We start from the raw sequence: 108866 nt of genomic DNA on the forward strand, positions 1-108866 counted from the left end.
CCCCTCCCTTCCTTTCCTGCCCTTCCTTTGTCTTTCCTTTGCTTCTTCATTCCTTCCTTTGTTCCTTTGTTTTGTCCCTTTCTTTTTGGAGGGAATGGGAACAAGATCTTGCTATGTAGTCTAGGCTAGCCTCAGATGTGTGATCCTCCTTCCTATGTAGCTAGCTGGCCTTAGACTTTGGCACCAGCTACACATTGGCACATAGACATACATGCAGTCAAAACACCCATACACATAAAATAAATAAACTTTAAAAAAATAAAAAAGACGCTCTCTTGGCCTTAGCACCATCTTCCTTGAAACTCCTGTGTCACGAGAAGCAAATGCACAGGATGAAGCATAAGAGAAGGATAAGGCAGAGGCCCAAGTAAAATAGCCTGTGCATCCACAATGGCTGGGGCCAAACCCAGGGCCTCACACAAGTGCCAGTGCAGACTGGCTTGCTCAGTGGCTAAGAACACACACTATACTTTCAGAAGACCCAAGCTGAGCTGGGAACTACCATGAACCACACCCCCAGTCCCACAGCAGAGTCTACACGGCTCTTGTCATCATTGTAACCATAGCACAAGACCAACGAGGTAGGCCTAACTGTCTTCCTGCACAGGGCCGACAGCTGGGCTCTCCAAGGTACAGCTCTCTTTTGAATTTCCGTGCAACCCCTCGCCAGAGACTGTATGAATGCAAACACAAATCCAGAGCCCCACATACTCGGCAAGCAGCCAAGCACTGGGCTATATTTCTGGTCCTTATATTTACTTACTTTTTGTTGGTTTGCTTATTGAGACAGCCTTGAACTTTCTACTCTGCTGCCTCTGCCTCCCTAATAGCTGGTGGTTACAGGTGTAGCTGTCTGCCTCAGCCCTGGGTTGCTTTTTTGTTTTTCAAGTTCAGAGCTTCAGACTTAGGGTCTCATACACAGGAGGCAAGCTTGCTGCTTTCCATACCCTAGGCCTGTAACAATCAAGCTTCTTCACCCCTCCCGCAGAGAACATATTCTTGGAGCACCTTGTGTAGCCCAGAGTTTCCTGGGTGCTTTACCAAGGAGAAACTCTCTCCTGCAAGTGGAACGGGGCACAGTCACACTGGTATTAGAGAGCAGTGGCCCTGTGGTGGCTGCTCCATGTACCTCACGTCTTTAGGTTTGTTACCTAATATAAATAACTATTACAGTGTACCATTTACAAAATGATGCAAGGAAAACAGATACAGTGTTTTGACACAAATAAGGAAAATAATTTTCATCTGCAGTTGGTTCAGTCCAAAGTCACAGACTCTGAGGATGGGGAGGGCAGTTATAGCTGTTTCTTTCTTACCACACTTTCACCATGTTAATCTTCTCCTTTTGACTTTCCACCTCCACCACCCCATGTTTATTGACATTTTCTTGTAATAAAGGTCTCCCTCACCCTTGCTTATCATTTATGTATTGCATTATATCGAATTATTTGTTGCCGAATAGTACTGAATCAGTAAAGTTCCTTACTCAATGAGGCACAGGCAACATTGCTTATGTTGATGTTTGTCCCACATTTCACCAGTGGCAACCAGCCCACACTGCTTTCCAGGGTCTTCTAGATCAGCCTCAAAGAATAACAATTCTCTGAGCACTACTTACTTTCTGGTTCAGCCTTCTTTCCCTAACTCAAATCAACAGCAAGTGATTCTCAAAGATCCCGTTTGCTGTTTAGAAACAGATACATAGAACCACACCAGATCAGCCTTGCTCAGCCGTCACCAGAGAAGCTTCCTCCTACAATAGACAGGAACTGATGCAGAGATCCCCCACACCTGACCAATATTCAGAGACAGGGAGACCTTGGAAAACTCAGTCTAGGGGATGTTTCTATCAAATTCCTCCTCTCAGGACTCAGGGAAGTATGCAGACTAGGAGGCAGAGAGACGGTAAGAGGCAGCTGGGATGGGAGACACCAAGGAAACAGTGTCTTCCAGATACAACAGACTGATGTACATATGAACGCACAGAGACTGTGGCAGCACACACAGCCGCCTACACAGGTACAAGCCAGCTGTGGTCCCAGTGTTGGGAGAGGGAGGTGGACATTAGTCCCCATTCCTAAGCAAGAAGCTATCTCTAACTGACAGCTGCTTGAAGAAACATTAGTTTTGTATGGAGTCTCTCGATGTGTATACACTTAATGGCAGGCCCAATGCCCAGCAGTAGATGGCCAACACAAAAAGAATTCAATGGTATTTGGGGAGCTATTTTGCTATATACTGCCTTTTGGGGGCATGGTTTTAAAACTTACTGGTCTTTTGCATGTATGTATGGTTTCCAATTCTATGTTATTATGTTTTTTTTTAAATGAGCATGTGTGTGTGTTTGTATGTTTCTAATGTTTTTTTGTTTGTTTGTTTTTCAAGACAGGGTTTCTCTGTGTAGCCCTGGCTGTCCTGGAACTGACTCTGTAGACCAGGCTGGCCTCAAACTCAGAAATTTGCCTGCCTCTGCCTCCTAAGTGCTGGGATTAAAGGCGTGCACCACCATTGCCCGGCCAATGCTTTTTTTTTTAAATCTGTTTTGTTTGGTTTATTTTCATTTGCCTATTTGTTTTGTAAAAAGAGAGAGGAGAAAGCCAGGCAGTGGTGGCTCACTTTAATCCCAGCACTTGGGAGGCAGAGACAGGTGGATTTCTGAGTTCGAGGCCAGCCTGGTCTACAGAGTGAGTTCCAGGACAGCCAGGGCTACACAGAGAAACCCTGTCTCGAAAAACCAAATAAAATAAAATAAAATAAAATAAAATAAAATAAAATAAAATAAAATAAAATAAAATAAAATAAAATAAAATAAGAGAGAGAAGGCATGGAGTTGGATGGGGGCTAGAGATATGAGGAGGAGGATCCAGGAGGCAATGAGGGAGGGGAAGCCATGGCTAGAATATATTGCTAGAAAAATATGATTTTCTTTCTTCCTTTCTTTATTTCTCCTTCCCTTCTCTCTCTTGCTCTGGACCGGCTTGCTCTGGCCCAAAGTACACTGTAGCTTCAGACACCCATATGAGGGCATCAGATCTCATTATGGATGGTTGTGAGCCACCATGTGGTTGCTGGGATTTGAACTCATGACCTCATGAAGAGCAGTTGGTGCTCTTAACTGCTGAGACATCTCACCAGAGCAAAAAAAAAAATATTTTTAATTAAAAGAAAATGAAGAAAAAATGGTACCTGGTTGCTAACTACACTCACTTCTAGTGTCTCTGCCTGAAGGCTCTGACATTGAGTTATCAGCCTCAGGCATATGTGTCCACATTCGCACATGCACATACACACAGAAACAGAGGCAGGTGGTATAGTGCGGATCTTTAATCCAGCACTCAGGAGACAGAGGCTGGTCGATCTCTGTGAGTTTGAGACCAGTCTAGTCTACATAGCAAGTTCTAGGACGGCCAGAGCTATGTACTAAAGAGAACTTATGTCAAGAAACAAAGAACAAAACAACAAAAAAGACACTGAGGCACGGGTATATATTAGGAAACATGAATTTATACTGCTAATTCTAGTTCCAGTGCAGCAAAGACCCTCCCTACTTCTGTGTCATCTTTCCTTAACACTGTGAGAACCCAGCTCCATTTAGCCAAATCCCAGGAATACCCAGGACAGCATTTCAGAATTGCTAATCTATAGTTCTGATGAAAGGAAAACTAACTAGGTTCAGTCTGATGGCAGCTTGTTTCACAAGTCTTGTAAGATTTATTTTATTATTTTTTATGTGTATGAGAATTTTTGCCTTCATATACGTATGTTCACCATGTATGTGCCTGGTTCCCTCAAAGATCAGGAGAGGGCTCTGGATCCTTTGGGACTGGAGTTACAGACAGTTAAAAGCTGCCGTGTGAGAGCTAACAATGGAACCCCGGGTCCTCTGGAAGAGCAACAAGTGCTCTTAACCAATGAGCCAAGTCTTCAGGTCTTGACTAGAATTCTTTTTTTTTTTTTTAAAGATTTATTTACTTATATGATTGCTATATTTGCTTGTATGCCTGCATGACAGAAGAGGGCATCAGATCCCATTATAGATGGTGGTGAGCCACTATGTGGTTGCTGGGAATTGAACTCAGAGCCTCTGGAAGAACAGCCAGTGCCCATAACTTCTGAGCCATCTCTCCAGCTCAATAACTAGAATTCTTTTAGGTTAAAAGTATGTACAGTGAAAGACACAATTCCAAATATGCAATCCTGCAGATACATCACCGTAGCACATGTGCCTTCTAAGGTCCTGGCTATTCTCAGTTTTTTTTTTCTTTCTTTCTTTTAGAAAGCCTCTTTATTGCTTCTGCCTAGTCAGCCAGCCCAACTCAGAGACAGCCAGTGTTCCAGTGTCTGTGACAGATCTGTAACAGGGACTAGCTGTCCACCTTTCAGTGTGCCTAACTCCAGCACCGCCTCCTATCACTGCTCCTCGAATTCCCTACTGTGGCTTCTCCAGATTTGTCTTGCAGTTCAGCTCTGAATGCTTTTCCCAACCAGGTGTCATCATGATGCTTGATACAGAATTGGTACCTACACATCTACATCGTGCAGATTTTTAATCCAGCTCTAGCCTTTAATCCAGCATTCCGGAGGCAGAGGCAAGCTGGTCTCTGAGTTCAAGGCCAGTCTGGTCTACAGAGTGAGTGCCAGGGTTACACAGAAAAACTCAGTCTGGAAAAAAAACAATAAATAAATAAATAAATAAATAAATAAATAAATAAATAAATAAATGTATGTGAGCTGGAGAGATCTGTCAGTGGTTCAGAACACTGGCTGTTCTTCCAGAGGACTCAAATTCATTTCCCAGCACTTACATGGCAGCTCACAACTGTCTATAACTCTAATCCCAAAGCATCCAATGCCTTCTTCTTGCCTTCTTGGACACAAACATATATTCAGACAAACAGGCATACAAATGAAATAGAAATAAAGTCTCAAAAGTATTAAACTTTTTAAAATTAGCATATGTGATGGTTTACACATGCTTGGTCCAGGGAGTGGCAGTATGAGGAGGTGTGGCCTTGTTGGAATAGGTATGTCACTGTGGGTGTGGGCTTTCAGACCTTCATCCTAGCTGCTTTGAAGCCAGTCTTCTCCTAGCAGTCTTCAGATGAAGATGTAGGACTCTCAGCTCCTCCTGCACCATGCCTGTCTGGATGCTGCATGTAATAATGGACTGAACCTCTGAATCTATAAGCCAGCCCCAATTAAATGGTGTCTCTATAAGAGTTGCCTTGGTCATGGTGTCTCTTCCCTGCAATGAAATCCTAAGTAAGACAGCATGCAAGGTATTAGAGATCATTATAGCATTTTCCAATTTAAGTGTCTTAATGCTCCTTCCCCTTGCCTCCCTCTCTGCTGCTCTAACCCCCCTTGTAGCCCCTTTGCATCTTTCCTGTCCCATGCACCCTCTCCTCCACTCCCATTCTTCCTCATCCCCTATTTCCACCCTTCTTGGTCTCCTCTCTAATCTCCCAAGCCTAACTCTTTTAACTTTTTTCCCCTGTCTTTCTTGTTTTGAAACATTGCCTCATGTAGCCCACAGTGGCCTCGAACTTGAAGTCACTAATCTGGTTTTGATCTGATCCTCCTGCTGGGAACACAGAGGAGCACCACCTCAACTGTCTCCATTTGATGGTCACAGTCTTCCCTTCCCGCTGACTGTCTAGCTGGTGCCATTCCCATAAGGGTGCCTTGTGAGCAGTGCTGTGACAGACAGTTTAGCAAATGTGAAAACACCCATCCCACTACCAGGACTTGGCAAGTGGACAGAGTGGAGAAAATAAGAAGAAAAAAAAAAGGTGGGTGGGCCCCAAGCACCCTGAAAACACTTATGAATGGCTCCCTTTATTATAACCTAGGAAGAACTCTGGAGGGTAGAAACCAAGGCGAGGCCCTAGAACCAGGAAGTTACACTCACGTTAATATTTAGAAAACCGTGGGGTTGTAATAGCCTACTTTCTGGGCCTCTGAATGAAAGAGTCAGTGTGGTTCAGCCACAAGCGTGTGTGAAAGGGCTCTTTGACACAGCCACACTCAGCTCCGGTCTTCATGGGGGCCCTTAGTAACACTTCCTCGCTCTGCCACGGAGTCTATACAGAACACACCCAGACAACAAATTCTCAGCACAAAGGAGAGTACCCCAGAGGGCTAAGGGGGGAGAGTTGCCTCTAGATCAGACAAAGACAGACACAAGTGTTTCTGCAGGAGTGGGTTTTAAGGAGAAGGGGTGGGGGAGTCTGTGCTGGGTTTAGTTGGTAAGTCTTGATTGGACAGGTTAGCCAGAGTAATGAAATAAAAAATTTTGATTGCTGGACCTTGGAGTTTTAGTCAGGCACAAGGAAGTAGTCAAATAATGGGATAGACCTTGGAGGTAAGCTTTAGAAATGGAATCTAACAGTCGAGCAAGGGGAGAGGAAGGAGGGATGGGCAAGACCTGCCAGAACCCCGATTGCAGTGCTTGGGTCTGTTCCATAGGCCTTCATTGTGTATTTCCTACCAAGGAGGCTAAAAGCGCCTCAAGGGCGGTGGAAGTACTGTAGATCTTTCTGTTATCCTCCTGCCTCAGCTCTAGCTCCCTTTCTGGTGACAAGAGGTGTCTAGTTCAAAGTTGGAGTTTTAATGGAATCTTCTTAGTCACCCTGATGAATCTTGTTTCCCAATGCATCCGACTCAAATTGGTTGAATAATTGATGAACTCACTCCACAGACTTGTTGAACTGAAGTGCCTTTCCTTTCAGGATTCTGCATTTTAGCAGAGGGTAACCAAGATGGTTTTGCTTAACAAGCCAAGTGGGATTTGGTTAGCTGGGGAGCAGTGGGAAGGCACTGAGCCTGGCAACTTCTACCTCAATTGTTTCAACACCTGCTGCCTAAGGAGTGTACCCGCCGCTGGCTATGGTAAGATGTATTGGCCATTATGTCAGACTCATGATTGGCCTCTCACTCAGGCCATGACCTGATCTAATAGCCTTCGAGAGACAAAGACAAGAAGGCGGCCAGCGAAACTGACCTTGTTCAACTCCAGTAGAACGCCTTCAAAACGCGCTGGCTGAGTTGCTGCCGAATTTGGGGGTGTCCCATTTAGATCTAGAGGAAATGGTTCTTAACCTTGATTTTAGTCACATTCACATGTTCAAACACATGTGCGTGCATGTGTGCTCGCGCACACACACAAATAAGTAGGTAAGTAACTGGTTGACTAAGCTTAGCCAATCAAGTTTCATTCATTCATTCATCCATCCATCCATTCACTTATTCGTTACGGTGGAGCTGGAGATCAGGGCTTCTGAAAGCTCTAGTACTGAGCCTCACCCAACCCAGTTGTTTTCTATGCCTCTCTTCTGCATCCCCAGAAATGCTGTCTGAGCCAGTCAGTTGGGATTCTTAGATGCTGGTCTGGAAGCTGTCTCATTCTTGAATCCCTTTGTTTGCCCTGTTCCGCTAACTCTGCTGGATTAGATACCGGTCTGAGCAATTTTCCTTTTAAGGGTTGTATGGACAGGATCCAAGGCAAAGCTGCAGCCCAGGATTACAAGGCACGAAGGTGCCAGTAGGTGCGCTCACCTGTGTGCTTCACCACTGTAGGGCTCCAACCAGCAAGGTGAGGCTCTTCGGACTCAGCATGGGTGGTGGTGGTGGTAGGAATGTTTTCTGGTTTTGTTTTTCAAGACAGGGTTTCTCTGTATAGCCCTGGCTGTCCTGGAGCTCACTCGGTAGACCAGGCTGGCCTCGAACTCAGAAATCCACCTGCCTCTGCCTCCCAAGTGCTGGGATTAAAGACGTGTGCCATCACTGCCTGGCGAGTGTTTTCTTTCTTTAAAAAAAGTTATGGTTATTTGTGAGTGTGTATGTGTGTGTGCGCCTGTACCTGCATGTGAAGACTAGGTTTTCACTCCAGCTATATACTTTTATTGCTCTTCCCTTTATGACAAAATACATTTATGTATTTTGTATACATGTATATGTGTATACATGTATGCCTGAGTGTAGGTATGTGTGCATGTGGGTGCATCTTAGAAACCAAAAAAGGGCATCATATCCCCTGGGACTAGAGTTACAGGCAGCTGTAAACTGCCTTGTGGATGCTAGGAACCAAACCTGGGTCCTTAGCAAGAACAGCCGATGTTCCTAACCACTGAGCCATCCCTCTAGCATCCTCTTTCTTATCTTTTGATAGTCTCTCTCAGAGACTACCTGTGTGTTCTGCCTTTCTCCATCCCTGCAGTGCTGGGATTGTAGGCATATGCTACCAGACCCGGCTTTTAAGTGAGTGCTGGGGACCCAAACTCAGATCCTCATCTTTGCATGGCAAGCACTTTGCCCAAGTCCCCACTCAAGTGTTTCCTTTTTTGATATGAGATCTTGCTATATGATCTCTAATCAGGTTCAGTGAGAGATACTGTCTCGGAAAAGGTCTGCCTGTATCACTGAGGCAAGCAAGCACAGGGAATAATTTACCAACCTAGTACTGTACTTGTTTGGGTTATTCACCCACCTGAAGCCTACTTCCTTTACCTGTATGTATTATGCATGTGCACACACAGAGACACACATACATACACTCTTCTGCAAACAAAACATCTAGCAACCTGCGAATTCCCTTGGGCCTTTATCTGCATCAGGCTACAAGTATACCCCTCTCTGAACAATCTACGTTTCTCTGTCCAGTGGTTAAGAAGACTTACTGCTTTTCCAGAGGACTTGTTTGGTTCCCAGCACCCACACCACGTGGCTTGAAACTGTCCCTAATAGCAGCCAGCTGGAGGGGGACACCTCTGGCCTCCAACCTCCAAAGGTCCCAGTTCTCATGACCACACACATGCAATTTAAATAATAAAGGTAAGTGCTTTCTGAATTGTATTGGTTGGAGATGTAGCTCAGTCGGTAAGACGTTCCCCTCCCACGAACGAAACACTGGGCTCAACCTCCAGCATCACATAACAGCCTGAGTTATGGAGCACCACTAGGGAGCTACAAGCCGGAAATTAGGAGTTCGAGGTCATCCTCAGATACACGGGAAAAGCCAGTCTGGGCAATGTGAGATTCTGCCTCCAAAATAGAACATTTTCATTTGTTTGTTTCCAGACATGTTTTTTTTTTTTTTTCTGTGTTGTCTTAGCTGTATTGGAACTCACTCTGTGGACCATGCTGGCCTCAAACTCACAGAGCTCCACCTGCCTCTGCCTCCTGAGTGCTGGGATTAAAGGCATGCTCTCCCCTAAAGTCCCCCCAACATGGTAATTTCTTTTTTAATTACAGGACCAGGTACCTGTAGTGATTCAAATAGACCAACCAACCTAAGCTTTAATCACAATACCTGTTGGTTATAAGAAGCCAGTGGCCAATTCACTAAAGGACTCATTAACGACTAAGTTGTACCCCGCTAAGGTGTTCCTGTACCTCGCTTCTGGCTGTCTGTAGACACTGTCTGATCTGCTGTTGGTTGGAATCCTCAGAACTTGTTCTGTTTGTGGGGCCTGATTCCCAAGCTCTTCTCTGCTCAGAGAAACTTCACCAAAGTGCACTGGACGGAGGAATGTTCCTTTCAGCTCTACGTGTGGAGGTCTTTATAGTCTCTGGTTAGAGAGGCCAACCCTCAATCCCACACATGCTTTTGCCCTGTACTACTTTTCCAGCCATGGTGCATGAAGTCCCTGTTGCTAATGCACAGCAGGTCCTGGGAAAAGGACTGCTAGTGACTCACAGGGGTCCCTGCTTTCCCTTGTCGGTGGTGGGAACTGAACCCAGATCCTCATGAATGCTACATACGTGGCCTAAGACTAAGCTATACCTCTGCATTTGTTTGTATTTTGTTGCAATGTGTTTTGTTTTAAGGCAATGTCTTATTATGTTACCCAGGTAGGCTTCGATGTTGAAATCTTTCTGCCCTAATCTCCCAAGTAGCTGAGATTGCATGCTTACACCAGGCCTGGTTAGGCATGAGCTTTTAAAATAATAATAATTACTATTACAGTTGTGTGTGTGTGATTGTGCATGGGAAGGTCAGAAGACAACTTTGCGAGTTGGTTCTTCCCTCCCCCTTCTATGTGAGTTCTAGGGATAAACTCAGGTCACCGGGTAAAAGCACCTTTATCTGCTGAGCCATCTCACTTGCCAAGCCGGCTGCTCCCCGTCCCTCCTGACAGGAGGTGCCATTTGTGCCCTTTTCAAGAAGAGTTAGATCTTTTATTATGAGCATTCACATAAAGAACTGGCTCAGGTAGTTTGTGCCTGCATTCAAGAGTGGGGAGGAGAGGCAGGTGGATCTCTGACGTTCTCTGGCCAGCCTGCCTGTCTGTTGATGCACTCCAATCTCAGTGAGAGACCCATCTTTAAACAGAAAGTGGAAGCCAAAAATTAAAAAGAAAAAGGGAGACGAGGAGCTAGAGGGATGGTTCAGTGGTTAAGAGCACTGATTGCTCTGCCAGAAGACCTGGGTTCAATTCCCAGCACCCACATGGCAGCTCACAACTGTCTGTAATTCCAGTCCTGGGAATCCAATGCCTTCTTCTGGCCTCTGGGGGCACCAGGCAAACAAATGGTATACATATATATACACAGACGAAACACTCAAACACACTAAAAAAATAAACTGAAAATAAATCTCTAAGAGGAAAAAGACGCAAACAAAAACAGGGGAGAAACAAAATAAGTAAAAATAGCTGGTTGTGGTGAAGCACGCCTTTAAACCCCAGCACTCCGGAGGCAGAAGCAGGTAGATCTCTGAGTTTGAGGCCAGACTCGTCTACAGAGTAAGGACAGCCAGGGCTACACAGAGAAACTGTCTCAAAAAAACCAAACCATGAACAAATCAAACAAAACACTGAACAACACCAACAGCAAAAACCAATCAGAACTGACAACAAGACAAATATACTGTTGTAAATATGCTTGTGCACTTGTCTTTGGCTGTTACTGTTGTGAATATGCTTGTGCACTTGTCTTTGGCTGTTACACGCATGCTGGGCACAGTCTAAAAAAGACTAGCTATTCCCGCATATGCCATATGCAGACACTCATCATTAGTGGACACCGGAGGAAATGAGAGTGTATTTCTGATAAGGGAAGGAATGCAGAAGTAGCATTGGACCCCAGATTTCTGGTCACCTCCCAGGCTTTGCTAACAGGAAGCCAAAGCAAACCATTTACCTTCCGTGTTTCCTCAGCTGTAAACTGGAAATAATTAGTGCCTTTGCTTCTTGATGTGTGTGACGGAAGAGCCCTCTGCAAACATGCACATAGCAGAAATGTAAGCTGTCATTAAAGTGGAAGCTTTTAATTATCAATGAGAGCTAAGGGGTTATTAGACTTATGTGGGTTTCCATGTCTAATTAAGAAACCAGGTTGGATATGGCTGTTTTGCTAATCATGAGGGAATTCCCAAACATACCCTTAGTCTTGGCTAGAGGATTCCTCTCAGGTTTTTTTTTTCCTTCAGTTGGCAAATATGGCAAGCTTCTTCTTCCCTCTAGCACCAGCCTGAGTTAGCCTGGTCTGGAAAAACCAATTGGCTGGGTTTCGCCTGGTTGGACCAACTGTATCTCTCTGGGAAAGTCACATGGCAAAGTTGGTCCATGCCTTCATGCGCTATTCAGTGGTTCAGTATTGCCAATGAGATGCTTTGGTGCCATAATGAAATACCAAAGGTTCTATGATATACTAAATCAAGAGCTTTAAAAAATAATTATTTCAAAGTACCATCAACATTTCCCGGCATGTTGGTTCCCAAGAGGATTGTTACACAAGCAGGAGACAGCACCCTCTTCTGGCCAGTGTCACACTTGCATGGCTGTGACGGATTTCCAACCCACTGGACTGGCTTTTCACTTGGGGAGGCCCATGCTGGGGTTATTATCAATCTTGAATAAATGACTTTTGTTTCTTTTTGCCCTTTCTTCTTTAAACAAGAAAACTTAAACCTGTGATAAATAATTTAATGAGTCAACTTGGATAGGCAGCAGTGTCCAGTTTGATCAAACACATCCATCTATTGCTGGGAAGATATTTTAATTAACTAGTTAATCAATTGGTTTCCATTTACTTTCATACAATATTAGACTATTATAAAATAAAAGGATCCATTTTCTTATGATAAAGAAGAATTTCAACTGTAACTACATACTTTAAGTTGAATTGAAACAAAAAAAGCATTCATTAAGATGGTTTTATTGATGCTTGTTGCTGTTTGACACAGGGTTCCAAGTAGGCCAGATGACTGTGAACTCTTGATTCTCATTCCTCCTTCTCCCCAGTACTGGAAATGCAAGCATGTCCCACCATGGCCCAGCCACTGGGTTTTTTGTTTCTTTGTTTGTGTGTGTGTGTGTGTGTGTGTGTGTGTGTGTGTGTTTTAATGTCTATTGTAGGGGGAAAAGGCAGCAAGAAACACCATGGAGGGACCAAAGTCTCAGACCCTGCACACACTGCCCAGTGCCTACCTCCTTATGCTGTGGCTGTTGTGCACAACAGAAAAGCTAGAGAGGGAGGGTGTTAAAGGCTATGAAGACAAGGAAACATGGACCACAGCTAGAATCCTCAAGGTTGTCTGCTAAACCCATCCTCCAAAGCCAGAGTCCAAGCCTCCAAAGGCCCCTGAGAAGAAAAGAATGAAGCTTTCCCAAGGTAAAGCTGGCAAAGCTGATGCTAACAAGGGAGGGAGAGACCCTGTCCAGCCATGCAGATGACAAACAGAGCAGGCACAGAGGTCTGAAGGCGCTGCAGATGCCAAGTGAAATGTGTGCATTCTGAGTAAGTACATAATCCTGGCACCTATACAGTTTGAATTTTTCTTCAAATTCAAGCATTATATAAATGTTGGGTTTCATTTTATTTTTCCCATAAGCTATGAGCTATGCTATGTTGTCAGCATGCAGGTCACTTTCTTCTTTCTTTCTATCTATCTATCTATCTATCTATCTATCTATCTAATCTATCTATCATCTATCCATCCATCATCTATCTATCTATCTATCTATCTATCTATCTATCTATCTATCTATCTATCATATATCCATCCATCTATCATCCATCTATTTGTCTATCTATCTATCTATCTATCTATCATATATCCATCCATCTATCATCCATCTATTTGTCTGTCTATCTATCTATCTATCTATCTATCTATCTATCTATCTATCTATCTAATGTAGCTGTAGCTCTGGTTGTCCTTGAATTTTCTATGTGGACCTGGCTATCCTCACTCACAGAAGTCCACCTGCCTCTGCCTCCAGAGTGTTGAGACTAAGGGCTTGCACCATCAAGCCAGGCCAAGTTCTCTGTTTTTTAGTGGAAGGGGAACAGGTACCACTAACACCACAAACACAATGTTCCCCAAGCTGGGTTGGGGGGTTGTGGGGGAAATGTCTTTTCTTGCTAGTTTTGAGATCTTCTTGGCTCCCAGAAAGAATTCTCTGATGACACATGGAGGCACTACCTCCCAAACACTTTGAGGTCTGGAAACACTCCAATCTGTGTCTTGTCCTTAACTCCTTTAAAACCTGTTGGACTTTGTGGTAGTTTGAATAAGAATGGCTTCCATAGGCTCATATATGTGAATGCTTAGTCATCAAAAAGTAGTCCAATTTGAGAAGGATTAGGAGGTGTGGCTTATTAGAGAAAATGTGTCACTGGGTGGCGGCCTTTGAGGTTTCAAAAGCCCATGGTAGGCCCAGTCTCTGTCTCTCTACTTCCTGGTCAAGATCAGTTTTCAACTACTTCTTCAGCACCACCCCTGCCTGCTACCATGTTCCCCATCTCCATGCTCCCTGCCATGATGATAACAGACTAAGTCTCTGAGACTGGTAGCAAGTCCCCAATTAAATGCCTTCTTTTATAAAACTGTCCTTGGCCACAGTGTCTCTTCACGACAATAGAACAGTAACTGAGATGGACCTGACTTTCTAAATTTGGTTTTGCCAATGTGTCAGTGGAAAGGGCCCTGACCCTCACAATGACATCACTGAGATGGCATGAGAAGAGCAGTGGTTCCCTTTCTAAAAGACAATGGACCTTCAGAAGGACAACTCTGCTATCTGCTATTTCCTGAATGTCAGGGTAGGCGTGTAAAATGTTGTTAAACAGCATGCTTAAAGTGAACTGTCAACCCTCACTCTAAGACTGCCTTGTTCTGATCACCAAATAAGGATCTCATGGCTTCTGTAGTAAACTCCTAATCTTGGTGGTCTACTGCCGGGAAATGGTTCTAGTGTATTCTCTTAATTCAGCTTCCAAAAGCTGCGCTTCCAGACTCTGAGGGTCCCTGCCCTCAGCTGAGTTTGATTGGTAATAAAGAATTGTCATACAGCCAATGACTGGACAGGGAAATGGAGGTGGGACTTTTGGATTGTGTGGGAAGGGGACCAAGGGGAAGAGAGAGAGGAGAATCACTGTGACTCTGAGGCAGAGGGGTCAGATTTAAGAGCTGCAGGAGAGAAATCATCCACCAATGTAGGTGGAAAGGGAAAGTGGCCCTATGGAGTGGAGTGCCCAGAAGGTGACAGGGTTGCAAAGATAAAATATAGATTAAGAAGGTGTTAAGCCAGGAATATGGGGTGGGAGGGCAGGGAGCAGGAGGCATGGGGCAGAGTGTATGCTAGCCATAGGGAGGTTTGGAAGTACCCAGCCATTGAGCTAGGAAGGTATATCAAAATTAAGGTGGTGTGTGTGTGTGTCTTTCATTCACAAATCCAGAGCTCTTGAGTGGGTGCAGGGGAGATTCACCGGAGCCAAAGTAGATTAACTCTTCACCACAACAGTTACACAAGAAGGCCAGCTGAAAGCTGTATGTTGTTGATGACCACTGCCTAAGTCTTATTTGAAATGCCACCCAAGCATGATTATTCAGGAACGCCATCTTTAGTAAAGCTGAGTAGAATTTGAAACAACATTTAAAGCAGTAAACCTTGAGTCCAGCAGATTGGCCTCCATAATGAAGGTGGGCCTCATTTAATCAGTTGAAGACCTTAGATCCTAAGACTGAGGCTTCCTGAAGCAGAATTCTTAAAGTTGCTGTTGGTGTGATGAGACACTGTGATCACAGCAAGCTGGGGAGGGAAGGGTTTATTCAGTTTATGCATCCACATCACAGTTCTTCATCAAAGAAAGTCGGGACAGGAGCTCTAGCAAGGCAGGAACCTAGAGCAGGAGTTACAGGTGGCTGTGAGTCACGGGACATGTGGGCTGGGAATGGATCTCAGATTCTCTGTAAAAACAGAAGTACTCTTACTCACGAGCCAACGCTAGAACACCCCCCCCACACACACACACACTGTCTTAGTTAGGGTCTTCATTGCTGCGAAGACACACCATGACCAAAGCAACTCTTATAAAGGACATTTTTAGGTCTGGCTTACAGTTTTAGTGGTTCAGTCCATTATAGCCACAGTAGAAAGCATGGCAGCCATCTGGGTTGATATGGGGCTGGAGGAACCTAAAGTTCTACATCTTGATCCAAAGGTAGCCAGAATACTATTTTCCAGGCGGCTAGTAGGAGGGTCTCAAAGCTAACCCCCAAACAACACTTCCTTCAACAAGGCCACACCTCCTAATATTGCCATTCCTTGGGCCAAGCATATTCAAACCATCACAGTTATTGAGAAAAAAAAAATCAGGAGAAAAAGATAGGCATCCATTGGCTTCAGACAGATTCAATATTGGCTTCCAAAGTTCTTCCTTGTGGCAAGTCACCCAGAAATACTTCTTTCAGCGTTCTACAGACAGAGGTGTGGACTGTCTTTTGCCTAAGGAAGTCTATCACAGTTTAAGGCTGTTATGCAGATTGTTCACATAGGCATAGTCTGCTGTGTGCCCAGCATGGTAACCAGCATGGGCCTATCACGATAAGGCCAGGCGCACATCATGAGCCCTGAGGTTTTTAGAAGCAAACCTGACAGATTGCTTTAACAGTCATCAGTCACTAAGGAAGGTCATCCGATGGCTGCACTGTCAGCGATGGGCCAAGGCCTTACTTATGGATCCCTAAGAACATGCAAGATCTAAGCAGGCTAACCTGCTCTTAACTCTTTTCTCACAGTCTGTGTTTTCTAAGATGCCTGTAATTAACTTTATAGTCATAAATGGGGCTGTTAATATGAAAGCATCCAGAGTTAATGATTTTCTTCTTTGCGACCCATTGGTGTTTTATAATGTTGGCACATTTCCTTGTCGTCAGCCTAGCTGCTGCGAAATATCTCACAGATGCTCCGCAGTCTTTTTCTTCTTTGAGGTAAACTATAAACTCAAGCATAAAGGAGCATGTGAGAGCCAGGGGAAGCCCCCTAACATCTAGTTCAGCTTCTCCATTTTACAGACTAGTAAATGAGATCATGAAATTGCTCAGATGTTCAGTTGCTTTTTGCTGTTGTTGCTGTGTGTGTGTGTGTGTGTGTGTGTGTGTGTGTGTGTGTGTGTAAGATGGGGTTTCAAGCCTTGGTTGGCCTTGAACTCAAAGAAATCCACCCATCTCTGCCTCCTGAATGCTGGGGTTAAAATCCTGTGTGACTCTGCTTGGCTTGTTCAGCTGCCTTTGAACGTCTTTAGCATGGGCAGTGTGATGGTGACACTCACTGGATCTAGACTTGTAAGAGCCAAGCATTTGGAATATCCTCAAAGAACTGTTTGGATTAGGTTAATCAAAGTGGGAAGATCCCCTTAAATGTGGGCCCCACCTTCCACACCCTGGCATACCCTAGTATGACTCGCTGCATGAAAAGGAGACAGGGGCCGGGCGGTGGTGGCGCATGCCTTTAATCCCAACAATTGGGAGGCAGAGGCAGGCGGATTTCTGAGTTCGAGGCCAGCCTGGTTTACAGAGTGAGTTCCAGGTCAGCCAGGACTATACAGAGAAACCCTGTCTCGAAAAACAAAACAAAAAAAAAAAAAAGAAAGAGAGAACGAGAGAGAGAGAGCGAGAGAGAGCGAGGGAAAGAAAGAAAAGAAAGAGAGAAAGAAAGAAAGAAAGAAAGAAAGAAAGAAAGAAAGAAAGAAAGAAAGAAAGAAAGAAAGAAAAAGAAAGAGAGAAAAAGAAAGAAAAGGAGACGGGGACGAGCTTTATCATTTCTGCCTCTTGGTGTTAGATGTAAGAACCTCACCCTTCTATCTCTGTGACTTCTCCACCATGATGGATGGTCTCTTCCACTTGTGAGTCAACAAGTCCTTCCCTCTTTAAGCTACTTCTTGTCAGTTTTAACATTTTATGTTTATGAGCGCCCTCTTCATGCTCACCAGAGAGGGAGTCAGGTTCCATTACAGATGGTTGAGTCACCATGCGAGTGTTGCGAATTGAACTCAGGACCTCTGGGAGGCATTCAACTGCTCTTAACTACTGAGCCATCTTTTCAATCCAATTTTTAAAAAAAGAAAAAAAAATTTCGAGACAGGGTTTCTCTGTGTAGCTCTGGCTGTACTGGAATGCACTGTGAAGACCAGGCTAGTTTTGAAACTCAGAGATCTACCTGCCTCTGCCTTCTGAGTGCTGGGATAAAAGGTGTGCATCATCACCACCTGGCCCCAGATTTTAATTTTTTTTTTTTTGAGACAGGGTTTCTCTGTGTATCCTTGGCTGTCCCTAGAACTGCTCTGTGGTCCAGGTCAAACTCGAACTCATAGATATCCGCCTGCCTCTGCCTTCCAAGTCCTGGGATTAACAGTGTGCACCATCACTGTCCAGCCCTAGGTTTTAAAATTAAAAAAAAAACTATTTTGTGTGTATGAGTGTTTTGCCTGGATGTATGTATGTGCACCACATGTGTGCTGGGGGCCTGCAGAAGTCAGAAGAGGGTACTGGATGCCCTGAAACTGGAGTTACGGCTTATTGTGAGCTACCATGTGGGTGCTGGGAAATGAATCCTGGTCTTCTACAAGAACAACAAGTGTTCTTATCAATTGAGCCGTCTCTCCACTCTCCCCTCCCATTTTTTCCCCTCCCATTTTTAACTCTTGGCTTCACGTGATCTATGCTAGCCTGGAACTCCCAATTTTTCTGCCTTCATCTCTTAAGTGCTGGGATTGCGAGTATGTGCTACTATACTCAGCTCAAAAATGTCTTAGTTGGAGAAATGCAATGGAACACTTTTTAAAAATGAAATGTGTGTGTTTGTGTATTTTTCTCCCCACTTTCTTAAAAACAGGGTTTCTCGGTGTAGCCCTTGGTGTCCTAGAACTCACTCTGTAGGCCAGGCTGACCAGACTCAGGGATCTGCCTGCCTCTGCCTCCCAAGTGCTGGGATTAGATTACAAGCATGCACCACCACTGACAGATGGATTGTTATTTTTATTGTAGTTTTAATATTATAATTTATGGTCACAAAGATTTTTTTTCCCTAATTTCTCCTTGAAGTCTTATTTTTAGTCTTAGTATGGTATTAGGTATGGATCAAAACTATTTTGCTCATTGGTTAGGCTTCTAACATTATTAAGGCTTGCCATTCCGGGTGTGCTGGAGTATGCCTGGAATCCCAGGGCTTGAGTCAGGATCTCAGGTTCTAGTTTAAGGTCAGCTTAGCTGCATAATTGTGTACGTGCATGAATTTGTGCATCCAAGTGCATCATAGAGGCCAGAAGAGGGTGTCAGACCTCTTGGGGTGGAGTTACACTGGTAGTGAGCCGGGCGGGGGTGGGGGGCCGTGTGTTGGAACCAAATTTAGGTCCTATGCAGGAGCAGTCCTGGTTCCCTCCAGCCCTTCTCTTTCTTAAGTCTTATACACACCCCCAGCTTGCCAAGCAGTCTGGTCTCTAAATGAGGTGACCACCCATGCCTCCACTCTGCCTCTTGCGTGCTGAGATGACAGGCACGGGCCACCATGCTGCCCTCTTCCTTTGGTCCCTTTTCTGTTGCCTTTCCCTCTTCATCTTTCTTGTTGGATTATCACTATCACACTGGGTCCTGACCTGGAGCTCACAACCCGGCTTCAGCCTTTGGAGTGCTTCCCTAGGGGCCAGAACTGGACCACTGCTCGCATCCTGACTTGAGGTGTTTAGAACTCCTAGTGGGCCTGAGTCTTTGGGATGAATAGATTCTGTATTTCCAGACACAGCAGGAAGGGATGGTGTGGTTGCATGCAGCCAAGGAACAAGCTGTGTTTGCAGGCTGGCTGCTGACTTTATGGGGATGACGATGCATGGAAATCTGTACCCAATGAACCAGTCTCTGGTCTGTGGAGAATGTCCCCACTCAAGGCTGAATGGCTCCTATAGACATGGTTCCTCCTGGGACAGAGCATCTGTCTGCCCTTCACGTTTCCCTAAAGCCCACAACACCTGACTGAACCTGTTCCCTTCTATCCAACAGGGCATAGACTTGACTCAGAGAATATGGCTGAGGATTAAGTAGCTTAAGGTGACTCCATCCTGAGACAGGTTTTTCTGAAGGGTCCACCCTGAATGTCATCCTTCTGTGCACATTGTGAGGGCCTGATGAGGGGATTTTGAGAGACTCAGTGCCACAAACAGTAGCTGAGCAACTGTGAGGCTCACACTGTTGAGTTAGTTTCCCATACCAGTGACATCACACACATGGACAACAGGCTCTGTTTTCACTTGTTTCCTTATAAGCTCGAGAGAGACTCATGGACAACAGGCTCTGTTTTCACTTGTTTCCTTATAAGCTCGAGAGAGACAATAACCTCCAGGCCTCTGGATAAGCTTGCATGACACCTGGTGTTCAGTGGCTGAGGCTCACATAACTCCATGTGGTTAGGTATTTACTGCAATCTTAGTTTTATAGCTGAGCAAACAATGGTAGTATTGAGCTAAGTGACTTGCTCAATGTGATGTTATCTAGCAAGCAGTGGGATCACGACTTAAAACACAGCCAGGATGAAGAATATTGGCTCTTTGTTTTCTTCCACTTAACCTTAGTAACACAATGAGAAACATCACCCCACTGTCTCCTGTGTTTGCAGGGCTACATTCAGTCTCTTATTCTCTCCAACAGGCTAGAGTGTTTCACAATGGTCTCTTCATGTGTCTAGGGCTGGGTGTGGCATGCTGGTCCATGACTCACTGATGTTCTTTCTCAAGAACATGTCTTGGTGTCGGATAAACATCGGACTGAGCCAATCGATGGGCAGAAGACCCTGTATGCTCATATTCTATAAAACTGTGTTAAGGCGATTAACTAAAAGGAAGAAAAAAATGTTAGGTATGGCCTCATGCTACTGCTTCCTGCTCAAGAATCAATTTCCACGAATGTTATGTTTATTTGCCTTTCTCTATGCAAGAGAAACTAGGGCTTTGTGGAATGACTCATTGGAGACAGGCTCTTGCTGTGTAAGCACCGCTGGCGTTGAGCTTAGAATCCTCCGAAGTGCTGGAACTACAGAGATGCGCTATTGCATAGATTCTCTTCAGCAATGAAATGTTTAGGTTCCATATACCTTTTAGATTTATTATTTATGTGTGTGTGTGCCTGTGTGAATGTATTCCCTCTGACCCCAGTTCCTACAAACACCAGAAGACATCAGATCCACCCAAGCTAGCTGCAGGTGGTCCTGAGCTGCTGGGAATTTGGATCCTTTGGAAAAGCATCCAAGTGCTGTTAACCGCTGAGTCATCTTTCCATGTGCTTTCTAAAAATGCGCCAGTGTGCACACAAATGAGCATCACGTTGAATGATTTTATAACGCACTAACCCACTCAATACACTCAATAGCGTATCACACCAAAGCCTATCAAGTCTCCACGTACTTCTCCCCAGCTGCAACACTCCCCCCCCTCCCGTGATGCTAAGCCTTTCTTTATACAAATTGTGTAAGAGTGAGACTTTTCCTGCTGAATAAGATGTGATTTCTGAGTTCTATCCATGAAAGGCACTGGCAGCTAACAGATAGCCAAGCTTGGAGGATTTTGAGATGCCACTTGCACACAAACTGACATCGGAGCTGCTTATGATGTCAGTCACATGCAGTCTGCACGCTGAGGCAGATGTCATTTGTAACATGGAGTTCTATGTGAATTACCCATTCTAGATTGTTCTTCAAGCAGATGCTGCAGATGGCAAGAGCAGAGTGTGAACGGTAGGTGTGAGAGACAACTGTGACAGTCAGCCCCATCCTACAAAACCAATTTCCCAGTGTGCAGAGCATTGCCATCTGTGAGATGGTCACGGCAGTGATGGGAATTGAGTTCCAACAGCCTGAGGACTACACCAATGTGACAATTCGGAAGCATTTGATTCTTCCCGAGGAACACAGGCCCTAGAGGTCAAAAAGATGCCTCAAACAGCCAAGAGGACATTCCAACAGGCATTGGAATGACCACAGAGCGTATGAACGGCAGACAGAGCCACCACTAGCTCACAGGAAATGCAGCATAAAAAGTCAGGTGATACAAGGCCTACAAGGCCTCTTGAATGAGTCTTTTCCTTGAAAAGCATCCCCAGAGCTATGACACCTAGTCAGGGTACACTAAGGGCAAAATCAAGGCTGAATGGCTCATGACAAAGGTCTAGCCAGACTGGCCATGAAGGAAGCATATGAAAGTGTAGTAGGTGGTTGAGTGTGGCACAACCCAGTGACAGGCAGTCTAACAGGAGAGATGGCCTTGGGATTTACATAACTTTTTTTTTTTGAGACAAGAGTTTCTGTGTGGCCCTGGAACTCTATCTGTAGACCAGGCTGGCCTCGAATTCAAGAGATCTGTCTGCCTCTGCCTGCAAGTACTGGGATTAAAGGTGTGGATCACCACTATCTGGCTTATATAACTTCTTTTAAACTTGGATTCTTAGCTCTAATCAGCTGCTAATCCTTATTCTAATGAGTATACAGATGTTTTACCTGTATGTTTGTGCCTGGTGCCCAGATGTCAGAAGACCAGTATCAGACCCCCTAAAATTGGAATTATGGATGCTGAACACAGGTGCTGGGAAACAAACCAGGTCCTTTAGAAGCCAGGACTCATGACAGCTGAGTCCCCTCCAGTCCCCCAGAAGCTACCCTTTAAAACCACCTTAAACCATCCTTAAGGAAGATTGGCTGTTCCTTATTATTCCTAATTATTTAACAAGTAACTGTTACATAAAAGGAGGCTTAATAGGCAATAAAACACAGTAGAGTTTCAACGCCCTGTTTTTGTGCACATGCATTCATGTGTGAAATGTTCATGTGTGTGTGCCACAATGTACATGTAGATGCTTGAGGACAACCTCAGTGTCTATATCTTTCTAACCTGAAGTAGTCTCTTGTGCTTCTTTGCTGCTGTGCACCCCAGATTAGCTTGTCCACAAGTTTCCAGGAATTCTTTTGCATCCCAGTAGGTCTGATGAGATTACAGACCATGCATTACCACACTGGCCTGTACTGAGGTCCAGATCCTCGTGCTTGTCTGGTAAGTGCTTTACCCACTGAGCCATCTTCCCAACCCATTAACTTCCTCTTGGCTTATAAAAAGCCAAGACTTCAGTAGGGCTCACAGCCTGGACACCCTAAGACCCGATTACACTATTCCTAGAACCTGCAATCAGGAACCAGGTAAACTTCAACCAGGAGTCACTGTAGTAACGCACAATACCAGTTTCCATAACTTAAATGGGAAATCTTTCCCCCACTCTAAACGACTTCTGGGTAAGTATTTGAAGTAGGTGAAGCGGGCCTGCTCTAGTGGCAGTGCCAAGAAACCACTCTTTCACTCCATCTCTGAACTCCAGAGCACCACATAATGATATCAGGAGGAATTGCTTAATTTGTTTAATTAAGAAAACAGGAGATGGCTTAAATGACTAAGAGCATTGGCTGCTCTTCCAGAGAACCTAATTTGGTCCCCAGTATCTACTTCAAGCAGCTCAATATCTGTAACTTCAGGTCCAAGGATCTGATGCACTCTTCTGGCTTCCAAAGGCCTATATTCAGACACATGCAAAACTAGACATAAAAGTAAATCTACAAAGAAAACATGTATATACTACAGAAATAAACCTTGCAGCATGGCTTGCACAACTCTCCTGGGATTAGTGTGTGTGTGTGTGTGTGTGTGTGTGTGTGTGTGTGTGACCTGAATAATTGCGGTCATGTTAGGTTTCAGTTTTATGGTGGTAAAAAGACCTACTGGGTCAAGAAACTTAGCATGTGTTAGATGATGCCGTTTTACAATGAGAAAGCCAATCAACCAACTGGGCCCATCCCCAGGATGGGGACTTCCCTTCTCTTAGCTCTATTTTAGGTGGGCACTTTCAGGCACATAGAATATCATACACATCCCAAGTTTATTTTAAAAGGTCAAGGCTGTGATCTCTTCCAATATTTTCCCTCTTGGCCCACACACGAGTTGTGAGGCTGGCTGACTCCCAAGGACAGGATCAAGTACATTGGGCTCAGTGTGACCGATTCTACTGTATGTGTAACAGTCAAAGCAAAAGGAGTTACTGTTGGTAAGAAAGTGGGGATGATGGCCATAGGTGGCAGGCACGGCTTCCTAACTTTAGGTAGAGAGAAGCCGGGTGGCCTCACCCTGGGGACAGTCCTAACCCCAGGTCCTGGCATCCTGGTGCTGAAGGGTTTTTGCCTGGTAGAGCTCTTTAGAGAATGCAGGCCACATACAAACAGGTATTGCAGACCCTTGTTTTCTTTATTACTACAAACAGGAAGCTAAGAGGGCTCTGAACTTGTTTAGGGAAGCCCAGAACTGGGCCCAGGTAATAAAATACACGAAGAAACCGTCAAATCACGAAAATACATTTTTTTTTAAAAAAAAAAAGCTTTCAAGAATTACACACAAAAGCAAACAAGTTTACCTTAAAAATATCAATTATCACATCAATAGCCTACTTCTAATTATAATTACTTCTTCAAGCAACATTTGTCTTTGTTTCCAAATACAGCAGCAGGTGACAAAACCTAGTATCTTCCATTGCTTACAGTATAAACATGTCTCAAACCACGCTTCAGGCAGCTTAACTTAAAATGCATAGACTGTAAAATACATAAAATTTGACATTATTCAATAAATGAAAAAAAAATCATATTCTCAAAAAAAGTATTACGAAACCTTTTACAGAGCACATATAAAAAGTAGTGTCTACTTCATGACAGAGTCTGTCAACCAGTGGCAGCTGGGCCTCTATCCAGAAGATTGGGGAAGTCTTGTTAAACTGTACACTTGAATAGTTGCACTCATGAACACTTACAATCTTGGAAGGACGTTTGTTTTTACTGGTTTTGAGACTTCATTTCCCTGTATAATGTTGGTTGTCCTGTAATTCTCTGCAGACCATGCTGTCCTTGAACTCAAGAGATCTCACTGCCTCTGCCTCCCAAGTGCTGGGATCAAAGGCATGTGACACCACACTTGGCTCTTGAAAGATATTCATTTACACACATAATACACACACAACCAGTTTATTAAGCCAGCCACATGCCTTTAATCTCAGTATTTGGGAGACAAGAGACAGGAAGTTTTTTGTGAGTTCTTCAACTATATGAAGAGTTTCAGGCTAGCCATAGTTATGTGGTGAGACCCCACCTCAAACAAAACAAAACGCCCCATTTTTAAAAATGCCCAAGACAGGTCTGCTCTCCTCACTGAGAGCTATCACTAATCACTTTTTATTTAGGTGGCTGGTAATGCCGTGCCTTACCCGGGGGCTCCTTGAGCACGGGGACCAGAGCTCCATCCTGGATGTGCACATGGGATAGGCTCAGTCCTCAGATGGGCTCTGCAGCTAGAAGCAAGAACATCTCAGTCCCAATTAGCCATTGTCCATTGTCGTTTCAGTTGGCAGAATTCTGAAAGTAAGATCGGTTTTCCCTGAAAGCATCCACTGCTCTCTAGCAGCTGGTTTAGTTAGGCATATGCTTCTCTAAAGCTGGAAGGACGTAAAGGCCCGTGAAACTTCCAGAGTCTGTAATCTTGGCATCTGAGAAAGCTAGCTCTAAGTCACTCAGGGCGAGGAATACATGGCACCAGTTGATAAGTGTAGGAAACCACTGAAAATGAGGCAGTATCTTACCAGAAACAGAGTGGAGATATCTCCAACCCACAGCTTCAAAAGCCTCCTAGGTGGGGCCACACTCGAGGTGTGTCAAGAGAAACGGACTGTTAACCACTACTGACAGCAAGACCGACAAAGGTGGGACGGAGGCTTTGTAAAGAATGGAACATTGCAAATCCAAAGACTTCAACTTCACAAAAACTATCCTTGTATACATCTCAACTATCTTTATTGTACTTATTTAAGAATTATTGTGAGGCCATGTCAACAAATTCTATAATTTGGACTCCTTTATGACCAAACACTTATTGACAATCTGTCTTTTCAGCAGGCCAGTTATGGCCTACATTGTTTGCTCTGAAAGCAGGATTATTCTTAGGTTAGGTTTGTTAAAACAAAACCAGAAACTCCTTCTAGATTATTTTCCTCATTTGGCTACTGTTTATTCATTTTATTTTAGCTTTTCTTGATTCTTCCCTGGACCCATAAACACCCTACCCTTAAGGCAACAAGAGACATGTTCTGAAAACAAAAGAAGAAAACCTGCTATCCCTTTGATTTCCACTCTTACATTAAATAAAAATAAACCCAGTAACTTCCAATTACTCAGTTGAAATCCTAAAATGAAGTCCTAAAAACCATGGTTTAATGGACGTAGTGCCCAGAGCACACCACAGGGTAGGTTAGGCTCTAATACTAGCGAGGACACCAACGAACCTACAAAGAACAACAAAGCCCAATAGTGGCTGATGAACTTGGCAACTGATAACTATTGGCTTAAAGTTATGTCGGCAGGTAGGGCAGTGACAAGATGTCACAGGGCTCAGATGCTCAGGCTGGCAGGTCGGCTTCCATATCCAAGAAGCTCTCAGGGGAGACTCAGCCATCTTTGTGGGAGTTCCAAAGAAGTTGTTACTTCAGGAAAGCCTGATAGGATGGCATCCAGTATAGAAACTAAGGGAAGAACCTCAAACATACTGCAGAGGACAAATCCTCCAGGGGTAAAGGGAGTTCCTCTACCCACACAGCCGGGCCTCTTTATGTTTTAGTGACATACTTATATTAGTAAGTTTAATTTAACCATTATACCCTGTTCTGCCAAAATAACAAAATGTTTTTCAAAACTGCACTTAGCTCCTAGGTTTCTTGCTGACAGAGCTCTAGAAAAAAAATGTTGGCATCAAATGCAGTCAAACTAAGTTCCAAAGATACCAAGAAGGTATCTTTGATAAGTCTGTTTTAACCCACGTGGTAGGGAGGTCAGCGATATTTTTGGGTCACCAGTCACTGCCACCATAGCCCTGCACACCCAAACAAGCTCACGAATTACATTTTGCTGTGATTCTAGATCTGACCGAAAGCTGGACAGAGGAGTAGGGTGAGGAGGAGCTGCAAAGAAGTCGATCATACCAAACTGTCAGAGGCCACGCCCACAGTGCATAGCCAAGAGCCCGCGCTGGGGTTATGACCATCTTCTCATAAAAAGGTCCTGAACACAGAAGGAAGTAAATCCAGGATCTCTTTTAACCCAGTGAGTCTGGGAGGAGAGGGTTTGTCATGCACATGGGATTAGCTGCTCCCTGGCCTGGCTGCTTCTGAGAGAGCTGCAGAGAAGACAGGAAGTACCAAAAATGTCCTCATTAACAACTCTGTAATCACTCAGATTCATCTAGATGCTTCCGTGTGAGCAGGTGTCACCCGCCAAGCCCTGCTTCCTATTCCTGTTCTGACGTAGGAAGGGGTCTGCCCCATGGCTTTGTCAATCAAAGAGCTAGCTCCTTCGGTTCTGTAAGTGGAAGTCAAGAAACATTACAAGTGTGTATAATTCGGCAACAACTCCAATGGGTTGTGGTTCAGTCATTGTGAGAATGTCCTTTGAAATTCAGACCATTTTTCCCACTTAAAAAAAAAAGTCATAAATAATGTTTGCTTCATTTAGCCCGGTCAGTGACCTGTTTAACTTACAAAGAACTACTGTGATGACAGCAATGAGCCACCTTCCGTAACTGCTTTCTTAAGGAAACAATGATCTGTGAATTCCAAATCAGGTTAAGAAGGCATGTGACATCATCGTGCTGGCCCTGCTACTGGATGGCTGGGTGAGCAGAGGACCTGAGGCAGTGACAGGTGAGCAGCGGCTGCCTTACCTATCTCACCCATTTTCCTAATTTCTTCCTGAGGCTGGACTCAGCATGGGCAGTCTGACTACCACAACAAGCCCTCAAACTCTTATGTGTATTTGGTGCCAACACTGTTCTAGAGCTCTGTCAGAGCAAGAATCTGTCCTTAGATCACGATGCAATTTTGGTAGGAACTTTATGTTATCTGGGGAGAACTGGATATAATGGTTAAATTAAACTTAGTAAACACATACACACATACATACAAATATAGTTATGTAGATAAATATGGTAAGAGGGCCAGGTTTGTGTAGGTAGGAGGAGCTCAAAATGTTGAGAAGTCAGGTTTCAATGAAGTGATTGTTCTTAGTTCTATGGGGTGTGGTGGTGGTGGTGTGATTATAAAAAGTACTCGACTTTGTCAATTAAGTTGTAGATGCTAACAATGATCCATGTTATTTTAGATTTTGAGGTCATAACTATGCTTTAAACAAATTATTATCAAACGTTATTCAATACACATAATCACATTAACCACACTTGAATGATTCACTTCTACATTTTATCTGATTGTACCCACGTGATGTTCTACATATCCAAACACATGAAGCAGGAACTGAGGTGCAAAAGTTCTTTCACAAATGCCCTCAACCAACAGCGAAACCAGCAATATATATGCTTTCTCGTGCATATACATGTACTTCAAAAAGCAATGCGCCATCTCTTCATCCACTGTCAACTTAATGGTAAGACTGCAACAGAAAAAAAAGGGAAAAAAAATCAACTTCCATAATCACGGGGGTCTCTGTGAACACCAGAGCAACTGTTAGAACACAGCCCAAAACTGGAATCATGTGAGATTTCTAAGTGCTCGTAAGAAAATGCCAAGAAACCAAGATTGTAGTCTTGTGACACAAGGAATTATAAATTGTTCTTAGATTCTGTTTTTGTGCCCCTCCCAGATGTAGCAAATAGAAGTGAGTTTACTTCAGATCATTCATTAAAACTGGCTATTGTTCTTTCTTTATATGCTTCTGTGGAAAACATTTTTGCTGCGTTCAGCTTGCTCCACCAGGTGAGCCTTGCCCTTGTGATTGAACATTTACTCACATAAATCCTCTTAAACCCAAGAGTATGATTTATCTGATGCTCTGACTAAAGCTGGCTATTGTCTTTAGGCCACCTCATTTGTCAGTTCCATTCTCCCAGGAGCCACTTCCTCTAGAGCAGTGACACATGGCACTCAGAACAGGAATCCAAAGTCAGGGATGCTCACATGTGATTGAGAATAATGGGGCAGAACCCAGAGGAGGCCTTATCTGATGCAGAGCGTGTACATCTTTTTTAAAGAAAGGAGGAGTGCAAGCACTGAAATCCTATGAGATTGCTTGCAAGTATTCCTGGTTTCCAGAGAAAGGAACCTTTAGGGGAAGGATATAACTCAAAGTTTTAAAAGGCTTGCATTTCCCATGGACCTGCTGATCCATACTGTTAACAGTATCCTTTTGTTTGGAGTAATGCGCAAAGTTGTCACATGATTTCCACTTAATTGGCATAATGGTTCTAAGCCCTGCCCAATTTCTTTCAATGGCAGACGTGGCTCACAGATGAAGCCCATGAAAGTTTAGCACCAGGACTTAGGGGTGATCCTGGAAATGTCTCCTAGGAAATGCTAAGAGGGACTGGAAGATGAGGACCAACAGAGCATCGGCTCCATGACACACCTCCAGCAGCCCTTCCACATTTGGGATGTAGCTATCGTTCCTTGGATAAAAACTGAATCGGGATCTGACCCTTGTCTAGTCTTGTAACATTCAGACAAGGTCCATCTGAGCCCTATGCTGATTTCACAGGAAGACTGAATCAGAGGGGACGCAAATTCAAGTTCTTAGTGAACAGCACGATAATGCTAATGAAGATCACCAACAAGTACATCTCAGATAGAACATGCTATCAACTTTCTGAAATTTTGTAGAAATGTGGCAACCTACAAACATGGAGCAAAATTAGTTGCTTTAGAAACCTATGCCCTTCAAAGCAAAGCTACAGAATCTTCACCAGTCACTCAGAGAACAGTTGGAAAATGGGCACACAGAATTCTTTTTCTCCCTGGATTGTATTATCTCAAGGCATGACAAAAGCCCCCGCTATGTGTCAATACTGCACAGGAAAGGTTTTAGTTCCTGGGAGGCAAGCTTTCCCTTAGGCTTATATTATATGAATGAATGCTGTTAGCCATCTCCAAAGAGGAAGAGCTACATACAACCCATGACATAACTCACAATATGCTACACACCAATGGGCCTATTATTGCACCTGAAAAAGGTATATACTGTGGAATATTTGGGACAACTAGTTAATAGAAGTGTTAAACCTCAAGAAACACTCGTTAGATAAGACAATTTAAAAACAACTTTCTTTTTTTTTTTTTTCTGGTTTTTCGAGACAGGGTTTCTCTGTGTAGCCCTGGCTGTCCTGGAACTCACTCTGTAGACCAGGCTAGCCTCGAACTCTTGAACTCAGAAATCCGCCTGCCTCTGCCTCCCAAGTGCTGGGATTAAAGGTGTGCGCCACCACCGCCCAGCTCAGCCAGTGCTCTTTTTTTTTGTTTTTGTTTTTGTTTTTTTTTTTGAGACAGGGTTTTTCTGTGTAGTTCTGGCTGTCCTGGAACTCACTCTGTAGACCAGGCTGACCTCGAACTCAGAAATCCGCCTGCCTCTGCCTCCCTAGTGCTGGGATTAAAGGCATGCGCCACCACCGCCTAAAAGCAACATTTAAAGATCATTGGGAGATAGTCATCAGCTATGCCCTACTTTAGGAATACCTAATTATGCACTAAACAATTTATCTAAAATTCTACAAGGAGAAATGGCATTGGACAGTGCTCACATATTGAGAGTCAAAGGAAGAGCTACAGAAATCCGATTCCAGACATTTGTGTAGAAAGAAACATTTGTGTATAATGTGGATTCTTCACTGCCTTCAGACTTACTCATTCTCCTTATTAAAGGGTTTCCTACAGGTGTTATACAGCACAAGAGGATAAACCTTTGGAATGAATTCATTTATACCACAAAGGCCATAAAATGCTAACTGCTTACCTTACCCTTCTTGCTCAATTAGTCAATCAGGGGAGGACTAATGTCAACAATTATATGAGTTTAATCCTCGATGTATTATATTACCCTCAACTAAAGGCCACTTTTTCAGAAAACCCGAGAATACCTACTACACATTATGCTAATAAGACTTCAAATTATGATATCTATATTAGCTGATTATCAAATTAAGACAGATCAGATAGCTCAATTATTGTTATTACCTTCTATACCATTGGATAGTCTGATATAATTCATCAGGGGGTTTTGGAAGAACTAATCAGGCAAATGTCTTTTGGATTATGAATAAAGGGAAATAACAGCCACGAATAAAATTTTCTATTAATAATAAAGTTTTTATTGGTCTGATAGATACAGGGTCTGATATTACTATAATTACAGAAAGACTGGCCTTTAATTTGGCCTGTACAACAATTGCCTTGTGAAATAAAAGGTATTGGTTCTCAATCTGTAACCTCTATTAAACAAAGTGTTTAGTTCATGTCTTTAATTACTGAAGATGGGCAAATTGCTGTTTTAAAACCTTTCTTATTACAAGTACATGTTAGTATTTTTACAAGAGATGTCTTAGAGCAATGGGGTGCTCATTTAGCATTTAATACTCTACAGATAGAGTCTATAAAAATTCTATGGAAAAGTGAAACCTCTCTGGACTGAACAATGGCCTTTAGCAAAGCAGAAATTGGGTGCTGCACAATCTTTGGTTGAGGAGTAACTTCAAAAAGGGCAAACAGAGCTATCTACATCTCCATGGAACCCCCTACTTTTGTGATTAAGAAGCCTGGGAAATGGGGATTGCTAACAGACTGAAGGGGAGTTAATGTATTCCATGGAAACTTTGCAACCCGGGATTCCTCAGCCATCTACATCACCTTCGTCTTGGCCTGTAATTGTAATTGATTGGCAAGATACTTTTCTTTTTTTTGGTTTTTCGAGACCGGGTTTCTCTGTGTAGCCCTGGCTGTCCTGCAACTCACTCTGTAGACCAGGCTGGCCTCGAACTCAGAAATCCAACCTGCCTCTGCCTCCTAAGTGCTGGGATTAAAGGCATGCGCCATCACTGCCCGGGTGGCAAGATACTTTTTTGTTGTTGTTGTTTTTTTCTTTACTACTCCTGTTCACTGCACTGAGAGAAAAGGTTTTGCTTTTTCAACACCTTATGTAAATAAGAGGCCCACACTAAAGATATCAATGGAAAGTATTCCTACAAGGAGTGATGAATTCGCCTACTATATGTCAGATTTATGTAGCTAATGCTTTACATCCTATAGATAGCATTTTCCTCAGTTATATATTTCTCATTATATGGATGATATTCCTTTGCAGGACTTAGCATGGCAGAATTAGAAAACGTTTTGCAAATTTAACCAGAAGTATTTAAACCATTTGGATTAATAATAGCTCATGAAAAGATTCAAAAAGAACAAAGTGCATGTTAGGAATTGCTGTTGCTGTAATTTTAAGTCTTACTGCTGAGTCCACAGCCTCAGCAGCTGGTAGGGTTTTGCATACTTCTTTCCAAACTAAACATTTTGTAGCACAATGGCATAAGTACTCTCATGAATTGTGGGTTGTGGGTTCATCAGGTGGACATCGACGCATGGCTGCTGACAGAAGTAGATGCATTCAAACAATCTGTATCTTGGTTAGGTCAAAAATATTTGAGTGTGCAACAACAGTTGCAGTTAAAACGTGAATAGAATTCTACTCCATTTTGGGTTACTAATTTTCAATATAATACCAGCTGTCAAGATTGGAAAAAGATCCAACAATTTTTCTTTTTTTTAAGGTTTTTCAAGACAGGGTTTCTCTGTGTAGCCCAGGCTGTCCTGGAACTCACTCTGTAGACCAGGCTAGCCTCGAACTCTCGAACTCAGAAATCTGCCTGCCCCTGTCTCTCAAGTGCTGGGATTAAAGGTGGGTGGCACCACTGGCCAACAAGATCTAACAATATTTGAAAGTAAATTCTACTATCAGAAAGGATATTGAACAATTACAATACCAAGTGCTGGATGCGTTCAAAAAACAATTCCCATTTGATGATATTGCTCAAATATTAGCTGATAAATAGTCTGGCATGGATCCTAAAACTTTAATTGAGAGTGTGACTCATGTGGCTGGAGGAGACAGTGCTGCTTTACTTGTTAGCATTGTTTTAATCAGCATTGTGGGCTTGGCTATTTACAAGTGTTGCTTTCGCACATCACAACACACATTGCAAACACGCACCTTATGGCAAAAACTTTTAGAAGCTCAATTAAAAAAATAAAAATTAGGCAACTGCTCCCAGCCTTCTAGCTGCAAGGTGACTTAAGGGTATCTGTGAATCCCAGCACACCGGGACACCAGGAAAGCATACTTTCTCAGTGGAGAATCCTGACATGAGCTGCACGCCTGAGGAAGTGGCCTTCATGGTCATCTTCTCATGAGAAATACCTTTTGTTTTAATTCAACTACTACACTGAAAAGAGTTGGACTGCTGACAGAATGAATTCTCAGTCTGCAAGGAGGTTTGGGTCACCTTGAACCTAAATAAACTACTTCTTGAGAAACAGAAGCTGCTGATAATTAAAAGCTTCAAGAAATCTTTATTCTGCTTGCCTATAAAAGATGCTGGAATATTCAATAAAGTATGCAGTGGTTCACAGTTACTCTGCATCCCATGTCCAGATTACTGTGACCCTATCGAGGGACCACACCGCACTAGACATCGACAGTGCTGGACATAGTTTGGATCCCTGATCTTAGTGGGAGAGTATCACACGCAATGCTTTCACTGTTCTAAGGTTAGTGTATTGATCATTTATTTACTTATAGAATACACATGCATCAAATGATAATTAGATTACCAACATCTCAAAACAAAGCTACTCTGGACATCTAGGGTTTAAAAAATCAAAACAGGGAAGATATTAGAACATGGTGCAAGAATGGAATCATGTCAGACTTCTGAGTGCGTATGAGAAAACTCCAAGAAACCAAAAACATAGAACTGTTCTTGGAGTATGCTTTCTTGCTCCTCCCAGGTAGAGCCGACAGGATAAGTTTACTTCATCTGTTGCTATCACATGCCTCTATTTTCTTCTGTGAGTGGCTCATCTAGTACATATGGCTTGCTTGCCCCATGCAGAGGTGACAAGCAGCAATCTGCAAGAGGCAAGGCAGCTCAGTTCCACATGACTCAGTAGCTGGTTTCAGAGTCTGACTCTAAATAGTTTAGGCATGTTTAAGTACAGCACAATTCGGTGGAAAATTTCCTGGCAATAACTAACTCAGTCCCATGTGCACTATGATGCTTAAGACAGGGCTACATAAAATACACAGGACCTTTTCCATAAAGACGAATTCTATAGATTGACAAGTTCACCATAAGTGTCTGGGGGAGGGTCCAGTGTGGTCTTGGCCACACAGACAGCACAAAGGTCATCAGGTTATTAACCATATCTACTCCCAGTTTTCTGGGAGGAGAACAGGTCATACATTTCCTCCTTAGAGGAGACAACCCTGTGTGTTTAACATGCCTGGGTCCCCTCACGCTCTGACGGCTCCCTGCTGTTTTACTTTTTAAGGAGAAAATTATGGTCAAGGCTGAACGCACTGTCTGCATGGCTAGTCTAACACAGGCAAGCATAGCAGAATGGTAAGAAGAGCTTACAGAGGACCAAAGAAAGAGGAAAGCCATCTTAACTATGATGGCCACTCAAGGTACCTGCAAAATCTCTCTTTATGCAAATCATTAATTTGACCATTGATAGTATGAGAAAAGCCTGACACATTAAAGTACCACATACCAGAACACTGTTGGCAAGAGTCCAGGAATAGGGGCTGGAGATATGGCTCAGAGGTTAAGAGCTGCTCTTCCAGACATCCCAAGTTCAATTCCCAGCAACCACATGGTGGCTAACAACCATCTGGCATGAGATCTGGTGCTCTTTTCTGGCCTTTAGACATACATGCAAGCAAAACACTGTATACATAATAAGTAAATCTTAAGAAAAAAAGAATAGACCGGTGTCTCTTCTGATACAAAGACTGGTCTTGTTGACTGCCATGTGGCACATGAAGTCAGAGGTTATTTCCTAAACCACTGTAGGTACAATAATATCAAATTTAGTAAGGAATATATCAAAAATTCCTTTCTTTAATGTTCCCATAACTCTAATTTCCATTATCAGAGCTTTTAAAAGAGTGCTTAGTTATGCTAAATCCTGTTGTTATTGTGTTGGACTGATCAATTAGATTAGTCCTACCAAAATATGCAATTACATATTTGTATACCATTCTTTGTCCAAATTACTGGTCCCAAAGGATTTAAAAAAAAAAAAATCCTTAGCATGGCAGAACAACATTACACTATTTAGTACAGATATACCTTTATCTCTCCCAACAAGTCAGTTGGGATCTGAATGGTCATGCTGAGAATTAACATGTAATATAGTTATTAAACACAACAGCATCATTTTTGGGTCATTAGTATCGTATCCTTGTTGTTTCCCCAAGTTCTCAGCTTGGTAAGTTAAATTCTTGATGTCTCCCCAAGTTACTGGCTTACTCTTCTTCTTGGAACGTCTTTTCCTGATTGGTTTGTTATCTACCTTCAGAAGCTTCATCTGTCCAGTGGACTCTGGGGAACTCTCCTGGTCAGATTCATCAGAAAGGGAGCCACCTGGGACTTCATTCACTTTCTAGAAAGACACAAGCATAACCTCGCCCTGATGTTAGGTGAACATCAGCCCTTTCCACTGATTACTTCCTAGATCTTTCATTTAACATACACTTTAGGCTGTATGTCCTTTAGGGCAAAATGCTTTGGGCCACAGCAGAAACATTATCCTTTAAAACGAAAAATGTAAAAGTTAGCATGGCTATTTAGGTGGCTATTAGGCTGTTTATACCCTATTTGCCATTTAAATATTTGATGGTGTTGACCCTGTAGATTGTAAGGGATTCCTGCAAATAATTAATATTCCATAAATTGCAAAATTCTTTAACGTATTTGCTAGTGTAAGCAGGACTGTTATCAGTTTTTAATTGTAATGGGAATCCTAGAGAGAGAAAGGTGTATAATAAATGAATAATGGCATCTAAGGTTGTTTTGCCCCTGTGAGCAGAACCAACAATTATGTTAGAAAAAGTATCAATATATTTTAAAAGTAAGCACACATTATGAGATATGACAAAGATTAGATTCCATTAGCAGACAGCCATGTGTGACAGAAGAACATGGCGCTTCCCATGCTCTGTCGAGCTTGCTCACAAGGTACAAAATTGTTCCTATAAAGATTTTTATTTTGATGAAGAAGTTCACTCGATCTTTGAATGACCTGAAAAGAAAGTATTAGGGACGAGAAGGTGGCCAGCACACTGGCTTGAGCATTAGTGGATATTAATAGATCTGGCAAATTAGAATGAGCATGAATATATTTTAAAAAAGTATTGAGGTTGTTTCCCTATAGACATCTGAAGGGAGATAAGTAATTGTAAGAGTAGCAGGCTTGGGTTTGAGACTTCAGTTTCTAAGAGAATCATTTTGAGCACAACATCCAGAATCAGTTAAAATAGTCAATGGCTGAGAAACATCCAATGCAAGCTGACTGATTACGGTGAGTTCAGACTGTTCAAAATCTTAAAAGAGGATATTTAGGATAATGAGTAACATGCTAATGTTATCTGCCAATTATAGAACGTCTATTTTATTTAGCGGTACTATGATTTCTGTAGGCTTTTACCAGTAAGTTGTGTTTTTCTCATCATTGAGTCTAATTTCTTATAAATAAGGAAATATAGATAATTATGAAAAATGTCATGCATAGATTTCTATACCATTATTTTGTTGGCTTATAATTCCAGTAGGTGATGAGGAAGAAAGGACAAGTAACTGTTAAGGGAGTAAGCCACTGATCCTAAGAGCTCCCAGTTTAGCAGCAGCATTACATAATACATGAGGTAGGAAGACAGGAAGCAGGATGACTCAGAAGTTAGTCTTGGTTCGAACTTCAGGAGTCCGACCTTGAATAGTTTACTTTAGGCACATTTAAGCACAGCACAATTTGGTGAAAAATTTCCTAATAATAAATAACTCAATCCAATGTGCACAATAAAGCTAAGGACATAACTACGTTGAAACTCTGTTAAGTACACATGACATCTTCCATAAAGATGAATTCTACAGATTGACAAGTTCACCGTAAGTGTCTGGGGAAGGGTCCAGTGTGGTCTTGGCCACACAGACAGCGCAAAGGTCACCAGGTTATTAACCACATCTACTCCCAGTCTTCTGGGAGGAAAACAGGTTATACATCTCCTCTTTAGAGGAGACAGACCTGTGTGTTTAACATGCCTGGTTCCACTATTGCTCATCTGTCAGCACAAGGACCTCCATACCGCCCATATATAATTGATATGTGTAGTTATTGACTCTTTGTGGTGGCTTAAAATGAACTTGACTGTTAATAAATGCAAACAACAAGTCATGTTATTTACTGTGGCACACTGCAAAAAAAAATTTTTTTTGAGGAAAGAACATGTATATATCAAGAAATCGTACTAATAAAATTTTGGAGGACACTCCAGTAAGAATGTCTTCACTGCTCAGATAGGTAATTAATTAATCAATGTGGAGATGTGCTTAGCTACCTGGTGGGATGGGAGTTAACAGACTGCTTTACAACAGTGGCAGGCTCAAAAACCCCAGGGAAAGCTGTGTGAGATGGGCAATGTGCGCCCAGGTCCTCTCTAACAACCCAGACAAGCTTTTTCTTAAGCTGCACTCAGCATGAAGCAGTAAAAGGCCACCAGGATTTGTAAAACAGCCCATGATACTTGTCTTTTAGTCACCTAAGGACGCTGAGGAGCACACTGTTTATCACAGTGCAATGTCTTTGGGCTCTTCCCTTTCAATTTTCAGTACAAGTATTCTTTTGCCCTTTGAAATGCTACACCTCAACCTGAAGTTCTCACATTTACCCAGTTTATAGATTCACAATCACTTTAAGTGTTGTATTAGAAGGTCTCTAATTTCACAATGACCTTCAGTTGTGCCAATGTGACTCTGACTACACAGGCAATAACAAGTTTAACACTTACGTGGGGGCCACCAGGCATTGGTGGAGCACCAGCAGGTCCTGAAGGCACTTGGTAAGGATTATTCAGAGTAGGATGGGGTCCTGGTGTGGGGTATGTTCCTGCAGGGCCAGGATATGGTGCTGGTGGTCCCCAGGCTCCTGGTGGTACAGTGCCCCACGGAACAGGTGGTGCTCCAGACACTGGAGGAGGAACAGTGGGATATGGCCCTGGAGATCGATACGGCGGCATATTAGGATGCTGCCCTGGAATTCCTGGTGCCCAAGGTCCAGAAGAGATGGATCCCCATGGACCTAAAGTACCAGCTGCAGCTGGATCTGTGGGTGCACCATATGGCCTAGGTAGCTCTGGCATAGGCATATTTGGTGTAGCATATGGCCCCGTGGGGCCATGGCCTGGCACAGCAGGGGCTGGATAAGGAACACCAGGTGGGGGACATGATGGTCCAGAAGGAGGAAAGGGTCCAGGAGGTCCCGGGGGTGGTCCAGTTGGAGGCATTGACGGATACATTCCTGTTGGTACTGGTCCAAAAGGCACAGTAGAGGGCGCTGCACTACTCGGTGGGAGTCCAGATGGCATTGCAGGTGGAGCACTTGGATTACTCCACGGGCTGGAGCCTGGCCACCCTTGAGAAGAATGGCCAGCTTTTGTATTGGTCACAGCAGGCGGTTTGGCAGAGGACTGTTCAGGTAGCGCATCTGCCAACTGTAATACAAAATAGGTACATCTGACCTCTTGTACCCAGGAGCAAGTCAAAGCAAACACGATGGCAATCCTGCACAAATCATGCACTATACCCAGGGATTACAAGCCTCTACTCATCCGAAAACCTCTTCTTAAAGAACTTGAGATGTTACCTTCGACATTAACTCTACAGTGCAAATTCTCCAAAGCTCAACTGTTGTAAGTACAGCAAGTTCTAAGACTCTTCATTTCTGAACCATGAAGAGAGTGCAGTGTAGTAAATAGCATAGGATCTCTACAGACAAGTCTTGACTTTTTAGTGTCAAAAGCAGTTTTAGGGTTAAGTTCATCATTACATGAGACAATTGATATAAATAGTTTAAAATACATTTTTTTTGAGACAATGTTTCATGTAGCCCAGACTAACCCTGAACTTTAAAAACAGCTTTTTTTTTTTATCTATGTACGTGTGCACGGTGGTTGGTTTGTTTTGCCAACTTGACATAAGCTGGATTCATCTAGGAAGCATGAACTTCAATTAAGAAAATGCTTCTACTAGTCTGGCCTGCAGGCAAACCCTGGGTATTTTCTTGATTACTGTCCTCAGTGGGAGGTACGATGCCTAGAAAGGTAGTCCTGGTAGATGTAACAAAGGAAGCTAAATATGACTCCAAGAAGCAAGCCAGTGTTCCTCCAAGGTTTACGTTCTAGTCCCTGCCTCCAGGCCTTGCCTTCAGTTCCTGCCTTGGCTTCGCTTTATGATGGACTTCAAGCTGGAGGATGAAACCAGCCCTTCCCTTCCTAAGCTGCTTTTGGTCATACTCTTCATCACAGCAACAGAAAGCAAACTAGAACACTGTGCCTTCATGAGTTCAGACACATCACATGTATGCCTGGTGCTGGCAGAGGCCAAAGGGTGTTAGGTCTCTTGGAACTGGAGTTACAGGTGGTTATGAGCCTCCTGATGTATTGTGGGACCCAAACTCAGATTCCCTGCAAGAGCACTAAGTACTCTTAACCCCTGAGATATCTCTCTAGACCCAGGCTTGAATTTGTAATTCTGCTGCCTCTACCTCTCAAGTGCTAAGATTATAGGTGTGTACCATACCACTATGTCTGGCCAATAACTCTCAATAAATGTTGGAATTATATTACTGCCAGACCGAAGAGAAAAATAACAAAACATTGCATTAAAGACTTTATAACCATGCCTAGATACTTCACAATCAGTGATCGGAGTGTGTGCGCACATGTGCACACTCACAAGTCACTTATCAAGGCCCATGTCTAGGGGCTAGAGGAATGGCTCCAGGACGGCCACTTGTAATTCCAGCTCCATGGGATCCAATACCTCCTCCAAGGTCACCTGCACACACATGGCATACACTAACACACATACTAAAAACAACCCAAAGTCATGCCTAAACAGTCCAAGCATGTATCTTTTTAAGAAAAAGACTTAGATATTTTACAGTTAAAACCTGTTTTCACAAAAGTGTTTTCTCTATTTATCAGGAGAGAGGTGTCACTGCAGAGCTCAGGCCTGCTTGTTGGAACTCACACTCTTCCCACCCCAGCCTCTCTAGAGGCCGGTATCACAAGCATGCACCATAGTGCTTGCCAGGACTATGTTTTCCAAAAACAACCAACCAACCAACCAACCAACCAACCAACCAACCAACAAAACCCCATGAAAATGAAAACTTAGCTGGTCCAACTTACCGAAAATTCATCCGACATTTTCCTAAAAAAGAAAAAAACAGGCAAAATTAGTGTTTATATTTTCTTATACATTTTAGAAGAATTTTTTTTTTCTTACATGGAATATTTCTCATATCTTTTTTCTATTGATTAAGATGGGGTTTCTCTGTATAGCCCTAGCTGTCCTGAAACTCTCTTAGACCAGACTGGCCTTGAACTCACAAAGATTCCCCCTGCCTCTGCCACCTAACTGCTAGAATTATGTTTTCTTTTATACAGGAAAAAATTTCTACTAAAATTAAGATAACCATACCAATTTCATTCTTCTCTTCTCATGATTGTATATTTTCTACCAGAGGGTTCTTACTGATCAGGATAATCTCAAACTCCTGGGTTCAAGCCATCCTGCAGGACAAAGATCCTTGGTATAAACTCCTTCACATGGCCAAATATACAACAGCTCAGCCAGACCCACAGTACTGATTTTGATTTCTCTCTCCTTCCTTCCTTCTTTTTGTTGGGGAGGGGTACCAGGGTAGGGTGTACTTATTTTACAACTTCCAGGTCATAGTTTATTACTGAGGGACATTAGGCAGGAACCCAGCGCTATAAACTGAAGCAAAGGCCATGAACAAATGCTGTTTAGTGGGTTGCTCAGCTTTGAAAAAAATTTAATTTTTGGGATTATAACTAGATAATTTCCCTTTTCCTCCTCTTTCTTCCAAATGCTCCCATATAACCCTGCTTGTTTTTTCTTTTTTTGTTTTTAAAGATTTATTTATTTATTATTTATGAATACACTGTTGCTGTCTTCAGACACACCAGAAGAGGGCATCAGATCTCATTACAGCTGGTTGTGAGCCACCATGTGGTTGCTGGGATTTGAACTCAGGACCTCTGGAAGTGCAGTCGGTGCTCTTAACCGCTGAGCCATCTCTCCAGCCCACTGCTTGTTTTTTCAAATTCATGTCCTCTTTTTAAAATTGTTACACATGTGTTAGTTATGTGTGTGTATGTGTATGTGTGTGTATTCTCCTAACTATAATCTGCTCAATCTGTATAATGGTACTTGTTACTCTGACTTTTGTGGCAGCATAGGTTCTTTTAAACACTGGCACAGCAAATATACACTTATTTCTACTCAAATCTAATTATGTATAATTAGGAAAAAGCACCAGAAGTGGACTAGAGCCAAACACGCAGACTTACCTAAAAGCCCACCTGGCACAACCTATGCAAACTTATGCTGGGACCGTCAAACTCTCCTTTACCTCTGGATATTACTAAATCTTGATAAACTCAGGCCCCAATTATATTTCCTTCCTGTGAGTATTCAGCCATCACTGGATAATGAAGCTCTTGCTTTACTGACCAACCATAGTACCAGAGATGGAATCTAGAACCTTGTTTGTGCTAGGCAAGTGCCTTAACCAATCTTTTTTATTTTTCTGAGACAGGATCTTGTGTATACCAGACTATCTTTGAACTTGATATGTAGCAGAGGATGTCCTTGAATTTCTGATCCTCCTGTATGATGTCTGGTTTATGTGGTGCCCCATCCCTTACCAATTTTTAAGTTGGATAAGGTACAAAGATGAAGTGTTCACCTTAAGTTCTGGCCACTCTAACAAGACACACTTCTGCCATCCTAGAAGATTTCCATTCCTTTTCGGTCACCTGATCCCTGCTGCCATTTTTTTTAGTCTGCTTTTATTGGTCACTGACTTTTGTAAGACCAGGATAAGACAGCAGGCCTCTTCCCCCACTCCTTGATCATTTAATAATTGGTAATAAAATATCACTCCATCTACACCATTTTGTCACATGGAAAGAACACTAGCTGTTTTATGAGACAAGAATTTTCTGCAAAGGTCCTTTTAACTCTTTAAGTGGTATTTCTTTTGGTATTAAAAACTTTAATCTTTTATAGCTTATTAATCTGTTTCTACTTGTAATCTCAATTTTGTGCTTAACAAAGATAACTGGGGCTGAAGAGATGGCTAAGTGGTTAAGAGCACTGACTGCTCTTCCAGAAGTCCTGATTGAATTCCCAGCAACCACATGGTGGCTCACAACCATCTGCAATAGGATCCGATGCCCTCTTCTGGTGTGTCTGAAGACAGCTACAGTGGACTCATATACATAAAATAATTAAGTTAATTAAAAAAAAAACAAAGATAACTACTTCAAGAATATGCTTGTGGTTTAACATGTTTACCATTTCTCAATTCTTCTTCTTTCTTTCTTTCTTTCTTTTTTTTTTGGTTTTTCGAGAGGGTTTCTCTGTGTAGCCCTGGCCGTCCTGGAACTCACTCTGTAGACCAGGCTGGCCTCAAACTCAGAAATCTTCCTGCCTCTGCCTCCCAAGTGCTGGGCTTAAAGGCGTGCGCCACCACCGCCCGGCTCTCAATTCTTCTAAGTAGTATAACTTATTCCTTCTCAGTGGAACATGTTACATTTAAAACTCTTGCTACCACTGACAATATAATATTTAATGAGTGTTTACTGCAAACAGGGATATTCTCTATGATGCAAATGTTATTACCACCCCTGCTTACAGGTGCAAAAAACAAGCAAGAAGTTTAATTTAAACACAGGTACAGCCTGACCCCAGCTGACCATGCAGTACATACAACTATCCTCACAGGTATGGAGGACTCTCTCCCTGGCCATCTATAGGAAGTACTCACATTTAACTAGGATTCCTTCGTATTTTAATCAGTTCTGCTAGCTACCTTGTAGTTTCTTCAGATATTCTTAAATTTCATGGTTACTTTTTCCAGTTTTTTTTTTTTTGATAACAACAAAACACCCAGTGTTCCGGTGGAAAATGCCCGTTTATTGATGAGTTTGGGAAATAGCAGATGTGTTTAAAACATCAGATCTCATCCAGAACAAGGTACAGGCATATACTGACATGTGCTTTCCTTTTTAGATGGCAGGTGTCATTGTTCTCAGATTGGGACTGAATTTGGGGCTCAAGGAGTACTCTGCAGTGTACCTGGGACCTGCATGGGCTACCACACCCACCTTGGTGTACCTTTCTTTTCTTTTCTTTTTGGTTTTTCGAGACAGGGTTTCTCTGTATAGTCCTGGCTGTCCTGGAACTCACTCTGTAGACCAGGCTGGCTTCGAACTCAGAAATCCACCCGCCTCTGCCTCCCAAGTGCTGGGATTAAAGGCGTGCGCCACCACCTCCCGGCGTACTTTTCTTTTCAAAGAGGTTTCTAGCTTCTTTTTATGTGGGTGAAATGGCCCCTTGAGCCATTTCTCTAACTAATTACTCATATCTGAGCAGGATATAACTTTTGCAAGCTATGACATTACTCGATTACTTTCTTCTCTGAAAAAGTTTTCCCAGCTGATTCTATAGTTTCCAGGCAACAGTTTTATTGTATTTTCCCAATACCAACAGATCCTTTCTCTTTTGCATTAGCTAGGACTCAAGGAACAAAGGATTTAATAGTGATGATAGTACAGGCATCTTGTTATTAACACTCCTGAAAATGTTTCTGATGTTTAAGCACGACTCTTGTTCTTAGTTTGAGATTTGGAGACAAAAACAAAACAAAAACGCACGTTACAAGTTTTTGTTTATATTGTGTTGTACGCTCCAAGAAGCTTGCCCTTGTGATTGGACACTTTACTCATATGAATTCCTTAACTCTCGGGCATAAATTGTCTGAGGTGCTGAGATAGGTGGACTACTGCATGAGGTTTAGCTTATCTCTCCACATTCATTTCTTTTTCTCATATATTACATCCCGACCAGTTTCCCTTCCCTCCTCTCCCTCTCGCCTCTCGACGTCCACTCCTCTCTTTCCTTTCAGAAAAGAGCAGGTCTCCCAGGGATTGACATGGTATAACGAGTTACAGTAAGATTAGGCACATACTCTCATATCAAGGCTGGAACAAGCAATCCAATAGGAGGAAAAGAGTCCCCAAAGCAGGCCAAAGTGTCAGAGTCAGCCCCTGCTCCCACACAACAAGAACATACACATAGAGGACCTAGTTCAGACCCACACAGGCTCTGACTGTCTGTTCAGTCTGTGAGCCCCTATGAGCCCTGGTTAGCTGATTCTATGGGCCATGTCCTTTTGGTGTCCTTGACCCTCTAGCTCCTACAACTCTTCCTTCCCCTCTTCCATAGGATTCCCCAGGCTGTGGTCTACCTCGTTTATCAGCTCCATCTTTTAGGACCTACTGCCTCATTCATTCATTCATTCATTCATTCATTCATTCATTCATTCATTTAAAGTATATGAGCATCAAGACCCCATTACAGATGGTTACGAGCCACCATGTGGGTGCTGGGAATTGAACTCAGGACCTCTGGAAGAGCAGTCAGTGCTCTTAACCACTGAGCCATCTCTCCAGCCCAATCCTACTGCCTCTTGAGTAGTGACAAGTGGCATCCAGAAAAGGGACTTGTTCAATTTTGGGTCACTTGGGCATTAATTCAGACTGTTATCCAACTGTTTAAGGAAGATAAATAGGATATTAGTCACAAGGAAGAGATGGCTAGTTCCTTGAATGAAAATAAACTAAATGATCAAATCTTAAAATTGGTAAAAGAGGCAAAAAAAAAAAAAAAAAAAAAAAAGACACTTTTCCTGTTCAGGCACAATCTAAAGTAAAACCAGCATCAGCGATAGCTCTGCCGGTGATGACTCCTTCAGACTCCCTACTGGAGTCTCCTTTAGTTACATACCTACTCTCCACTGCCTGAATACGACCCTGAGCACGACCCTGAGCAGGGGGTGAGGACTTTGATGATCAATCTAATCTTATGTGGACTTGGGAGGATCTTTGGAAATGCTAAGTTTACAACCTAGGCAAGCTAGGACACGGCAGAGACAGAATTCATTTACCAATTCCTACCCAGCCTCATGAGCTATGCTTGGTATTTCTAACGCAATTTCAACAAAATAAAAATGTTTATATGCACTAACCCGTCTACTTAAAAAGGGAGAGATGGTACTGGACAGTCCTCACGTATTATCTCTAAAGACAACAAAAGAACTTTAGCTATTTGAATCCTGACTCAAAAAAGCATTTAGAAAAAATCCTGTGGATTCTTCACTGCCTTCAGACTTACTCATTCTCCTTACTAAAGGGTTTCCTACAGGTGTTATACAGCACAAGAGGATAAACCTTTGGAATGAATTCATTTATACCACAAAAGCCATAAAATGCTAACAGCTTACCTTACCCTTCTAGCTCAATTAGTCAATCAGGGGTGGACTAATGTCAACAATTATATTGGTTTGAGACTTGCTGTATTATATTATCCTTAACTATCAGTTTTTAAGAGCATTACAGAACTCTATGGATTGTCAAATTTCATTTAACTATTACTATAGGAGATAAAATCATTAACCAGCTGGTAAGCTATGGGATTTTCTCATACAAACTGAGACTGTGATTTAAAAAATTGTCCATGCTGGACGGTGGTGGCGCACGCCTTTAATCCCAGCACTTGGAGGCAGAGGCAGGTGGATTTCTGAGTTCGAGGCCAGCCTGGTCTCGAAAAACCAAAAAAAAAAAAAAAAAAAGTTACTGTATTTATCATGTTGACTTATAGGATATCCATGCATAAAATTATAATTAGATTTATCTACAACAACTCAAAAACAAAACCACTCTGGGCATTTTGTGTTTAAAAAAAAAAAAAAAAACAAACACAAAAAAGGGAAGGATGTCAGACCATGGTGTAAAAATGGAGTCATTTGAGATTTCTGAGTTCTTATGAGAAAATCCTAAGAAACCAAGTCGTATGCTGTTTCTTCAAAAACACAGAATTGTTCTTGGAATATATTTTTGTGCTCCTCCCAGATATATCAGGTAGGAGTGAGTTTACTTTAGATTATTCATTACAGCTGGCTACTGTCACTTGTCTCTATGGAAAAACATTTTTGCTGGGTACAGACTTGTCCTCATGATTGTACACTTTACTCACCTGACTCCTCTTAATCCTCAAGAACAATTTATAAACTGTCTGATGCTCTGAATAAAGTGGGTTATTACGTAAGACTCCAGTCCAGCTCATTTATTAATAGGCTCCATGCTTCCTGGCCCCACCCTCTCCAGCGTAACCAATACTGATGTTAGCTAGCATCATGATGAGGGTTTAGCTAGGTTGTAGAACGTTACAATACCTAGACGTTCTCAAAAGCCGTATAAAACACCCAACTGCACTATGTCGAGGTGGATGCAACTCTGGTCAAGAGCATGTTTAATGTTGGGTGAGATGGAATACATCTATAACCTTCTGGAGGCCTTGGTACTGAGGCAGGACTGAGAACTTGAGGCTACCCTGAATGTTATACAACTTAGGCGCTCGTACACACACACACACACACACACACACACACTTTTTTTGGACAATTACAAGCTTTTAGTTCAAGAAACTTTCCACTACTATTTAAAACATGAGATCGTATTCAAGAAGAAGGTAAAGCATATACTGGTATACTAATATTTACATTCTCTGCTTCTCTTGCTTCCTTTCCTTTTTAGATAGGGTTTCATTGTTTTCAGAGTGAAAAACATTTCTTTAGAGTAAAAATAGAAAACGTGTACATTTCATTTGCCAGTACTAGAAGAGAAAAACACAGCATGTCAGTAGATTTCATGGTCTTTAAGGAAATTATCCTCATTAAAGTTTAAAAAAGCTAAAAATCCATTGAGTTATTAATGACAATTGGCAAGTAATACTTTAGAGGGGAAGGCCATCAAACTTTGACAGGAGACCAAATAGTATAAGACTCTATACTTAAACATGAACATCAAACCTTTTTTTTTTTTTTAGTTTTAGTCCTGGCTGTCCTGGAACTCATTCTGTAGAAGACCAGGCTGGCCTCAAACTCAGAAATCCACCTGCCTCTGCCTCCCAAGTGCTGGGATTAAAGGCGTGCGCCACCACTGCCCAGCACATCAAACCTTTCTTAACAATCTTGTAAAAGCTGCAACTCCTTGATACCTCACCATCAGCTGAAGCTCAAGAATCTAAAGACATACATATATCATATACACAACACCATACATACCACACAGATATATAAATTTAGAGAAATCAAGGAAAATTAGGATTTTTTGTGCTTTTTATATAGGTGGATGTGATAATATTAATTCCAAAATTCACCAGAGAAAAACCAGTCCACCATTTTGAGCCAAATTTGAAGGAAGTTTTATTCGATATTAAATACTGACCAAGAGATAGACTTTGGTCAGGAACACTCCCTGGAACTTCCAGCTGTATGGCCCAAAGACACGTGTTGTAGGGGCTTTTACAGACAAAACTCATTGGCCACCATACTTTCCCACAAGGCTTTATTATTTTCCAAGAACTACAACCCTTAGTATTCCAGGAAGTCACCTGCTCCTTGGATGGGTGGGGCTTACAGGTTAATTTTGGGTATTACTATAGTATATATTATATTGAAAGTAGATTCTGAATTAGAATTGTTAGCTATTAGTACTGTGGAATTTAACAGATTATACTCCATTTGATAACTTGGCAACTAAAAGAGCTTGGAATGTTTTGAACATTTCAAGCTCACAGTGGGAGTTTTTATAATCTATTCCTATTATTAAAACCAAGCTTTAGAGTAATTAGTGCCATGGCATAGACATTCTTGAGAACTGGTATCTCTGCAGTCTGGAATAAAAGTAAGAGGTTAAAGACAGGCTCCATGGTAAGAGCAGTTTGTATAAAACCAGAGGGAGTCCAGTCTATGGGAAGGCAGCAGCAGCTCAGGGTGACTGGAATACCAGAAAGCAGTAAGAAGCTTTAGCAGAGGGTTTTGGACAAGAGGGCTAATAATTCAGCTTTATAGTTTACTTGACTGAGTCAATTTCAGATTCTTCAAGAAGTTAGAATGGGCTGTAATGCTACATGGGAACTAAACAGGACTTCATCTGACCAATGACTAAAACTGGAAAATAGCAGATAAGCAACAAATACACAATTCTCTCCTCTTGCCATTCTTAAACTTTTAAAAACACATACACGGGTTTGTTCACAGTTCCCTGCAGTTACAGGTGGCTGTGAGCTGCCTCATGTGAACTCTGGGACAGGATTCCAGTCCTCAGCAAGAGCACTGCTGCTTTGAACCTGAGCCATCTCTCTCCATTCTCCAGCCCCATATTCTCTTCCTCACTTATACACAAAGAACAAAAAAGCCACCAGAGTAGATTGCCTGTCTGGCCTACGGTCAGATCCAGTTCTCTGAGTCTCATACATGAGAGTAAATGGGTATTTTCCAGAGATTTGCTGAGGCTTATATAAATCTGAAAATAAATCTCTTAAGTCGCTGCCTGACACTGAGCAAAAACACAACAAATGTTAGCTTTTACAGCTGATACAATATGGCCACAAACCTTTGTCTATTTTCAAAGCAGAAAGCAATAATAAAAAAAAAAAAAGCAATCTCCTAAGTACTGCACAAACTTATTTGGTGGCAAAAGCTGACCAGACATTATTTATCCATTTCATTTCCCACTCATCCCCAGCTATAGTCTGAATATTTACAACTGATGCATTTTTTTTCCTTCCCTGAAGTTTTGGGAATTGAATTTAAGACCTTGTAGGAAGTCAGGCTAGCGTTTAATCACTTAACTACAGGGCCGCCCTGTACAAATATTAATAACTAATTAACAGTCCCCAAGTGTAGGGCTCCTCTTCTGTAACAGTCACAGAATCTGAAGATTGCTGAATTCCTAAGTTTACTGGCCCCAACGTTCAACCTCAGTTAAGAGAATGAAGATGACACTGATTCCTTCTGTAATCAAAAAGAACATTCCAACTTCGGCAACTGCATTAAAAATTTTTTTGAAGCAAATTGTCTTAAAGAGTGGCTCCTATACTCCACGAATAAGAAAACTGCTCTGCTCCCCACTCAAGGAGCACCACTAACAAAGACGTTTGAAGGCGACTCCGGTAATGAGGGTCTGGCTTCAAAACAGGCCTTTAACACATGGGGGAGGGGGGCAACACGTGTGTATTTCTGTAGTAGGCTGTAACATATCTACGGTGGGGTCTGGTTTTGATACTTCAACTTTAGGATTAGTGAAAACATTACTTTCGGTTTTCAAGGCAAGGAGAAAAAATGGTTCAAGTGCTATAGCTGAGCCCAAATCCTTCAAAAGGAGAACGTCACTCATCCCATGGCACCTTCTGTCCCCGGTAGTCATTTAACGAATGAGTAATACGGACAGCAAGAACCTTGTCACACAGAATTATCAGGGGCCAGACCTTCCTGTAAGGATTCGGGTCTCCTCCACTGCCATTTTTATTAGAAATTAGTGACTGGGATACCGGTGGAGGGGCATGGGGCTGCCCTTTAGGGTTAAGGGAACAAAGGGAATCCAGGATAAACCGGAGCGAACCAGCCCCCAGCCGGTCACGCCGGCGGGATGTGGGGGAGGGTCGCTCGCTCCCGCCCTACCCCAGTCCAGATCTGGCATGACGTGGGCACCCTGGAACCCGAAGGGCGCGACATTAGATCCCTCGGTCGCCTGGTTCCCGGTGGACCCTCCCCATCGAAAGCTCTAGAACCGCCAGGCCCCCGGGGACCCCGCGTCTTCGTATCGTCTCCCGCCAGCCTCGCGCCCCGCCGCAGCCACCCGAGCAGACTCACCCGGCAGGATCCGAGTCCTAGGCGCGGCACAGTGGCGGCGGAGAGTCCACAGAAACGGGCAATGGAGAACTGCGGGAGGCCTGATGGACCGAGGCAGCAGCGACACGGCTCCTCCTGGCACCGGAAAAGGAAGCACGGAGGCCGGCCCGGCCGCCCGTTATTTCCGCCCGCCCCGCCCAGCTGCACTGCGCCCCCAGCTGGCTGGCCACGAGACTGCAGGCAGGGCCGCCCGCGTGGCTCCTGGAGCCTGGGCTGTTTCCTCCGGAGAGCGCGGGAATGTTTCCCTGCTTCCTGAGTTCAAAAGACCCAAAGGAAAAGCCCCTGGCCGGTGATGCTCACCGCGACCCAAAGGCTCGAAGCGGATTTTGGATTCCTTATGTTCAGAGGTTTTTGCAGACAGGTCCCAAGCTGACTGGCAGTAGTCCAGCTAAAATTGTGGTTAAAGAGTTGAGGGAAAAGGGAAGTCTTTCTAAAGGTCTTGCGAATGAAAACTTGTAAAAGCAATCTGTCTGCAGAGACTGAGTGGCTAGTTAGAATTTCAGTACTGTGGAAAGATTGGAATGTTGCAGGTCCAGAGTCTAATTACCTTCTCTTGGGCTAGTGCTAGCCCTCCAGAACAGCCATCTCTGTCAAAATTAACATTTTTGTGGCAATAAGATTAAGCACCTTTTAGAATCTGTTAACAGGCAACTAGCTTCTGCCAATCCAAAAGCTAAACATGTCATCAGATAATGTCTTAGATCTATAGAAAAGCTATCTTGATGTACCTATCCTCCAAAGTATCCACTAGTTGTTTTAAACTTTGCCTTGATTTATGGTATTCTCTGTTCTGTAAAACTAAAAACTTCATGATACTGGTTCCATGTGGGACATAGAATTTGAGGTAACCTAAATTTGTGTTCTGGGGCCATCGTCATTTAAAACGGCGCCAGAATAAGCTATCTCTTATTCCCTTTAAGTTTTAAATCGAGAATAGTGGTTCTTAACCTGTGGTTCATGAAGCCTTTGGGAGTCGACTCTTTCATAGGGGTAAAATATCAGATATTTACATTACATTATTATTCATAACAGTAGCAAAAATAGAGTTATGAAGTAGCCATGAACTAATTTTAGGGTTGGAGGTCACCACAACATGAGGGACAGTATTAAAGGGTCATAGCATTAGGAAGGTTGAGAAACCACTGCTTTAAGATGAGAGTTGTTGGTTTTTGCGACTGGCTTGTTTCTAGGAGACTCAAAACTGGCATACCAAAAAGCAAAATCTAAGTATATATATACATAAAATTTTCGGTTTTTTTTTCCTTTCCAGACTTTTGATATTTCGATGTCAGGTCCCAAAGAAACTTGGGACAAGTACCTGTGGTCTCACCCAGCACCTCACCCCACCTGCTACAGCAAACGTATCTAACCTTTGACCTCTATGACTTTATTTTCACTGAGCACTCTCCTAATCGGGTCTGCTCTTGTCTGTTCTCTTTATCTCCCCCACACTCTTCCTTCTCACCCACACCTCATGGCCCTATTCAGTCTGGACCCTTCCAGATGCTGCTGGCTCTTCTCCCTCATATCTACAATAAAATCTCTCTCCTCGGTCATATTCCTCACTTTCATTCAGAGGTGAGGAGAGAAAAAAAAAACAAAAAACAAAAAAACCACTGGCTTAAAACCTGGCTCAGCAGGTTAAAGTGCTTGCTGTACAAGTTTGACAATTGGAGTTTGACCCTTGGAACGAAGGTAAAAGATAAAGTAACTCCACAAATTGTCCTTTGACCTTACACCTGATAGTCCTCCCATGCTCCCCCCACCCCATAGATCCCAATACTAAGAACTGAAAAACAAAACCACAAGGCTGGGGCCAAGGTTTTGGATGAGTAGGTAAAGATCCTTGCCAAAAAATTCTGCCCGCCTGAGTTTGATCACTTAAATCCATGTGAAAACCTAGGCACTGTGGCCAGCAGTTGTAACTTCAGCATGCCAACAGTTGGAGGCTGAGAGGCTAAGCCTCAAAGTCAAGCCACAAGAGAATCAGCCCTCCTTTGACTTTCACAAATGTATCATGCTATGCTCCTGAATTTAACACATGTACACAAATCTTTAAAAACGACAATGCTTTTGGATTTCACATATTAAGATTTTATTAAGCGAAAATTTATTCAGATCAAAAAATTTAAATCCACAGAAATATTTGTCAAGATTAGAAAGTGAAAAGAAACAGTATGGGTTACACACCATGATTGACAACATAGCTTTGTGAAATCATTAAACTCTGATATTCAAGTGTATAGTTCATACGTGGCGCATACAAATGTATTCAATTCTAGCAAAACCAGCATAACTTTCTTGAGTTTTACACCAGGATTCCTAAGTCTGAAAGCTTAGATTTGATTTATAACCATGGCAAAAACGATCTGTATGTCCTGCAAATGTGATCAGCTTTCCAAATAAGACAAACATTAGTTTACACAGATCTTATGAAAAGCAGGAGGAAACTCCAATGATCTAATTGTGGGGTTTAAACCATAAGCCCAAATTGTTCTATTGTCTCCATTGTCAGAGCAAGTCAAGAGAGCTTATTACAGACTAGAGAATATGATTTTGTATGCCCCACAAAGGTGCTATTTTAAACATGTGTCATTCTCAACTAGTACTGAAAAGCTACTCAGCAATTACTTTCAAGTATGATCCAAGGGACACCTTTTACTGAATGAACATTAGGAGACCAAGGGACAGTACCATTACCTATATTTCACAGGAAATAAAGACAAAGGAGGATTTAGGATTGAGCAATCCATTCAAAATTACAAAATAGACACACTATCTTGAAGTTAGTTTTGTCCTAAAACAAACTTTGTCTTTTCCACTGGATAGCCATTACTTTACTTGTTGTCGTCTTCCCCTCCTGTTCCTCCTCCTCCTCCTCCTTTTTTTCTCAAGACAGGATGTAACCCTAGCCTGGAACTGACAGAGATCTGCCTGCTTCTGCCACCCAAGTGAAGGGACTAAAGGCCTATGCCACCACACCTGGCTAACTAGCCTATTTTAAACATTGTTGTGTCTCTGGGATTGTCTTATAATTAAGTATGGACTATGTGAAATTTGCTCTGCCAAAATAAAAATATAGTTGCCTACTGGATTGTGATTATAGTTAAAAATGACATTCTTTTAATGAAAAGAGGGAGAGAGATCTCAAAGCATTAGTTTCACAGGAAAGAAGTACTCTATTACATGAATCTATAAAATGATCCAAACTTCAGAGATTGGAAGTTGATAATTCGATTTATCTTAATGGCTTTAGCTCATGAATAAGTGATAAAGGCTTATGTGTTTTTATTATAAAAAGATGAGTCCTATTTGCACATTTGTTCTATGTTTTAAAGGATTCCTAATTACTAAGACATTCTTAATCTTATTTATAATAAGTCAAAACCTTAAGCAAAAGCCATTCTTTGACCAGAGTTAGCCATTAGCTGAAAGTCAGCAAAGAATACAGGTTTGCTTACCAAATCAATAAATCTAGCCACAGGCTGACTAAAAGCTTCCTTTAATGTTCCTACCAGATCCCCTTTAAATTAGCATATCCCCTCCATTAATTATTTAGGCCATTGACATGGTTATGTATCAGAAAAAAATCACATATAACTTTTTATAGAAAAAAAAAACACCAAAGGAAACTTTTAAAAAGAATCCATTCCGCATATTTCAGTAATCATAGTACGACTCAAAATATAGGTTTAACAAGAGCAGAAGGGCCTGTCCTAAAAAGCCTCAAGAGAAATGGAAAAGTCAAGTTCATTTCCTGGTTGTGCTGGATGACTCCCAGAGTAGTTGGCGTCTGATCCAGACGCACTATTAGCAGTAAAGTGGTTCCTTTTTGCTGTCAAGGCTTTTTCCCTGAGGTAATGCCTAAATTCTTAATTTTAATATTTTATCTTGTTTCTTTTTAGCTCCATCCTCTCTCACAAATAAACTCTACACATTTCCACCATACCAACTGCTTTTCTTTCAATTGCTTTTCCTTCCTCCTTCTTTTGTTTTTTGTTTTGAGACAGGGTCTCACTACATAGCCCTGGCTGGCCTGAAACTCACTATGTGGACCAGGATGACATTCAACTCTGAGGGACCCGCCTGCCTCTGCCCCCCCAGTGTGGGCATCAAGCCCTGCACCAGACACGTTTTCAACTGGAATTAATACTATTTGAATGTTCCAAAATTCAACTTAAGAGTTTTAACATTTTCATTTAATTTAGCCTTCCTTGAATACTTCTTAAAATTTATTTATGCTAATTTAGCATAAATTAGTTGTATTTTAGCTATTTAACTCAGTAGATATATTTTAAACTTTGTATGGGCTAGTTTTTAAATATTGATGTTCGTCACAAGAACACAGTGAATGTGGATAATTTCTCTAAATTCCAATGCCTAATTTTTTTTGTCACTCTTCTCTTTCCTTCACATTAAATAATTCTCTTCCCAAGTCTTTATATATCTCTACTTTCCAACTTTCTTTTTATTGTAGTAAGTACCAAAGGAAAGACACAAAGCATTTCAGAGTATACAAGTCTCTCTCTTGTCCTCATTTAATACACATTTCAAAGCTACACATATGGCAGTATTTTGAAAATATTAACAGTTGTTAATATCTTAAAATTGAAAAGAATAAAAAAGCCAGAGAAAATATATCATAAGCAATCAGTCTGAAGTATATTAAAAGCTACTGATTTTGACTTTCATATAAATACTAGTTTTACCACTATAAAAGACATGATATTTCACTTTTCTTTATAAAACTACCTTTTAACAGAATATTCATAAGCTAGTCATCCCTTAGATAGTTCTGTACTGATAAAAAGTTACTTTTAAAAGAAAAATGTTAAAAATAATTGTTTCACAGAAACAGAAGGTTTTATCAAATTCTGATATAGAGTTGTAATTATGATCAGAGTCTATCACACTATAAATTTTCTTTCATCAACGATGGATACTTAGGAAATGTTACACTGGTAGTAAGATGAGCATCTCAGTAACTATAAAAGTGCCGCAACAAAATGAGGTAGTCGGGACTGTCTACTGTCAGGGAAGGTCAGCATTGCCTTTAGACACTTAGTTACCCTGACACTGGTGTTCACAGCCTGAACCTCATTACAGCTCTAAGAGGTAAAGCTCCAGTGGCTACCTCTCACAGGGATCATACCATCTTTAGACCACTGAGGAAAAAACTTTAGAAGAGAATGGTAAAAGATTTTTCCCATTTAACTTTGCGATTGTTGAAAAATTTAAAGCTTATTAGTTTTTTTTTTTTTTGAGGGGGGGGGATTTCAAGTGCCAGGATTAGAGGCATGCATCACCATGCCAACAAGAAATATCTGTTCTAACTCAGAAATGTTTGAGTTAATGTTCTTTCAATCAGGTTGAAGCAAATTTTCTAATTCAGCTGAACTAACATCAAGAAATACATTATCAAAAAGAAAGAAAGAAAGGAAGGAAGGAAGGAAGGAAGGAAGGAAGGAAGGAAGGAAGAAAGAAAGAAAGAGAAAAGGAGGGAAGGAGGGAGGGAGGGAGGAAGGGAGGGAGGGAAGGAGGGAGGGAGGAAGGGAGGGAGGGAGGGAGGGAGGGAGGGAGGGATTATTAGCCATGCATGTTGTCAGACATGGTGTCAGATGCCTTTAGTACAGTACTTGGAAGGCAAAGGCAGTAGTATTTCTCTGAGTTTGATGACAGCCTGGTCTACTCAGCAAGCTACAGGATAGCCAGGATTACACAGAGAGACCCTGTTTTCAAATTACACAGAGAGATTCTGTTTTCAAAAAACCAAAATCCAACCAACTAAACAACCAACCAAGCCAAGCAAATAGCAACAACAATAACAAAGAAAAAGAGAAAAGAAGGAAAGAAGGAAGTGAGGGAGGGAGGGAGGGAGAGAGGGGGGAAGGAAGGAAGGAAGGAAGAAATCTATCTATCTTCATGGTGGGTCAAACAGGTAATCCCGAGATTCAGGCTGAAGGAGCTCAAATTTGAGGTCAGCCTAGACTACATGGAGAGACACTGTCACACATAAAAAAAGATAAGTAAAATAATTAGTACAATATTTAAAAGAGGCAGATAGCTCACCACAAGGAAAACTGGGCACTCTGTCAAGGTCAGTCACTGAAGAGAGAAACAAGGCAACCCTCCACTCTGCAGTTACTCTAGGCCTGTGACGTCATGTCATGGAGCTATTGCCATGCCACATAAAATATATGTTAGTTCTGAAGACAGAAATGAATATTTAGGATGTAAATACCAAAAGCAATATTAAGCGTCCTAAATACTGAGCCATGTTTTTATTTGCATCTTTATTTAAGTTCAATTTAAAATAATTGAGAAACTTTTCAGGTTTTTGTTACTGATGGATACAGGAACTGTTTAGAAACTATGTATTTTCCCCTGGGACCCAGAGTTCCTAAAAAAGAACTAAGTAGATGCAACAGTCCATAAATCAATAGAGAAAACTCCAATTGCCTTAGCAACTCCAAGCGTCTAATACTGCTATTTTGCTTTGTAACGCTTCCAGTAAGAAAGGAACACAAGTTACATTCACCTCCAGATTTGAGGGAATGCTGTGTTTGGATAACTGCTGATCCTGCCAAACTGCGGAACAAATACACCTCTAGAACATAACATTCTCTTTCCTCATTGGCTAGAATAACAAACAAACAAACAAACAAACAAACTTGTTTTAGTTAATATGTAAAATGAAAATACACTGTTTCATTTTAAATCATTTTGTTGTTTAGCATTCCTACTGGCAAATTACAAAAGTCAATTACATTATAACGGATTGATTATAACACTCATCTTTACTGAAGATCTTCAAAATGAAAAGAGGCTAGGTGACTATTCTGTCATATCCTGTCACAAGAATACTGATAGCATAGATTAGCAAAATATTCCACATGTAGAAAAGAGCAAAAGATGATTTTAAAAAAATACAGAATATTCAAATGTATATGTAATGCCTTGAAATTGTAAATATGCTTGGACCATATGTAAATTAAGGGAAAAAGTATACAATTTACATGGTAAAAACAAAAACCAAACACCTGCTTAAAATATATAACAAGTGTATCATAAAAAAAATAAATTGATCTGGAATTAAAACTTAGGGCACAGTTTTATTCTGAATTCCAACTGCCTTTGTACAAAAATTCAAAGATGCATAAGAAAAATAAAATATGAAATGAAAATATGTATGCAGGCTAACATTCTAACCTCTCCACATCACTGTTGCTCTGGCACATCAATCCTGAGTAACCTAACTTTTGATTTATAATGGTATTCCTTCAGATACAATTTCATAGGAGAAGGAATTGGAAGGGCATCGATGCCATCATAAGTCGTACAATTACAAATAACTGTTCTGCAAATATGCTGCAAGGAAAAGGGGAAAGTCCGGATTAATGGAGTGGATAAAAGTGGCTCAAAGAACATACAAGCACTTGGGTCCTTATAATGTTCTAGAAGCCCAGTAATATCAGGAGAATGGAAGACACAAGGATCATGGGCATCAAAGCTAAAGTTATGATTCCACTGTTCAATTCTAGCGTGAAGAGAACGACTATAGCGTCTAAAACTAACAGAGAATAAATAATCTTCCTGTGCTGAATCTCGAAGTAAAAAGGTGCCCTCTGGCTTCCCTTCTAGCAGAGCTTCGGCTGCATACTTATCCATCACACCCCAGTAGCACGGATTGTTACTGATCTGAAGGAGGTCTGGAACAAGGCAGTGGACGTAATCGATCTGGGTGTGGAACTTAGGAGGTGCCTCCAACTGCAGGATTTCATCATCCATTTCCCACCTGGGCTTGTTCCTTTTTCTGGAGCTTGTGCACAGTGTTATAATTTCATCCTCTGAATCCATATCACTGTCTTCTATGCTGTTGTTTGTGACCAAGTTCATCATAGAACCAGTTATGTGACCACCTGTACACGAAGCACTGTTGGTAGTTATGACACAAGGCTGGACACTGGTATGTGAGAAACAGGATATGTCATCTTCTGTGTTTCTTCGTTTCAGCTGAACATCTCTCAATTTACTCTCAGATAGGTCTGCACTCACCCATTCATCTGAATTGGGACTTATAGAAACAGTGTGTCGTTTAATAAAATGCCACCTAAAGGCTAAATCTGATCGAGGTGGGAAAGGGCATTTATCTAACATGAGTTCACTGATATGAATCTTTCTTTTAGATGGAAGCCCTGGAGAGTGTCGACCACTACAATTCTTTATTGGAAAACACTGTCCTACGGCATCTTGTAGTTTCTGTTTAAGGGATCGGCCTAAAAATCTATGCCCACAGGAATGATCTAAGTCCAACTCAATGGACGAACAGCTAAGCTTCCTTTCTTGGCTCCTTAGAGGAATTTCAACATTTTCAACAGTACCTATGGTTTCAGATTCAGAACAACTCTCACTCTTTTTGGACCAAGACAACTTCTTTCCACTCCACACATAACCGTCCTTCCTGTCAGCACTTCTACTTCGACTTGTTTTAGGCCGTACATCTACATTTTTACTATTGTTTTCAGCCATTTTAAACAAATTCTTTACAATTTCCAGTGTTATAAATACTGTGTTTTCAGCTTTTCTGAGAGGAAGTTTCTTCTGGGCACTTTCTGGACAGTTCTAAGAAAAAAGAAAAAAAGGAAGTCATTAGCAACCTGTTTGCCTATGCTAGATTGTACGTTAAGCCTTATTTGGACACCAGATGAAAAGCCTAACTGGTACATGCAAGAGTACTGGCCATGCTGTAAGGCAGCCCCAGGTGTCTTGTTCCCATTTTAATGTATTGTTCTACCATATTGGGATAATATTGTCTAGTACAATGGAGGCAAGATAATGGATTCCTTTGTCACAGCTAATTTTTAGTATGTGTCCTCTTTCAGCCATAATACAAGCTTGGATAGAAAAAATTCCTAATTTTGCAGTATACCTTATGCCTACTTCTCCTTTCCTTATTTTTCTCTTATTGGTTTTCTGAGACAGCATCTTGTAATGTAGCCTTGGCCAACCTGGAAATCTCTATGTGGCCCAAGGCTGGCCTTAAACTTGCAACATTTCTCCTGACCCCAACTCTGTGCTAGAATTGCAGGCACGTGTCATTTTATCTGACTTTCACTTTATTTTTCTTATTTCACAACAGACCAGTGAATTTCCTTATAAGAAGAAATAGTTACAAATCTATGAGCTAGTGGTTGAGAACTAATACCCTGTATTGTTTCTTCTCTTGTTTCCATTTCTACTGATTCAAACAAGAACAAATTTAAGTTGTAAAGTTTTTACAACTTTTTAAGTAAATAATTACCACTGACTGAGTAATAGGAATGCCAAGTAAATATTCTTAAATGAGTTTTGCCAATTAATCTCAATCAGTGGTTACATCATGATCAATCGCCATAGCTTTTAGAAGTATTTTACTCACATAATACTCTTACATTCTTGATCACGTGAAAATAAGCAGGTAAATTCTACAGGGCATCCTTGGCTACACATATTAGAATTTATAATGAATTTATATAACTATTTCTATTTTTTTTTTAGTCATTTTCAATTCTATTTGTGTGCCAGTGTGTTTATGCGTACCATGTGCATGCAGACGCCTGAGTAGGTTAGAGGTATCAGGTCCCCTGAAACTGTAGCTATAGGTGGTTGTGAACCTCCCGGTGCGTGTGCTGGAAACCAAGCCTAGGTCCTCTGCAAGAACTAAAAATCTCTTAACTTCTGAGCCATCCTTCCAGCTTCACTTTATTTTTTAAGTGAAGCAAAAGTTAAGCTAGGAATTGAGAGTCATAGTCCTATAATTATAAATATTTTGCAAATGAAAGCGAGATTTTGTATCTGAGAAAAATCAGTCACTTGATATGCTAATTATGATTACGTTTTTAAATTTTAGAACATTAAAAATCTCAACAGTCAAGTAATGTGGTTAAAGACTTTACATTTTAAAATGTAAAGTAGTACATTTTAAAATAAAATCCTAATTTTACCTAACTTTTCAAGTGACACCATCACTTAGTACTTCTATTATATGCAACAGTATTCTTTTTCCTCAGAACAGAGACAGGGACATGAGTTTCTATAGTCAAGGAGCCTGCTAAACAGTACAGCATTCTAAAAACCTAGAATTCTAGAAATAATGAAGATGGTTTGAGGATTCCTAATATAAATTCTCAAATACTTTTAAAGTGTTGCATGTTGTCACCAGTGGAAGATCCCACACGTGCCCACATAGTTGGCTGCAGGCAAAACATGAGCACATTAAAAATGCTGTGTGAAATGACTATCATGTTATATGTGTAATGTATACATAAAACATGAATGAATTTCTTAGACTTGGGCTCATTCCCAAGAATGTGTAAAAATTCCAAAATTTGTGAAAACAAACAAAATTTAAAACACTTCTGGTCCCAAGAGAGACTGAACTTATGTTGAAGTAACACTGAGAAGGAAAGCATTGGAAAGCACTACTGATAAAATGGTTCTAAACAACACTGCAAAGCCAGCAGCGAGCTTCTTTAAAGGAAAACTAGCCAAAGCATCAAACAGGAGAGGAGGACAAAATAAAATTTCATATTCATCAATTATCTTACTTTATAATACATAGGATGTTCTCTAAAGGTGGAATGTAAAGTCTAAATCAAGAAGATATGGAACCAGGAGAGGAGGAGCTCTGAGGAGGAGCTCTGAGGAGCAGATAAAAGGAAGTCTCTTGATAGGGGCGAGCTGAGGTCCGAACTGCTGGAATGCAGCCAGCTAATAAACACACAAGCCAGCCAAAAGACACACAAGACACACAACAGGTCAGACATCTTGGTGGGAAACAGATCAAGGTTTGGGAAGGTCACCAAAAGAATGATAGAGCAAGATTAGATGACAACTCTGAGGAGTCACATTCACCTCACCCCCACCGAGTTCTGGAGGTTGGACTCAGGGCTTTGTTCTTGGTAGGGAAGCTCTCTACCACTGAATTACACCCCCAACCCTTTTTTCACTAAGTAGCCCAGGTGGTATTCACTTCTTAATCCTCTTGCCTCCCGAATGCTAAAATTATAGGAAGGTTTCATGTCAGACTAGAAATCCTAATTTTATAAAGTGATTTTTGCTCTATCAATGTATGGTACAGAGTATCATGCAACTGTTACAGTTTTCAATGTACAATATTTACCTTGAAATTTTTTGTTTCCTAGAAATTAAAATATAAGAAATTGGTTATATGGGAATTTGCCTGATGCTACCCTTGAGGGTACCTTTGAGTCCCAAAACGCAGAAGAGTCAGGTCAGCCTGCTTCATGTCTTACTGCTTACTCAACTGTCTTTATGACGAGGGAATGGACTTTTGCATTGTAGTATTTGAAGTAAAAGAATCTTTATACTATGGCTAGTGTTTTAATTTCACTTTTTACTGAGCCAACAAGTGACTCTGCAAAGCTACTAAGCAGACAGAATTTTAATAGTTTAGTCCACAGCATAGGTAACCTCTTAACAACTGCTAGAAAAGCCCTTGCTGCAGTAAGATCATATCAGAAAAAGATATTTGGGATGTCCAGGTCATGCTGCAAAAGACATTCAGAATGTCCTCCACTGCATTGAAAGAGAAACAAGTCATCATGTGTGCAGCACATGCTGGCACAAACGGACTCCCAGTATTTGGGAGGTAGAGGCAGGAGGATCAGGAGTTAAGCTTATCTTTGGGTACAGAGTAAGTCTGAAGTCAGCCAGGGCTATCTTATATAGCCCTACCTCAAACAGTCAAAGCAAACAATGTATTGTCTTGTAACAATTAATTAAAAAACCTGTTGTATATTCCCATTTAAAGACATGGGAAGGGATTTTTCCTAATATCGTTCACAAGTTTCATTAGACTTGTGGGTGTTTGGGATTGGGATCGAACCCAGGTTTCACACATGCTCTTTTGATGAGGCATATCCCTACGACCCCAAATTCATTTAAAAGTATTTAATTTGAGACACTCTTACTAACTCTGGCTAGCATGGAACTTACTATGTAGACCAGGTTACCCCTGAACTCACAGAGATCTGCTGCCTTTGCCTCCCAAGTGTTGGAATTAAAGTTGTGCATTACCACATCTAGCTCCAAATTCTTAAAAATAAAAATTCGTCGGGCAGTGGTGGCACATGCCTTTAATCCCAGCATTTGGGAGGCAGAGGCAGGCAGATTCCTGAGTTTGAGGCCAGCCTGGTCTACAGAGTGAGTTCCAGGACAGCCAGGGCTACACAGAGAAACCCTGTCTCGACAGACCCCTACCCCCGCCCCCCAAAATAAAAATTCAATCATACTGTTCTCAATAACATGGTTCCTGTGGTGGTTTGAATAAGAACGCCCCCATGAGCTCATATATTTGAATGCTAAGTCAGTAGAGAGTGGCATTATTTAAAAAAAAAAAAAATGGGGCTGGAGAGATGGCTCAGTGGTTAAGAGCACTGACTGCTCTTCCAGAGGTCCTGAGTTCAATTCCCAGCAACCACATGGTGACTCACAAGCATCTGTAATGGGATCTGATGCCCTCTTCTGGTGTGTCTGAAGACAGCTACAGTGTACTCATATAAATAAAATAAATAAATCTTTAAAAAAAAATGATTAGGAGATGTCTTAGTCAGGGTTTCTATTCCTGCACAAAACATCATGACCAAGAAGCAAGTTGGGGAGGAAAGGGTTTATTTAGCTTACACTTCCATACTGCTGTTCATCACCAAAGGAAGTCAGGACTGGAACTCAGGCAGGTCAGGAAGCAGGAGCTGATGCAGAGGCCATGGAGGGATGTTACTTACTGGTTTGCTTCCCCTGGCTTGCTCAGCTTGTTTGCTTATAGAACCCAGGACTACCAGCCCAGGGATGGCACCACTCACTATGGGCCCTCCCACCCTTGATCACTAATTGAAAAAATGCCTTACAGCTGGATCTCACGGAGGCATTTCCTCAAGGGAGACTCCTTTATCCATGATAACTCCAGCTTGTGTCAAGTTGACAAACAAAACCAGCTAGTACAGGAAGTGTGGTCTTATTGGAGGAAGTGTGTCACTGGGGGAGGGCTTTGAGGGTTCAAAAGTCCAAGGCAGGTTCCAGTGGACTTCCTTTCTTCCTGCCAATGGATCCAGATGTAGAATTCTCAGCTATTCTCCAGCATCACATATGCCTGGTTCCTTACCATGATGATAATGGACTAAACCTCTGTAACTGTAAGCCAGCCAAAATTAAAAGCTTTTTTTTATGAGTTGCTATGGTCATGGTGTCTTTTCACAGCAATAGAACACTGACTAATACAGCTCCAAATAGCCAGTCATTCATTTTTGTTTGTTTGTTTGTTTGTTTTTTCCCCAAAGTTTCTACTGTCCTGATCATTACTTCTTACAAGGCTGCTGGTTAGAGCCCAAGGCTTCATGCATGTTGGCTAAGTGTTCTACCCCAAATAAATTTCTGGAGTTTAAACCAAATTTTGTATAGAGAAAGAAGAGATTTAGAATGATTGGGAGACGTTATCACCAATTTTGCACAGTAAAAAAAAAAAAAAAAAAATCACAGGACTTAGAGACATGTTAACAAACTGGAGATGGTTAACAGCTGTAGAGAAATTCCCCCTCTTCTTTTTCTTTTTTAAAGAGAAAAGAATCATTTGGGAGAAGCTGCTCTGGATCCTGATTCAACATTAATTTTTTATGAAGGGAGCCATGTTATACACAGCCCTGGGGAGTCAACAGTGACATTTAAAAAGAAAGCCATTATTTCTTAATGAGCAAGAGGCAAATGTTTAAAAAGCAAGTTTACATAAGCACCACTTCAGAAAAGCAAGTTTCCACATTCAACTGGCATGACAGTGACTAGAAAAATCAGTGGCTGGAGTGAGCAGGGCCAGAGCAAGTAGGGCTAGAGCAAGAGGAGCTAGAGGGAGAGGGAGAAGGGAAGGGGTGGGGAGAGAAAAAAATCAGTGTCCACCTGCTAATTTCACTAACAAAAGACTTAACTAATATGTTTATTGACTAAGGCTAGAAAGATAATTTTAACTCAAGAGTTTTACAGAAAATAAAAGTTAATAAGGAAATGGTTAAACATCTGGAAAACTAATTTGTATTTTCTATATTGTGGGATAATAGAGAATGTTTTATGTGTTATATAAATTACTTATTGAACTACTTTTGCCTACAATGTTGATATACACTTAAGACTAGAATTTTAATTTCCAGTACTAACCTAAAATAAATTTGATGATCTAAACGGTAATTCAACATAACATATAATTCATAAATACATTATTATTATGATAGAAATTCAGTTTTGTGACCTTTCAAAAAAAAAAGTGTGATACCATGTTTACTTGCAACCACATGGCTCAAACTCCACCCAAACATTCAGATTATAGCTTGATATTTAAATTAAATGATGAATAAACATTTGGGCTTCACTAATGGAATTTGCTGGATAGCAGACTTCAGAGGAATTCCTTGGACTATTACATCAAAAAATTCAACATAAAAACAGGTAGTAGCCGGGCGGTGGTGGCGCACACCTTTAATCCCAGCACTTGGGAGGCAGAGGCAGGCAGATTTCTGAGTTCGAGGCCAGCCTGGTCTACAGAGTTGACCAGGACAGCCAGGGCTATACAGAGAAACCCTGTCTCGGGAAAAAAAAAAACAAAAACAAAAAAAAAAAAAAACTAACTAACTAACTAAATAAATAAAATAAAAAAAATGTTGTACATAAAAATTTTTTTCAAGATTAAAAAAAAGCTTTAAATTCTCTAGTTTTTTTCCCTAGTAAATTATTGTTTTTAAATTTTCTAACAAAAAATGTTAAATTTTTACTAAGCACTTAAAAGTATATCCTTTAAAGAATTAGCTAGGGCTCACAAGGATGAACTGGATGATAATTCAAACAAACAAAAAACAAAAAACCCAAAGAAACAAAAAGGAAACCTGCAAACACAGCATTAAATCCAGTCTTCTCCTTTGCCCTTCCCCCACTTCTTCCACTCTCTTTTCCAAGCAGAGCTTGGAAAAATTCCACAATAGCTCTAAAATTCTGTGTAGGAAGAAGTTCCAGTGCTTTATCATACTGCATGGTGACAACTGTTAACAGTCATGTATATTTAAAAATATGCTAAGATAAACTTTAATTTTTCTTACTACAAAAAGTTAAGTTTTGAATGAATCATTATTTATGTATATGTCCATCAAAATTACATTGTATTCCATAAATATATAAAATTAGTATTTGTCAAAATAAAATAATTTGATACAAATACTTATTCTTGAAAAAAAGGATGGTTGTCTCTTTGTTAAACAAATTTGAGAAAGCCCTCTGAAAGACTACCATGCACATTAACAAAGCTTTTCAGTGGTCCTTCAGTAAAGAAACCTGCTTAAAGCACAGGTTCCTGTACTTACCAAAAAATACCTTTTATAGAACAGAATTTGGAAGACACTAAAATGAATGTACATTCCATGAACTTATGAACTAAAGATAAAATCATGTATCAACTGAAGTCAGCTACTCTAGAATAAATGTCAACCAGAACACTAATGGCTGGAAGTATACATGATCTAGGTATGCCCAGGGAAAAAGTGGTTCAGACCTGGGACTCTACCTGGGTTTGTGTTATACTCCCTAACCCCCAACTTCTGTTAATGCACTTAGCAGCCCAGCCCTTTTTGCAGGTACTATGAGCATACCATTCTCTGAACAATGCACCAAGCAACCCGCTAGCAACAACATAGGAGCCCAACTAGCATCAGCCTATACCTACACCCTTTTCCAATCAGTGATGAGTGATGCAAGTTTCTCTTCCTATAAGGACCAAGGAACAGTTTCTATTCAAATGTATTTGCAGTACATCCTGGTTCTGATCCAGTGTAAACTGACTTTAGCTGCAAGTGTAATAAAGCAAAACTGTGTCAAGTTAATTTTTAGAGAATCTCCTATTTACTCTCTTGTGTCTATGCATACTTGGGTGTGCATTTTATTAAAATCAGATGCATTATGGAAAGAAGCAACAGTAAAAAAAAAAAAAGATTTATAAACAACCAATCTATCAATCAAAACGGGAAATCACCCCACCATAGTCCTTAAAACAAATTCTTCTTTTTGCTGAATCCATAGAAGGAAGTCCTAAACAATAACTGGGGCTGTTGGGTGCTTTGGCTCATGAGACCTCTGCTCCCTAACAGTAAAGTAAGATGTTTTCTAGTGCTTTGTTTTAAGTTGTTTCCTTGCTACTTTCACAAATCTATGTGAGGTTTGATTTCAAATTCTTGAATAAGAGGCCAAGAATCTGGAAACACTCCACCCTGGCCCCCAGTCCTAACCACCAGCAAAACCTGGCCTCCTCAAAGGAAGAGCAACAGAGTCTTAGGAAACAAGTTAAGGTATGCTATTAAAACACTTTATGGAATAAATTGAATACATGTATTTTCCTCCTAATTTGCAATTTTTAATTACAAGATAGTATAGAGTATAAATAAGTTTAAGAAAGGGGGTACAGATCACTGGTAGAGAACTGATATGGCATGCATGAGGCTCTTAGTTCAACCCAAAACACTGCAAAAACACCAAAAAGTATAACTCTAATTTAACCCAATTTTCTCATTTGTAAAATCAGGACACAGTTTTACACAGTCATAACTAAATGTATGAAAACAACAATTATTGAGATTAATAAAAATAAATATTACTGAGGACTTGTCTAAAAATGAGGCAAACATGTGGCAAAAATTTTTAAAAAGGTAAAAGGAAAAAGAGGCACCAATGGCTATATATACTTAAGGCCAGAAACTGCACAAAAATATACCATGAAAATCTAACATATAATAGGCATGGTAGTAAATGCCTGAAATTCTAGCACTTAGGATTGTAGGTGGATGTAGGGCTCTCAGGAGTTCAAGGTCAAACTACGAGGGAGACTGATTCAACATAACAAACAATAATAAAACAAAAAAATCTGAAATTGAAAGCTCCAGTATTTCTAAAATACCATAAAGCACAAAACACATTACACTTTAGTTAAATGTGTTCCTTTAAACAAGCTTGATTTGTTTGTTTTAAGATTTACTTATGTGTCTGTGACTGAGTACAGGAATGTGTACCACATGTGTGCAGGTACTACCAGAAGCCAGAAGAGGGTTTCACATCTTCTGGAATAGTAAGCTATCAGATGTGGGTGTTGGAACTTGAACCCTGATCTTCTAAAAGAACAGCAAATGCTCTTAGCTGTTGAGCCATCTCTCCAGCCTCAAAGCTTTAAAGTTTAAAATTCCTTAAAAATATTGAGTGAAAGCCGGGCGGTGGTGGATCATGCCTTTAATCCCAGCACTTGGGAGGCAGAGGCAGGCGATTTCTGAGTTCAAGGCCAGCCTGGTCTACAAAGTGAGTTCCAGGACAGCCAGGGCTATACAGAGAAACCCTGTCTTGAAAAACAAACAAACAAACAAAAAATATTGAGTGAAAAGAAATTTTTAGTGATAAAATTCTTATAGTTTCTTTAAAAAATATTTTTTATTTTATTTTGTGTAATGGATGCTTAGCTTGCATATCTTATCCTGGGAATTGAACTCAAGTCCTCTAGAAAAACTATCAGTATTCTTAACTTCTGAGCCATCTCTCTCTCTGGTTTGCTCCCCACCTTACAGTCCCTTAAGCTAACTTAACCAAGATTTAAACAAAAATACTAGTGAAGAGTTTTTTTACCTGCTTGTTTTTTGGGAGGGTGGGTGCCAGAGTCTCTTTACCTAGTCCTGACTGTACTGGAACTATGTAGAACAGGCTGGACTCAAACTCAAAGATCAAAGATAGCCATCTGTGTCTGCCTCCTGAGTGCTGGAATTAAAGGTGTGGTCAACATGCTAAGCTTTTTTTTAATGCAAATAAAACAGCTATCGCCTGGGCGGTGGTGGCTCATGCCTTTAATCCCAGCACTTGGGAGGCAGAGGCAGGTGGATTTCTGAGTTCGAGGACAGCCTGGTCTACAGAGTGAGTTCTAGGACAGCCCGGGCTATAAAGAGAAACCCTGTCTCGAAAAACCAAAACCAAAACCAAACAAAACCAAAACAAAAAAACAAAAAAACAGCTATAGATTGTACTTTTTACTAGTTTATAATAATTATATATTATTACATTTAAGGTAGATTAACACATTTCACCCAAATACTAGTAAAATATGAATCTAGATTTAATTTTTTTAAAGTTTTAATTTTAAAAGCTATGTGTGGTAGCACAAACCTATAATTCCAGGACTTAAGAGTATGAAATAGAATATCCAATTTAAGGTCAGTTTAGACTACACAAGTCTGAGACCAATATCTGTCATAATCTGTTTTATTAAATTCTGACTTCTATGGCAAGAGCTTTATCTAGAGGTAGCATAGCAGCCTGCTTTGCGTAAGTGAAAGGGCTGGAGTCTGACACAGAAGGTATGTGACTCTGGTGCATCAGAACATTTCTTGAGTTTGTTTTTCCACCTATAAAACCCTGAATATTGCCAGATGTGATGGAGAATGGTTTTAATTATAGCACTTCGGAAGGATGGGAAGGCTGAGCTCTGAGTCCAAGGCCAGCCTAGTCTACCTAGTTGAGCTCTAGCCAGCCTGGGCCACAAAGTGAGACTGTTTCAATAAAACAACAGCAAAACCACTAAACAGCCCCAGGGGTCAACCACAACTACTATTTTGCTAAATGGGCATAGTGTGGAATTGCCTTCTCAAGTCTTAGCTCTATATCTCTTGATTAGTACAGCTCTCAGAACTTGTCAGAGAAGTTTCTTTGTACAGTGGATGGTAGTTAACATAAAAATTCTGGATTGATCAAAGTATAAAGACTAATGTCAATGCAGTGTTCAGCCACAAATGGGGCATTCAAATCACATGTGCCCCAAAACTAAGGGACCATTGTGGAAGGTAAAAAGAAAGATCTTAAGAGCCAGAGATTGGGGAGAACTGGAGTGAAACTGTCTTTCAGACACAAGAGGACCATCAAATCCATGAACTCACAAGATCAAGCCAGCTGACATTCTAGCATGGAGTGGAAAGGTATTTCTGAGAAACTTCTGACAGGTGATGGCTTCTAGGAGAGGTAGAGTCAGATTTCCTAATGGATGAGGCAAACATGTCCCAGTGGATGGCCCTGTACTCCTGAGTAGACCGGCAACACAAATTAGACAGTGGTAGTTTATTTAGAAGAGTAGTGGGCCTGGGAAGAGTTAGGGGGAACGGTGACATGATGATGAATATGATCAAAATGCAATGTGTGAAATCATATTAAAAATTGATAATACCCATCTTGCTATGCTCAAAGTCAATCTAGTACTGACAATGTAATAAAAGAAGCAAATACCAGCTGTTTTCAGCTAGAGGAACTAGGTGGCTAAGAACAGGAGGACTTTTACTATATCTCCTTTACTCCTTATTGGGTTTATGCAAGTATTATTTACTCCCAGCATAAATATGTTATTCATTCATAAGTCATTCAGAGAAAGATTAAAAACATGTTACCTTTTTCAATACCTGGTTCTCCTTAGCTATTGTTATCTTCTTTTCCAGCCTCATCTTCCATAGTAAAAATGATTCTTTTTTTTTTTTTTAGGTTTTCGAGATAGGGTTTCTCTGTGTAGCCCTGGCTGTCCTGGAACTCACTCTGTAGACCAGGCTGGCCTTGAACTCAGAAATCCACCTGCCTCTGCCTCTCAAGTGCTGGGATTAAAGGCGTGTGCCACCACCGCCCGGCCAGTAAAAATGATTCTTATACCAAGTATATATTCTAATAAAAAGACATTTTAGGGGCTGGATTGGAAAGATGGTTCAGTAGTTACAAATACTTGCTGTGCTTGCAAAGGACCCAAATTCAGCTCCCAGAATCCATATTTTGCAGAAGGGGTTCAAATCCCCTCTTCTGCCTTCTTCTGGCCTCTGTAGGCACTGCACCCACAAATATACTCCTAACATACACATTTTTATAATTAAAAATAAAAAAAAAATTAAAAGAAAGGGCTGGAGAGATGGCTCAGTGGTTAAGAGCACTGACTATTCTTCCAGAGGTCCTGAGTTCAATTCCCAGCAACCACATGGTGGCTTGTAGCCATCTGTAATGGGATCTGATGCCCTCTTCTGCTGTGTCTGAAGACAGCTACAGTGTACTCATATAAATAAAATATATAATATTTAAAAAAAAACCTCTTCTGAAGACAAACTGTTACAGTCTCTTAGATAACTGTGTAGGATCATGTAACATTGTTTATAATAATAATATTATCTTTGGTAGAATACTAATATATCTATGTTTTCTCAACCTATTGTCCTTGAGACGAACTCTATTTGTGAACTTCAGGGTATTAAAGTGGTCATAGCAGCACAAACTAAACTTCAGTGAAATTGAATCTCTGATCTTGGCATTGTTTTTAGTTCATTCAGATACCCACGCCAATGAGATATGCACTGGCAATAAATAATTCATCTGGGAAATTTTTGTACCCATATGAGAATTACAGGCACACTGATTTATTTTTTAAACGTTGTTATTATATATAACCTGACAATTTTGCAATGCAGTACTTTAGTTATGCAAGTTTACTTTATCATCCTGTACATGTTGCTTAAAATCAATCGCCCTCAACATGCCTATAAACTTGCTAAAGGCAACAATCACAGTTTTGGATGCATTTAGCATTTGAAGGTTTTACAGGCTAACCCCACTTTAAACAAAACCACTAAATACTTAAGGTGCCTAACTAATAACACGAGGCCTTATAGTTTCAGACATCCATGAGCATCTTCTATGCACTTCCATTATTTGGTAGAACCAAGTCTCACCTCTATTTTAGAGGTGAGAAATTCGACAGTCAGGGAAATAAAGACACACTCGCACTCAAGGTCATACAACAGGTTAGAGTTAAAATTAAAAATGAGAACTGTTTAATCATCAGGCTTAAGCTTATCCATACCCATGAAAGCAGCAAAGGAAATATCTTAAACTGTGAATAATGGCTGGTTGCTAGGGGAGAGAGAATGGGCAGGTGTGCTGACACCATTCATAGTTTTAAAATCTAATGGTATTACAGACACTATGTCTAAAGTAGTTACAGCGATAACTCTTGTTCCCGTTTGCAAGTTTCTGAATGTTGAGCTCAGAAAAGCATTACTTTGAAATCCCATTATTACATAGTCAATATGTAAATGACTATCAGCTCAACCTGAACCTCACACTGCATTTAATAATTTTTATTGTCCAGTTACCTGGGCAAAAGAATTATAAATTGGTCCATCTAAAAACTGAATAGTTTCAAAATAAAACGAAGTTATTCAGAAGCCATCATCTCAGGAAACTTTAGTCTTGTGGAAAATGAACAATAGCATATTTTTTAAAGAATCTCAGGTTCTACTTGAGCCAACTACTCTTCCTTTTTATTCATATACAAATCTGAGTATCTATTTCAGGTATCTAACCCTAGTTCTTAGAAATGCCTTACAAAATGCCAAGAATACCATGGTTTGAGTAACAACTAAGCTTGCAACTTTTTAGAAGAAATCTAGATTGAAGAACAGAGGTAGATTTCTACCTCTGTAGATTTCTCCAGTGATTAAAAATAAGTCTGACTGAAACTGTACAGTGGGCACCACAAAATTTTCGTGAAATTCCCTACTTATTCCCTAATTATTCCCGAAAATCATAATTTTCAACAGAGGCCAATTTACTAATATGGGGAAAGTGAAGAAACAAGAAAAGCATAAACTTAACGGGCCAAGACCTGACTTAGCACAGGATATTATGGACTGCAATGATGATCAGAAACCTTTAATGATATAAATTAGAACTCTTCTTGTAGATCTAAAAGCAGTTTGGTAAACTTTGGGTTGGAACTAAATAGGAAATCCGAGTTAACTCTCTTAAGCATTATTTATTTAGATTCACAATAAAGAAACAATCCATCCTTTATTACTACAGAAATGACAAAGTGAGGGCACGAAGGGTGTGAAGAATAAAGGCTTGACAAGGTCTGTCTCTAACCCTGTCCTGAGGAGCTCGATCGGTTCAAGGAGCCGAAAACGGTTACTTGGGAGGAGATCCTGAAAGGGTAGGCGTAAAACCCCAGCCCTCACCGCCACCCTTCCCCCATCTCACCTCTCCGAGCGCAGCTCAACCGGAGCTGACCGAGCAACTGCCGCCATCACCATCGCCATCACCCGGCGCTCGCTCAAGCGCGGAAGGGAGGCCCGGCCACTCCCGCTCCTCGTGTGGCTCCCGCAAGGCGGAGGCCTCTCTGTCAGCCTCCGCCCCTGCTCCACGGTCAGCCCAGTGTCAGACTTGCCGCTGTCTCCGCCTGCTCTCCAGAGACCGCCGCCACTTCCGGGTTCAGCTCCCACCTTTTCTTTCAGAACAGGCCCAGCCACCAGCTCTTGGCTTCGAGGCGGCGCGCCTCTGACGCCACCACCCGGCGACCTCGGTCCGGACCTGCGCTGGGCGGTGGCGGACCGCGCATGCGCACAGGGCGAGCGCGCCAGAGCGCGGGAAGCCGCCCTGTGAGGACCGCCCTCTCCTCTGACCAGACGCTGGTGCAGCCGGCTGCTTCTTCGCGCTGTTAGAGCCTTCAGTGGAGAAGCTTGTCACCATCCCGGCGTGTGTGACATACCCTCCGCCGCATCGTGCTATCGCTCTTCGGGTGAGGGAAACCGAACTGCACGGCGCGCAGAGGACGATCTCCCTCCTGAAAATATTAGTTCTTACAAAACGGCTCAGGTAGGGAAAGATGCCGGCCACACAGAAGCCCATGCGGTACGGACATACGGAGGGACACACCGAAGTCTGCTTTGATGATTCTGGAAGGTAAGCGTCTTTGGAAACAAAGGACCATTCAGGCGTGAATGTTAGCCTTCATTCTCGGCACGTACAGTCAGTCAGTCAGTTGGTCGAAGATGACTGATGCGGAGGGACAGAGGAAGGACTAAACAAGGAACGCCTCTGTCCTGAGGCTTGTTTGTTTTGAACTGTCGTGATACTTCTAGGATCTCAGGAAAGTTAAAATCCTTTACCCAGAGGAGTGCCTTCCCGCCACTCACGTTTTCATTCGGTGTCATGTTCATTTTATGATCCAGTTAAACATCAGCAGTTGCTGTAATTTGCAATGACTAACTTGCCCAGAAGATGGAATTTTGCAGCTTCCTCTTTCACAGTGTTCCCTGAGTATTAGAGAACATAATGAAAATGTCTAGTGTAGGGCTCAATACTGAGAAGTCACTTGTTGTCAGCACCTTGTGCAGTCATGACGTTTGCCATCATTTACTGGAAATAGAGGCTTCTCTAATAAAGGCTGAGGGTAGCATTTGTAATGTACATAAATATTTAGAAGGCAGTTTGAGGTTATGCAATTTAGCTTAGTAGTAGTACTAAGTACCCCCCCCCCCAACCCCAGGGCCCTTGACCTCCCCAGCTATGGACTTTTGAAAGGGTTTTGGGGAACCAAGAATGGGTTCCCCTCTGTGGAATAGACCTTAAATCCAAATAGCACTTGGTTACCCCCATAACAGCCATGCCACACATGCCCACCCAAGTGGACATATCTTGCCTAGAAGCTGGCGTCCTAGTCAGGTCTCATAAAGCACAGATTGGTCTCAAACTTGATAGGTATCTGAGGCCACCTCTGTCCCCCAAGCACTGAGATTATAGTCAGTGCTGCTATACCTGGCTAAACACTTTCCTATGACCCTCTTCTGGTTTTTTCCATTTGGGAGTTAATCCTTTTTTTTCTTCTAAACATTTTTCATTCATACTCTTTCCTTCCTTCCCTTCTTTTTTCCTTCCTTTTTTTTACTTTTAATTTTTTGCCTTTTGCCCTATGCTGGTTTTACTTGCAGTTTTATGTGTGTCCAGGTAGGACATAAACAGAATGAACAAAAGAGAAGTTTGAAAAAACAAGCAATAACATCCACATAGCTATTTTAATAATTATTTTTGGGTACTCGAGCTCATGTTTTCGGACACTTGTTATAGTTTCTGGGTGTCGCGAGCTGGCCCTGGATATGATGGTGACTGAGCAGACATAGGCCTGGACATTGCAGAAACTGTGTACTCACCTTTCTCTTACATTCTTATCAAGAAATAATTTTGTGCCAAGGAAGAACTGTAGAGAACAGTAAACATCTTCATTTTATAGAATGAGAAGACTCAGTTATTGGGGTTGGGGAATTAGCTCAGCAGTAGAGCACTTACCTAGCAAGCGCAAGGCCTTGGGTTCAGTCCTCAGGTCTGAAGAAAAAAAAAAAGACAAAAAAGAGTCAGTTATTGATGTTTTTTTGAAAACATAATTCACTAATGTCTTGATTTTTGTTTCAAAATATATAAAAGTAGCAGTTCCTAAAGAGTTCCTGAAAACTGGATGACATTTTGATATGTGTATGTCCTGCACAGTTATATTGTGACCTGTGGAAGTGATGGTGATGTGAGGATGTGGGAAGATTTGGACGACGATGATCCTAAGTCCGTTAATGTTGGAGAAAAGGCATTTTCGTGTGCTTTGAAGGTACTTGTTTCAGTTGATGTGAAGAAGTGATGGCATGTGACTTTTATGCTTGGGTGGAAAAATTACATAAAAATATAAATTTCTCCTTGCTGCATTTTCCTAGGTCTATATCTTTGGGGGAGCACTTAGTTTTTCATTTTTAAAAAAAGTTTATTTTTTATTTTATTTTTAATTTCATGTGTGTTTGCAGTTGCACATCAAATCCAGAAGAGGGCATCAGATCCCTTGGGGCTAGAGTTGCAGGCAGTTAGTTGTGAGCCACCTTGTGTGCCGGGAACCCAACTCAGGTCCTCTGGAAGAGCAGTAAGTACTCTTACTTGCTGAGCCTGAAAGGGAAACTATTTCTTAGAAGTTCTGAATATATCTGATACATCTTTCTCCCTGCCCTCTGGTTTTGGTGTTGTTATTGTTTGTTTCTTGAGACAGGATCTTTTATAGCCTAGGCTGGTCTCAGACTGACTGTGTAGCCAAGGGTGACCTTGAACTCATGGTTCTTGCTTCTACTTCTTAAGTGATAGGATTATAGGCATGCACCACCATACTGGGTTTATATGATCCAGGGGATTTCAAACCCAGGGCTTTCATGCCAGGACAGCACTCTTAACAACTGAAACCCAGCCAGTATCTACTCATTGCAACCCAGCCAGTATCGATGTTTATAATAAAAGTTGGAAGCCCTTGAGGAGATTCTCAGAGAATTTGTTTTATAATTTTGGTAGAGCCACAAATTAAATATGCAACTACTAAAATAGGATAGCTTTTGTATATCTACATCAGACATTCATAATGAAAAAAATGAAAAAGAAATATTTGTATACTGTGATATCTATTAAAAGTTTTAAAAATACAAATGTATTTTCATGGGTTTAGGAGAAAGTTAAGATAATATGATCTTCGAATGTTAGAGATTACTTCATAAGAGTAGAAAACTCCCTCTTTGCTCAGGGCACTTTTATATTGTCTTTTCTCTCCTCTAATAATAATTATGCATTGCCTTTGTAATGGAAGTCTATAAGGAAGGAAAAGTAAATGAGGTCTTATACATTAGTTTGTAACAAATTGCCACAAACTCAGCTGCCTGAAATAGTACAACACCATTGGTTCACAATCCCGGAGGCAAAAAGTCTGAGATTTAAGGTGGCAACAAAGTTGACTCTCACTGGTCTCTGAGGGATAAATCTGTCTCTTGTTTGCCTTCTGGCTGTCACAGTCCAGTCAATTTTGTCTCCATATCACTCCATCACAGCAGTGAATTCTGCTGTTGGTCTTTACCCTATCCCTCAAGACATAATTGTATTGTAGAAGCAGGGCTGTGCTGGTTGGTTCTTGTCTTTTGATGTCTTCTGCACCAGAACTGGTTTTTTTCTTTGATAGCCTCTAGTCTCCTCATGTTTATGATACATGACATCCTTGAAAATATAACTATTTTTCTTACCAGAAGTAAAAGAAAAATTATAGGCTAAAGATTGGCTTGTGGAGGTAGAATTAAGTTTTCTAAAACAAGGAAATTTTTCTTGCTAGTGTTTAGGAAAATTGTATACTGAAAAGTTCTCTCCACATAAACTACATTTATAAGGCTTTGTGGTTTTTACAGGATTTTTCAATATAGAGATACTATTAACTGATTTGGATTTGTTGTGCCAATATGTCTAACCTTTATTTTTTCTTTAAGAATGGAAAATTGGTCACTGCAGTTTCTAACAATACTGTCCAAGTCTATACATTCCCTGAAGGAGTTCCTGATGGCATATTAACACGCTTCACGACAAATGCAAACCATGTGGTCTTCAATGGGGATGGCAGTAAAATTGCTGCTGGGTCAAGGTAAGCTCAGCTCCACATAGTGTTAGAAGAGTGACAGTTTTAGAACTTAGAACAGTGTCCATCTTTATTGTGTGTGTGTGTATGTGCACATATATATATATTTCTTTTGTGCTGAAAAAGGTCAGAGAAAGGTGATAACTTGTTACAAATTGTAAAAATTATTGTAGGTAGAACCAAAATCAGGATTTCTGCAGAATCAATCTCTCTCTCTATTTTCCTCTCTCTCTCACATTTGTTTTATTTTGTTTTTTTTTTTGAGATAGGGTTTCTATGTGTAGCCTCCTGAGTGCTGGATTTAAAGATGTGCACCACCGTCCCCAGCTCCTGCAGAAGCTCTTAATTCTCCTTTTAGAAAAAAAATGAACTCGTTGAATGCTGAGGTGGGGTGTGATGGATAGAACGTTCTAAATGGTTGTGACTGTTAGATTAGCAATAGAAGCTCAGAAGTATCCAGAGAGCCATGTAGGCAGTGTTAGAAGAGGCTTTTGTATTGGCATTTATTCGTGTGATTCCTCTTACCTGTTTACAGTGACTTTCTGGTCAAAGTTGTGGATGTGATGGATAACAGCCAGCAGCAAACATTTCGAGGACATGATGCCCCTGTTTTAAGTCTGTCTTTTGATCCTAAGGATATCTTTCTGGTAATTCTTTCATTCTTTTTTTTGTGTGTTGAATGTGTTTAAAGCTATGGGAGAATTGGAAGAAAAATTTGCCCTATTGGTAAAAGACTTTTTAACACAGTTGAACCAATTTCTATGTGGTATTATAGTTATAATAATCATATACAATTATACACACATAATAAATATAACTATAGAGAAATAATTTGTTTATTTCTGCAGGCATCGGCTAGTTGTGATGGAACTGTTAGAGTATGGAATATATCTGATCAGGTAAATAAATAAATTTAAATTTAAAACATTTTGTCCAGAGCCGGGCGGTGGTGGCGCACGCCTTTAATCCCAGCACTCGGGAGGCAGAGGCAGGCGGATTTCTGAGTTCGAGGCCAGCCTGGTCTACAGAGTGAGTTCCAGGACAGCCCGGGCTATACAGAGAAACCCTGTCTCGAAAAACCAAAAAAAAAAAAAAACATTTTGTCCATTTCTAGGATTCTTGAGCATTACATATATTTGATCCAAATTAGTTATTTATCTTTTTAATCTGTTTCTTGGAGTAACATTAAGCATTACTTTAATTATTCCAAAATAGTCTGACATAAGCATAAAATTATTGAACAGTAATTGTTTTTATACCAACTCAACAGGAGGAACTATAAATAGTATTTAACTTTTAAGCTTGATAAATTAAAGGGGGCAATTTAGCCACTATATTTAGAATGTAATTACCCTGTTTTGGGCTTGTGTTAGATGTTGCTAATAGAGAAATAAATAAGACTGAGACCATATTTGATTTGCAGAGTCACATAGAACTTAAGCTTCCTTGAACCTAGCTTGGTACAGGTTTTAAAAAACAAAATGGAAAAAAAAATGCTCTCCAGCTGGGCAGAGGGAACAATCGGGTCTCTCTGAGGTGATCAGTGGGTCTGTCATTCATAGAGATGCTGTGCCTTATAAGGAATAGCCTTAGTAGCCACTATGCCTTTCCTCAACTCTTGAATTACTTCTAGCTTGGGTAACTTTGACCCCTTAACATTTTATGGCAGAGCTCCCAAGATTTATTTACTTTTGTTGACATGGGTATTTTAATTTATTGAAGGTCTTTTTGCTTTGTGAAAGTCATGTTTCCTTAATGTGTACAAAAGATACTCTTGTATAAGGTTTACTCTTCTTATATCTGAATGTCTTAAAAACAGTATAGGCTAATTAGGTGTGATAGTTAAAGTGTATGAAGTTGCTTAACTCAAGACCTAACAAGTGGAAGAACCACCTGTTAAATCTCAGTTTTGTGTCTATTTTAAGAGAAATTTTTGATAAAGAGAAATAAATTTTCCTTTTCTAAAATCAGACTTGTGCTGTTAGTTGGCCAGTACTGCAAAAGAGCAATGATGTGGTGCACGCAAAGTCCATCTGCAGGCTCGCATGGCAGCCCCAAGCCGGGAAAGTAAGTGACGCTGGTTTCACCAAAGATTAGTCCTTTAAGTCCTTGTTAATTGCTAGTGTGAGAAGTTTGGTTTTTTATTGTAATTTTATTTGTATTATATATTTTAGAACTCCAAGCCAAATAATTAATCCTGAAATACTTTGAGAAATATTTCAACTTTAGAAACTTTTATCATGTGTATGAATATGATATTTGGGTATATGCATGCATGATGTAGAGAAGACAGTGGATAACTTTTAAAAAGAATGTATAACCGGCGGTGGTGGCGCACGCCTTTAATCCTAGCACTTGGGAGGCAGAGGCAGGCGGATTTCTGAGTTCAAGGCCAGCCTGGTCTACAGAGTGAGTTCCAGGACAGCCAGGGATATACAGAGAAACCCTGTCTCGAGAAAAAAAAAAAGAAAACAAAAAAAAATGTGGGGGGGGGGTAGGTGGGGATTACATCCACGGAGAAGAAGGAGGAGGGGTAAGGGGATGGGGGGTTCCCGGGTGGGTGGGGGTTGGGGTAAGGGGATAACATATGAAATGTAAATAAAATATCCAATTAAAAAAAAAAAAGAATGTATAAAAAGTTGAAATGTGAGCTGGCAAGATGTCTCTATGAGGGTAATAACACTTGCCAAGACAGTATGAATGATCCCTTGGACTTTCATAAAAGCAAAAGGATGGATCTTTTCAAGTTGTATGTTTTACAGAGTGATTTTTATATTTGTCTTTCCATTAATGCTTAATGGAACAACTCTGAAACAGGATTATATGCAATGTTGAAGAGATTTTGAAGTCTTACTCAGAATAAATGACTCAGTGCTACTTCATAGGTATATTCTATAAGTATATTTATACACATGTGCTACAATATATGTATAACAAAAAATATGACATTCCATGAGATTGCAGGTGTTCATGTATAGGGAACTGGTTAATTGAATGTTGGTTGTCCAGAAAGTAAGACTATCTATAATGGTTAGAATGAGGAATGCCTCTTATGTCCTCATGAAATAGACTTTAATATATTAAGTACAAACCATCAAGCTAAATAGTAGGTATAGATAGAATGATAATGCTTATTAATAAAGAAATACTTCTATACATGAATACTTAAACATACACATATACTTATGCATTCTTTGTTGTTGTATTTTGAGAATGAGCTCATTATCAAGCTTGCTATGTAGCTAGAGAAGACCTTAAAATCTTACTTCTGCTTCTAAGTGCTAAGATTACAGGCTCACACACACCCTGCTTGAGTTCGTACTTTTATAGTCTGCTTATATTGGCTCTTATGAGTAGAACTGGTTTTGATTTGGAGAGACTTTCAGAACAGACTCTTCCTTTTGTATCTTGTGAATATTTTCTCTTTGATACTGGACTAGCTATGTAGCCCAGGCTACTTTTGTAGTCAAAATTCTCCTACCTCTTTCTAAATCCTGGGATTATGGGCATGTATAATGGGCATGTTTTATTTTAAGAAATGGCTCATGATCAAGCTGGTTATGTACTTTCATAAGCTAAGTGAGCATTTAAGAGTATAGATTTGCCCAGCAGTGGTAGTGTATGCCTTTAATCCCAGCACTCCAGAGGCAGAGGCAGGCAGATCTCTGAATTCAAGGCCAGCCTGAGTCTACAGAGCAAGGTCCAGGACAGCCAGGGTATTCACTTTGGTAGCATATTTACTAAATTGGAATGATACAGAGAATTTAGCTTGGTCCCTGTGCAAGGATAACATATAAATTCATGAAGCATTCTATATGTTTTTTAAAAAATTCTGTAATGTTATATAATATCTTATGTGCTATTTTAAAATTACTAAGTTTTTAATTAATTTTTATGTGCTTGGATATCTATGGTGCAAACCCAAGTCTGAGCCACAGAAGCCATCAAGGTGAAAGGAAAGAACAAGCTCCTACAAGCTGTCCTCTGACCTCTCTGTATGACTGAAGCATGCTTGCTTTCTCACATATGCATACACAATATTTATATATATAGTAGCTACTATACTATTGCTTTGTTTTTCATTGAAAGTAATAGAGTGATGGTCACTCATTTTTTTTTCTTATCAAAATTTCATCAATTTTTTTTGAGTTTTATAAGTAGCAATTAAAATTCAAATGTGCTGTTATATGTTGTTAATTTAGCTAAATTAATTTTTCTCTGTAAGTTAAATTTATGTAACTTTGTCTTTCCCAATAGTTACTAGCGGTTCCTGTGGAAAAATCTGTTAAGCTGTATAGAAGAGAAACTTGGAGTAATCCGTTTGATCTTTCAGATAGCTCCATCTCCCAGGTAAGTTTTGTAAGTGACACTTAGAGTAGTAACTATAGAGAAGATTTAATGCAAACTTCACTAAAAACTGTCGTCAGATATGAAATGTGTGGGCTAGAGAGATGGCTCAGTGGTTAAGAGTACTGGTTACTCTTCTAGAGAACCCAGGTTTGATTTTCAACACCTATGTGCTAACAGCCATCTGTAACCCCAGTTTCATAAGATCTGCTGTTCTCTTTTGGCTTCCACAGCAATACATGCAGGTGGTATGCATGCAGGCCAAACACCAATCCACATAAAAATAAGTAAATAAAAGAAATACATTTATAGAAAGTAAAATTACTCTAGTGCCAAGCAGTGGAAGCACATGCTTTTAACCCCAGTACTCAGGCAGAGGCAGATTGATCTCTGAGTTGGAGCCAGCCTAGTCTACAGAGTTCTAGGATAGCCAAGGCTACACAGAAAAACCCTGTCTTGAAAAGCCGAAAAAAAAGAAAAAATTACCCTTAGCTTGATATTAGAGTGAATTATTCTTGAATGTTATTGTTTCAGTAAGACTTGTGATCTAGTCTTCAGAGCTTTAATAGAAAAAAAGATTAATTTTTATTTTCTTTTTTAACGATTTAGTTTGTTTGTTTATTTGTTTTTCAGACAGGGTCTCACCACATAGCGCTAACTGGTCTGGAGCTCCCTAGGTAGACCAGGCTGGCCTTGAACTCAAAAGATCCACCTGCCTTAGCCTCACTGGGATTCGTGTGGCACTATGCCTGGCTAGATTTATTCTTTAAATGTATAAGGGGTGTATGTGGGGTGTGTGTGTGTGTGTGTGTGTAATTGAACTACGTATGTGCCTGGTGCTTCGGGCTAGAAGAGGGCTCTGGATCCCCTGGAACTGGAGTTCTGGATGGTTTTGAACTGCCATGTGGGTGCTGAGAACTGAATCCAGGTCCTTAGCAAAAGCTGCCAGTGTTCCTAACCCCTAAGACACATCTCCAGCACCTTGTTATTTTTCTTATTCTGTCTCTAGCTCTCATTTACCCATCATGTATGTTTTTTCAGTTAAAGGCTCGGAGTATGAACAATGACGTGCTAAGGTTCATCTCACTTATTGTCTTCATTTGATGGTGAATGTTAGGAGGATTCCTTGTAGTTGTTTTCATTCTTTATTTGTTTTTCTTTACAGGATGATAACATTGTTTTATATTTCATTTTTTAAATTAGGCAGTTATTTTTTCTTGGCTAACAAAATGATATATGCTAATAGCTGAATTTTATTGAATAAGGTTAAAAATAAATATACTTTATTGTATTTTACATATCAAATGTAACTAGAATAACTCAGAGTAGAGATTTAAACTATTTGGGGTATTAAAGTGAGTAGTTTCAAAATGTCCAACATTATTATTAACTGTTTCTTTGTAGACACTCAATATAGTAACCTGGTCTCCCTGTGGGCAGTATTTGGCTGCAGGTGCTATTAATGGCTTAATTGTAGTTTGGAATGTGGAAACCAAAGACTGCATGGAAAGGTACAATTTATTGTTATTGTTTAATTAAGAAACATTTGTATGTTCTGACTGTTATGCAAAATGAAAATAGTTTCTAGATATGAAAGCCATTAACTTTTAAAATAGTTACTTGTTTACTGTTTGTATATATGTGTACACTGTAGAGGCATACATGCCCTAATGTACTGTAGAAATCACAGGACATCACATGAAGTCTTTCTTCCCATTGTGAGGGTTCTAGAGATCAACCTCAGGCTTGGTGACAAGCGTCCTTACACATTGAACCATCTCTCTCATACATTGTAATCTTTTCAAGTTGAAATTTCCCTAGAGAGTAAGGAAATATACAGTTTTTATTTATTTATAGATGGTGCTAAGGACTGAATACATGAATATTTGCTACTGAGTCACATTCTCTAGTCCATATCTTTAAAAGCATCCACTTTTTAATTTTTAGGGTAAAACACGAGAAAGGTTATGCAGTTTGCGGCCTGGCCTGGCATCCCACTTGTAGTCGGATATGTTATACTGATGTGGAAGGAAACCTTGGAATCCTGGAAAATGTTTGTGACCTCAGTGGAAAGGTGTCAAGCAGTAAGGTAATGGCAGTGTATGTCTTTAGTGTCTCTTCATGGTCATTACATGTTATCAAAGAAATTGGGGTTCCCTTTTGTGAGTTCTTAGTCTTAATAAAAGAATTTAAAATGGACTTAGAAGGAAGATTAAGAACTATTTTATTCGAGTTTAAAGGGAAAACAATAAAAGGCAAGCTGAAATTCCCTCTAATTGCTGAGAGGAAAAAAAGACTTGTGTCTTTAAATTAGGCGTGGGGGTCAGCAAGCAGCTGTAAAAAGGTGTGGGGTAACGGGAAGGGGCGCTTCCAGAGAACTGAGAAAGCCAGAGTGTTAGAGAAAGTTCACCTGGTCATTTAGCGAGTATCCGAAAAGGAGGTGAAGAGTTATATTTTATTTTAGTTTATTTTAGTTTACTTTAGTTTATTTTAGTTTTGTTGTTGTTTTTCCGAGACAAGGTTTCTCTGTGTAGCCTTGGCTGTCCTGGAACTCACTCTGTAGACCAGGCTGGCCTCGAACTCAGAAATCCGCCTGCCTCTGCCCCCCAAATGCTGGGATTAAAGGTGTGCGACACCACTGCCCAGCTTACATTTTATTTTTAATCAAAAAAGCAGATAGATTTACCAGGGCTGCATGGCAATAGCAACATAAGTAGCTGCTTGTATACAGTGTTCGTTTACATGTCTATCCCCCTAATCTTGACCTGTCCCCAGAGTACAAGGCATTTAAAACACATGTATTTGCTAATCATTCTTAAGTCATAGGTATGTGCTTACTTGGCAGAGTTTATACATGTCTTTAGGGATCTGGATGGGTCGGTGGCTGACTGTAATCCCAGCACTTGGTAGATAGACAGCAGGATCAGAAGTTTCAGGTCGGCCTGGTAACAGAGTGAGTTTGAGGCCAATAAGGAATATATGAGACAATGTTTCAAAAAAAAAACCCAAAAACGCAAAACATTTGTTTTTGGGCTGTATGTTTATGTGCAAGGTTCTAAGTTTATCTCCAACACTACATTAACAGCAAAAGAAAAAGAGCTGCTTTTTGCCTAACTGTGTTTTTCTAAATGATTTACTAATATATCGTAATTTAATTTTTCAAGGTATCCAGTAGAGTGGAGAAGGATTACAATGATCTTTTTGATGGAGATGATACAAATAGTGCTGGCGATTTTCTAAATGACAATGCAGTTGAGATCCCTTCTTTTTCCAAAGGAATTATAAACGAGGATGATGATAATGATGACGTCATGCTGGCTGCAGATCACGTCTTGGGAGATGATGAAAACTCAGTTGGTATGACTTTGACTTTGTGCATATGATAGTCCCCTTGCTGATTAGTTTTCCAGATGTTATTAAAAACTCCTAGATGGCTTAATTAGTGTCTAGAGCTACGTTTTAAACCCTATGTTAAAATTTCAAATCAACAGTCTAAGCCTCTTTAACAAACTATAAAAGAATCTATATCCCAAACAAAAGGAAGTAATAGAGATTAGCTCAATTAAATTGACAGTGGAAAAGTTAGAAAGAGGGCTAGGATAGAGGTTCTTATGCCCAGCCTCATAACCTGTATTTGATTCCCAGATCCCACAAGGTAGTAAGAGAGAACTCACTTCCTGGGTTATCCTCTGACCCCCTCACATGTGCCATATGATGTGCACATCTGCACTCCGAGACGCACAAAACTAAATTAAAAAAAAAAAAAAAAAAAAAAAAAAACGGGGCCAGTAAGATGGCTTGTCAGGTAAAAGTGTCTGCGTTAAATCTGACAACTCAAGTTCAGTCTCAGAGACCCACAGGTACACAACAGACACTTACCATCCAGGCCATCTCCACAGCCCCACGTCTTTAAGGAAATTGTGATTTGTGTGTGTGCATGCAACAGCATACATGGAATTAGTTTTCTCTCTCCAGCTTTACATGGATTCAGAGGATCAAACTCAGGTTACCAGGTTGGCAAAGCAAGCAGCTTTAATTGCTGAGTCTCCTCACTGGTCCACCCAGAATAAAGCCTGGTCTCGTTGCCTACATTAATGTAAGGCACCATCTGTTCTGCCTCTCAGACTTCTGCATCATCACTATATTTCTTGAGCATGGAGGCCACAGTGGAAGAGGCTAGCAGTGTGCCAACTATTGCTAAGTTCATGGAGGAACTTCACTATAATACTCCATAATACTTTTCTTTTTTCTAGGTTGTTAATTGTATAATTGTCTTATAATTCTTTGTATTGTAGATGTTACAATGCTAAAAACTGATCTTCACAGAGAGGAAGGGGACAGTGATCAGGCAAGCAGTATGCACAATCTCCCCCTTATAAAACCCCAAAGGCCGTTTTATGATGGGCCCATGCCAACACCACGACAAAAGCCATTCCAGTCAAGTTCTACACCCTTGCATCTCTCTCACAGATTCATGGTAAGCCTTCATCTACACCTACCCTTCCCCTGTAGCTTATTGGATAGATTAAAAAATAATTTTAAAAACCTTGCTTAAGTGGGCTAGAGCATTTGGTTGATCATAATTTTATGGTAGGTTTATTTCATGGTTAACTAAAATTTTTAATATTATTTCAGTATTATTGAAAAGCTTGTTAGTTCTGTTTTGCAAAATGATATAATATAAAAATATGACTATATATCTTATAATATTTGTTGGCATATTCCCAACCTTATTTCTCAGGATCTCACTAAGTAGCCTTGAATTCACTATGTAGACCAGCTTGACCTCAGATTTGTGACACCTTTCTGCCTCTGCCTCCTGAGTGCTGAGATTGTAGATAATGTACCCTCATGCTTGGCTCTATTTTTTTTTAATATAAAATATTATTTGGATTGTAAAACACTCATAAGAAGATGTGATAAGTACTATAAAAAAAGACGAGCTCTTTCCACAGCCTCCAAGAGCATAAGGTCCGTTAGAACAGGATCCTTTTTAGAACTAGTCTTTTAGGAACTTAGCTAGATTCAATTCCCAACACCCACGTGGCAGTTCACAACTGTTATTCCAGTCCCAGAGGATCAGATGTCCTCTTCTGGCCTCCACGGTGGTACACAGACATTACCTGCAGATAAAATACCTATATACATAAAACTAAAAAACTTCTGAAGCAAAAAAGAAAACCTACTATCTTAGTATTTTAAATAATGTACGACATTGTAGGTATTAGGTATGTTTCTTGAATTGATGAATGAACATCTTAGCTTTTTACTTCAAGTTTGAGAGCTTGCAAAATTTAGTTTGTTATTTGCTACTTATTTTATGTTTTTCATTCTGCAAGTTTTGTTGGATGTTTTTATTGATGACATGGTCCTGACATAAGAACTTGTGAAAGTATGAAGAGTGATGTTTCATTTTTTTTTTAAGATTTATTTATTCATTTTATTTGTGAGTACTGTATCTGTATGCCAGATGAGGGCATTAGATCCTATTGGAGATGGTTGTGAGTCACCATGCTGGGAATAGAACTCAGGACCTCTGGAAGAGCAGACAGTGCTCTTAACCACTGTGCCATCTCTCTAGACAAAGAGTGGTGTTTCATAATAAAACTTTATTGTTAAGAACCCTCATTGAATAATATAATGCATCTTAGTGTCAGTATTTTATTTATAGTTATGTTTAACATTATGTCCTCTGGCCTTGGTGGGCAGTCTAGTACAGATGTGTGCGTAGTGCGTATACATACATATATGCAGGCAAAATAGTCATATATATTGAAAAGAAAGGAAAGAAGACAGGCAGGCAGGCATGCAGACAGACAGGCAGACAAGGATGGAGTGTGAGCCTATAGTGTACATCAGTGAAAATTAAACTTTCCAAATGTTACTAATGTTGTTTTACAATCTGTATTTATCTTATGACAAACCAGTTATCTGAACAGAAAAATACTTCTGTTGTCATTTACATCTATTTGTGTAGCATCTTAAGAGTTTGAGGTATTTGTTTGGAAGAATTTAATGTTTTAGTTATTGAAAGCCAATTATATGTACTTTATTAATTATATTAATAATGTAGTTTTTAAAATGTTAAACACTCCACTTGTTAATTAATTATATGACTTTTTATAAAGGAGAGAATAATTAGTCTCTGAAGCTCTACTATTACCACTGTTTCCTGAAGCTACGCTGAGTTAGAATATGCTAACTCTAGGCACAGACTGAGTTATAGCGTGCGAGTCTGTGTCTTGGAGTATATGTAGTCTTAGGAGTTTCTGTTTTTCTTACTTGATCTTACATACTTATAGGTGTGGAACTCTGTTGGGATTATTCGCTGCTATAATGATGATCAAGACAGTGCCATAGACGTGGAGTTCCATGACACCTCCATCCATCACGCAACACATCTATCGAATGCTTTCAATTATACAATGGGAACTCTTTCCCATGAAGCTATTTTGTTGGCGTGTGAAAGTGCTGATGAATTAGCAAGGTAAATAGGGAGAATCTGGCATTGTTGAGTTGTTAGATCAAGCTGTAGTATGGAATACCAGAAACTAGAATTAGGTGTAAACACCAGGACACCTCAGAGTATGTTTTGCTCTAGTTATCTCATTGCATCTTTTGCATATGAAAATGATAGGATATAATTTATAACACAAGAGAGATGAGACTATATTTTATATCGTAACAGTAGTTCTTATATCTTCAAATACTCTTTTAAAATGTGAGTTAACAGTCCTAATGTAGATCATTTTAAATTTATTTCATAGGCTTGGAATGTCATATAGGGTTTGTTTATTACCTTCAAGTCAGTGGCTGTATCCCTGGGACCAGACATGCACATCTCAAATGAATTTCATAATTATATTCTTTAAAAACACTTATAATAAAAGAGAAAAATAAACTTTGCTGTCAAGATTAGTTATATATAAAAATACCACAGATACCCAGAATTCCACACCCCTTAATTCCAGCACTCAGGAAACAGAGGCAGGTGGATCTCTGTGAGTTCTAGAACAGTCAGGGCTACACAGAGAAATCCTATTTCAGGGAAGGGAAAAAAGATCACATAAGAATTTGGTCATTTCTGTCTTGTTTTATTTTTTTTAGCAAGCTTCACTGCTTGCACTTCAGTTCTTGGGATTCAAGCAAAGAGTGGATAGTAGATATGCCTCAGAATGAGGACATCGAAGCCATATGTCTCGGTCTAGGATGGGCTGCTGCTGCTACTACTGCCTTGCTCCTCCGATTGTTTACTATTGGAGGTGTTCAGAAAGAAGTCTTCTGCCTTCCGGGACCTGTGGTCTCAATGGCGGGTCACGGGGAACAGCTTTGCATTGTTTATCATAGAGGTAGGTTTTTCCTTGTCTTATATGGTACCTTAACTTTGGTAAAATGAAACTATTTGAATTGTTGTTGTTGTTATACTTCATTTGTTTTGGATTGTATACCTCCTTTTGCATTTACTAAGTATTTTCATCATTGTAGTCTTTGACTTCAGAAAATGTTGCAATATTGCTAAACAAGAAAAATAAGGATGCTCCACTGTATAGACTACTACTGAGGGAATTCAAAGGTAAAATTTGGCTATTTGCTTGTGTAAAGTTTATCTTTTGGCGAGTACATTGTTCAGTTTAAATACCTCAGAAATAACTTACAACTTGAAGTGCAAAGGACCAAAACAGCTAGGAGTGACTTTCAGAGGTTGGAAGTGTAATGCCAGGGAAATGTTAGTGATCTCCAAAAAACAGACAGGAGCTGATCTGATGTAACTCACATCAGGATCTTTATTCTATTCAAGCTAGCTCAGCCCCCACCCCCACCCCCAGCTCACCACTGTCACACAGGACAGTTTTGGTGGTGAGGGAGCCCCGAATATCTATCAGGGCAAGGCTTTATAGTAAGCAGCAAGCAGGGAGTACATGTGCAAGCATCTAATTGGAAACCTACTGTGGCCTTTAACATAATTGGCTGGTGCTGGGAGTCATATCATAAACTTAACTTCTGCTCCCCTCTGCATTGGTGATCATTAGGCAGGAGGTGGACTTGTAACCTGGGGTGCAGGATTGTTAGGGGAATAACCTGGAGATACTAGTCTTGTTGAGGGTGTAATCTGGAAACTTTGGTCTTGTTGGGGATTAGCTTAGAGACTGGAGCTAGGCTTGGGTTTTGTTGGGGCACTACTTGGAAACTAACGTTAGGTACTGGCCTGTTAGTTTACCTGAGTTCAAACTTAGGTCAGGTTCTCTAAAATGGAATCTAAACTTAAAAGATTTGGCATCAGCTGGGCAGTGATGGCGCACGCCTTTAATCCCAGCACTTGGGAGGCAGAGGCAGGCGGATTTCTGAGTTCAAGGCCAGCCTGGTCTACAGAGTGAGTTCCAGGACAGCCAAGGCTACACAGAGAAACCCTGTCTCGAAAAACAAAACAAAAAAACAAAAAAAAAGTTTCGAGATCTCACTCAGAAACTCCTTTATAAACACTAGTGGAAGTACTGTCCTCTCTTGGCTTCCGTGACATTCTTGTCCAACTGTTTTGCTTACTGACAACTTTTTCTCCTTTGGCCCCTCCTGTGCTTGCTTTTGGTTGTAGTTAGCCTCGTCTTCCTGGTACTCTCCAAAGGTCAGAACCTTATAGTCTGTTATTGTAGTCATAACTACAATAAAAACTAGATTTTTTTTCATTGCCATTTTGTACATATCTGCAAATGTAACTGAATCAAAAGTGTCATGGACAATATATACTGTTTGATTTCACCTTTTAAAAATGTTGCTTGCAACTCCAAATTGATAATCATGACTCATGTCAAAAATATGGTTCAAAAGCCAGGTGTGGTGGTGTACAGCTTTAATTCCAGCACTTGGGAGGGAGGGGCTGATAGATCTCCTGTTTTCAAGGCCACCGTAGTCTACAGAAAAGTTTCAGGTCAGTCAGAACGATATGGTGAGACCCTGTCTAAGAACGAACAAAGAAACACCTCAAAACAGTTTGAGAAACTTCTTTAGGGGATTTCATTTTAAAATGTGACCTTAAATATGTCTGTCTGTCTTCTACATTGGTATACCAGCTCTATTTCATAATCATAACTCTGTACTTTTATATCTGGTTATTCATTTGAAATCTGTGTGTTACGTTTAACTGGCCTTTTGAACTCATTTACTTTTTTGTCTATTAACAGTTCATATGCTCAGCCATACAGCTATCAGCCACATGAACTCCATCAGTAGAGTCAGAACATGTTTTGTTCTGTGGAGTAGCCCATTTCAAGTCTGCCTCATTTCATTTCATAAACTAACGCCCAGCCATGTCATGTTGCAGTGCTGGTCATAGCAGTCTCTACTAGTCCATCAGCCCTTAACTTCTGCGTATTACAGTTTATTCTGTGCAGAGTTGCCTGGATGATCTTGTAAAAGTCTAGATCATCTCTCTTTTCTGCTTAGATTTCTCTGAGTTCATTTTTAGAATAACAAACTACTTGCCATAACAAGGAGTTTTACTGGCCCAGCAGGATCTGAACTTCATCTCTTTCTTCAGCTTCATGCCTTACCATTGTCTCCTACCACTGGTCACTCCGTTCTGTGATCACTTTGTCCTTATTTCTGTCTTAGGACCTTTCTACTAGCTGTTCCTCTTTCATTGCATCCATCCTTTTAAATACAGGCCCATATGAGGTTATATGGGTCACACACACACACACACACACATACACACACACACACAAAATAGCAACAGTAAAGCCTTCTAAATGCAACCAAAAATTAATTTAAAATTAAGTGTGCACCAAGTCTGTAGTGTTTGTAGCAGTGCTTGTCTCTGTTGATGTGACTTCACTGCAGCCTGGGTTCTGAATGCCCAAATGTACACTTCAAACTGGCCTGCCATCCCACCACTGAGCACCAAAAAGCACCATCTGAACCAGCCTGACTAAAATGTATGTGTTATGAGTGCAGTGTATTTATTGTACACTGGAAGTTTTCTACTCTTAAAGAAACATAGTGGTTTAATTATTGGAAACAGACAATATTTTCCTACATCATTCCTCAGCAAGTAAGAATCAAATAGGGATTGGACTGTGTCGAGATGTTTGATGGTAAAACCTGCTATTTGTCTCATAAAATACGGTGAATGAATTTTGGTTTGGGATTATGACAGAGTATCCAACCATTTCTGAATAGCCCTGTTTTAGTTTTTCTTTCTGTTGTAAAGTACTGAGCCAGGTGGTGGCAGCGGTAGCCTTTAAACCCAACACTCAGGAGACAGAGTTCAGAACCAGTTTGGTCTATAGAGAAAGTCCCAGGACAGCCAAGGCTATGCAGAGAAACCCTGTCTCCATAGTACTTGTTACAGCTAACTGGAGGCTGAATTCTGGCACAGTCCATTGTGGTGGGGATGTGAAGGCAGTTGGGCTTATTAAACTAGCTGGTCATTATTATATTCACAATCAAGAAGCAGAAAGTGACGGGCACATGTTGCTCAGTTCCCTTTAGACTAAGATCATAACAGGGGAATGGTACCAACTATGGTCTCCAGAAATGTTCAATGTAATACTAATGTATTGAAAAGATTGTCATATGGGTTAACCATGAAAATGGTGCTGTTTTAAGAATGTGTCGTGAGCTGTGGTACTAGATGACTTTAATCCTGGCACTTGGGAAACAGGTAGGTGGATCTCTGAGCTCTCTGGTCTACAGATTGAGTGCTAGGAAAGACAGGGCAACTTAGAGAAACTCTGTCTCAAGACACCCCTCCCCCCCCAAAAAAAAAGTGTCACAAAGTTAATTCACAGAAAATAATTTAGATTTGATTATGGCTGAATAACCTCTGGTGCCTGATATATATGTACATTTCTCTAGGTACAGGGTTTGATGGAGATCAGTGCCTTGGAGTTCAACTGCTAGAGCTGGGGCGAAAGAAAAAACAGGTTTTGCATGGTGACCCTCTTCCTCTTACAAGGAAATCCTACCTTACATGGCTGGGATTTTCTGCTGAAGGCAAGATAATTTTCTTTCTTTATATTAAAGACATATTTCAAGAAAATAATCTCATTATCTTAGTCTTAATTGATTTAAAAATATTCTATATTTAAATTTTTAATTTTAATATGAATCAAAACTTCAGTTGTTAGGCAGAATAATAATTGTTTCACTATTCATGAGAACTCTGGTGAGAAAGCTTACAAAGAAAATTATATTTTTATTATTTTTTATTTAATTATGTATATGTGTGGGCGGTGGTGGCACACGCCTTTAATCCCAGCACTTGGGAGGCAGAGGCAGGCGGATTTCTGAGTTTGAGGCCAGCCTGGTCTACAGAGTGAGTTCCAGGACAGCCAGGGCTACACAGAGAAACCCTGTCTCGAAAGAAAAAAAAAAAAAAAAGATCAATTATGTATATGTGTGTACCCAAAAGTCCAGAAGAGGACATTGGATCCTCTGGAGTTGTAGTTAACAGGTGGTTGTGAGCCACCTCTGTGTGTTCTGTGAACTAAACTGTAGTCCTCTGTAAGAATAGCGAGTTCTCTTAACCACTGAGCCACTTCTCCAACCCCAGAAAATATATGTGTGTGTGTGTGTGTACGTGTACTGGTTTTGTTTTTTTTGGTTTTTCGAGACAGGGTTTCTCTTTATAGCCTGGGCTGTTCTGGAACTCATTCTGTAGACCAGGCTGGCCTCAAACTCAGAAATCCTCCTGCCTCTGCCTTCCAAGTACTGGGATTAAAGGCGTGCGCCACCACTGCCCGGCTGAAAATATATTTTTCTAATATTTTTTATTATATAGCAATGAAGAGATACAAGTCATTACTAAATTTATGTCTTTTCTGGTTAATTCTATATATGTTAAGAAGTTTCTGAAATTGTGCCCAATCTACTTGAAATGTGGCCAGTCCTAATTGAGATATGCTATAAATACAGAATGCTGAATTTGAAAGACAATATTGAAAAAAAACAATATAAAAAGAATCTCAGTTATTAGTTTACATTGACTACATAAATGTTTAATTCGTATTTTGGCTATATTGGATTAAATGCTAAAATTTCTTGTTAAAAAGTACTACAATGAGATTAAAAGTTACATTTCTGTATATATGTTTAAACTTTTTAAAAAAGTTAAATGGGCTTTTAAAAATTACTGTTATATTCCAGCAGGGGGCATAACTTTCACTAAAACTGGAGGAGATTAGTGTGTGTGTGTGTGTGTGTGTGTGTGTGTTTCCTTTTAGTAAATTTAAGTCAGATTCAGAGTTTTTTCTTCATTTGGGTCTCTGTAGAAATGAATTTTACAGAAAGCAACTCTGAATTATCCCCCCCCCCCACTTTAGCTTTTGAAATTAAAGTTGAATCGTTGGTATGTACTTATTTAATAGTACATTTTCAGTTGATTTTTTTGTTCTGGATGTTTAGGTACTCCCTGTTACGTGGATTCCGAAGGCTGTGTTCGAATGCTTAACAGAGGGCTCGGGAATACATGGACTCCTATATGTAACATAAGAGAGCACTGCAAAGGAAAATCTGATCACTACTGGGTGGTTGGTATCCATGAAAATCCCCAGCAGCTAAGGTGAGCCATCACAAAGTGTAGAAAGTTGGTTAATTCAGGGACAGAGGTTGAGATAAGATTTTGTACCAGTATTCCAGGCTTCCTCTTTGTATGAGACTCTATATTTATTTGCTTTTCATCTTCTGCCAACTAGTGAAGGGAAAATTAAAATGTGGTCTATCTGTATTATTGGGCTATGGAAAGGTATAAATTACTGATACATGCTTATAATACAAATGAACCTTGAAACATTATACTATTAAAAGAAATCAAAGGACTATATATTATATGATTCCATTTATGAAAATATCCAGAATAGGGTATCTCTAGAGACAGAATAAGGTAACAGAAATTCTGTTCCTGGCATCTCTAGGCAGATTATAAGGCACAAGCAGGAATGTTTAGGGAGGTGGTAGTTGGCATTATGGGGACTGAGGAAAGAAAATATAGTCTTTTTTAGACAATGTAAAATTGAATTTAGTAGAAAGCCATAAAGGTTTTAATACTTATTTCCATGTTTGCCTTTATAGAATCTGCAGAATTCCATTGTTAATATATTAGGTATTGTAAACTATATTAGTTGGCTGGGGCTATGGCTTAGTGGTAGTGCTTGCTTAATATGCAGGCAATCCTGAATTCCTTCTACAGTACAGGGAAAAATATTATTTTTATTTTTTAAAGAAAAACCTTCTGAATGTGGTGGCACAGCACTCAGGGCAGAAGCTGGTGGGTCTCCATGTTTGAGGTTAGTTTCCTAAGCAAGCTGTGGCTCAACCAGGGTTACAGAATGTGACTACTTTTTGTTTTGTTTTGTTTTTGAGACTAAATTAGTCAACGCCTTAATCAGTGTTAGGATTTATGGCTATCTTCAGAAATATCTTTCATTTCTAATTCTAGAAATCAAGTTATTTAATAGTTTGAACAAAAGAATCTTTATTATATCAATAGTGGGTTATAGTTTGAACCCATGAACCCTCTCTAGTGCTTACTCAAGATGACTCACTTTGTTATTAAATGTTTTATCTTAATATTTGAATCTGTCTAATATGTAGACCAGGCTGCCCTCAAACTCACAGATCCACCTGTTTTGCCCTCCAAGTACTAGGAGTAAAGTTGTGCAGTTCACAGGTCTAGCTCTAGCTCCAGGAGATCCAGTGCAGTTCTCTAGCCTCCTTGGGCACCTTTCATACTTGCACAAATCTACACTCAGACATATTCAAAGTTAAAAATAACTTTTTTTAATTTAAAAATTATTTTAAGTTTCTTGAAATTGAGTCTTATATAGCCCAATCTGGGCTAAACTCAACTATGTAATCACGAATAGCCTTGAACCCCTGATTTCCACTTCCCTGAGTGCTAGAATTGAAGGTTTGTGCGAGTACATTTAGGATGGACTTACACAGTACACATTTGAGACACTGAGATGCTAAGAAGTCTGCTTATGGGGGTCTGTAGAAATGGCTCAGCAGTTAAGACCACTTGTGGCTTTTGCAGAGAAACTGTATTTGATTCCCAGTACACACTTACATAGTGGCTCACACCCTCCATTTCCATAGGACCTTCTTCTAAACTTCATGGGTTTGAGGCATGGATGTGGTGCACATGATACTTAGATATACAAAATGAATAAATCTCAAAAACAAACAATCAAATTAGCCTGGTAGTGATGGTGCACACATCTTTATCTCTTGAGTCTAAAGTGGGCCTGGTCTACAGAGTGAGTTCCAGGACAGCCAGGGCTACACAGAGAAACTTTGTCTCAAAAAACCAAGGGGTCATGGGGCTAAAAGTCTGATTATGAAAATGTGTTTCTACCACATGTGGTGAAATTGGAGGAGGAGAATTGGGACTTCAAGGCCAGCCTGTTCTATCCATTGTGACTATGGCTCAAAAACAGAAAGTGAAGATGAAAATAAAGTTGTATTTAGTTTTGTGCATTGAGATAGGGTGTTTCCATGCTTTTTTTGACTTTATTCTAAATAAATGAAGTTTTTTTTTCAGAGGTTGAAAACTGCTACTCAGTCATTACTTCTTCCTCTTCCTCCTCCTTTTGAGAGCTTCTTAAGGATTTGAGCCTGTCTGGCTTCAAATTCATAATCTTATGTCTCAGTCTCCCTAGTGCAGAGACTGTGTACCACCTCCTAAGAGCTGTGTACCTCCATGTCTGTCTGTGTTGTACTGTTTATTTACACACACTTAGAGATGATTGATTTCCTTTGTGTGGCTAGAGATAACTAAAGACCAGGGAAGAAAGCCTACAACTTTCTTCAGTAGTCTACTGCTGTGTTTAATGAAACTTATCCGTCCTTCCTTGGGAAAGTTTAGAACTTCTCAAGGCTTCTGTTTGCTCTTGGTGTTTGTGTAAGGGTGAGGTGGGCTGTGTTACTCTGAAAGGTGGTGAGGTGTCGGGTCCATAGCTCAGTGCCTGAGTCCTGCTGTGTAGCCAGGTCCTGCTGTTTAGACTTTGTGCCTTCTCCTCAATGTCAGGACAGAAAGTGCCCATCTCAGAATTTCTGGGAAAGCGAAATGACTTTGTAAATACTGATTTGTGTGTGTGTGTTTTTTTTTGTTTTGTTTTTGTTTTTTTTTTTTGTTTTTGAGACAGGGTCTCACTGTGTGGTCTTGGCTGTTCTGGAACTCGATTTGTAGACCAAGGAGATAGTAGAGAGTCTGGCCAACTCAGGGCAGAAAGTAAACCATGCCTACTGCAGAAGGTTAATCTATACATTGACCTATTTTCTACAGGCTTTTTTTTTTTTTTTCAGATCTTCGTTTAATCTAATAACAAGTTTTGTGATAAGTTTGAAAGACAATTGAAGTAACTTTGTCTCCTTAGTAACATGGTTCACCCTTTCACGTTTTCTACTCCAAATAGTTTAAACACTCATAGACAAACCCTACTAAATTAGTAGCCAAAATGTGTCGTTGCTCCCCCACCACAATTACTCCATAAGGAAAAGCCTTTAAAGCTAAGAACATGCCGGGCGGTGGTGGCGCACGCCTTTAATCCTAGCACTTGGGAGGCAGAGGCAGGAGGATTTCTGAGTTTGAGGCCAGCCTGGTCTGCAGAGTGAGTTCCAGGACATCCAGGGCTACACAGAGAAACTCTGTCTCAAAGGAAAAAAAAAAAAGCTAAGAATATAAGAAATATTAGTGTCCTGTATAATGACTTGGAAAGTGATTTTTAATAAAATCTTCATCATATCTTTTTAATTTTTGATGAAATCAGTAAAGTATTTGAGCTGGGAAAGGTTAAACAAAAGACTAGTTACTTTATAGGCGGAATGCTGAGACAGACACTAGTGTTCTTGCTTGTTGGGGGCACATATATATGTGTGTTCATTCCCTCCACAAATGCACATGGTTAGTGGCACATATGTGTGTTCTTTTCCTCGCTGTGAATGCACATAATCTGTCTTGTTCATTCACCAAGTAGCAATCTGGTGCTAGTGAGTAAGTGAGTACCAGTTACCACAGCAAAATTTTCACATTTGAAATATTCATGCTCCTATCTCATGCTCTGTGCCATGGCCTCTATAAAACTATGGAAGAGAAGAAAATAAGATCATATGTTCCAAAATATGTTCCAAAATATTAGAACTTTAAAACCATACTTGTGGTGTTTTGGTGGTGTGAGGTTTTGGTTTGTTTCTTTGTTTTCTTGAGACAGGGTTTCTCTGTTCTGTAACTCACTTTGTAGACTTGGCTGACTTTGAACTCAAAGAGATCCACCTGCGTCTGCCTCCTGACTGCTGGGATTAAAGTCGCGTGCCACCACAGCTAGCTTAAACTTGCGTTTTTATTGTATTATCACACAATAAAGGAAAGGTTCACATCTCATGACAAAGGGGCATATATCATGTGAACAGTATTTGTGGATGTGGCTGCTTTTTCATTTCTCTGGTGAGCATTTAATATTACTTACTGGGATTGTTTTTTATAAAATGTTGCAAACCCAAAGGACTATTAGAATAGTATTACTGTTCATAGTTCCTAATTTGTGGAAAAGTTTTATTTTAGCAGTTTTTGTGATATTGTAAGGTCTTTAGTGTGGGACTTTTTTTTTAAACTGACAGGTGCATCCCTTGTAAAGGTTCTCGGTTTCCTCCCACCCTTCCACGACCTGCTGTAGCTATATTATCTTTTAAGCTTCCTTACTGTCAGACTTCAACAGAGAAAGGCCAAATGGAGGTATGTAGATGCTTTAATACTCTAAATTTGGTAGTAAATTCCTATTACACAGAAGATTTCAGATCATCACAATGTCAGTGTTGGATATTACTACACTATGATTAAATAAGTAATGCAGTGGGGCCCTTTGATCACAAGCCCATCTCATGTGGTTGCCGTCACAGCTTCCAGGGCTTACTGTAGAGGGCTTATCTGACCCTACACCGACCATAACCTCGTCCTACTCTAGACCTAGACCTGTTGTTTTAAAAGGCATTTGAAACCTTGCAATTAGTTATGCTAGTTTGGAAGCAAATCATCTACAGAACTGGTTCACAAAGTCCTCTGAGGACTAATCATATAGGAAATAAAAATGCTATACACATACACGTAAACACCTTTTTTTAAAGGCTAGAACATAAAGCCAAGCTACTATAGCACATTGACATTGGAAGTGTAAAGTAAGATATAGAAAAGAGGGTTTCAGAAAATATTTCAAAGCTGGTATCTTAAGGTACACTTAACACTTACCCAGTATTAAGGGACTGTTCAGTTTTATGTATTTTTGTCCATTTTCCAGGAACAGTTTTGGCATTCGGTTCTGTTTCACAACTACCTTGATTACTTGGCTAAAAATGGTTATGATTATGAGGAGAGCATTAAAAACCAGGCAGTAAAAGAGCAGCAGGAACTCTTAATGAAAATGCTTGCGGTGAGTAAAATATGTTGAAAAATTAAAGTTTAATTATTTTCTTAGGTTGAGAAAAAAATGTTTCTTTTGAGATAGGTTTTCTGTATGTCTATCTTGGAACTTGCTCTGTAAACCAGGCAGTGTAAACCAGGCTGGCCTTGAACTCAAAGAGATCTATCTGCCTGCCTCTGCATCCCGAGTGAGTAAAGGCATGCGGTACCATGCCCAGCCCTAGGTAGAATTTCTTAAATATATGTAAATAAAGACTAAATTCTACCTTCTAGGTTACATAAATTTTATTTTTTCTCTTAAAAAATAAAATTAAAAATTTTATCACTTTTAATGTTACAGTTAAAATATTTGAAATATTTCCCTATAGCTAAGGCTGTAGGTGGGTGAGGAGTAAGCTTTTCCAGTGTTGTGCCCACCCACTGGGCTCCAGCTGATGCTCCAGGTGACTTTAAGAGTGAGAGCCATTGTTGTGACTCTTGCTCATCTATGTCACAGAGTTTAGGTGTGGGCTGTTGTAGATCTCCAGAGTTGGAGAGTTTTGAGACCGTCCTTAGGCTTTTGGATTTCCCAGCCTTTTGTCATCACCAGTGGCTGGGTTTGCTGCCCTGCCTTCTTCACTACATTTCTCTTTGAAGCAGGATCTCTTGAGGTTCATTGTCCTCCTTTCAAGTTTTTGTTTATTGAAAGGAATGTAATCCTGTGCCCTCTCCTCTGGATGGTACTGTTGACCTTTGAGGGAAGTGGCTGTTAATTCATTCTACCCACTGCAAGAACCACGCTGCCCTCTGAGTCAGCATTCCACCTTGCTTAGAAGTGCTTCTTCTGGATAATGGAGGAGTCTTGGGTGAAGATATAGAGCTTCTTTCTCATAGGTCAGGTGTGTGAATTACAAAATGGTCCTGCACTGTGAGTCATAAGACCCCCTACTGTCCCTCAGAGTGGCAAGAACTTATTTTGAGCTCAAGTTGTCGTGTGTTGGATTGTCAATTCAAACCAAAGAGAAAAGCGAGTATTTTCTAAGATGCATTAAATGAATGTTCCTCCCACCTCCTCCTGTTCTTTTTTAAGATTTGTTTTTACTTTATGAATATTTGTCTGCATGTGCGTAGTGCACCATGTGTGTGCCTGGTGACCACAGAGGCCAGAATATTAGGTATCCTGGAAGTAGAGTTCTGGATAGTGAGGGCTACTGTGTGGGTGCTGGGAATAGAGCCTAGGCCCTCTCCAAGAGCAGCAAATGTTCTTTGAAAGAAGATTGTCACAGGAAACCCTAAGATCAAGTTCTCAGCACAAAGGAGATTTATTTGCCTCACGAGGGACAAGGGACAAGGAATAAGAAACAGAGACAGGAGACAGAGAATGAGGAGGAAAGGAAAAGGAACAAGGGAGAGGAAGAAGGAATATTTGCCCTGGAAGGACAAGCGACTTAGGCAAGTGGCAGTTTATAAAGAGAAAAAGAGAAACCCCTGTTAGGATAATTTGGTTTGTTTTGATTGGGCATGTAAATTAGGTGACAAAGGGGGCTTTTGATTGCTGGAATTAAATACTTTGATAGCTGGACCTTGGTTATCAGCCTCAAGAGGATGAAGTAATTAAGGACTAGATCTTGGTGGCCAGCTTTAGGAATGTAGTCTTATGTTTTAGCAAGGAAGGGGGAAGTGAGAAGGGCAAGGCCTGCCAAAGCCATGTTTGCTGTGCTGGTAGATAGCCCTTCATTCTTAACCACTGAGCCAGCCCTCCTGCCCCAGAACACCCTTCATTTTATATTACAGACATAAAAAGTGCAAGTGTTAATTTAGAAGTTGTATAGCTATTTCTGGTAGTTGAGGATCACAGACAATATACATGAAATTTTAAGCATGTCTATTTTTCCCATCCAAATTCGCTTAGTAGCATTTGTTGTCTAGTTCTGAGCAAAGCAGTAACTAGTTTTTGTCTTAATTCACTTTTTAAAATTCCCTGCTTTATTGTGATGAGTGGCAATTGGAGAAAAAATTAGGAGAATTACATTTGAGTTTTGAATAGCTATCCTACTTCTCATGCACTTTACATCTGAAGTACGTCACATCTCATTGAATCTAAGCTATTATTTGTAAATGCACCTTTATTTTATTCATTTAAGGCATGAAGGAATACTGTTAATCAAGCCAACACAAAATTAATTATAAGATACTTTTCCATTTTGTAGATGTACAGTGTGCATGTTAGAAGCGTTAGGTAGTATACCCGGAAAATTTTCATTTTACTGGTCCTATCAGTCTTTCTCTTCCTTTTCTTTTTTAAAGTTTGACTTAACATGATTTGATTTTGATTCTCCCCTGATTAGCTGTCTTGTAAACTGGAACGAGAATTCCGTTGTGTGGAACTTGCTGATCTAATGACTCAAAATGCTGTTCACTTAGCCATTAAATATGCTTCTCGCTCTCGGAAATTAATATTGGCTCAAAAACTTAGTGAACTTGCTGCAGAAAAGGCAGCTGAATTGGCAGAAACCCAGACAGAAGAAGAGAAAGAAGAGGATTTCAGAGAAAAACTGAATTCTGGGTAAAAGAACATCAATTATTTGAATTTTCCTTACTGTCTTTAACATGAAGTTGGTCTTTGCGTTTGTTTCTTATGGTATAATACTATGTATGACCCATCAGTTACAGTCATACCACTACAGAATGGAGTCAGCCACGGGTCAGAAGTCAAGTTGAAGAAGATGCCGAGGACAGAGAAGACACTGTGTCAGAGGAAAAGCCAAAGCCACAGAACTATGGTGAGACATGTTTGTTTGTTTATTTACTTAATGTATATGAGTACACTGGCTGTCATCAGACACACCAGAAAGGGCATCAGATCCCATTACAGATGCTTGTGAGCCACCATGTGGTTGCTGGGAATTGAACTCAGGACCTCTGGAAGAGCTGTCAGTACTCTTAACCACTAAGCCATCTCTCCAGCTCTAAGACATGTTTTCAAAACAGTGAAAGATACGGAGGCTCCGTAGATGGTGGTGCTTGCCGTGCAGTGCTGGCAACCTGGGCTCCCCCTACAGACCACACCAAAAGGTAGAGAGCTGACTCCATCTACAAAGTTGTCTTCTGACCACTATATACACAAAGTGCCAACCCCCGACAACAGTAATTAAATAAATACATAAGTAAATAAAAGCTATCATTAGTATTGCCTTTTCCATTTTGGTCATCTAAGAGAAATTAAGTTCCCTTTATTTTTTTCAAGGTGTCTTTGCTGTCTAGATGTTGAATATTAAGGATAACTTCATTGTCCTCACTTACATTGTTTTATTTATTTTAATTATAGGGCAGAATTTATTCCAAAGTGCAAATTCCCCTGAGACACCAGCTCTTAAATCAGGTAAGAAATATATGTAAACTTGGAGCTTATATAGCAGTGGCCATAACCCAATCAGAAGATAGGTACCTGCTGGCATTCTTATGGAGTGCTGACAGCAGAGACTAGAAGATGAGTCAGCCCACAAGGGAGTAGTGGCTGGGAGCAGAAGCAGAGGAAGCAGTATGTGTGGAGACTTCAGAAGAATATAGGACACAAAGAGAGCAGTTCTATAGGGTCTTGGAGGGATATACAAGAGATTTTCCAGACTGTTGAGAATCGCAGTCTTCATTCTAAGATCCCTGGGAGGCTGCTGTAGGTTCTAAGCAGTTCCAACACCATTGCACGTGATACTGAGGGGGAATGGACATAATAAGACTACCAAAGCAGTACAAGTGAGACTGAAAAGCTTGGCTTGGGCTAGATAGTGACAGTAGAAAGAAAACATAGAGTGGGTGTTTCTAAGGCGGAAGATGATTCAGAATGAAGAACAGTATAGTATCAGAAACACTGGAGAAAAGCAGATTCATAGGGGAAGCTGATGAGTTACCATTAGCTAAGTAGGTTACATAGTTAGGTATTTGCTTCTGAACCTCATAAAATCAATGTTAAACCATTGGCATAAGTAGAGCAGTTTATACCATGGTAAGCACTCATTACAGTTTGTAAAGTAAGAAGGAACAGGAGCCCTAGCTGAGGGGATTTTCAGCATTTAAGCATCAAGTACAAGAGAAGAAGAAGCACTGGAAAAGATCACTGGTCCAGAGAGAAAGGGCTAAGTCTGGGATGTAGTGTCTGAAAAGTCAAAGGAGGAGAAAATATTGAAGAAACCACTATATAGAAAGCCATTGAGAGGTCTCAAATGAAGGGGCAGAAAGCAGCCATCACGTTTGGTTACATAGAAATGGGTTGGGGACTTCAGCTGTTGTGTAGAAGGGTTAGACCTCATACCATAATGTGGAGAAATGCATGGGAAGGAAGAAAGGGATGTCAGTGGCTTCTGTAAAGTTTGGTAGGGTTGTGAGGAAAGATGGTAGTTGGAAGTGCAAAGAGCTTGCTTTGTTTCTGTTTTTAAATTGAGAGACAGGTGAATGAAGAAGGGTAAAGTCAGACAGTGGGGAGAGAGGCATTAGTGGGTGTTGCCTTGACTGGGTGGGCATGGGTGTCCACATTGTGGACATTTCTAACCTTAGCTCCACTGTTTCATGGTCAAGGGGAGAAGGGGTCTACACACTGGTATGTTTCACAGCAGCAAGTTGAGACAGTTCCCATTTCATATTATTCCGGCTTGGAGGAAGGAAAGAGATCATCTGTATTTGTTTTAAAGTTACATGGTACTGGGTGTGGAAGGACACATCTTTAATATTAGCAGTAGAGAGGCAGAGGCAGGAAAATCTCTGTAAGTTTGAGGCCAGCCTGGTTTACATAGCAGTTCCAGGCCAGTCACATGTACATAGTGAGACCCTGTCTCAAAAAAAAAAAAAAAAAATGTCGCTGGGCAGTGGTGGCGCACGCCTTTAATCCCAGCACTTGGGAGGCAGAGGCAGGCGGATTTCTGAGTTTGAGGCCAACCTGGTCTACAGAGTGAGTTCCAGGATAGCCAGGGCTATACAGAGAAACCCTGTCTCAAAACAAAACAAAAAAGTACCTTTGTTTTCATATAATACAGATTAAAATATTCTATTTAGTATTGTGAAAGTCAGAAGTTGTCTTGATTTTAAAAAGCAAAACCACTATTGAGTTTTCTTCTTGTAATAGGTGCCGTTTTCTCTAGCAGCCAGGGACGGGTAAACCCCTTCAAGGTAACCAGTGATATTTTCTGTTTGAAATTATCCATACAAAGCTGTTCCAGATGACCAAATGACCTCCTTAGACTCTGGGGGATTAAAAACAGGTCATTGTGAAGACAGAGGGGAAGCTGTAGCTGTTCCCGTCTGTGTCCTACTCAGTTCTGAGTAGCCAGTGCTGAGGACTTGAGGGGTTCTCCCTGTCTGTCCTTGGGATCTGGTATTTGAGAGAACTTGTTTCAGTCTCAATTTGGGTTGTATTCCATTAATTCATTTCCAAAAGGGATACCACAGTGGAGTTGTTTTCTTCATGTATAATATTCTCTTTTCTCTTTAGGTACTAGTCAATTCCAAAGAGCCAGCCGTATCAGCAAATTCAACACGCTCAGCTAATATTTTAGACAATATGAACAAATCGTCCAGAAAGTCCACTTCTTTTAATCGAGTAGCAAATAATGAAAAATCTCCAGTTATAAAGCCTCTCATTCCCAAGCCAAGGTCTAAGCAGGTACTGCTTTGGCGAGCCTCGTACACTCTGTTCTGGGATAGATGAAGTGCCTGGGTTATCACTGGTTATGTAGCAAGGGAGTGCATTCTATCTTGGTATAGCCCAGAACCCCCCTTTTAAATATGTATAGATTTGTTCCCCAGACTCACACATCTGTTTGTTTTCATAGGCAACTGCAGCATCCTATTTCCAGAAAAGAACATCACAGGCTGATAAGACTGAGGAAGTAAAAGAAAATTCTAAAAGTTCATCGTCTGAAACTCCAACTGTGTGCCTTCAAAACTCTGAAAACCAAAGGTGAGCATGTAGAGAAGCTTGGTGTTTGAGATGGCAGTGTTCCAGCCATGAGTGCTGACTTGCCTTTAATCCCAGCACTCAGAAGGCAGAAGCAGGTGGCTGTCTTTGAGTTTAAGGCCAGCATGGTCTACAAAGCAAGTTCTAGGACAGCCAGAGGTATGTAGTGAGATTCTCTTCAAAACTAATTAAAAATAAAATTTTAGTTGTAAATACCTTTGTCATTCATTCAGGCTAGTATTTAGGATCTTTTCAGCTTCTGAATGGTAGGAGGCAGGTGGAGTAAACAGGGATTCTGGTGTCAGGCTGCTTAGCTGTTCAGTCTCATGCTACTCTTATTTCCCGTCTAAACTAAGTTATTTCATCTCTCTGAACCCCAGTTGCCTGATTTATCAGTTGAGATGCTAATTATTTCCAAATCATAGGGTTTTACTATGAGGTAATATACGTAAAGCATTTAGGATGCATGGCAGCAAGTGCTCAGAAACTTGGATATTTTCATTAAGCCTTCTGATGACCTAAACATAGTTTGTGCAGAAGGTAGAATAGAATTGAGTCAATTTTACAAGTGTGTGTTGTCTGTGCTTTCCCAAATAATGGTGCAGGAAGAACCTTGGTCAGCAGTGAGTGGGTGAGGTGATGGGAAGGGGCAGAGAGAAGTCAGCCAGGTTTCACATAGCTGCTTACTAAATGGCAAGAGCCTTTGAATGACAGCCAGAGGGATTTTGTTAGGCCAGAGGGCTCAGAGAGGTTGGAGATCTTGAACCTGTGAACACACAAGAGCTGAAAATGCAGAGTTCGTATTTCTACACTGTGGGTATAAGGGTGAGTGATCCTTTTCCAGCTCACTGAGCCTGCAATCTCCAGGCAGTTGAAAGTAATATGGATATTATTAGCTAGTATAGTTGTGTCTCCCTTACTTTGTATAAGTATTGAAAATGTGGTTATTAGTATGGTGGCTAGCTACTAATGTGAAATGTCATGTGACACTTTAAATAATGTATTCAGCGTAAATTTTTTCATGTTATTATTATTTTAGACCAAAGACCGGCTTCCAGCTGTGGCTGGAAGAAAATAGAAGTAATATTTTGTCCGACAACCCTGACATTTCAGATGAAGCAGACATAATAAAAGAGGGGATGATACGATTTAGAGTATTGTCTGCTGAAGAAAGGAAGGTAAGGATTGTTATGCTGAGACAAGATCTTGGTGGGCTTCCCAGGTTTAAAAAGTTCTTATAGAAATGCCCTTTTCTTTGGAAAATTGAATGCATCAAAAAAGTCTTGGTGAAGAGGAAATTAGATGTGGGTGAGTTTTGACAAAGTAGACAAAGTTTGACAAAGTATGGTTGTTACTGAGTACCTATGGATGGTTTTAGAAATCAGCTGTGTGTAACTGTGTGTCCTTAGGGAACTGATAAAATATGCCTTAGTTATGAACTTAAAGCAAAAAAAGGATTCATAAGGAAAAATTAATTTGACTTATATTTTAAACTACTACTATCAAGTTCATGAAAGTAGAAAAAAAATAATGCTGTCTACTTACATGGGAATAATTCCTTTGGTTGGAAAACTTTGGTACTTTGTTTCAGGCTTTCATACAAATATTAGGATGTGGAGCTTGCTAACCTCTGTCATGTTTGCGGAGAAAGGGAAAGGAATGTGGGTAGTGTGCTAGTTAAACCTCAGACTTCATTTCCTCGCTGTACAATGTAGGCACCTCCCAGGGTAGTCACTGGCTTTAGTGGATTGGGTTTTATGAGTAATGGGTATTGTGTGATCCAAAAACTAGAAACTAGGCTAACCACTTCCAGCCTCATTTAGAGTCTTTTTATTTTTGTGTTTCTGTATAAATAGACATGAATGAATTTATTATAAAAGAGGAACTTAACGAAACTTGTGATTGTGTGGGTTTTGTTTTTTAATTTGGGCGAGTTTTGTATTTCTGTGTATAGAATGTAGGGCTTTGTGAATGCTAGGCAAGCACTCTTCCATTCTGTTCCCATCCCATCATTATGGCTTTGGGGATTGTTCTGTTTTGTGATGAGGCCTTGCTCTGTAGCCCTGATTGGCTTAGAACTCACTATGTAAAGAAGGCTGGCCTCAAACGTTGGGCAGTCCTCCTGCCTCTGCCTGCCCCCTATGTACTAAGGTTACAGTGTTGAGCCTAGTTGTTGATTGTGTTTTGTTTTAATTAAAAAAAAAAAAACAACTAGCCGGGCAGTGGTAGCGCATGCCTTTAATCCCAGCACTTGGGAGGCAGAGGCAGGCGGATTTCTGAGTTTGAGAGTTCGAGGCTAGCCTGGTCTACAGAGTGAGTTCCAGGACAGCCAGGACTACACAGAGAAACCTTGTCTCTCAAAACCAAAAAAACAACAACAACTGTCCGTGCATGTGTATTGACTACATGTATATATGTGCACCATGTGTGTCCTTGGTGTGCAAGGAAAATACACTCTTCTTCTTTGGTTTACCCCTCAACCCCCCAAGTATATATGATTGTTGTTTTGAGACAGGATCTAACTAATTAAGTAGCTGACTGCCCTTGAACTCTTGATAGTTCTGTCTCGGCCTCCCAAGTGTGAAAAATTACCAGTGTTCCTCACCATACCCACACGGCTGTTACCTTAGTGAGTTTGACTTACAGCCTGGTGATTAGAGACACTGAGCCTTTCCATGTCCCCGTGGACCATTTGTGTATATCTTGAGAATAGCTTTCAAATTTATTTTGTATTTTTAACCTGATTGTTTGGGGATTTGCTATTGAGTTTTCAAAGTTGCTTAAATGTTATGGAGATCCATCTCTTCTTCAGATGGTTACTTTGCAACTATTTCCAAAGAATATGAAATCTAAATTTGTTAACAATTAGTACCTTTAATAAAGTTAAAATTTCAAGCGCTAATTACTGTTCTGTATACAAGAGCATTACCCATGAAAGTAAGTAGACAGTTTTCATTCTTTTCTTCTTCATGCATAAAAATCTCTTTACCTCTCATCCCACTGTTTTTCAAAGGCATGGACTAACAAGGCCAAGGGAGAAACTGCCAGCAATGGGGCTGAAGCAAAGAAGCGAAAACGTGAGACCTGTGAGACAGAGAACCAGGAGGAAGCAGTGAAGGATAATCTGGATCTGTCCAAAAAGCAAAAAGCGTTAAATCTTTCTACTAATCAGAAATTGTCAGCTTTTGCATTTAAGCAGGAGTAAAGGAAGGAAGTGTCAGGAAATAATGAAACTTGGCTTCAGCTTCTGATGGATCCTGGACTTCTTTTAATCTTAAAGGAATTAAGATTAAAAGTGTGTTTAGAGACAGCTTTGTTTTCATAAGGCAGTGTAGGGGCAAGGTGTGCAGCTCAGTGGTGGAGTGCTTGCCTGGCACGCACAGGCCCTGGGTTCCATCCTTTTTGCCACAAAAACCAAACCAAAACAAAAAAGGGATTTTCCTTTGTCAGGAACACCACATGTAAAAGCTGTCTGTGGGGATTACTCTGCCGTCCATGAACAAAAGTGTCATGATGGCAGTTACTACCAGGGACACCATATCCCCTGGGAAGCCATTATTTTTAAAAATCACTAAAAGCCTCAATCTTAAGACCTCTACACATTATAGTACCTTCTAGGGCATTTCTGCCTTTGTTTAGGTTTTGTATTAGAAATGCCATGGTCATCAGTTTCCCAAGTGAGATATCATAGACTACTCTCTTGTCAACTTGACCTCAGGCCTGTGGTTTTTAATATGGGCCCTAAAGTGTTAATAATCCTGTAAATGAGATATGTTATTTTAGGTGTTTGGGGACATTTTTGTGTATTACTTTTTGTATGTTTGTATAGACTGGGTCTTTTGAATAAATAAAACTTTCTCATTTGCATATTTGTCTTGCTATGGTTTTAACACCATATTTCCATGCTCTTCACATCACTTGTGAGGTGGAGAAAGGCTGCAGGCCTTACTTTGAGATTGTGACTGTGTGGACATCCGTGCTGATGGGTGATGCCCTTCTTATCAGCAGCAGCAGTGTTGCTGAGTGAGCCTTGGAAGGCCTGATAAGACAGTTAGAGGAAAGGGATGTGTCTAACTGCAATTTTACAAAGCCAGTTTGTTTTGTGCATTTTGCCTATTCGGTGTGTGTGTGTGTGTGTGTGTGTGTGTGTGTGTGTGTGTGTGTGTATGTGTATGTGTGTGTGCAGGTTCATATGCCATAGCATGCATATGAAGGTCAGAGGACAAGCTTAGGTATCAGTCCTTGCCTGTCCTTTGTTGTCTGCAACTGGCTCGTTAGCTTCTGGAGCTTCTCCTATCTCTGCCTTCCATCTCACTGTAGGAGCCCTGGGATTGCAGATGTGAGCTATGAGCTCAGTGTTATAGGGTTGCAGGGACTCAGATTCAGGTCCTTAGGCTTGTATAGTGAGTGCTATACCTACTGAGCCATCTCCTCAGCCCCACATTTTGTCTGTTCTACGCAGAGATTAATACAAACAAAAACACATAGCAAAGATGTGGGTACAAATAGTGGTGACGTGACTCACAATCAGCGGTAGTTTATAGGTTGAAAGGAACCAAATGAGTTGAAAATTTAGATGGAGCCAAATGATAGTTCTTATTTTACAGTGATTAAGTTTGCAAAGATACACTTCTGCTTTTTAAAATCAGAGCTGGAATTGAGAGATGTTACAACACAGTTGGAGTACAGACGCCAAAGCCAGACTTCCAAACTTGAAGATCCACTAACTACTTGCTAGATAGATAATAGCAGGCATGGTCTAGCCTTCACTCCCTGTAAAATGATTAATAGTGCCATTAAGTGTATCGATAATTTTATCTACACTACTTTGTGCTCCCGGTGGGTTGTGCACTTCAAGCCACCCACCAGGGAAGTCTTTGGATTCTCGAATGGAAGACACAATCATGCACACATAACCCAGTTAGTTTTAAAATACCTTGGCTAGTTCAAAGCCTGGGCACTCCTAAACCTTCCTCTGTTACCCAAAGCCCAATAGGGAAGTGGCCAGTGGCCACCCACTGGAATTTTCACTTGCCTGGTTGGCTTTCTCTCCTGCAGCTCTTACATCCCACCCTTCTCCCCGGAGTCATGATGATTCTCTGTATCCTTTTTTCCAGTTCCTAGTCTGCACAAATCTAAAGCTCCGCCCTTTCTCCCTTTGCCCAGCCATTGGCCACTGGCATCTTCATTAATCAATTAAAAACCAACTGGGGACAAGGACCTTCAGCATTTGGACACTCAGATTCCAGATTAAATCAAAGCATTGGAACCAATACTCAACACACAGGGTCATGATGAAAATGAGAGGAAAGAGCTTCGTGGTTTTATACAAAGGTTATCTATTTGTGAGAATATGCTATCACTGACTCCATCTTGCTCCTTCATGAGGTCTGTTTTGAATACATTTGAACTATTTTCAATGTCAAGATCTTGCAGTAAAGGTTTATAATATTTTGAGAATATTTTCATTTCAGATCTTCAGGAACCTTGTACCACTGGGGATGTACAAAAGCTCTTTAAAAAAAAAATATTATATATATATATATATATATGTATG

General features: G+C 40.5%; 3 protein-coding genes and 1 non-coding gene across 5 annotated transcripts; 2 read left to right on the forward strand and 2 right to left on the reverse strand.

Annotated features, from left to right (window-relative positions):
• Positions 1–23532: 23532 nt before the first annotated feature.
• On the reverse strand, positions 23533–49382 carry Mapk1ip1l (mitogen-activated protein kinase 1 interacting protein 1 like). 2 transcript variants are annotated; one of them, XM_028758534.1, is made up of 4 exons: positions 49265–49382; positions 39645–39666; positions 37242–37943; positions 23533–27788 (listed from the first exon to the last, which is right to left on the reverse strand). In XM_028758534.1, the coding sequence occupies exons 2-4, from the start codon at positions 39660–39662 to the stop codon at positions 27777–27779; spliced, it is 732 nt and encodes a 243-aa protein (XP_028614367.1). In that variant the 5' UTR covers positions 39663–39666; positions 49265–49382; the 3' UTR covers positions 23533–27776. The 2 variants fall into 2 exon arrangements, with proteins under 2 accessions (XP_028614367.1, XP_028614369.1); XM_028758536.1 differs by lacking the exon at positions 23533–27788 and adding an exon at positions 34547–34840 and having other exon boundaries at positions 49265–49375.
• Positions 49383–55577: 6195 nt separating this feature from the next.
• Socs4 (suppressor of cytokine signaling 4) lies at positions 55578–71529 on the reverse strand. Its single transcript, XM_028758578.1, has 2 exons — positions 71417–71529; positions 55578–57925 (listed from the first exon to the last, which is right to left on the reverse strand). The coding sequence occupies exon 2, from the start codon at positions 57830–57832 to the stop codon at positions 56522–56524; it is 1311 nt and encodes a 436-aa protein (XP_028614411.1). The 5' UTR covers positions 57833–57925; positions 71417–71529; the 3' UTR covers positions 55578–56521.
• A 251-nt stretch (positions 71530–71780) lies between these two features.
• Positions 71781–107176, forward strand: Wdhd1 (WD repeat and HMG-box DNA binding protein 1). The gene is made up of 25 exons (XM_028758542.1): positions 71781–72118; positions 73700–73811; positions 75484–75635; positions 76165–76276; positions 76478–76528; positions 77601–77696; positions 79887–79979; positions 81381–81487; positions 81924–82065; positions 83141–83333; positions 84272–84453; positions 86279–86463; positions 87084–87325; positions 90828–90965; positions 92376–92532; positions 96588–96702; positions 97262–97393; positions 99711–99928; positions 100030–100145; positions 100691–100744; positions 102479–102522; positions 102845–103015; positions 103185–103312; positions 104349–104487; positions 106323–107176. The coding sequence occupies exons 1-25, from the start codon at positions 72042–72044 to the stop codon at positions 106512–106514; spliced, it is 3348 nt and encodes a 1115-aa protein (XP_028614375.1). The 5' UTR covers positions 71781–72041; the 3' UTR covers positions 106515–107176.
• On the forward strand, positions 79348–79450 carry LOC114613385. The gene has a single exon (XR_003710175.1). It is a non-coding gene; the product is annotated as a U6 spliceosomal RNA (small nuclear RNA).
• Positions 107177–108866: the final 1690 nt, after the last annotated feature.

This window comes from Grammomys surdaster, unplaced genomic scaffold (assembly GCF_004785775.1).
Source record: "Grammomys surdaster isolate TR1022 unplaced genomic scaffold, NIH_TR_1.0 126198, whole genome shotgun sequence".
NCBI classification, from domain to species: Eukaryota; Metazoa; Chordata; class Mammalia; order Rodentia; family Muridae; genus Grammomys; species Grammomys surdaster.

Excerpts from the sequence above, each read along its gene's own strand:
- Mapk1ip1l (XM_028758536.1), bottom strand. Across the intron at positions 34,841-37,241 it reads CAATGCCTGGTGGCCCCCAC|AAAGTGAATGAAGTCCCAGG; the intron begins GTAAGTGTTAAA and ends GTGTCTTTCTAG.
- Socs4 (XM_028758578.1), bottom strand. The coding sequence starts at position 57,832 with ATGGCTGAAAACAATAGTAAAAATGTAGATGTACGGCCTAAAACAAGT.
- Wdhd1 (XM_028758542.1), top strand. The coding sequence starts at position 72,042 with ATGCCGGCCACACAGAAGCCCATGCGGTACGGACATACGGAGGGACAC. Across the intron at positions 76,529-77,600 it reads TATGGAATATATCTGATCAG|ACTTGTGCTGTTAGTTGGCC; the intron begins GTAAATAAATAA and ends TTCTAAAATCAG. Across the intron at positions 104,488-106,322 it reads TGTCTGCTGAAGAAAGGAAG|GCATGGACTAACAAGGCCAA; the intron begins GTAAGGATTGTT and ends TGTTTTTCAAAG.